The 144,179-nt window shown below is 38.5% G+C and overlaps 1 protein-coding gene across 1 annotated transcript; it reads right to left on the bottom strand.

Moving 5' to 3' along the window:
• Positions 1–67,945: 67,945 nt before the first annotated feature.
• On the bottom strand, positions 67,946–127,691 carry LOC137260632 (uncharacterized). The gene is made up of 24 exons (XM_067798230.1): positions 127,598–127,691; positions 94,551–94,891; positions 93,892–94,020; positions 93,060–93,254; positions 89,283–89,443; positions 88,753–88,868; positions 87,334–87,473; positions 86,795–87,049; positions 86,455–86,500; positions 86,079–86,181; positions 84,773–84,990; positions 84,137–84,218; positions 83,274–83,398; positions 82,332–82,496; positions 81,988–82,142; positions 77,761–81,498; positions 76,878–76,988; positions 76,298–76,435; positions 75,806–75,957; positions 75,326–75,505; positions 73,336–73,530; positions 71,873–71,920; positions 69,493–69,612; positions 67,946–68,621 (listed from the first exon to the last, which is right to left on the bottom strand). The coding sequence occupies exons 2-24, from the start codon at positions 94,827–94,829 to the stop codon at positions 68,546–68,548; spliced, it is 6,927 nt and encodes a 2,308-aa protein (XP_067654331.1). The 5' UTR covers positions 94,830–94,891; positions 127,598–127,691; the 3' UTR covers positions 67,946–68,545.
• Between the last annotated feature and the right edge of the window lie 16,488 nt (positions 127,692–144,179).

Here is a 144,179-nt window from a genome sequence, read left to right as displayed (position 1 = left end):
ATGCCTTTACTGGTATTCAGAGTCCTGTGGGCAGTGATAGAGATGGGAATTCCAACAAATACTTCTGTTGACATGAGGTTCGTTGCTTGCTGTTTTCTGCTGCATTCAACCAACAGAGAGCCTGAACACAAGCGTCAAATGTTTTTAACCTCATCTGCAATGCCATGTATACCCTTGGAAATGGCAAAAGGGTTCAGTTTTAGTGGTGTCTTGTCTACAGTTTCTATAACTAAAAATCGTGGCCAATAGTCGATTGAGTTGAAAGGTCGTTGGTCGTCATCATCGTTGTCAAGTTGACGTTTATTGCGTTTTTGTGGGGTTTGGTATTCCATAGGTAATATATATGTTTCCGAGCTCCCCACCCACCACGGAGTATCACAAAGGACAATGCTAAACACAAGCGGGTCTCCAACTTGCAGCACAAAGGATACTCAGATGATATACTCCAACAGAAAAACCAAAAGATTAATTCTTCCACCAGATTGGCCCATGAGCCACCGCCTTCTAGGCATAAGACTCTAGGCAGAATTCATGTAAACAAAATTTGAACAAAGGGTGCCAAGACTAAAGTTCAAATAATTCCAAATCAAATTTTGTGCAATTACATATAATCTATGCACAGAGCTTGACATGACCAGCCGATTGGTTGAACCGGACCCATTCAACCACCCGTCGAGGTGAAGTCAGGGCCAAAGATGTGTATTGGGCATTAGGAACACTGGTCCTGTTCCCATGCCTTCAACCACCAGGATCCCCTCCTCCACCGACACAGGGCCGCAACCCACGGCAAACGGGTTGGTGGACCAAATATCAACCCGGGTCCACAACGGGGGTGTTGGCGAGCTCTTGGCGTTACCAAGCACCCACCACGAGGGGGTGGCTCGCCACGGGTGCCTATTGGAGACTAAAGATAACACACGACTGAAGTTGAATCCTTTCGCAGTGCAAAAAGGCATACAAGGCATAGCTGGTGATGTGAAAAACATTAGACTTTTGTGTCATTCCTCATTGAGTGTAGGAAAAGGCAGCAAGCAATTTCCATGTGCTTTTTCCAAACTGGACAATCTTTCGAAAAAGACGAATGACTTCCATGACAATTGGCACATTTTCTATAGTTGCTATCACAATCTTCTGTTACATGTGTATTCTCAGCAGTGACCACATGTAACAGACAACGTGCAATTAGAAATGCCATGTCCGTATTTCTGGCACTTGAAGCAGCGCAGGGGATTTGGAATGTATATATCAACATTCAGATTGCAGTAACCTGCCTTGATTGACTTAGGAGGATTTGGAGCTGAAAATGAAAAGAGGTAAGTACTTGCTTGAACAGTCTCATTATTTCTCCGCGTTGTAAACCTTTTAACATATGTTACTCCTTGGTGTTTCAGCTCAGAAACTACATAAGGCTCAGTCATGTCTAATGCTCTTGCTAGTTTCAATCATCTGTAAGCTGAAACCTGAACAGGAACTCCATTAAACACATCAATTGATAATAAGTTTGTCGCTTGTTGTTTCCTGTTACATTCAATTAACAGTGTACCATTTTTCAAGTGCCTGATGTTGTTGACTTCTCCTGCTATCCCAGAGATACCTTTAGAAATGGCAAAGGAATTGAGTTTGATAGGGGGTTTATCAAGAGCCTCAATAACTAAAAACCGTGGCCAATGATCAGCAGATACAAAGGGTCGTTCCTGAGCAATAGGAACACTGGTCCTGCCCCCATGTCCTCAACTACCAGGATCCCCTCCTCCACCGACACAGGGTCGCAACACACGGCAAACGGGTTGGTGGACCAAATATGCCCCCGTGTCCACAACGGGGGTAATTGATTTAAAATATTCAAGTTTTTAAGATAACAAATGTCATCGGTGACCAGAGTGTTTGCTTAAAAAAAATGTTTTATTTACAAAACGGGCTGATGAAGCAAAATTATACATTTTTATCTCTTTCAATTTTTTTTCCTACAATTCATGGGTTCCTTCTTTGTAATATGAGAATTTTCAAGTCCCGCGAAACCCTAGTCAATAGGCGTTGCATGACTGGTTAAATTCGTTCGGACTTCTCGCGTTTGTTGGGACGGCCTCCTAGGTTTTGTTAGACTCAGTAATGGAGTGTAACAAAAGTAATGAGACTAAGTTTACCAAGACTAACACGGAAATATACGAGAAGGCAATTAGCTAATACCAGTACCCTTAACAGAACCTGAATACTTACAGCGTATATTTCCACGACATTTCTGCATTGTGTCCTGAGCTGAATGTTCCATTTCTTTGGAAATACCCTGGCTTGGAGAATTTGGACCTTAAATGGAATCAAAACGATATATAATTCAACGCCCGTATCTACATACCCCACTGAAACTCTAGCTGTTTAAGTCAAAATACCGGAGACAGTAATGAAAGAAAAATAGTTAAAACACAAATCAGGCCCAAACAAATGATAAAGAACGAATAAAATGACATTTGTTTTTACTCTTGTAAGCATTACACACGTGGTTAGTGAGTGAGTGAGTTAATATTTAACGTCACATCGGCAATATTTCAGCCATATCGTTGCGAGAACATTTAACAATAAAAAGGACGATGGCGCAGTGACTTGTGCCACTGTCATTGGATCCAGTACAATATCTTCTAGATTACCTGATTGCAGCTCTATTTCCATTGCTGAAGCAAACGCCATATTAATGGCTTTTAAATATATTCAAAGATACCCTAAACAAAAACAGTATAATATCTATTCAGACTCTCTTTCTTGCCTTCAGGCTATTAAAAATATTTCTTGCAAACATCCACTTGTTATTGAAATTATTGAATTGCATAATGATCTTGCTACTGGCCAGTACGACATCGACTTCTGCTGGTTAACCAGCCACGCAGGCATTTTTTGGAACAGAATGGCCGATCTTGTTGCCAAGGCAGCACTCAACAAATCTGTGACACCAGTTCTTATTCCATAATTTGATTATAAAGCTACCATTAGATCTTATATCCGTGATCTGATGCAGAAGAACCCGTGAAGGTCCCGGGGTAGAATAGGCCTTCAGCAACCCATGCTTGCCATAAAAGGTGACTATGCTTGTCGTAAGAGGCGACTAACGGGATCGGGTGGTCAGACTAGCTGACTTGGTTGACACATGTCATCAGTTCCCCATTGCGCAGATCGATGCTCATGTTGTTGATCACTGGATTGTCTGGTCCAGACTCGATTATTTACAGACCGTCGCCATATGGCTGGAATATTGCTAAGTGCGACGTAAAACTAAACTCACTCACTCACTCACTGATGCAGAAGAAGTGCGACACCAAGTGGGCATAAATAAATTACATGCAATAAAACTTTATATTGGTTATACCTACTTGGGTTGTCAGTCCAGACTTGAAGAGGTCATCATGCGGCGATGTCGTATTGGCCATACGAGATATACTCATGAATACTTATTGAAAGGAGAGGATCCTCCGTTCTGCATCCCTTATGAAGGATCGTTTTAGTAACATAAGTTCTCGTTTAATTCTTCCATTTTTTAAAGAATTAGATTTGATAACAGACTTGTAATTAGATAGAAAACTTATGATTGGAGGTTTAAATTGATAACTAAGATTGATAGTGGCTGTATCCTCGAGGGTGGGGGGAGTTAAAGTACTGTAAAATTATTGTCCTCCTGAAAGGGTACGTAAGTCCACCAACATTCAAAGTAAATTCAAACTCTCCGCTTTTTTAATCGTAGTATATGTGTCCTTTTAAATGTATGGCTAGATGTGCCTAAATTGCTAACGACTGAGGGGATGGTGTAAGTCCCCATGGTCCCAGGTATGGTGATCTACCCTGAGTTGTTGGCAATCTATAGCCAATTTTTATGTTGCATTGTGATCTGTTTTAGATTTAATTGCTAGTCTCAAATGGATATCTGTGATATTTACTAGTGATTTTACTGTTCTTCGTCAACAGGGTTTTCGTTTCTTATATTCATTCATTTTACAATGTCATTATTACTTGTTCTCGTCACGATATGCCTGCAATATTGCCGATGTGACGATAAATATTAACTCACTCACTCACTACATGTAAGACATCAAATTAAAAGGTATATATTATGACAGTGGAGAATTTACGTCAGTTAGACCATTAATGGCAAATATTTTGCCAGGGGAACTGCGTATGAATGTCTTGAAAGTTCATTAGTTTGTTCTGCAAGGACAACTTTGTACCTTTGTACCTTCACTACATTTGGCATCAAAGAACTGTCTGCCAGCATTATACAAATAAGTTATGCATGTTGCAATGGGAACACGTGATATGCATTTACAGAAGATTAACCATGACCGTTTTCTATTGTGCATATCTGAAATGCTAGTCGGGCAGAGACAGGAGGTGGTACTTTCGGTGTCTCTCCTGGTTGAGACTCCTGGTTTGGTCCTCACGCTGAATGCAAAGATTTAATCAAAGAAGACTGATATACCTGTTTTTGACTCCGCTGTTGTATCTTCTTCCACACATTTGTTGGCTCCTGATCTGGTGCTGAGACAAACATGAGGTTGTATGCATTGTTCACATACATGTTGCTGAAATGAAATAGTCAAGTATCACATATGTAGAGATTCCTTTACGTTGATAACACGATTAGTTGATATTTAACGCAAGCCTTTATGATTTGACCCAGAAATTGTAAGGGGGAGCCTTGGATGGACGTTCCTTTGGTACAATGCTAAAAGTCTAACCATGCTTGACATAAAAGGCGACTATGCTTGTCGTAAGAGGCGACTAACGGGATCGGGTGGTCAACCTCGCTGACTTGGTTGACAAATGTCATCGGTTCACAATTGCGCAGATCCATGTTCATGTTGTTGGTCAGCGGATTGTCTGGTCAAGACTCGATTACCTGGGATTTTGCTGAGTGCAGCGTAAACCTAAAGTCACTCACTCATTAATGTATATCCCTTAGAAAACCCAGTTACCTCCCATTATACTTTCCAAAATCATCTGTATCTAATTCGTCTCTCAAACGAAAGAAATTCTGCATATATTTAGAAAGTGAAATTGAGATCAACCCTTAAGTAACCGTTTAACATGTTGACAGTTTAAGATATCACTAAGATATCAGTGAGGGTCTTACGGAAGCCATAATGGAATCCATTAAGGTCGCATCATTCAGGACCTAGGTTAAACTGTCAGGAAGTTGTATGTGGACAAGTAGAAGTATCGTGACTAAAATTGTAAGTTGTAAATTCACCATAAATACCTGTAAATTATTAAAACCTCTCAACGAAGGACAGTAAAACCAACTAGAATATCACAGTAATTTAGAGTGAGTGAATTAATATTTAACGTCACATCGGCAATATCTCAGCCATATCGTGACAATTTGTAATTTAGAAGTAAAACTAGCATGTATCTCTAAAATTTGATTTCAAACGCAGACAAGACAGTATAAATATAAAAAAGGCTACAGATCGCCAACAGCTGACTTTGGCGCATCGGTGACAAAAATGATGTCCGATGCTACTTTTATGTACACATGATACAACCCCACGATTACAGTCTGCTTTTAGGTATGTTTTTCTTAAATATGGAAAGGGTTTTGTCTCTACTTTCATCTTTTCATTGTCGACCGCTTGCATCTCAAACAAACGATCCTAACTCATGAAATAACTATCGACTTCCCGATGTTACATTTGTCAAATCATATTTAAGCTCTTAACTTGAGTGAACATTTTAAAGTTGTTTTATCTCAGCTTTTTGTTGGTTTCTATGAGTGTCTTAAATGTGTATCTGTGATAATCTAGTTGTTTTACTGTCCTTAGATGACAGTTGTTTATAATTAAGAAAATAAATATAACTTGATTTAGTCACGATATGGCGGACATGCTGTCTATATGACTTAAAATCGTAACTCACTCACTACCCTGTACACCAAATGTGAATATCACTTTAAGCTGACACGCCCTGATTTAGCGTAGGTACAAACAGTTGAGGGGTTCTTTAGCCGTACAAATTTGTATCTATTATAATAGGCTAGAAAGATCATTTATAAAGAAATTGACTTTAGTGTTTCATGTTCGAAAATCAGAAATTATTCATTTGGAATTCTATTTATTTTACTATTTTTCGTTAAAGGGGCCTATTGGGTGGTCAGACTCGCTGACACATGGCAATGGTTCCCTTACTTTTGATCTCTGGATTGTCTGATCCAGACACGATTATTTACAGATATAGCTGAAATAATGCGGAGTGCGGTGTTAAACTAAACTCATTCACTCACTCACTCACTCGTAAAGGGGCACCGTTTTGCCATGGGCTCTAAAGCGTCAGGGCTGCAGGATGGCATCTCTTAGACGTGACAGAATCCTCAGAATCATCAAAGCCTCTAATCAGACACGAACTCATGGGTTTCAACAGCGTAAAAATGACCTGCACCTGTTCTCGCACGCTTTCATCAAACAATATTGCGAAAAAGGGCATCATAAAAAGCTTTGTCACCATACTCATGTAGACGATTCGCTAATGTTAAAACCCCGTGTTTGGTATTAAACTTTAAAATGGATAACATTGCCAGACGTTTGTTTTCACATACCTGAATAGGAATCACAGTCACGCCAGGTGATAGAGGCGTTTTCTTCTTGCTCGAACACTGGAGTAAGTTCGGGTCATACGTGACTTCTGAACACCAGCTTCTTCTCTTGCACCAACGCTGGCACATCATCACACCTGTCTGGACGTTACTACCGTCAACATTTCTACTTATGAGGTGATACAAGCACTGTGAGAGCAACAGAGGTGTGAACCGAAACATGGTTCCCAAACACCCAAACAGTCAAACAGTAAACTATTAACCTGATTAAAGCCCTTTGTAAAACCTGAATAACGTCAACTTAAAACCCTTTAGCCTTATCCTACGGATCACGCCGACATACAAACTTGTGGTGAAAACGTGATGTTTTGTGTATACACCTTTAATATTATCCTCTCAGTAACAGAGAATCACCAGAAAGGGATGTGAAAGTAAATCCCCTCTTCACGTTTCAAATAAGGTATCACGTATTTAAAATCAATCTTATCTGAGAGTTATCTTCTGAACATATCATTTTATTTTGTCTCCAAGCTCTTATCATTTATATAGTGTTTATCTTTATACGTGCCCAAGTTTAGAACGTCTATACTTGACATTTACAAATCAATTTCAAGGGACAGAGTCTTATGGCGCTCATTTCAGTTATTCCTAGTTCAAATGCCAATCCGCCCAAATAGTCTTGAAATCTTACACATTTTACGGTATTTTGTGGTACGGCTGGGACGTGTATCCCAGATACTCCGGAAATGTAAGCCTCCAAGTTAAAGGATATATTGCTATTTCTTGTAAATCAACATAACGCGTGTCCGAGAAGGGGAATATGGGCAGGGGTACCAGAAAGTAAATTTGGACCCGTGCCAGCCCTAATATGTGGCACTGTTGGTAAATAAGATGAGGGTTAAGTTCTTTCGAAAATCATACCTGTCCCTGATACTCCCTGGCTTGTCTCTGAAAAGCAGATATTAGCTTGTCCCTTTTCACTATCAGTCTTCATTTTGTTTTGTGCCAGGAACTGAAAAGCATTGAGCATTATATTTGGTTTATGAGTCATCCAATTTAGATATGACCGATTTAGAAATGATCCTTTTTAGAAACTTTGGAAAGCTTCAACAGTTGCTTGTTACCTTCGTGAAATACCATTTCGACAACAGCTGTACCACTTTCGAAACAGCATTCTCGAGTGTGCTCGATGTCAAAAGCTGTGAAGGTGAGGAGTAATGTGGTTTTCTCTCATCTGACAATGCGCATGCATGAGTATGTGTGGCTTTTCGTTCTGACCCAGCTGTTTTTAATAGTACAAGCTTACTGAGGTACCATGCCGTGGTTGATCATGAGACTCCGAGCAGACAAGCCCTTGTTGTACACATTAATGCTAGGTAGGTACCAACAAGTACCATATTTTTTTCCGTTGAACCCGCTACCTGCCGCCCTACTGGCGGACGTTCTAACCACTTCACTAAGGAGGCAGGTCAAAACCCGTGAAATGTAAACAGCAAAGGCTGGAATAAAGGAATAGTTGAACGTTCATCTATCTCGTCATCTTGTCTCCGTTACAGTCTTTCACCAGACTGATCGATATCGTCTCCAATACAAGTAGTAAAATCAAATATTTTTATAGAATTAAATATGGTTGGATTCTTTTGTTATTGACGGTTTGGTTTGCTTTGGTCTTTTTGTTGTTCTTGTTTTTGTTTGGTTTTGGTTTTGGTTCCTGTGTCTTTCTGTTCTCTCTTTTTTTCTGTTCTCTTTTTCTTGGTGGGGGTGGGGGTTGGATGGGGTTGTTTCCGGCGTGTGTGCGTGCGTCTGTGTGTCACCTAGAAACATACTCACCCATTTCAAATACCACCTGTAGGACAAAATAAAGCAAGTAGAGTATGTTTACACTCAGGTATTTGCTGTTACCGTTCAAGGACTCAAAATAGTATGACTCTCCCGGTGGAATTTATCAGCTTTCCAGTTCTTGCGTTGACAGGGTATCATTTATTTAAATTCATTTATATTTTATACGATAGGCACGGCCACTTGGGAAACTGAACTCGGGTCTTAGGCGAGACGGGGAAACCTGTTAAACCACTATGTTCTCCCAATACCCTCTATATAAAGTTCACTTTAAAGTTGGCTAAAACTTTTTTTTGCATTGGATAGTGCAGTAAACTCATTTGGTGGGGATCTTATATCGTTGTAATGTCGGCACTGAGGTAGAAGTCATGTTTTATTTACAACATGTTCTTTAAGATAAACATCTCCAAAAGCAGGAACATTTTTGTCCCGTTAGCTACACACATTTGACCGTTCAGTTCAATATCTTCATTGAAGTAAACATCAATTCACTAATTCAAACATAAAAAAGAAAGATTTACCCTAAAAGTGTCACTTTGACATTTTTAATATACTACTGCCTCTTTCGTAGTAAGTGCATATTTTAAATCCAAATTAATTTGATTCATACTTCTGAAATTCGACTCATTTATCAGATTTGCTAACTATGATGTTATTCTCAAAATTACGAGTTTTATCTTGTTATTCGATAATACAACTAGGTAAGATATACTTTTAAATGTCGAGAAAAACAAGACAAATACTTCAAATAACGGGACATTTTGATTCAAATTTTTAAATATTTATACTAGACGTTCCTATAAACAAAAATAGTATTATCTGACTTTGATGGAACAACGCACCGTTCACTGTAGCTGATAACAAATTCTGTGGTGGTTTCTTGAAAATGATAAGACAGTTGTTTATCTGGCTGTCCCTGATATTGACCGGTTACGTTGATAAGAATTAATGGAAAGTAGCTTTAAGCATCAATATTGTTATATATATCTTGTTTGACAGGATAGTGAGTGAGTTGGGTTATTAAATATGTCTACTATAAATCCTGTCAACGAAGGACAGTAAAACAACTAGAATATCACAGATGGAATTAAAACTAGCGTGGAAAGTTAAAAACAACATCAGCATTTGGACAATACACTATAAAATCAGGCTATAGATTGCCAACAACTGAAGGTAGATCACCATACTAGGGACCATGGGGACTTACAGTACCATTGCTTCCTGCATGGACCCTACACCATCCCTTCAGATGGTAGCAATTTAGTCACATCTAGCCACAAATTAAAAACACACATATACTACGATTAAAAACAGCGGACAATTTAAACGTACATGAATTGTTTTGGGACTTTTCAGTACTTTTCAGACTTTTCAGTACCCTCTCAGGAGGACAATAATTTTACGGTAGTTCAACCCCCTTTGAGGGTACAGCCACTTACAATTCAAGTTACTAATCTAAACTACCATGAATTAAAATGCAACTATCTACAGACTATAATAATCAAAATTCAGTTATGAAATCAATTTCTTTTAAGACTCCAATAATTAAATGAGACCTTAAGGTGTTAAAAAAAGTCCCTAATCGTTTTTATATTGGAATATTTATCCCTTATGATGGAGAATTCAACACAGTCAAGCAGGATGTGCTTCACCGTGGTTCTCTCATCACAAGGGATGCAAAACGGAGGATCCTCGCCTCTTAAAAGGTATTCATGAGTATATCTAGTATGGCCAATACGACATCGTCGTAAAATTACCTCTTCAAATCCGAACTGACAGCTCAAGTACGTGTAACCAATATAGGGTTTTATTTCATGTAATTTATCTATACCTGCTTAGGTGTCCCACTTCTTCTGCATCAGATCACGGATGTAAGTTCTAATGCTCGCTTTGTAATCAGAGTATGGAATAAGAAGTGGTGTCACAGATTTGTTGAGTGCTGCATTGGCAGCTAGATCAGCCATCATGTTACGAGAAGTGCCTACGTGGCTTGGTAAGCAACAAAACACGATGTCGTACTGGCCAGTAGCAAGATCATTATGCAATTCAATGATTTCAATTAAAAGTGGATGTTTACAAGAAATATCTTTAATAGCCTGAAGGCAAGAAAGAGAGTCTGAATAAATTATGTACTGTTTACGTTTAGGGTGTCTTTGTATGTATTTAAGAGCCGTTAGTATTGCGTTAGCTTCTGCTGTACAAATAGAACTGTTGTCTGGTAATCTAGAAGATATTGTTCTGGATCCAATGACAGTGGCACAGACCACTGCGCCACCGTCCACGGATCCATCTGTAAATAAGGATTTGTAATTGCTATATTTATGTTTTAGTTGATTAGGCACCCGTGGCGGGTGCTGGGTAACGCCAAGAGCTCGCCAACACCCCTGTTGTGGACCCGGCTGCATATTTGGTCCACCAACCCGTTTGCCGTGGGTTGCGGCCCTGTGTCGGTGGAGGACGGGAGTCTGGGGGTTGAGGGCACTAAGAGCCTGTAATCGTGTTCCCTTTGCTGAACACACCCCTTTGACCCTTACTTCACCTAGACGGGTGCTTCAATGGGCCCGATTCAACCAATCGGTTGGTCATGTCGAACCCTGTGCATTATCTGTAATTGCACAACTTATATTTTTAAAACGTATTGTTAAATTTAGGTTTTGGCTCTTTGGTTTCTCAAACACCACACTCGATTTGACATATATCTTGTTTAATTTGCCTTGAGTCTAGATGCCCAGAAGGCGATGGTTCATGGGCCAATCTGGTAGGATTCATCTTTTCAATATTTTTCCTTCTTGAGTATACCCTCCTGGTATCGTCTATTGGAGATCCACAGACATTTGACATCATGTTGACACTTCGTGGTGGGTGGGGAGCTAGGAGGGTGAAATATATCCATTATGATCATGGCACCCCAGGAGAAAGATGGCAAGATGAAGGATCGATAGGTCGGCAGAGTGACTGCTGACAGGTGCTTGTTAAATTATACGTATTAAACTCATTCAAAGTATCTTTAAACTAAACACGGTACAATGGGTGTATCTCTGGAACAATTTCATTATTATTATGCTCCAGTCATTATGAGAATACTGACGAGAAAAGGTGTGAGAGCTACCCGTGGCCGTATAGCCCGTTTTAACTTACGTGTCAGGTGGGATCCACACACGGTTTGTTGTTCTCAACCTAATCCTGACGTTGTTGTTTATTGGTGGTGTGGAGACAAACCCTGTACCGGAGACAAATGACGGTGTTTTGACAAGGTCGTCAACATCAGGACCAAAAGGTGCTTAAAAACAGATGAAATTGATTTCACAAAACAGCGAAAAACTTTTACAAAACTTGGTAGATGAAGTCCGCAACTTGTCCGGTAAGATTGACTGTGTGCAGTTATCACATGCCAACGTTATTGACAAACTGAACGCAATTGAAGACAATCTGAAAAGCATGTCAGAACAAGTATGTGAAACTAATACACGGTGTCTGGCTTTAGAGGAGGAAAGCCTGGAGTTGAAGGGACTCATCAAGTCCATGAATGAGAGGCTCAACTATTTGGAAAATCAATCCCGCAGATGTAACGTCATATTTCATGGAGTTCCGAGATCAACACCCAGTGAGACCTGGGCAGATTGTGAAGGTATTGTGCAGAAGATTCTAACGGAGGATATGAAGCTGCAGAATATCAATATTCAGAGAGCATACCGCATCATGAAGGGTAAGGCGATTATAACGAAAATCGGCGACGGCAAAGACAAACATTCTATTTTCAAAGCGTCAAAGATTCTGAAAGATTGTAAAAGCGGTATGTACATTACGGAGGATTTTTCTCTGTTTGTGAGAAGCGTAAAAAGCTGATCCCATTCTAATAAAAGCACGTGAGAATGAACTTAAAGCACAACTTCGTTTTGACAAGTTCTATGTTGAAGACAATGTTTACTCTTATGATATGACGTCAGATGTTATTGTCACGTTAAAACGAGGACGCAAGCCGGGTATCGACCGAGAAGCGAGTGCACGTGAAATCACGAGTCACGTGACCGACTAGCGGGGTGGCCGGGCCCAGTGTTCACCTGTTGATGACTCTTGCTCCGAGTCCAAATTTATTGCTTGGAATGTTTGTGGACTAAAAACTAAACTAATTGATGACGATATGTGTTCATCCATCGACAAGTAAGCATGTAACTCATGTTTGGAATAGTTTTGTTGATTGTAGTTTCATACTTTTTGATAAACAGCTTTGTGGAACATCACACAACATTTATTTGGTTGTGTTTACATTCATCCAGTAAATTCATCATTAGAGAGTGATCCAAGAGTGCTGAAAGGATTAGACTATCTGGAACACTGCTTATTCTCGTGTTTATCCGACACAGATGTTTCGGACACACGGTGTATCATCATGGGTGATCTGAATGCGAGGACTGGGAACCTGAGAGACTACATTCTGCGAGATGATGATAAATACATCCCGATTCTCGAAGGTATGGAGTACATCTCTGGCAGTTTTCAGACACCTAGGAAAAGCAAAGATAGTGTTGTTAATTCTTATGGTACAGATTTAATAGACCTCTGTTGTTCATTTAATGTTCATATGATGAATGGCCGATGTGAATCTGATCCTAACGGTGATATGATATGTTATACTGCCACTGGCACCAGCCTTGTTGATTATTCATAATTTTTAAATCGCTCTAAATTATCAGAATTAAGTCACAATAAGCTGATTTTCGTGTCAGGACACTAATAAATATACTTACATTTATTTACAAACTGCAAAACATGGAAAAAACATGTATTTTCAGTGAAAGTAAATATTCTCGTCCATGGGCCAATATGTTTTTCACCCATGGGCGAGATTTTTTTAAATCGCTGTCCGTTAGCGGAGTCAAGTCAAATCGAGCTGAAATTTGAGTCATGATACTTATTAACATTTTTTCATTCATTTACAACCTCTAAAACATTTATTCTGGACGAAATTTAACACTCTCGCCCATGGGCCTGCCCATGGACCTGTCTATGGGCCGCTGTTCGCCCATGGGCGTGCCCATGGGCGAGCGAGTTTAAATTTTCAGTTTTCGAAAAAAATGTTTTTCAATTTTTCATTCATTCATAATAGCTGCATGCTTATTTTTTGCCAAATCTCTTGTGAGAGAGGGGCCACAGTGCGGAGAGTTTCTGGACTATTGTGAGTGCAGAATTAAATTGTGACGTGTTATTGCCTATTTTCCTCGGATTTGTTTCATATAGCTCATGACTTTCAGGTTGATACCCGATGTGAATCGGACCATCTGCCGATAGTACTGACCTTTCGAACGAAAACTCACTGTGATAAAGTTGACGTGAAAGACAATGAGGAAATTCCTATTCTTAAACATAAATGGAAGGATGAAAAGATAAACGATTATGCAGATAGACTCATATGTAAACTGTCATCCTGTGGTATTGATGACTTTACAAGTGATGTTGTAAAGAGCGTAGACAACGCTGTCTCTAAATTGACTTCCCGTATAACGCGTAGTGCAGAACAGTGTGGTATGCGAGTCCGTGGAGGGTTTACTTATCAGCCTTGTAGTGCCAGCTGGTATGACAGGAGTGTAGATATTTGAAACAGCTTAAATACTCTAACTTGGATATGTTTAGGAAAACTGGCATTTCTTTATATTGGACTGAATTTCGTATATTAAGAAACTCGTATCGTCACCTATGTCGTGTGAAGAAAGAGCGACACGAGGAGGAACAGGTAAACATATTGTCTAGCAGCTGCTGTAATTCCAGAACATTTTGGAGTCATATTAAACAACTCACAAATCCAAAAGGCAGCATATCAAATTCTATATCAGCTGCTGAGTGGGTGTCATATTTTGGAACTGTTTTCAATACTATAAATACTGATATTGATCTAGATCATCTTCATGAAGCTGATCAGTTTGTGAAAGAACATGATGGTACAACTTGCAGTGCTTGTAACAATGATAACATTAATCACATATTAAACAGTGAAATATCGAACGACGAAATTCTTCGGGCTATTGACAATCTAAGTGTAGGGAAAGCGCCTGGACCTGATGCCGTTACACCTGAGATGATGAAATGTTGTAAATCTGAACTGTTGCCATATTTTCATGTGTTATTTAATATTATTCTTACTAGTGGTATATGGATATGTTATTGTTATTTTACGCTGATGACTTGTGTCTTTTTGATGACAGTGTTGATGGCTTGCAGTGAAAACTAGATGTACTTAAACAGTATAGTATTAAATGGGTATTGAATGTTAATTTAGATAAGGCAGAGATATTAGTGTATAGAAAAGGGGTTAAGCTGAGGGGAACAGAAAAATGGATGTTTGGAAGTGATCAGGTTAAAATATCAACGTACTATAATTATCTAGGAACTGTATTTTCTAACAGACTATGCTGGTCGAAGGCAATCAATGTGCTTGTTCAGAAAGCCAATAAGGCGTTATTTTCAGTCAAACACTTGCAAACATCTCTACTACTGTTTTGACTAAGATCTTTGACACACAATTTTACTTCTTCCAGTGAAATATGGAGTTTCTCCAAAATTGAGTTTGTTGAACGTTTCCACATCAAATTTTATAAACGTGTTTTAGGTGTTGGGTATTACGTCCGAAAAGATTCTGCTTTGGGTGAATGTGAATGTCTGTTTATTGACTACCATAAACGATGTATTACGTATTGGTTAAAATTGTTAGCAATGCCAACTGTTAGATATCCAAAACAATGTTATTTATTATGTACATCATTAGATGAATGTAATCGTATCACTTAGGCATCAAAAATAAAAGACCTACTATTTAGTTATGGCTTCGGTTTAGTGTGGATCACACATGAAGTGGGCGATAAAAACATGTTTCTCAATGCTTTCGTCCAGAGACTTAAAGACTGTCATCAACAAAATTGGTACTCTAGAATTTGTGATTCAAGTAAAGTATTTAATTATAAAGAATATAAATCTCTATTGTCAGTTGAATATTATTTGTATGCTATCTCAGGAAGAGAATACAGAAGGCTTTTATGTCTATTACGTATATGTGAGCTCCCTTTAATGGTCAATGTTGGTAGACGGTGCGGCATCGTCCGCGGTAATAGATTATGTACATCTTGTGCGCTAGGTTGTATAGAAGATAAATACCACCTCCTTCTAAAATGCCCATTGTATGACCATCTCAGATCAAAATACCAGGATATTATTGTAATCCACCCACGATGTTCAAGTTTAAAACTCTTTTAACATGTGATAAGATAAACATTATGTTGAACATTGCAAGATATATTAAGGAAGCTCTATTACTCAGAAATTCCCATCTGTCATTATGATTTTCTTGTATTATGTTGTACATGGGCCGCTGGCCTTTATACCGAATAAACTGAAATCTGGCACCCCCACTAACGATCGCATGAGTTCGATGATTCGCTCTCTTCGGACGATGGGGCTCCAACAGTTTTAATCAACCCTGACAATTGGTCTCGTTTCCTTATCATGTCTTCAGTGGATAATGGCCCTCTGAAACTTAATCCCTTTGCCATTGCAAAGGGCATTGAAGGTTTAGCAGGCGACGTACAAGGAGTTACAAAAACTACGTTCCGGTTCTTTACTTATCGAATGCAAAAAACAGATACAATCCAAAATTCTGCTCTCGACCAAGTCAGTTGCAAATGTCCCTGTGACGGTCTCTCCACACAGGACATTAAATACCAGTAAAGGCATTGTCCGTGATACTGGACATTGGCTTTCGGACATGACAGAAACTGACATGGTGACAGAATTACATGCCCAAGGGGTGACAGATGTTAAACGTTTCACTGTCAAAAAGAATAATGAAATCATAAAAACAAACACTTATCTGTTGACATTTTGCGTTCCAAACCATCCCAAATCACTGAAGGCTGGTTACCTTCACCTGAGGGTTGAGACGTTCGTTCCTAACCCCTTGAGGTGTTACAAATGCCAAAAGTATGATCACGGCTCAAAGTCATGCCATAATCCACCAGCGTGTCATCGTTATGCCGGAAATTGTGAAGATGGTAATCTGTCTAACAAAAGCCCTGTTTGTGTCAATTATTCTGGTAACAAGCTCTGTTTGTGTCAATTGTTCTGGTAACCATCCATCATCTCCTAAGGACTGTCCAACTTGGAAGCTGCAGTCTAAAATTTCCGGAGTAAAACATTAACAGAAGAATACATTTTCTGAAGCAAAGAAGATTGTGCTTGCACAAGAACAGCCTGGTCAGACATATTCCACCACAGTTTCCGCTTCTCGTCAGGGATACAAATCTGAACATTTTTCATGTAACTCTGTCGGTTGTCAAACTGACTACACTTGGACAAGGACATCAGCACCTACTTTATTACCAGCCGAAGTCCAGGTGAGGCCTCAAAAACAGAATTCAAGTTCACAAACGGTTTCTTTACAAACGGACAGTGTATCTTGTAATATGGACCCAACTACATCACAGAAACAATCATCAAAGTCAGATCAAAGAGCCAAATCAGACCAACATGTCAAACAAACTGCACAAAACAAACACAACCCGTCCACTGAAACTATCAAAAAGTGTCACAGTGGCAGAGCTCCGAAGGGAGCGGATAATCCTGTCAAACTCTTTAACAAGTTTGGATCCCTTGAGGACATGGACGTGTCCGACCATAGCCATGGTAGGACACATGGCTTGTCTCTCTCAAAGAAGTTGAGGGGTAGATCACCCGTCCATCCTCCGAAGAAATGATATCTTCGCCTATCATACAATCATACAAACCAGTTTAACGGATTTACAATTACTAGTCCAAGATTTTAAACCGTCAGCGTTGTGCTTACAAGAAGCCCATCTGAAACAAACATATAATTTTGATCTCCGTCAATTTAATACATGCCGCTGTTTTTCTCCTCGAGGGGATAGGGTTTCTGGTGGAGCATCTATCCTGGTGAGAAACAATGTTATTCATAGCACAGTAGCCCTTAAAACAAATCTCCAAGTCATTGCAGTACGACTTTTACTTTGTGCTCTTTGTACATACCGCCAACACCACCTTGTCAACTGTCTATCATCAAGTCTTTGAAGGGCATTTAGAAGTGAAATGCATAAGAATGAAGATTATATGGATATCAACTTCTTTATATGAGAACACAACGTTTCGGAGTTAATGCTTACTCCTTCATCAGGTCATCAGGTCTATCATCAAGCTCTTTATGACCAATTACCTAAACCTTGCTTAATCATGGGGGATTTAAATGGCCACAACCCACTCTGGGGTGGAACTAATACTAACACCAAAGGTAAATTGCTGGAGGATTTCATCTCCAATAACGATTTATGCATTTACAATGATGGTTCACATTCATACTTACATCCTGGCACAGGAACATATCCAGCTCTTGACTTCTCTGTTACTAACTCTTCTAACTAACAATCTTAAATCCTGTAAATCCATCTGATGTTCTTCCTTCGTCAAGATGGAATTTTAAAAAGGCTAACTGGTCTTTAGCAGTACAAATAGCTTTATATAAACTCAAGCCTGAACGTTTTCAAGATATTCCTGATGTCATAAAATGCTTTTCAGAACTAAAGCATATAGCTGACGAATGTATTCCTAAGTCCTCTGCAGTTCCTCACATCCGAAAACCATGGTTCAACTATGATTGCAAACAGGCTAGGAATGCACGAAAGAAAGCTGAACATTATTTCCGTCGCCATGCTATGGTCCACAATTTAGACAAATTTTAAATTTTAAATGCTAAATCAAGACACATTCAAGCACAGCAAACGCTAATCTTCGCGAAATTATGTCTCCAAACTTAATTCGCGTACTCCAGGGTGTGGAATATGATCCAGAAAATTAAGGGTAAGGGATCCAAATGTAGCATCCACCATCTTAAGGACGGAAACCAGTTATTGACTAATAAATCTGATTTTGCAAATAAACTTGGTGAGACGCTGGCCAAACATTCTTCCTCATCTAATTATGAACCTGAATTCCAACAATACCAAAAACAGCAAGAAAAGAAGGCTATTAATTTCAGTTCAGATAATGGGGAAGATTGCAACGAAACTTTTTCGATACTTGAGCTTCATGCTGCACTTGACCAGGCTCATGATACTGCTACAGGATCTGATAACATACATTATCAACTTCTGAAGCACTTACCAGAATCCTGTTAAGAGACCCTTTCAAATATTTTTGATAATAGGGAAATAGAGAAAATTTAGGAAAATTTCCGTCTTCATGGCGTGATGCTATAATTGTTCCAATTCCTAAACCAGGACGTGATCATACCGATCCTTCCAATTATAGGCCCATTTCACTAACTAGCTGTGTTTGCAAAACCATGGAACGCATGATAAATAATCGACTTGTCTGGTACTTGGAAACAAATAACCTTATAACAGATATACAATGTGGTTTCCGTAAAAACAGAAGTACAGTCGATCACCTCGTGCGTTTGGAATCCTTTGTTAAAAACGCACTAATTAATAAACAACACGCTGTGTCTATCTTTTTTTATCTTGAGAAGGCATATGACACTACGTGGAAATATGGCATTTTAAGAGATTTACATGACTTCGGTTTCCGAGGTCGTTTGCCTCAATTTATTTCCAACTTTTTAAATGACAGACAATTTCAAGTCCGAGTGGGTTCTACCCTGTCTCATCATTATAATCAGGATCGAGGCAGTATTTTATCTGTCACTTTATTTAGCATTAAAATAAACAGTTTATCTAAGGTTTTAAATGATTCAATTGATGGATCACTTTTTGTGGATGATTTTAATATTTCTTGTGGTAAAAATATGCATACTATTGAAAGACAACTGCAGTTGTGTTTGAACAAAATTAACAAGTGGTGTCTTGCAAACGGTTTTAAATGTTCCAAATCGAAAACTAATTGTATACATTTTGTAGAAGTTATAAACCGCATAAGGACCCTGAACTATTTCTAAATGGCACCCCCATTAAAGTGGTAAAGGAAGCTAAGTTCTTAGGTATAAGTTTTGACTCCCACTTAACCTTTTTACCGCATATTAAATCCCTTAAAACTAAATGCCAGAAGGCACTTGACTTGTTGAAAGTGGTTTCAAATTCTAAGTGGGGAGGGAATCAAACTACCCTCCTGCAACTTTATCGATCATTGATACGTTCAAAACTTGATTACGGCTCCATTGTATATGGTGGAGCCTGCAAAAGCAACCTAAAACGTTTAGATTCTGTTCACAATCAAGGTCTAAGACTTTGTCTTGGCTCATTTTGAACTTCACCCGTCGAAAACCTCTACGTTGAGGCTGATGAGCCATCTCTTAAACAATGCCGTATACAGTAATGTAACAAAATTATATTCCAAAGAGTCCAACCCCGCATATAGCTGTGTCTTTAAACCTCTGTATGAGAATTTGTACAACAAGAAGTCTTCCTTTGTTCCGCCTCTTGGAGTAAGAGTGAAACCTTTCCTTGCTGCTGCTGGCATAACACTAGACAACATAGATATCTCCCGTTTGATTTCTTCTCCTCCATGGCAGTTGGTTAGACCCCAAGTGGACCTAACATTTTATAAAATCGGAAACTAATGAATTACAACATAAACAAGAATATAATGAATTAAAAACTAAATATTGCAATTACAAATCCTTATTTACAGATGGGTCCAATGATGGTGGCGCAGTAGCTTATGTCACTGTCATTGGATCCAAAACGATATCTTCTAGATTACCCGATAGCAGTTCAATTTTCACGGCTGAAGCTAACGCCATATTAACGGCTCTTAAATATATTCAAAGACACCCTAGCCATCAACAATATATAATCTATTCAGACTCTCTCTCATGCCTTCAGGCAATTAAAAACGTATCATGTAAACATCCACTTTTAATAGAAATTATTGAACTACATAATGATTTTGCTACTGGTCAGTACGACATCGTCTTTTGTTGCTTACCCAACCACGTTGGTATTGGGAACACAATGGCGGATCTTGCTGCGAAGGAACCACTCAACAAAATCTGTGACACCACTTCTTATTCCCTACTCTGATTATAAAGCTGATCTTATATTCGTGATATAATGCCGAAAAAGTGGGACACTCAAGTAGGTATCAATAAATTGCATGAAATAAAACCCTATATTGGTTACACCTACTTGGGTTGTCAGTCCAGATTTGAGGAGGTCATCATGCGACGATGCCGTATTGGCCACACCAGGTATACACATCAGTATCTATTGAAAGGTGAAGATTCTCCGTTTTGTATCCCTTGTGATGAACGAATCAGTCAATATTCCATCACAAGGGATAAATATTTTACATCACGAACTTTGAAGGACCTTTTTATTAATAATAGTTATCATTTAATTATTGCTTTTTTTTAAAAGTTAGATTTGTTATCTGAGCTGTAAATAGATAAATATTTTACGAATGGAAGTTTGAACTGAGATCGTTAGTGGCAGTATCCTCAAGGGGGGTTAAAGTACTGTAAAATTATTGTCCTCCCGAGAGGGTACCTAAGTCCCATAACATTCGAAGTAAATTATAGCTTTCCACTGTTTTACTTGTAGCATACGTGAAATTGTAATGTATGGCTAGATATGACGAAATTGCTAACGGCTGAAGGGACGGTGTAAACCCAGCTGGGGATCATGCCGGAAGCAAATGTACTGTAAGTCCCCATGGTACCCAGTATGGTGATCTACCTTCAGTTGTTGGCAATCTATAGCCCGTTTCTATTTTGTATTGTGCTCAGTAATTTAACTGTTTTAGATATAATTCCTAGATTTTAAATGAATTTCTGTGATATACTAGTGGTTTTGCTGTTCTTCGTTAACAGTTTTTAGATTGTTTCAAATATTTTTCATATATATCATATATTTTCACTGATTTCGGCTGCGATATTGCCGATGTGACGATAAATATTAACTCACTCACTCACTTTAGTTGATTATATGCTTGTTTATATTGTAATTCATTAGTTTCTGATTTTTTAAATGTGGTCAATGTTTGGTCCACTTGGGGCCTGACCAACTGCCAAAGAGAAGAAAGAACACCCGATATGGCTGAGATAGTGCCGATGTGACGTTAAATAACTCACTCACTCGCTCAGATATTCTGGAACGGCAGTAAAAATGTATGGATATTCTAGAACAGCAGTACCAGTGTATGGATATTCTAGAACAGCAGTTCCAACGTATGGATATTCCAGAACTACAATACCAGTGTACAGATATCCTTGAACAGCAGTACCAATGTATGGATATGCTAGAATAGCAGTGCCAGTGTATTGTTTCTTTAGAACATTGGTGTCATTATATGGATACTATAGAACAGTAACTTCGGTGTATTGTCTGTTGTGACAAGAATACTTCTGGGAATGCAACATCTACAATCTTCATTTATTTCAACAAATAGATGTACACCGAACTTCGACGATTCACAAGGCTTTTAAGCTTCAAATTACTTATGAAAGTAAGTTTTACATTGCTGCATCAAGTTCTCTACAATCTTGCCTTCAACTACATGTTTTTTCGACCCGATGCCGTAAAGCCAAATCTTATGTTTAGAATCTCGTATGTACCACGATGGATGCACCATGAGCGGATACAATTTAACTCCAACGTCAATGCCATCCTGAACAGCATAGCAATCCTTTCGGCTTCCAAGAAACATTCGTCCATTTATTTTATCAAGCACCACAAAAAATCGATAAGCTCCACGTCTTCTTGGCTTTGAGGTGTATGTCCTGTTTTTAAGCGATTTGAACGTAATGCGTTTGCCAACAGTTATAGTGAAACCCTTCAACACTCGGGCTTGTCCGAGCTGTTTGAAAGACACTCCGTACAGGCTTGTAACAGCATGTTGGAATGAAATATTCACTCTCTTTTGTGATGACCACGACGTCCAAATCTCTAACGTCATCACCCAGTAGTATATTGTTCTTTCTTCTACACTCTGTAAGCGATGCGGTTTGACTTTGGGAGACATTACATTTGTTTTGAATACATTGTTCATACATGGCAAAATATCCAACATTTCCTTTAAACATGGGCATGACCAATTCGATATCTGAAACAGATGGGCCAACAAGTTATTGAAAATGAACGCACATGTAATGACCACAGTCGAATGTTGTTTTTTTTCATCAATAAATTGAAATTTCATTATCCCCTACTTTTCTTGAAAAGTATATCAATAATGGAGTGAACAAAGTAACTATTTCTGACTGCGAACAGATCAACTCATTTCTGTTAGGTCCTTCAACGAAATCTCCTGGAAACCCTTCACACATACAACACACTGTCTCCAATGTTGTCAAGTAGCTCATCATATTGATGAATTCCACACACTAGTTTGCCCACAGTTTGCATGTCAGTGTCACAAAATCCACAGATGGCACCCGTCACGTAAATTTTACAATAATATACAATGTGAACTAATTGTGGTGTCTTTCGTTTGTTATGACGACATGCGAATTTATGTGTTTAACCACACATTGGTCAAGTAGATGATTACACTACAAAGAAATGCTTAGAGATTGCTGGGGTCCAAACAAGTCAAAATGTAGCATACTGGCAAACTTAAGGACAACAACTTCTTTATGTTCCTTTCTATACAGATTCTTGAAAATGGTTGCAAGAATTCTATCGCACTCACGAAATAAATGAAGCTGTAATTCATAAAATTGGTCGATATTGTACTTTCCAACTTTTATAATGCAACTCAAAGATTTCTTTTCTATCGCAAAATATGTGTTGATTCTCACTTCAAACGTAACACAAGAACACAAAACGTAAACACAAATGGCTGAATAATAGTTTTATATATTCCTACCGTTACGGTAACAGGGCCTGCTTTGATGCTTCTTATGAAATACTTACAGCGTTTGTACCCGAAACATTTCTTGCTTTTGTTGCTGTGCTCACGACCGGCTCTCTTCGCAGACGATTTGGATGTACCAAGCTTTTGTTGTCTGGCAGGTGTTATTTGACCTTAAACATATCCACAAACTAAAAACTCTTCCGTTTTGAAAGTTCAAAAGTTTTCTGTTACAAATCGCGTTGTCAGGTCATGTTTGTGAGGATGTCATCGTGCAACGATATCGCATAGCCCATACCAGGTACAGTTATGAATATTTATTGAAAGGTGAAAATCCCCCGTTTTGCATCCCTTGTGATGAAATGATCACCGTCAAACATATCCAGCTTGACCGTGTTTCCTTTTCCTTCACAAAGGATAAGAACTCCAATGTCAAAACAACAAGGGGTGTTTTAACGTCAATTATCATTTAATAATTGCATTTTTCAAAGTACTAGAATTGCTGACCCGTGAAGGTCCCGGGGTAGAATAGGCCTTCAGCAATCCATGCTTGCCACAAAAGGCGACTATATGCTTGTCGTAAGAGGCGACTAACGGGATCGAGTGATCAGGCTCGCTGACACATTTCATCGGTTCCCAATTGCCCAGATCGATGCTCATGTTGTTGATCACTGGACTGACTGGTCCCGACTCGATTATTTACAGACCGCCGCCATACAGCTGGAATATTGCTGAGTGCGGCGTAAAATTAAACTCACTCACTAGAATTGCTACATCAATTTTTTTTATAAATGATTTGTAAATAGGTAAATATTTTAGAATTGATTGTTTAGTTGACCAGCTGTGTCTGTATCTTCACAGCGGGTTGAATCACTGTAGTTTTATATGCCATCCTGTGGGGGAAGGTAAGTCCCCCCAAAATCACAATAAATGTACACTTACAATTATTTTATACCCGTAGAATACATGTTATTAAAAGTATGTTTTACATTTACATACCAGTTAAATATTCATATCTGTGGTATTCATGTGGCTTTTTCTGTCCCTCGTGGGGCGGTTGGGGAACCTAATGATTGTGGCTCTCTGCTCGTCACGCTGAAGGCCCGGGTTCGATTTCCCACAACTGTACTATGTATGAAGCCTATTTCTGGTGTCCCCCTCTGTGATATTACAGGAATATAGCTACAACTGCGTAAAACCATACTCACTCACTCACTCACTCATTCGCCGTCCCTCGCCTTTAAATAATCCATATGCATTTATGGTGAATATCACATTTGATCTCGTCACTGTTTGGCTGAAACAATGCAGATGTGACTGTAACTCTGAACTTATTCTAGCGTTAACAATGTGCATAGTAACTGATTGCCACTCACTCGCTTTCTTACTGCCAAGAAGTAAACATGAAGTACACTGCTTTTACCATTTTTCGTCTCTCTGGTGGTATCCAGTTTGACACACCTGGTGGCTCCAGATCTGGTGCGAAGACAAACATGATGGTGTGGGCACTATTCACAGAGATGTTGCTGAAATGGAATACTATTTATGTGAAAGGACCGAATCTGTTGAAAGGTTGCGAATCACAGTTTACACGCTTCTAAAGGGGAATTGTAAGATTAGTAGGCAACGTGTCTCTGTATTCATGGCGGCTGATCATGGCTAACACCTGTTAGCACTGTTTGATAATGATCCACTGATCAAGACTGGGTATTCTTTGCGTCCTGCATCCTCGACCCCCTACATTTAAATATTTCTGTTTATGTCATCGGTTCCCAATTTGCGCAGATAGATGCTCATGCTGTTGATCACTGCATTGTCTGGTCAAGACGCGATTATTTACAGACTGCCCCCATATATATTGTTGGAATATTGCGGCATTAAACTTAACTCACTCACTGACTTTCCTGTTTATCTTTCGGGTTTTCGACATCCACCAAATATGAATCTACTAAGTTGATAATTGAAATGAGAGCTAATACTCGATGTAACTAAAAATACTAATACTCGATGTAACTAAAAATACTAATACTCGATGTAACTAAAAATACTAATACTCGATGTAACTAAAAATACTAATACTCGATGTAACTAAAAATACTAATACTCGATGTAACTAAAAATACTAATACTCGATGTAACTAAAAATACTAATACTCGATGTAACTGAGAAACGAGGATGGACGTCGATTATTGCCGCATTAACAAACTAGTTTTGCTGTGTTGAGTTTTCGGGAAAAATGAAGTAACTCAATAAACTGTCAAGAGAGCTTACATATTTACAAGTACATTGGTAAATGTTGCGTAGAAGGTGCAGATCCAAATCTATGATCACTAGTAAAGATGCTTTGGCGTGCCACTGCATTCACGCAGCCGACTAGCTGATGTCACACGTCACATAAGGTTTGTTTTGTCCGCATTACATTGATCTTATGATCCTTTTGAAGACTGTAACTATCATTGTTACATGAAAGTGTATTTCGTGGTAAGAGATGTTTTAGTGCATCATTTCTGTTACAATAAAGGTCACAGGTTACTTTATGAATAGTCGTTTGAATCAAAACATCAAAACTGGCATGAATTAATATGACATATCAAAATACCAAATTCCTAATTTCATATATGGAGCATAGCACATAACTACGTCAAAGGCCTTTAACTTTGAAAGTTGCAAATGAGTTGTATGTAAGTAGTTGTACTGAATATTTGGATGTCTGTGGGCTTACAAGTTAATATAGAAAAGTATTTTCTGATCGTATAAGACACTTAATAAGTGAGAACTTGATATGTTTTCTAAAAGTCTATATTAATATGACATATCTGTAGGTTGTAGCGAAATTATTTCAGAAAAGTTTAAATTTGCATTAAACCGTGCTTATAAGATTTTAAAAAATGTTTTGCCCGTTACTTAAAGCCCAGTAGTATGGGAATAGTCAGTCTTGGTCAACTTCGGAAGAATAGGTTATTGGTTTTTCTTACAAAATTTAATCAAAAGAAAAACCAAAACATCATTGACTGTTCACCGCTGACCATGATGCAAATAGTGTACACTGCAGTACGTCTCGATTTACCTGAATAAGCTTCACAGTCAGTCCCGGAGATACATGCGTTTTCGTCTTTCTCGAACACTGGAGTAAGTTTGGGTCATACGTGGCTTCTGAACACCAGCTTCTTCTTTCGCACCAACGCTGGCACATTATTACACCTGTCTGCACGCTGCTGCCGTCAACATTTCCGTTAATGAGAAGATACAAGCACTGTGAGAGCAACAGAGATGTGAAATGAAACATCTTTCTAGTTGACTCTCAAAGTACAAACTGCAAACGTTTAATGGTTCCCAGTGGACGTCATTTACCTTATCAAATAGAGATCGGCATAATGTCTGCAACAAACGGCAATATTTATGTGGAAAGAAATATCTAATCTTCTGTCTTCAAACCTTTAAGATATAGGTATAAAACACTTACCTTTTAAAAGTCTTCGTATCTGTGAGTGAACTTTAGAATAAATTGTTTTTTTCCTTGGACCATAATATCCTTTACGTGGTATCAGACTGTCGATAGGGCGACGAATAATACTTTTTCCTTCGGGTTTACAAATCATTGTTGTAATCTAGCTGAAAAAGATTGCAACTGACCAAGGCGTTTTATTTTAACCAGCAACCCTTTAAAAAGTCTTATAACCCTTACAGAATACAGACGATACGTTAGAAGATTTGGGTTAAGAATCGACCCAAATTACCCTGTCTTGCGATTAAGTTAAACTTATTCCTCTGTACGTTTATATTCAGCATCAAGTGTGTTATGAGTCAATTAGGATTCTAAGGTAGGATAGGTACCAAGTACAAATTACGTTCATAAAAGCCAGGTTCTAGGTTAGAGCCTCCGCTCTCCCAGTACCAAGCGTTTGTTTTAAGGCTTGGAAAGGCTTAGGGTAAGACCTTCCCTACAGTACCATCTGCTTGTATTAAGGCAAACGAGTTGTATGAAGGCGACACGTTGGTTCGGGTGACTACTGTATATACTGAATACGTAGTTGCTTCAGAAACTAAACAATTACCAATTATCAACAAAAAAAACGCCAGGTTTTATAGACTAGCGTCTAGGAGGTATCTACTTTCCCTAATCTAACAAGTCTTTTGGATAGAAGTGCATGTATACTCCACCACTTTAGACAAGTATGATTTACTTCAAACATGTCAGCAGGGGAGGGATGAATAAAAGTTGAAGGATATGCATGATCCGAAGTATTGACCGGTAACATGATATGACCGGTTTGTACAATGCAAAACTACAGATTAAAGAGAGACCACAGAATCGACTTTCATTTCTATGTGCCACAGAGCAAGTTGGAGATGCACCGTACATCCTGAAGGAGAAAGAGACTTGCTGGCGGTGTCTCGGATCAGGAACCATCCACATGTAACGCCATGGTATCTAGTATAGCAATCTATAGCCCATTTTTATATTGTATTGTCCTTTATATTTAGATTGTTTTAGATATAATTTGGCACCCGTGGCGAGCCACCTCCTCGTGGTGGGTGCAATCTATAGCCCATTTTTATATTGTATTGTACTTTATATTTAGATTGTTTTAGATATAATTTGGCACCCGTGGCGAGCCACCTCCTCGTGGTGGGTGCAATCTATAGCCCATTTTTATATTGTATTGTACTTTATATTTAGATTGTTTTAGATATAATTACTGGTTTAAACAGATATCCGTGATATATATTGTATAAAAATAGTTATATATGTAAATTTGATATATGTAAATTTTGAAATCATGAATGATGATGTATTTATTCATTGACACACTGATGAAATATCAATCATAAAAATACCAATATCCCTAACTTATTTTCGCCAACATGCTAGTGGTTTTACTGTTCTTCGCCAACAGGGATTTAGTTTCTCGTTCTCGTCACGGTATGTCTGCAATATTGCCAATGTGACGACAAATATTAACTCACTCACTCACTCATTCACTCACTCACTCACTAACTCCACATGCAACGTGAACGGACTGCCTCAGGAACGACTATCCAGAAATCTTCCTACAAGAGACCGAAGGGTCAGAACATTCCCACCTCGTCTGTCTGAGGAATCATCACGGCACCGGGGATTGAGTCTCTATCGGAAGTTGCTGTGAGAGGTACATGTATCGGCGATCCGTGTAGCAGACAAGGCTGAGGCTGTCATTAATGCCATTGCCACAGAAACCACGTAACAGCAATAGTGACCTTCAGCAATTTGAATCTGGTTTTATCCCTCTGGGTAAAGGCAAGGCTAAAATATGGGGTAACGACTCCGTTGAAATGTCCAGTTTGTTAGCGGACAAAGGAAAAGCTCAAGAGTTGATGATTAGCGTACAAGGCGAGTCCATTTGTTTGCCGGGCCTTCAAAGGGTATGGTCTTGTCAAGGGAGAGAACTCAGGGTTTCACTTTTCGTTCCCAGAGATTCAAATCGCTAGCAAGACCTTTTTATACCCAAAGATTTCTGCTACAAAGTCCGCAAAGAATTCCATTGCGGTGAAACAAAGAACACAATCTTACATACATGTTTAAAGAAGATTCTCCTCAGCGTCCCATATATATTCAGCAGGTGTATAAGTGATATATGTATATATAAATGATGAGTCCAGAAATTCTTCATGCAAAACTCCTTCATATTTCCACAAAATCTATCGCCGTTCAACGGCTCTTCAGGTCGTTAATGAAAACTTAAAGGATGCTAAAGGATGTGTGTTAGGTTACATACACAGGGGGCTTGGTATAAAAGACAGTTCAACTTCTGTCTTCGTTCAGAAATTGCGTCCATTGTTACGAGGGAGGAGTACAGAGAAAGGAACAGCGAGGTGTGCGAGCAAGCATGAAGATAGTACATCACAGGTCAATGAGTATATAGCCTTCTAGGCCCTTGTGCACGTGCTTCTCCAACACCTGGCTGTGCCTTTCTCTGCACTCCTCCCTAGTAATAAACACTGAAGTGTGTCAGTATTAAGTGATAGTTTGTTAAACAACTGTTTTTATTATTAGGACAAAAATTCGGCAAAAACCTCACAGACTTTGTATGGTGTTCTGATTATGATCAACTTTTCACTGAGTATGTTATGCTTATAGTTTTCCAGTTACATTGCAATTCATCAGTCCGTGTTTTGAGCCAGACAGTAAATCCAGTTACAATTGTAAATCTGTTAGACACATGTTGATGTCAGTGACAAAATATGCCAAAGTGAGACGACAAGGATAGCAAAGCTCTATAACTTAGAACCGGTCGCATTTAGCATGGGCAAATATGGCGGGGCATCTATATCTCATTAAAGAACTGGATAAGACCCTGGAGCCTGTACTGCTAGAACAAACACACAACACACTACATGGAGGAAAGCGCAAACACAGTGACAAGTGTAAATTGCGTGTTCACGGAAGAAGTGTCATAAGAATATTTGACTCACTTAGTGTTAGAGAGACACTGAGTCAGTTACTATTTAACGTCACATACGCAATATCTCAGCCACATCGTCACGCAAACAGTTTATACAATAGAAGTGAAAACGTTTGGAGGATGATGGGCAGTAAAAAACTAGAAAATCACAGCTGCGAATATAAAGCTAGCGAGCAAAGTAAAACATTCCAATAAGTGAGAATAAGTGCCTGTTGCGGAAGAAATATTGGGAGAAATGATAAGGGTGTTAGTTAGACAAGGTTATCAGTGAATCCTTCGAGTGAATTCGTGCAATGTTCCTTGTCGGGTGTTAGGAGTTTTCGTCCGAATTTGAGAGCTTATAGTGAAGAATCCGGGAGGGGTAGCGACTCTACAGGAGCAAGACGTCTCTTTGTCCGATAATGCAGCGCACATAAGCATATCAAACTTTAAACAAAAGTCAAATTCACCCAAAATGGTAATGTTGGATCGTTTAGCTGTGTCCTCTGGCGGCTCTATGTGTGTAACTTAAGTGGAGGACGCTGAGTCCGTGACCAATGTTTTGTGACAATATCTTCGTCCGATAGCGAGATTCAAATTTATTCTCAATATTCTACCAAGACTTACCAGTGGGAACAGAAGGAATGTGAAAAATATGATAGAAACCTAACGTACTTTTAGAAATAGCTAAACTTACAGTACCCAGTGAGGAGGTGGCATACGTATTGATAAGATCTCTTCCATATGGGTGTCTGTTGAGGGATGATAGTGTTCTTATATTTTGGCGCTTTAGGCCCACCTACATTTGGGGAAGAGAAAACGTTATGTCATAAACGGATTCCCCCTTGTGTGCGATGTTTGACAAATTTCTTTTTTGAATTTCTTGCATTATTTGTGCCAGTAAAGTATGTCTTGGTTATTTCTTCCCAAACATGAACTGGTCAACCGTATGTGAACAACGGGTTTGAGGATTAAAGACTTTATTCAACACAAAGCTCAATATTCCTTGTAATACCATTACAATACGTGCCAGCAGTCATCAAAGCCAGACCAAATTATTGGGATTTAGAGTACTATGGTTTTCTGCATGAAACCCAACAGCTTTTCATCTGTGGTCACTGGGTGTTACAGTATAAGCAAGCCATAAATTAAAACATGTCAAAATATGTGAGCGAAAAATTCTAATTATCTGCAAAGAACTACAATACCATTTGCTACAATACCATCCAGAGAACAGTCTTTTTACAATACATCAACCCTATAAAATCGCACTGCTAAAATAATATTAGTTACATCAACCCTAGTTAGACTACATCCATTCAACACCTAGCGTGCAATCCTATTTCGTTTTTAAAAAAACTACGTGAGAAGTTTAAAAATAGTGCAATGCTATTTATCCAAAACTATTCTTTTGAAAGCTTCACTGAATATTACAAACGTTTTACAACAACCTTTCAGGGCTGTTGTGTCAAGCTCGTTTAAATCTTCAAACGTGTTCGCACCACCAATTTCTGGAGCTATTGAAGCATTCCCCCATAGGTTAAAAAATAAGGGATCACATGAAAGGACAATTGCTTCTTTATTTTTTCTTCCAGAAGAAAATAAAGGAGCAGTTGTGCTTTCCATATAAACCAATACAATAATATCTTTATATAATACAAACTTGAATACCATTTGGGCTGAGTCTCCCAGCGACACCCCTAACAGCTAGCACACAAAGTCAGTGATCTAACCAAATCAGTCATTGCGAAAGGATAACGAGACACATTTCGGAAAATGCGTCTTTGTTATAAATATATACTATGGCCATGACACGTTAAAATATAAACTGGTCGCGTAAAATATTTTGTCAGAATTTGAAGCCTGTGATGCGCGAAAAAGAAAAAAATACCAAAACAAAAATTGATTATGCTTCGAAAGGTTAGATTAAGTTGTCTGCATGACATACTGGTTTTTGCAAATTGTATGCAGAAAATTATCTCGGTTCCCATGTATCCCAAGCCCTTAGCTTCCTGTCAATATGACAGCCTTTCACTTAAAATGTTTTGCTCAAGCATTCAGAAAAGGGAGGAGGTACATTCTGTGTAAGACATATTGGAAAACAATGTATCAAGAGTTTGTGTACAGTTTACAACAGACAGACAGACAGACATTTATTTTCAGTAATTCTCGGCCAGAGACCCATAGTACAAAATGCTAGCACACTAGTACATCATCTTGTACATGCAGTATATATAGGGGTTGAAAACATTTTCACATCACAAAGCAGACCTCCAAGACAGATGCAGTGTTTATGTTGTTTCAAGAAACTGTGGCCAATTAGCACAGTAACAGATCTAGAGGTCTGCGGTTACGAGTAAACAGGAGGGAAGGCCTTCTTATCTAATATCTGTCACATATAGATACACGGTGCAGAAATGTGGGTACAATGTCAGATTTGTGGGTCTTTTTTACTTTCTTTACGCCGAGGAAATGTACATAGCAAACCAATGTATGTATATAATTTAAACAAAACCCCGAAATCCAGCCAAATAAACTTATCCAGACTGCAGTTAACAAGTACATGATAGAACGCATTCTTGTCTAATACATGCACATTTTTCACAGACTACGATTTTAATACAAAAGCAGTCTCAATGTTAACATCATATTGTGAATGCAGGCTATTTGCTACTTTAAAATGGTAGTGAATGAAACATTTCAATATCAGACTAGTGTGTAATGTATTTATACGGGGATGCATGCAAAATGGAAACACCATAATTGCAAATGCATGGATATTAGAAAAGCAATATAACCAAATGTCTCTGTGATTGCTCCGATGTCTCCAAGAATAAACACTCACCCACCCCATCATTCACTACCGCACTTTATTTTTCTTGGGTTCTTGAAGGGAATATTCTGTGTTATTTCAGGATCTCAAAATGGACCGAAGTTTAACTAGGGGCAGGGGAATTTGTAACAAGAATTTCACCTATTTGAACAATGTCATGGGCTTCACACATTTTAGGTACGTAAGTCCTAAAACGGTCAAAGTCAAAGTAAACTTTCCAGGATTTTGAAACGTAGTATTTCTGTAATTCTAATTTTGGCTAAAAATGTTAAATGTTCTCGTCACGATATGGCTGAGATATTGCCGGTGTCACGTTAAATGTTAACTCACTCACTCACTCAAACATTCTACCCATATCTAACAGTGAACATAGAAACCACAACAACCCCGTTTCCTCCTTAACTACAGGAGGTCTACCTGCATACTCTCTTCTACGCATCATCTGATCAATGTTTATGTTTGAATGTTGGATATTGTGCAACGAGTGAGTTCTAGTTTTACGCCTCTCTTAGCATCATTCCAGGAATATGCATTGTACTTGTATGGGTAATCGAACCCGCATTTTGGCGTGACGAGCAAACGCTTTCACCACCACGCCACCATAAAGCCCGACATTCTGGAACAGCAATACCATAGTAGAGATATTCTAGAAGAGCAGTACCAATGTATGGATATTCTCGAACAACAGTACCAGTGTATGGGTATTCTAGAACAACAGTACCAGTGTATGGATACTCTAGAGCAACAGTACCAGTGTATGCATATTCTAAAGCAGCAGTGCCAATGCATGGATATTCTAGAACAACGGTACCATTGTATACATATTCTAGAACAGCAGTACCAATGTATGGACATTCTAGACCAGCAGTACCAATGTATGGATATTCTAAAACAGCAGTACCAATATATGGATATTCTAGAACGGCAGTACTAGTGTATGTTTATTCTAGAACAACAGTACCAATGTATGTATGGTTTAGAACAACAGTACTAATGTATGGATATTCTAGAACAACACTACCAATGTATGGATATTCTAGGACAACAATGACAATGTATGGATATTCTAGAACAACAGTACCAATGTATGGGTATTCTAGAACAACAGTACCAATGTATGGATATTCTAGGACAACAGTACCAGTGTATGGATATTCTAGAACAGCAGTACCAGTGTTCAGACATTCTAGAACAGCACAACCAATGCGTATGTATTCTAGAACAGCACTACCATTCTACAGATATTCTAGAACAGCACAACCAATGCGTGTGTATTCTAGAACAGCACTACCATTCTACAGATATTCTAGAACAGCAATACCACGGTACAAATATTTTAGTAGCAGTACCAGTGTATTGATACTCTAGAACAGTGGCTCCGGTGCATTGCCTGTTGTAACAAGAATACTTCTGGGAATGCAACATCTACAATCTTCATATATTTCAACAAATAGATGTACACCGAACTTCGACGATTCACGAGGCTTTATGTTTCCAGTTACACATGAAAGTAAGTTTCACATTCCCGTAACAAGTTCTCTACAGTCTCGCCATCAACTACATCTTTTTTCCTGTTGAGGCCGTAAAACCGAACGTTACGTTTAGGATGTCGTATATACCACGATGGATGCACCATGAGCGGATACAATTTAACTCCAACGTCAATGCCATCCTGAACAACATAGCACTCCTTTCGGCTTCCAAGAAACATTCGTCCATTTATTTTATCAAGCACCACAACAAACTGATAAACTCCACGTCTTCTTGGCTTGGAGGTGTATGTCCTGTTTTTAAGCGATTTGAACGTAATGCGTTTGCCAACAGTTATAGTGAAACCCTTCAACACCCGGGCCTGTCCCAACTGTCTGAAAGACACTCCACGCAGGCTTGTAACAGCATGTTGGAATGAAATATTCACTCTCTTTTGTGATGACCACGGCGTCTTAATATCTAACGTCATCACCCAATAGTATATTGTTCTTTCATTTATACTCATTAAGCCATGCGGTTTGACTTTGGGAGACATTGCTTTTATGAATTTATTTTGAATACATTGTTCATACATGACAAAATATCCAACATTGCCTATAAACTTGGGGATGACCAATTCGATATCTGAAAGAGATGGATCAACAAGTTATTGAAAATGAACGCACATTTAATGACCACAGCCGAATGTTTTTTCATCTATAAATTGAAAGTTTATTATCCCCTACTTTTCTTGAAGAGTATATCAATAATGGAGTGAACAAAGTAACCATTTCTGACTGCGAACAGATCAACTCATTTCAGTGAGATCCTTCAACGAAATTTCTTGGAAACCCTTCACACATACAACACACTGTCTCTATTGTTGTCAAGTAGCTCATCATATTGATGAAGTCCACACACTCGTTTTGAATATCCTGTTATGAAATGGCATTGATATAGTGCGTTTGCCAACAGTTTGCATGTCTTGCTGAATCAGTGTCACAAAAAACCCACACATGGCACCTGTCACGTAAAGGTCACAAATATTGTTAAGAGTGTGTATTTTCTGTATGTTTTGTTATTAATGAAGTAATAATTGTTTTTGTTTCACAACGTTTAGTGTTTTGACTAATACTTATGATGGATCACATTTCGTGTAATAAATGGTCAGCATTTTTGAGATTTTGGTAGCAGGCTGTCAGGAAATTATCTGCTCTTGTTTTTCTAATTGTTACTTCCGGGAGACTGCAAGAAATTTCTACAGTGTTGGCAATCGTCGTATGTGCCCGAACTTTCGGGAAATGACGGAGTATGTATGAAAAGGCTGGTCGTCGTGTTGACACACGGACACACACTGACTGGAGTTCATATTTCTACATTTCCGTCAACGCCTGATCTACTGCTGCCTGACCGTTTGCTGTGTAACTGTTTCTCTCTCGCACTAAGACTTTGGTGAGTTTGCTATATTATATTTTGTGACCCGTTCCCTTAGATTGTGTCTCATTTGCATTACATTTGAAATCAGTATTGTGAAATTGACTTGTGACTTTGTATAACTTGTTCTCTTTGCTAATAATAATATTTGAATGTTTTAGACTTGTCTTGTTCTGTTTTGCCGGTTTACGGGGGATTTCTTACATCGTAGGTCACGGCAAATTCTTAACCGTAAGAAGCTTTACAATGTGAACTAATTCTGGTGTCGTTTATTTGTTATGACGACATGCACATTTGTTTAAACTAAGTGTTCATTGGTCAAGTAGATGATAACACTACAAAGAAATGCTTAGAGATTGCTGGGGTCCAAACAAGTCAAAATGTAACATACTGGCAAACTTAAGGACAACAACTTCTTTATGTTTCTTTCTATACAGATTCTTGACAATGGTTGCAAGAATTTTGTCGCACTCACGAAATAAATAAAGTTGTAATTCATAAAATGTGTCGACATTGTACTTTCCAAGTTTTAAAATGCAACTAAAAAAAACATTTTCTAGCGCAAAATATGTGTTGATTCTCACTTCAAACTTAACAGAACACAAACTTAAACACAAATGACTGAAGAATGGTTTTATATGTCCCTGTCTGTACAGTATCAGGGCCTACTTTGATGCTTCTTATGAAATACTTACAGCGTTTGAGACATTTCTTGCTATTCCCACGACCGAGACTCTTCGTGGGGGATTTGGATGTACCAAGCTTTTGTCTGGCAGGTGTGATTTGACCTTTAACAGATCCACAAACTAAACATTATTCAGTTTTCAAAGTTCAACAATCTTCTATCACAAGTCGGGTTGTCAGTCCATATTTGAGGATGTCATCGTGCAACGATATCGCATAGCCCATACAAGGTATACTCATGAATATTTATTGAAAGGTGAAGATCACCCGCTTTGCATCCCTTGTGACGAAATGATCGTGGTCAAACATATCCACCTTGACTGTGTTGCCTTTTCCATCACAAGGGATAAGTACTTAAATGTCATGTATGTATACATATATATATATATATATATACACACACACACACACACATACATATATATATATATATATATATATATATATATATATATATATATATATATATATATATATATATATATATGTATATATATATATATATGTATATATATATGAGTGTCTGCATCTTCATAAGGGATTGAATCACTGTAGTTTTATTACCATCCTGTGAGGGTAGGTACGTCCCCCCCAAATTCAAAGTAAATTTAAACATACAATTATTTTTAACCGTAAAATATATGTTTCTGTATATATCTGGTGTCCCCGCTATGATAGTATTGCTAAAAGTGCGTAAAACTATACTCACTCACTCATCCACTGTCCCTCGCTGACAGGCATTAAATAATTCATATCTATTTATGGCGAATTTCTCACTTGTTCTTGTCTCTGTATGGCTATAATACTGTGACAGTAAATATGGTTTACTCTATTCCATAAACATACCATCTCACCTTAGTTACTGGTGTAAAACCATATTAAGTTTTATTTCTGAATAGTCCCTAGTATGGTAATCTACCTTCAGTTGTTGGTGATCTATAGCCTATTTTGATATTATGTATTGTCCAAATTGTGCTGTTAGTTTTAACTTCATATGCTAGTTTTAAATTCAAATTGTGATACTCTAGGTATTTTACCGTACTTTGACGACGGATTTTATAATATATACATATTGTTATAATCATGTTTGTTCCCATCACAGTATGACTGAAATATTGTCAATGTAACGTTAAATGATAACTCATTCACTCACTTTATTTCTGAATACTTCCTGGAAACTAGACTGAGCTTCTAGTGTTAACAATGTGCATAGTAACTGACTGCCACTCACTCGCTTTCTTACTGCCAAGAAGTAAACATAAAATACACTGCTTTTACCATTTTTCGTCTCTCTGGTGGTATCCAGTTTGACACACCTGGTGGCCCCAGATCTGGTGCGAAGACAAACATGATGCAGTGGGCACTTTTCACAGAGATGTTGCTGAAATGGAGTACTATTTATGTGAAAGGACCGAATCTGTTGAAAGTTTGCGAATCACAGTTCACGTGCTTCTAAAGGGGAATTGTAAGATTAGGAGGCAACGTGTCTCTGTATCAGTGATCGAAATAACGGCCTGCCCGACAACCCGTGGACCGGTAAACTTTGAGTTGGGCTGCCTGGAAATTCTCTGCACCATCCCGATTGTCTGGCTGAAATTTTTAAGGTTGACCTACTGTCAGTTTCCTCTCAGGATGACCATTCCATTTTAGTTGTCATGTCATATTTTGGTTTGAGAAAGATGAATGAAAGCTACAAGCATATTCCATAATTATACATGGACATCTCTTCAGCCAGTGAAGATAGCAAAACTGGCTGGCTTAGTAAGCTACAAGGCCGGGCGAGACATCTTAGGAATGGCCAGCGAGTCCTAACTTGACACATAGAAGGGAGCAAGCTACAAAGACATATTTTATATCATTGGAAAGATCTCGAGGAGATGAACACGAAAGGTTTATGTGGCAGTGTGCCCACGTGTTAATAAGCTCACAAATTGGCTCTCAAAATGCATTTCTGCAGAAATTTCTGGCAGAATTTTTTTATTTCACTACCAGAATTATCTTAATTTTACAAAATTAGAGAGCATAAGTAATGATATTGCTGCGTGGGTGGTAGTTTCATGCTTAATCCAAGTGATAAGCACTTAGCGTGATCAACTGAGATTTTTGTTTCGCTACCAGAATTATTTTAGTTGAATAAGATTAAACACCATTGTTATATAATTTAATATAGACTTTCTTTAAATGATGTCGTTTTCCCTGTTCAAAGCCTATTAGTACCAGAAAGGACAAGATATGATAAGGGTGGTTTTTGGCCCACTAACAAAATTGGCTGAAAACATGTTGTTTGTTTAGAGACAAGTTAGCTTTGCATGAAAATGCTATATTTTGTATGTTCCGAGGTGTAATTTTTCAGCAGAGGGGCCCAAAATGGGTTTTATCAGTTCCCATGAAAAATAACAAGTCTGAAATAGCATTGTGCCATAATGGCTTATTTACAACTGTTATTTTATTTACATACAAATTACAGCAGTTTTACGACAGGTACTCATGCTGGAAAACATGTCAATGTCAATCATAATGTTTTGACCTCAAGGGGCCCAATTAGGGTTGCAAAACATTGTTAAGTCAATTACTTGCCAATTGTGTCCCCAAAAGTCAGTCATTATTCACAGCAATCTTTGCAAATGTAATCCATGGGTCAATTTTACAACATGTAAGCATAATAACCAATCATGTAGTACTAAGAATCACAGGGGCCTGTTTTGGGTAAAGCTACATTTTGGGCACAGCTTCATTTTAACTAGTAAGTGTTACAAGTCAGCATTTACAACCAGTTTTAGGAAATACACAGTTAACATCTCAATCATAATATGTTATTACAATAACCAATCATGTTGCACTAAAAATCACAGATCTTGACCTCAAAGGGGCCCATTTCGGGTGCAATTTCATTGTCAGCACAGGTTCATATTAACACCATGCAAGTGTTAAAGTCAGTATTCAAAAAACTTCACAGAGTAATTATTCACAACTTATCCACTTTAAAGATACAAAACATCCACTATTACTCTTCATTCACACAGTCATCAATCTCAGTTTCTGATTCACTGTCAAGAACTGCAGTATTCAAGAGTGTATAAACCTAAAGTAGATCAAAATATATAAAATATGAATTTTAAAATATTGGAAACAAAGGCAACTAGACTGACTTGAAAAGGTGAATGGTCAGTGTCTTAATAAAAAATTTACATGATGTTAATTAAAGTTTGTTTCAACAATGTACATAGACTACCAAACTGCAGAAAAAAATTACAATATTTGGATTTGATGTGAAACAGTTTAGTTAAACATTGTAGACTGGATAAACCAACTTTGAAAAAAAAGAAAGAAAAGTTACATGGATTTGAACCTGCATGTCTGACAGCAAAAAAGTCAACAGTCCACTATTGCAACCATTAGTCCACATATTCCTTTACCTCACAATGTGAATTTAAGCTTATATAATTACACTTTACAACGATGTATGACTTGACGTCTGTTTGTGTTCATCATCTGCCAGACCTTGATACAATGTTCTTATTCTAGCTAAAAAATCCTTTTCATACAGTTAACTGTTGTCATTTTGGTTAAATGAAATCTAATAGGTCATTGGAAACATCAACGTGCATAAGGTCTTGGAAAATGCATAGGTTTATACATGGCAATCCTGTTGAATGACAGTGTTATTTTGACAGTGACAGGTGACTCAAAGGTGTTTGATAAATAGATGACAGAAAGACTATGATTAAATTCTGACATAATAACAAAGATTCTCACCTTTACAATGCTGCTTGATCATATTTTGAAAATCTTCAGATATCTTCTTACTTTTCTAGCAGAGACCAACAACCAAAAATCAATGTTTACCTGTCATAAATCAGCCTTGCGAGTTCCTTATGATATTAAAAATTTTAATAAAGATGTTTGATATGTGTATTTTAGAGCACAAAATCATTTAAAATATAATGTACCATGGCACAGATGCGTAAATGTGAGGGATTGTTTTTAAAGATGCTATTTTATGTCAATGTTTATTTTTTGAGATGTTGTATGGGACAATTTCATAAATCGAAAAAATTGACGTTTTTAAAGATTTTGATGTGAGCAAAAGCGTGACCCACCACAATTTTTTAGGTGTGCATTCTAATTTACTCGCTTCATATGTGGTGAAAAAATTGGGATGGGTCACGCTTTTGCTCATACTTTTCTATCACTCTGAAAATCAGAAAAATGTAGGTTTCTAGAAGATGTTGTAAAATATGTTAACTTTGAGGTCTTCAAAGAGGAAAATTAACAACACTAAAAACATAAAAATGCAATTGGCAGTAACTTCAACAATTAATTTAGCCCTTTTTATGCTAAAATTATCGTGTTGTAAAATTTTGATAATCATGACATGTTGTGGGCCAATAAGGGCCTCAATCATACCTTGTCCTTTTACAGTGTGAATTTGACCGTATTTCATTATAGCTTTTACAATTTAAAAGGCTTATGCATTATTCCCATCCGTTTCATTATAACACAGTTGTAACTTCTTAGTGGATTCACGTCATGAAAGATTAATTTAAAAGTATTGGGGTGCATTTTCTAATCCCAATAAGCCTACATTGTTTTTGTATGCGATATGGGTTGAAGGCGAATAGAGGCGAAATCCGACATATACTACATACATACAATAATAACAATGTAAGACATGTGAGCCATAATTTGAATTCATCAACATGCCCGAAAAGACCAGCGTACCAGATGAGATGATAAACAATGCCTATGCGACAATGCGTGAGTGTTCAAAGTGACAATACCCGAGAAAATGTAATTGCCTCGTTGAAACAAATTATGATTGGATGTCTGTAGAAACATGGTTCAATAGGAACCAATCAAAGAGAGGGTTACTTAACGGTGGGCAGGCAACTTTCAAGATGGACAGCAGCATTTATGGGCCACCAGCCCGGCTGTCAGGTTGAGTTGAAAAATTTTTTCAATCACTGCTCTGTAATCATGGCGGCTGATCATGGCTAATTTTCAGCGAACACCTGGCAGCACTGTTTGATAGTGATCCATTGATCAAGACTGGGTATTCTTTGTACCCTACGTCCTCCACACCCTATATTTAAATCTTTCCTGTTTATGTCATCAGTTCCCAATTGCGCAGGAATCTGCTCATGCTGTTGATCACTGCATTGTCTGGTCCAGACTCGATTATTTACAGACCGCCGCCCTACATACTGTTGGAATATTGCTGAGTGTGGCGTTAAATTAAACACACTCACTGACTTTCCTATTTAGGTTTTAGGTTTTCAGTATCCACCAAATATGAATCTATCAAAGTTGAAACTTGAAATGAGAGCTAAAATTCGATATAACTAAAAATCGAGGGGGGAGGCAATTAACGAGCTAGTTTTGCTGTGTTGAGTCTTTTGAAAACAGAAGTCATTCAATAAAATGTCAAAAGAACTTACATATTTACAAGTACTGCATTGGTACATGTTGACTAGAAGGTGCAGATCCAAATCTAAGATAGCTATCAAAGATGCTTTGGCGCACCACTGTATTCACGCAGCCGCCTGGCTGATGTCACACGTCACATAAGGTATGTTTTGTCCGCGGTAGCGTCATATTGATCATATGATCCTTTTGAAAAGTTTAATTGTCATTGTTACATGACACTGTATTTCGTGGTAACAAAGATAATCTACAACAGGGATAGGTCGCACGCTTGCTTTCTTTACCATTTGTACTAACGTGTGCCTCGTCATGTTCCAACGCACACATTGACTTGGCTCGTTCCCAGCGCTACTTCAGCTGTGTTTAACAGAACTTCAGCCACTTTATTGTATCAGTCGGAATTTTACAATGAATGAATGAATTATAGTAACAGTTCAGGGCAAGAACTATGTGAACGAAAGAAAGAAACAAACAATAAAAGAAAGAAGTATGTGAATGAATGAAAGAATAAATACACCACGGCCTAAAACATGTTAAAGAACGTAAACGTATGTCGGGAACGCATGTGTTAACTCCAACTGTCCTTTTCAAAACATCTACTTTGAGACATTTTTGTTTACATTAATAATTAATTCAGATATCTTATTCCATATGGGGAATGGAATGGACATTAACAGAATGTTAACTGGCACTGTCACACACCCCTCAAAAACAGAAAGGCCCTTTCCAGTTTTGTCAAATAATACGATAAACAGGAAAGAAAGATATTATGGAACTACAACCCTCAAGCATCACAAGCATAAATGGCAGATCAGATCAGATCGGCGATATGTCATATTTTTCACACACCTCAAATACACCCTAACATTTTGTTTTAGGTTATGAAACTATCGCTATTACTTGCAAACACATTTCACCTGAAAGTATATTCCCCTCATAAGAATTAAAAGTGTATGTGAAAGATGCTTTGGAAGTAATAACTAGAAACACTCAAACAGCGGCGAGTAGTATTTCAATGGCGGATCGGATCTGGTAAGTGCTATGTCACATTTTTCACATACCCCAAACACGCCCTAACATTATTTTTTTGATTATGAAACTATCACTATTGCTTGCAAACACATTTCACCTGATAGTATATTCCCCTCGTGAGAGTTAAATGTGTATGTGAAAGATGTTTTTGAAGAAATAACTTGAAACACTCAAACAACGGCGTGTAGCATTTCAATGGCGGTTCAGAACAAATCGGCGATAAGTCATATTTTTCACACACCTCAATTACACCCTAACTATTTTGTAAACCATAAAACTATTACTATTACTTGCAAATACCTCTCAACTAAAGGTATGCTTCCCTTCTAAAAATTAAATAAATATGTGAAAGAAGTTTTTATCGGCACAATCTTCGCGGTGAATCGAGAATGGAAGCCAATGAGCCATAACATACCGACTTGAAACTTTAATACAAATCTACTGTCCTAATACGGACACTAATACAAAATATTTGACTTAAACAGAAGTGACAAAACAGTTAACTTATCTTCTACATGTAGGATTTCAGTTGTTACAACACTCAGCTAATATAATCAGCTGCTGAAAACATACCGGGCTCAATCTTAAATACTACGTTTCCGCCATATTGACTTCACTGGTTACGTAACGGCCCGAGAAATTCGTCCAGGGGCTTTTCTGGGAGTTTCTTCTCCCTGTATATATATGTATCTCCCTGGTGGTAAGAGATGTTTTAGTGAATAATTCCTGTTTCAGTAAAGGGTAGAGTTCCTTTATGCATATTCGTTTGGAATCAAGAATCAAAACATCAAAACTAGCATGAATTAATATGACATATCAAAATACCAGATTCCTAATATCACATATGGAGCCTAGGACATCACTACGTCAAAGGCCTTTAACTTGAAGCCCTCGGCTCAAAAAAGGTTACAAATCAGCTGTATGTAAGGAGTTGTGCGAATTCGGATATATACTAATGGTGTTCTCGCATAAGCCTGTTTCTTAGAGCACAATAACCAGTACATAAACAATAAATATTAATAAACATAACTTTCTATATCTGAATGAGAAAATGGGTTTAATACTACTGGATCTTTCATCGGACAGTTTTCATCTTCAATTTATCATGATATCTAACAATCCGAACCTACATTACCACCACCACTGCCAGCCAACCAGCCTAGCCTATACTGAATAAATGTCTGTGGGCTTTCATGTTAACATAGACAACTATTTTCTGATCGTATAAGACATTTAAGAAGTGAGAACTTGATCTGTTTTCTAAAAGTCCATTTTAATGTGACAAATTTGTAGATTGTAATGAAATTATATCAGAAAAAGTTTAAATTTGCTTTAAACCGTGCTTTTAAGAATAAAAAAACAAATGTTTCGCCCGTTACATAAAGCCCAGCAGTATGGGGATTGTCAGCCTTGGTCAACTTCGGAAGCATAGGTTTTCGGGTTTTCTTACAAAAGTTTACAAAAGAAAAACCAAAAAACATTACAGGTTTTGTTTTTGCATATCTGGACTAAACTTTCTGTCAGTTCAAGTGAACTGTCAGTCTCCAAACTGTTCACCGCTGACCATGATGCAAATAGTGTACACTGCAGTTCGTCTCGATTTACCTGAATAAGCATCACAGTCAGTCCCGGAGATACATGCGTTTTCGTCTTTCTCGAACACTGGAGTAAGTTTGGGTCATACGTGGCTTCTGAACACCAGCTTCTTCTCTCGCACCAACGCTGGCACATTATCACACCTGTCTGCACGCTGCTGCCGTCAACATTTCTACCAGTGAGGAGATACAAGCACTGTGAGAGCAATAGAGGTGTGAACTGAAACATCTTTCTAGTTGACTCTCAAAGTACAAACTGCAAACATCTAAATGTTTCATGAGGACGTCACCCTTTTACCTTAACAATTACAGATAGGCATAATGTCTGCAACAAACGGCAAAATGTAAGTGGAAAGAAATATCTAATCTTCTGTCTTCAAACCTTTAAGATATAGGTATAAAACACTTACTTACCTTTTAAAAGTCTTCGTATCTGTGAGTGAACTTGTTTGAATGATTTGTCTTCCTTGGACCATAATATCCTATACGAGGTATCAGACTGTCGATAGGGCGACGAATAATACTTTTCTCCTTCGGGTTTACAAATCATTATTGTAATCTAGCTGGAAAAGATTGCAAGTGACAAAGGCGTTTCATTTTGAACACCTACCCTTTAAAAAGTCTTATAACCCTTACAAATCACAGACGATACTAAGGACACAATTTTTGCTTTGAACATTAGAAGATTTGGGGTAAGAATCGATCCAAAGTGCCCTGTCTTTGATTAAGTTAAACTTATTCCTGCACAGATGTTTGTATCCAGCATCAAGTGTGTTATGAGTCAGTTAGGATTCTAAGGTAGGATAGGTACTAAATACAAATTACATGCATAAAAACCAGATTCTAGGTTAGAGCTTCCCCAAGCGTTTGTATTAAGGCTTGGAACGGTTTCAAGTAATACCTTCTCTAAAGTACCAAGCACTTGTATTAAGGCCTGGCAGAGTTTCAGGTGAGAGCTTTCCCTCAGATTTAAACGTTTGTATTAAGGAATGACAGGGTTTCAGGTTAGAACTTTCCCCGGTACTAAGTGCTTGTATTATGGCGTGGCAGGGTTTCAGCTTAGAGCTTTCCCTCGGGACCAAGTATTACGGCTTGGTAAGCTGAAGATTTTATTGCTTCTTTGTAGACTTTGCCAAGGCTTTTGATACTCTAAACATGATGTTCTACGAAGCTGGTATCTAGTCAGGACATCTAAAGGTATTTCATACAGTTTTCCTTGTAAAATCGGTACTGTATTCTGAGCCCTCAGATTTATATTATTTTCATGAATAAGTCATGCATTCTTATGGAACTGGAAGGAGATCAAGGTACAGTTTCCTCTTCTGTTAGCAATCTCTGCTCTCTTATGTTTGCAGATGATGGGTCAGCAATAGCTGACACATGTATATAGCTGCAACAAAGTTAGTGTACTTGGTAAATTCTGTGAGCAAAATGCTATGTGCTTGAACTTACGAAAACCAAGATTATTGGTTTTAGAAATGGTGGTCCCTTGCTCGCATATGAAAATTGGTTCTATAATAGTAATGTTATTGACACGATATCATTTTACAAATAGCTTGGAATTATGTTCACGCCTAAATTGCCCTGGAGAAATGCTACATCTTGCCTTGCATCACAAGCTAGTAAGACAAAATTAATGTTAGAAATTGTCTTACTAGTTGTGTTTGTAAAGACTATGGCAAGGATGTCAATAACCGACCCATATGGTACTTAGAAACAAATAATCTTATCACAAATATCCAATGTAGTTTTAGGAAAAATAGAAGTACTATTGACAATTTGGTTAAATTGGAGACATTTGTGAAAAAAGCTACAGTCAATAAACACCATGCCATGTCGATTTTTTTCGACAGAAAAACCGTATGATACCACCTGGAAATATGGAATTTTAAAGGGCTTCCATGAAATGGGAATGAGAGACCATATACCTAATTTCATATCACAGCTTTTAACAAACAGACATTTCCAGGTACATGTGGGATCCATTTTGCAAATTAGGGTGTTCCACAAGGTAGCATATTATCGGTAATATCGTTTAGCATAAAAATCAATTGTTTAACAGAAGCTTTAAATGACTCTGTTGACGGGTCTATTGTTTCTGGATCATTTTAATGTCGTCATATCGAGAACAAAATATGCCGACTAATGAAAGACAGTTACAACTCTGTCTCATTAAGGTAGATGATTGGTCAATGAGTAATGGTTTTAAGTTCTCAAAGTCAAAATCGAATTGCACCCATTTCTGTCGAAAATATCACAATAGTGATATTAGTTTTAACTTTCCACATTAGTTTTAAATTGTAAATGTGACATTCTAGTTGTTTTACTGCCCTTTCACGACAGGTTTTTATAAAATACATATATTCCATTTCAGTGTAAATGTTCTCGTCACGATATGGATGAAATATTGCCGATGTGGCGTTAAATATTAACTCACTCACTCACTCAGTTATATCTACTTGGCACTCCAATTCAAGGGTAGAAGAAGGGTGTCATCTTTATCTTACCATTATCTTACCTTAAAGCCACACAATAAATATCTTGAAGGCACTGGATATATTAAAAGTCAGGTCACATTCCAAGTGGGGAGGGGATCCATATTCTCTCCTTCACTTACACAGGTCACTCACTCACTCGAAGTTGGATTATGACTCTATCATATAATGTGGAGCAAGTAAAAGTTTAGATCCAATACACCAAGGCCTGAGACTCTGCATGTGAGTTTTCAAGACCTCTCCAAGTGACAGTTTACACGTGGAAGCTGATGAGACTTCCCTCCAGAGTATCGACATTTGAGCATGAAATATGATTCTCATCGTTCTATATTTATCAAGCTCCGCTGTCACTGGATCCAAAACAATATCTTTAAGAATACCCGATAATAGCTCAGTTTTCACTGTAGAAACTAAGGTTCTTCTGACAACCTTAAAGTATATTGAACATGTATCAAGTAGTAAATTAAATTACTTTTACTTGCACCACATTATATGATAGAGTCATAACCCAACTTCGAGTGAGTGAGTGACCTGTGTAAGTGAAGGAGAGAATATGGATCCCCTCCCCACTTGGAATGTGACCTGACTTTTAATATATCCAGTGCCTTCAAGATATTTATTGTGTGGCTTTAAGGTAAGATAATGGTAAGATAAAGATGACACCCTTCTTCTACCCTTGAATGGGAGTGCCAAGTAGATATAGCTGAGTGAGTGAGTGAGTGAGTGAGTTAATATTTAACGCCACATCGGCAATATTTCAACCATATCGTGACGAGAACATTTACACTGAAATGGAATATATGTATTTTATAAAAACCTGTTGTCAAGGGGCAGTAAAACAACTAGAATGTCACATTTACAATTTAAAACAACTAATGTGGAAAGTTAAAACTAATATCACTATTGTGATATTTTCGACAGAAATGGGTGCAATTCGATTTTGACTTTGAGAACTTAAAACCATTACTCATTGACCAATCATCTACCTAAATGAGACAGAGTTGTAACTGTCTTTCATTAGTCGGTATATTTTGTTCACGATATGACGACATTAAAATGATCCAGAAACAATAGACCCGTCAACAGAGTCATTTAAAGCTTTTGTTAAAAAATTGATTTTTATGCTAAACGATATTACCGATAATATGCTACCTTGTGGAACACCCTAATTTGCAAAATGGATCCCACATGTACCTGGAAATGTCTATTTGTTAAAAGCTGTGATATGAAATTAGGCATATGGTCTCTCATTCCCATTTCATGGAAGCCCTTTAAAATTCCATATTTCCAGGTGGTATCATACGGTTTTTCTGTCGAAAAAAATCGACATGGCATGGTGTTTATTGACTGTAGCTTTTTTCACAAATGTCTCCAATTTAACCAAATTGTCATTAGTACATCTATTTTTCCTAAAACTACATTGGATATTTGTGATAAGATTATTCGGTTCTAAGTACCATATGGGTCGGTTATTGACATCCTTGCCATAGTCTTACAAACACAACTAGTAAGACAATTTCTAACATTAATATTGTCTTACTAGCTTGTGATGCAAGGCAAGATGTAGCATTTCTCCAGGGCAATTTAGGCGTGAACATAATTCCAAGCTATTTGTAAAATGATATCGTGTCAATAACATTACTATTATAGAACCAATTTTCACATGCGAGCAAGGGACCACCATTTCTAAAACCAATAATCTTGGTTTTCGTAAGTTCAAGCACATAGCATTTTGCTCACAGAATGTACCAAGCACACTAACTTTGTTGCAGCTATACACAGGTGTCAGCTATTGCTGACCCATCATCAGCAAACATAAGAGAGCAGAGATTGCTAACAGAAGAGGAAACTGTACCTTGATCTCCTTCCAGTTCCATAAGAATGCATGACTTATTCGTGAAAATAATATAAATCTGAGGGCACAATACCGATTTTACAAGGAAAACTGTATGAAATAGCTTTAGATGTCCTGACTGAAGCTGACAAAGAACTATACATGGGCGTTATAAGCACAAGAAATTTACCTCGTATACCAGCTTGGTAGAACATCATGCTTTAGAATATCAAAAGCCTTGGCAAAGTCTACAAAGAAGCAATAAAATCTTCCCCTTACCAAGCCGTAATACTTGGTCCTGAGCGAAAGCTCTAAGCTAAAAACCCTGCCACGCTATAATACAAGCACTTAGTACCGGGGAAAGTTCTCACCTGAAACCCAGCCACGCCTTAATACAAGCGTTTGAATCTGAGGGAAAGTTCCAACCTGAAACCCTACCAGGCCTTAATGCAAGTGCTTGGTACTTTAGAGAAGGTATTACTTGAAACCCTTCCAAGCCTTAATACAAACGCTTGGGGAAGCTCTAACCTAGAATCTGGTTTTTATGCATGTAATTTGTACTTGGTACCTATCCTACCTTAGAATTCTAATTGACTCATAACACACTTGATGCTGGATACAAACATCTGTGCAGGAATAAGTTTAACTTAATCTAAGACAGGGTACTTTGGATCGATTCTTACCCCAAATCTTCTAATGTCCAAAGCAAAAATTGTGTCCTTAGTATCGTCTGTATTTTGTAAGGGTTATAAGACTTTTTAAAGGGTTGCTGGTCAAAATGAAACGCCTTTGTCACTTGCAATCTTTTTCAGCTAGTTTACAATAATGATTTGTAAACCCGAAAGAGAAAAGTATTATTCGTCGCCCTATCGACAGTCTGATACCTCGTAAAGGATATTATGGTCCATGGAAGAAAACAAATTATTCTAAAGTTCACTCACAGATACGAAGACTTTTAAAAGGTAAGTAAGTGTTTTATACTTAAAGGTTTGAAGACAGAAGATTAGATATTTCTTTCCACTTACATTTTGCCGTTTGTTGCAGACATTATGCCTATCTGTAATTGTTAAGGTAAAAGGGTGACGTCCTCATGAAACATTTAGATGTTTGCAGTTTGTACTTTGAGAGTCAACTAGAAAGATGTTTCAGTTCACACCTCTATTGCTCTCACAGTGCTTGTATCTCCTCACTGGTAGAAATGTTGACGGCAGCAGCGTGCAGACAGGTGTGATAATGTGCCAGCGTTGGTGCGAGAGAAGAAGCTGGTGTTCAGAAGCCACGTATGACCCAAACTTACTCCAGTGTTCGAGAAAGACGAAAACGCATGTATCTCCGGGACTGACTGTGATGCTTATTCAGGTAAATCGAGACGTACTGCAGTGTACACTATTTGCATCATGGTCAGCGGTGAACAGTCTGGACACTGAAAGTTCACTTGAACTGACAGAAAGTTTAGTCCAGATATGCAAAAACAAAACCTGTAATGTTTTTTGGTTTTTCTTTTGTAAACTTTTGTAAGAAAACCCGAAAACCTATGCTTCCGAAGTTGACCAAGGCTGACAATCCCCATAGTGCTGGGCTTTATGTGACGGGCGAAACATTTTTTAAAATCTTATAAGCACGGTTTAATGCAAATTTAAACTTTTCTGATATAATTTCGCTACAACCTACAAATGTGTCATATTATAATAGACTTTTAGAAAACAGATCAAGTTCTCACTTATTAAGTGTCTTATTCGATCATAAAATACTTTTCTATATTAACATGTAAGCCCACAGACATCCAAATATTCAGTACAACTACTTACATACAACTCATTTGCAACTTTTTTGAACAGAGGGCTTCAAGTTAAAGGCCTTTGACGTAGTTATGTTTATGTTAAGTTTAGTCCAGATATACAAACACAAAACCTGTAATGTTTTTTGTTTTTTCTTTTTTTAAATTTTGTAAGAAAACCCGAAAACCTATGCTTCCGAAGTTGACCAAGGCTGACAATCCCCATAGTGCTGGGCTTTATGTAACGGGCGAAACATTTGTTTTATTCTTAAAAGCACGGTTTAAAGCAAATTTAAACTTTTTCTGATATAATTTCATTACAATCTACAAATTTGTCACATTAAAATGGACTTTTAGAAAACAGATCAAGTTCTCACTTATTAAGTGTCTTATACGATCAGAAAATAGTTGTCTATGTTAACATGAAAGCCCACAGACATTTATTCAGTATAGGCTAGGCTGGTTGGCTGGCAGTGGTGGTGGTAATGTAGGTTCGGATTGTTAGATATCATGATAAATTGAAGATGAAAAATGTCCGATGAAAGATCCAGTAGTATTAAACCCATTTTCTCATTCAAATATAGAAAGTTATATTTATTAATATTTATTGTTTATGTACTGGTTATTGTGCTCTAAGAAACAGGCTTATGCGAGAACACCATTAGTATATATCCGAATTCGCACAACTGCTTACATACAGCTCATTTGTAACCTTTTTTGAGCCGAGGGCTTCAAGTCAAAGGCCTTTGACGTAGTGATGTGCTAGGCTCCATATGTGATATTAGGGATCTGGTGTTTTGATATGTCATATTTTTAAATTCGTGCTAGTTTTGATGTTTTGATTCTTGATTCCAAACGAATATGCATAAAGAACCTCTACCCTTTACTGAAACAGGAATTATTCACTAAAACATCTCTTACCACCAGGGAGATACATATATATACAGGGAGAAGAAACTCCCAGAAAAGCCCCTGGACGAATTTCTCGGGATGTAACGTAACCAGTGAAGCCAATATGGCGGAAACGTAGTATTTAAGATTGAGCCCGGTATATTTTCAGCAGCTGATTATATTAGCTGAGTGTTGTAACAACTGAAATCCTACATGTAGAAGATACGTTAACTATTTTGTCACTTCCGTTTAAGTCAAATAATTGGTATTAGTGTCCGTATTAGGACAGTAGATTTGTATTGAAGTTTCAAGTCCGTATGTTGTTCACCGCGAAGATTGTGCCGATAAAAACTTCTTTCACACATTCATTTAATTTTTAGAAGGGAAGCATACCTTTAGTTGAGAGGTATTTGCAAGTAATAGTAATAGTTTTATGGTTTACAAAATAGTTAGGGTGTAACTGAGGTGTGTGAAACATATGACATATCGCCGATCTGTTCTGAACCGCCATTGAAATGCTACACGTCGTTGTTTGAGTGTTTCAAGTTATTTCTTCAAAAACATCTTTCACATACACATTTAACTCTCACGAGGGGAATATACTATCAGGTGAAATGTGTTTGCAAGTAATAGTTATAGTTTCATAATCGAAAAATAATGTTAGGGCGTGTTTGGGGTATGTGAAAAATGTGACATAGCACTTACCTGATCCGATCTGCCATTGAAATACTACTCGCCGCTGTTTGAGTGTTTCTAGTAATTACTTCCAAAGCATCTTTCACATACACTTTTAATTCTTATGAGGGGAATATACTTTCAGGTGAAATGTGTTTGCAAGTAATAGCGATAGTTTCATAACCTAAAACAAAATGTTAGGGTGTATTTGAGGTGTGTGAAAAATATGACATATCGCCGATCTGATCTGATCTGCCATTTATGCTTGTGATGCTTGAGGGTTGTAGTTCCATAATATCTTTCTTTCCTGTTTATCGTATTATTTGACAAAACTGGAAAGGTGTTTAGGGCCCTTTGTGACAGTTTAACACTTTCTATTTTTGAGGGGTGTGTGACAGTGTCAGGTAACATTCTGTTAATGTCCATTCCATTCCCCATATGGAATAAGATATCTGAATTAATTATTAATGTAAACAAAAATGTCTCAAAGTAGATGTTTTGAAAAGGACAGCTGGAGTTCAGGCCCCCCTAAGTAATTGAAGGAATTACAGCAAATTTGAAGGAATTGCATCTCAAATGTAAACAAACGCAGCCCACTCGCGAAACAATTGCAGCGATATCGGTAGTTTAGCGGTAATAACAGAAACACATCGGCCCTATCGGAAGCAATGTCGGTAATACTGGAAACACGCTCGGCCATCTTCGGAGATTTTTCGGTCGCGAGCGGAAACTCACGCAGCAAAACATGGTGTCGTTGGAAGAAACACCCGTCTCGGTGAGTTGTGTTTTTAGTTCCTATTATTACATTTTTATACTTATCCATCTTTGACCACCCGTGTTGAATGCGTTTAGGTATGAGGTGTTGTCGGGACAATAGCTTATGTTTTTAGGAAAAGATTGTCACTGCAGAACAGTGTCACAAGTCATGCCCCTGGAGATTGTTTACAGCTGAACATCGAAGTCGTGCCGATGATTACGAACATCATGAACGTGCGCCATGAAGAAGTTTATGAGCCATAATTTTTCTTTCTATGAAGTGCAATTGACAAATTTAAACACATTTTACAAAAAAAATGATGTTATATCTAGCGCACGTTCGTAATCATCGGCACGACTTCGATGTTCAGATGTAAACAACCTCCAGGGGCATGACTTGTGACACTCTTCTAGAGTGACTATCTTTTCCTTAAAGCATAAGCTATTGCCCCGACAACACCTCATACCTAAACGCATTCAACACGGGTGGTCAAAGATGGATAAGTATGAAAATGTAATAATAGGAACTAAAAACACAACTCACCGAGACGGGTGTTTCTTCCAACGACACCATGTTTTGCTGCGTGAGTTTCCGCTCGCGACCGAAAAATCTCCGAAGATGGCCGAGCGTGTTTCCAGTATTACCGACATTGCTTCCGATAGGGCCGATGTGTTTCTGTTATTACCGCTAAACTACCGATATCGCTGCAATTGTTTCGCGAGTGGGCTGCGTTTGTTTACATTTGAGATGCAATTCCTTCAAATTTGCTGTAATTCCTTCAATTACTTAGGGGGGCCTGGAGTTAACACATGCGTTCCCGACATACGTTTACGTTCTTTAACATGTTTTAGGCCGTGGTGTATCATTTATGCTTTCATTCATTCACATACTTCTTTCTTGTATTGTTTCTTTCTTTCTTTCGTTCACATAGTTCTTCCTCTGAATTGTTACCATAATTCATTCATTCATTGTAAAATTCCGACTGATACAATAAAGTGGCTGAAGTTCTGTTAAACATAGCTGAAGTAGTGCTGGGAACGAGCCAAGTCAATGTGTGCGTTGGAACATGACGAGGCACACGTTAGTACAAATGGTAAAGAAAGCAAGCGAGTGGCCTATCCCTGTTGTAGATTATCCTTGTTACCACGAAATACAGTGTCATGCAACAATGACAATTAAACTCTTCAAAAGGATCATATGATCAATATGACGCTACCGCGGACAAAACAAACCTTATGTGACGTGTGACATCAGCAAGTCGGCTGCGTGAATACAGTGGCGCGCCAAAGCATCTTTGATAGCTATCTTAGATTTGGATCTGCACCTTCTAGTCAACATGTACCAATGCAGTACTTGTAAATATGTAAGTTCTTTTGACATTTTATTGAATGACTTCTGTTTTCAAAAGACTCAACACAGCAAAACTAGCTCGTTAATTGCCTCCCTCCTCGATTTTCAGTTATATCGAGTTTTAGCTCTCATTTCAAGTTTCAACTTTGATAGATTCATATTTGGTGGATACTGAAAACCTAAAACATAAATAGGAAAGTCAATGAGTGTGTTTAATTTAACGCCACACTCAGCAATATTCCAACAGTATATAGGGCGGCGGTCTGTAAATTATCGAGTCTGGATCAGACAATGCAGTGATCAACAGCATGAGCAGATACCTGCGCAATTGGGAACTGATGACATAAACAGGAAAGATTTAAATATAGGGCGTGGAGGGCGTAGGGCACAAAGAATACCCAGTCTTGATCAATGGATCACTATCAAACAGTGCTGACAGATGTCAGGCAGAATTTCCAGGCAGCCCAACTCAAAATTTACCGGTCCACGGGTTGTCGGTCAGGCCGGTATTTCGATCACTGATACAGAGACACGTTGCCTCCTAATCCTACAATTCCCCTTTAGAAGCGTGTAAACTGTGATTCGCAAACTTTCAACAGATTCGGTCCTTTCACATAAATAGTACTCCATTTCAGCAACATCTCTGTGAAAGGTGCCCACTACATCATGTTTGTCTTCGCATCAGATCTGGAGCCACCAGGTGTGTCAAACTGGATACCACCAGACAGACGAAAAATGGTAAAAGCAGTGTACTTCATGTTTACTTCTTGGCAGTAAGAAAGCGAGTGAGTGGCAATCAGTTACTATGCACATTGTTAACACTAGAAGCTCAGTCTAGTTTCCAGGAAGTATTCAGAAATAAAGTGAGTGAGTGAGTTATCATTTAACGTAACATTGGCAATATTTCAGCCATACTGTGATGGGAACAAACATGATTATAACAATATGTATATATTATAAAATCCGTCGTCAAAGGACGGTAAACTAACTAGAGTATCACAATTCGAATTTAAAACTAGCATATGAAGTTAAAACTAACAGCACAATTTGGACAATACATAATATAAAACTAGGCTATAGATCACCAACAACTGAAGGTAGATTACCATACTAGGGACTATTCAGAAATAAAACTTAATATGGTTTTACACCTGTAACCAAGGTGAGATAGTATGTTTATGGAATAGAGTGAATGAGTTCATATTTACTGTCACATTATTATAGCTATACAGAGACAAGAATAAGTGAGAAATCCGCCATAAATAGATATGAATTATTTAATGCCTGTCAGCGAGGGACGGTGAATGAGTGAGTGAGTATGGTTTTACGCAGTTTTAGCAATATTATCATAGCGGGGACACCAGAAATGGGCTTCATACATAGTACCAATGTGTGGAAGCGACGAACGGACGAGCCGCAGTCATCAGGCTAGCCCACCGCCCTATGAGGGACAGAAAAACCAACAAGAATATCACAGATATGAAAACATTAACTTGTATGTAAATATAAAACAGTTTAACTATAGAGGAGGATAGAAAAACATTCCATAGTTTGCCAACAACTGAAGATAGATCACCTCACTTGGATCCAATTTAGTTTAGTTTAGATCTAGACAATTTGAACATACATTTTAATAACATATATTTTACGGTTAAAAATAATTGTATGTTTAAATTTACTTTGATTTTGGGGGACTTACCTACCCTCACAGGATGGTAATAAACGTACAGTGATTCAACCCCTTGTGAAGATACAGACACTCACGCTATATAAATATATATGGTCTAGGGCACTGTGTGTATATGGTCTAGGCACTACACACACACACACACACACACACACACACACACACACACACACACACACACACCATTTATCAAAATTGATGTAAGAAGTCTAGTTATTTGAATAAATACTATTATCAAATAATAATTGACGTTAAAACGACCCCTTGTTGTTTTGACATTTACGTACTTATCCCTTGTGATTGAAAAGGCAACACAGTCAAGGTGGATATGTTTGACCACGATCATTTCGTCACAAGGGATGCAAAGCGGGTGATCTTCACCTTTCAATAAATATTCATGAGTATACCTTGTATGGGCTATGCGATATCGTTGCACGATGACATCCTCAAATATGGACTGACAGCCCGACTTGTGATAGAAGATTGTTGAACTTTGAAAACTGAAGAATGTATAGTTTGTGGATCTGTTAAAGGTCAAATCACACCTGCCAGACAAAAGCTTGGTACATCCAAATCCTCCACGAAGAGTCTCGGTCGTGGGAATAGCAACAAATGTCTCAAACGCTGTAAGTGTTTCATAAGAAGCATCAAAGTAGGCCCTGTTACCGTACAGACAGGGATATATAAAACTGTTCTTCAGTCATTTGTGTTTACGTTTGAAGTGTTCTGTTAAGTTTGAAATGAGAATCAACGTTGTTGTTTTTTTTAGTTGCATTTTAAAAGTTGGAAAGTACAATGTCGACCAATTTTATGAATTACAACTTTATTTATTTCGTGAGTGCGATAAAATTCTTGCAACCATTGTCAAAAATCTGTATAGAAAGAAACATAAAGAAGTTGTTGTCCTTAAGTTTGCCAGTATGTTACATTTTGACTTGTTTGGACCCCAACAATCTCTAAGCATTTCTTTGTAGTGTAATCATCTACTTGACCAATGAACACTTAGTTTAAACAAATGTGCATGTCGTCATAACAAATAAACGACCCCAGAATTAGTTCACATTGTAAATATTCTTACGGTTAAGAATTTGCCGTGACCAAGGATGTAAGAAATCCCCCGTAAACAGGTAAAACAGAACAAGACAAGTCTAAAACATTCAAATATTATTATTAGCAAAGAGAATAAGTTATACAAAGTCTCAAGTCAATTTCACAATACTGATTTCAAACGTAATACAAATGAGACACAATCTAAGGTAACGGGTCACAAAATATAATATAGCAAACTCACCAAAGTCTTATTGCGAAACAGTTACGCAGAATGTAATACAGCAACGGTCAGGCAGCAGTAGCTCAGGCGTTGACGGAAATGTAGAAATATGTACTCCAGTCAGTGTGTGTCCGTGTGTCAACACGACGACCAGCCTTTTCATATATACTCCGTCATTTCCCGAAAGTTCGGGCACATACGACGATCGCCAACACTGTAGAAATCTCTTGCAGTCTCCCGGAAGTAACAATTAGAAAAACAAGAGCAGATACTTTCCTGACAGCCTGCTATCAAAATCTTAAAAATGCTGACCATCTATTATACGAAATGTGATCCATCATAATTATTAGTCAAAACACTAAACGTTGTGACCCAAAAACAATTATTACTTAATTAATAACAAAATATACAGAAAATACACACTCTTAACAATATTTGTGACCTCTACGTGACAGGTGCCATCTGTGGGTTTTGTGACACTGATTCAGCAAGACATGCAAACTGTTGGCAAACGCACTATATCAATGCCATTTTATGACAGGATATTCAAAACGAGTGTGTGGACTTCATCAATATGATGAGCTACTTGACAACATTAGAGACAGTATGTTGTATGTGTGAAGGGTTTCCAGGAGATTTCGTTGAAGGATCTCACTGAAATGAGTTGATCTGTTCGCAGTCAGAAATAGTTACTTTGTTCACTCCATTATTGATATACTCTTCAAGAAAAGAAGGGGATAATGAACTTTCAATTTATTGATGAAAAAAACATTCGGCTGTGGTCATTAAATGTGCGTTCATTTTCAATAACTTGTTGATCCATCTGTTTCAGATATCGAATTGGTCATCCCCAAGTTTATAGGCAATGTTGGGTATTTTGTGATGTATGAACAATGTATTCAAAACAAATTCATAAAAGCAATGTCTCCCAAAGTCAAACCGCGTGGCTTAATGAGTATAAATGAAAGAACAATATACTATTGGGTGATGACGTTAGATATTAAGACGCCGTGGTCATCACAAAAGAGAGTGAATATTTCATTCCAACATGCTGTTGCAAGCCTGCGTGGAGTGTCTTTCAGACAGTTGGGACAAGCCCGGGTGTTGAAGGGTTTCACTATATCTGTTGACAAATGCATTACGTTCAAATCGCTTAAAAACAGGACATACACCTCAAAGCCAAGAAGACGCGGAGTTTATCAATTTGTTGTGGTGCTTGATAAAATAAATGGACGAATGTTTCTTGGAAGCCGAAAGGAGTGCTATGCTGTTCAGGATGGCATTGACGTTGGAGTTAAATTGTATCCGCTCGTGGTGCATCCATCGTGGTATATACGACACTCTAAACGTAAGGTTTAACGGCCTCAACGGGGAAAAGGAAGTAGTTGATGGCGAGACTGTAGAGAACTTGTTGAGGCAATGTAACACTTACTCTCATGTCTAACTGGAAACTTAAAGCCTAGTGAATCGTCGAAGTTCGGTGTACATCTATTTGTTGAAATATATGAAGATGTTAGATGTTGCAAGCCCAGCATTATTCTTGTCACAATGCACCGGAGCTACTGTTCTATAGTATCAATACACCGGTACTGCTGTTCCTGAGTATAACTACATTGGTACTGCTGTTCTAGAATATTTGTACCATGGTATTGCTGTTCTAGAATATCCGTAGAATGGTAGTGCTGTTCTAGAATACACACGCATTGGTAGTGCTGTTGTAGAATATCTGAACAATGGTACTGCTGTTCTAGAATATCCATACATTGGTACTGTTGTTCGAGAATATCCATACATTGGTACTGTTGTTCTAGAATACCCATACATTGGTACTGTTGTTCTAGAATATCCATACATTGGTACTGTTGATCTAGAATGTACTTGCATTGGTACTGCTGTTCTAAACCATACATACATTGGTACTGTTGTTCTAGAATATACATACACTAGTACTGCTGTTCTAGAATATCCATACATTGGTACTGTTGTTCTAGAATATCCATACACTTGTGCTGCTGTTCTAGAATATCCATACATTGGTACTGCTGTTTTAGAATATGCATACACTGGTACTGCTGTTCTAGAATATCCATACATTGGTACTGCTGTTCTAGAATATGTATACACTGGAACTGTTGTTCTAGACGCATACACTGGAACTGTTGTTCTAGAATGTCCATACATTGGTACTGCTCTTCGAGAGTATCCATACACTAGTACTACTCTTCTAGAATATCTCTACTATGGTATTGCTGTTCCAGAATGTCGGGCTTTATGGTGGCGTGTTGGTGAAAGCGTTTGCTCGTCACGCCAAAATGCGGGTTCGATTACCCATACAGGTACAATGCATATTCCTGGAATGATGCTAAGAGAGGCGTAAAACAAGAACTCACTCGGTGCACAATACCCAACATTCAAACATAAACATTGATCAGATGATGCGTAGAAGAGAGTATGCAGGTAGACCTCCTGTAGTTCAGGAGGAAACGGGGTTGTTGTGGTTCCTCTGTTCACTGTTAGGTATGGGTAGAATGTTTGAGTGAGTGTGTTAACATTTAACATGACATCGGCAATATCTCAGCCATATCGTGAGAAGAACATTTAACATTTAAATGGAATAGATGCATCTTTAAAAAAATCTGTCGACAATGGATAGTAAATTAAATAACTAGAATATCACAGATATACATGTAAAACTAGTAATTAAATCTAAAACATTTTAGCTATAAGGGACAGCACAATACAGGAATAGGCTATAGATCGCCAAGAACTGAAGGTAGATCACCACACTAGGGACCATGAGGACTCACAATACCTTTGCTATCTGCATTGACCCTAACTGGATTTACACCATCCCTTCATCCGCTGGCGATTGTAAGAAATTGTAGTCAAAATTAGAATTACAGAAATACTACGTTTCAAAATCCTGGAAAGTTTACTTTGACTATGACCGTTTGGGGACTTACGTACCTAGAACGTGTGAAGCCCGTGACATTCCTCAAATAGGTGAAATTCTTGTTACAAATTCCCCTGCCCCTAGTTAAACTTCGGTCCATTTTGAGATCCTGAAATAACACAGAATATTCCCTTCAAGAACCCAAGAAAAATAAAGTGCGGTAGTGAATGATGGGGTGGGTGAGTGTTTATTCTTGGAGACATCGGAGCAATCACAGAGACATTTGGTTATATTGCTTTTCTGATATTCATGAATTTTCAATTATGATGTTCCCATTTCGCATGCATCTCTGTATAAATACATTACACACTTGTCTGATATAGAAATGTTTCCTTCACTACCATTATAATGAACCAAAATGTCTGCATTCACAATATGATGTTAACATTGAGACTGCTTTTGTATTAAAATCTTAATATGTGAAAAATATTCATGAATTAGACAAGAATGCCTTCTATCATGTACTTGTTAACTGCAGTCTGGATAAGTTTATTTGGCTGGATTTCGGGGTTTTGTTTAAATTATATACATACATCGGTTTGAAAGAAAGTAAAAAAACTCACAAGTCTGACATTGGAATGTGCAATTTAGAATATAATGTTAACATTGTACCAGGGTTGGCTGAAAAGTTCTCAGCCTGAGTGGTTTTTCCCCACCAGGTAGAGACAGGTTTTTGCCACCAATGAGGACAATCATGTAGTGAATCATAGACACAAGAACTGCAAACGTACTAATAGTTTTATCTCAACTACAGCTCTTTTGGTAAACCTACCCTCTGAAATCATCAGATATGGACAAAACTGAATACAGGGCAGTCATCAAGTACTTGCAAAAGAAAGGGATGTCCCCAACACAGATACATGCTGACATGGTCTCCACTCTAGGGGATGATGCTCCTTCATTTTCCACAGTAAAGAAGTGGGCTGCAGAATTTAAGCGTGGCAGACAAAGCCTTGATGATGACCCACTCTCAGGAAGGCCTTCAACAGCAACCACTCCAGAAAACATCACGCGAGTGCTCGATATGTTGATGGATGATCGACGATTGACTACTCGACATATTGCTAGTGTAGTGGGCATCTCTCATGAGAGGGTTGAGCATATTATCACCAACGAATTAGGAATGACTAAAGTTTCTGCAAGATGGGTGCCAAAGCTCTTGACAGCAGAACAGAAACGTGTCAGGTTCCAGACGTCCCTTGACAATTTGCGTCGTTTTGAAGCAGATCCCGATGATTTTGTGGCACGATTTGTAACCATGGATGAGACCTGGATACATCATTTTCAACCAGAAACAAAACTACGGTCAAAACAGTGGAAGCATCCTGCTGGCCTTGCAGCATCGCTGGCAAAAGTGTGTGAACTTGGAAGGGGACTATGTAGAAAAATAAATTACATACGTAAGTCCACAAACATTCAATGTAAATTCTAAATTTCCAGATTTTTAATCGTAGAATAAGTGTTTTTTGATTGTATGGCTAGATTTCACAAATCGCTGACGGCTGAGGGGATGATGTAAATCCTGCTAGGGTCCATGCAGGTAGCAAAAGTTCTGTAAGTCCCCATGGTCCCTGGTGTGGTGATCTACCTTCAGTTGTTAGCAATCTATAGCGCAGCTATATATTGTATTGTCCTCTATAGATAAATTGTTTTAGGCATAGTTACTAGTTTTACATTCTTTTCTGTGGTGTTCCAGTTGTTTTACTGTCCTTCGTCGACAGGTTTTTATAATACTCATATATTCCATTTTAATGTTATGTTCCCGTCACGATATGGCTGAAATATTGCCGATGTGACGTTAAATATGAACTCACTCACTCGTGTGAAGTTTAAGACAGTCACGCGTGTCTCCCCCGTGAACATCCTAGTTAGAATTCTCCGGCAACCCATGCGTCTCTCCCAATGAATATCCGAGTTACAGTTGGTATTCAGCAACCAATGCTTAACTCCCTTGTGAAGATCCGGGTTAGGATTTTAGGATAATCTTCAGCAACCCATGCGTGTCTCCCTCGTGAAGATCTTAGCTAGAATTGGTCTTTAGCAATCCATGCGTGTCTCCCTCGTGAAGATCCGGGTTAGAATGGGTCTTCAGCAAGCCATATGCTTGTGTCCCTCGTGAAGTTCCGGGTTAGAACTGGTCTTCAGCAACCCATACGTGTCTCCCTCGTGAAGATCTTAGCTAGAATTGGTCTTTAGCAACCCATGCGTGTCTCCCCCGTAAAGAACCGGGTTAGAATGGGTCTTCAGCAAGCCATCTTTGTATCCCTCGTGAACCATGCGTGTCTTCCCCGTGAAGTTACGGCTTAGAATATGTGTCAAACAACAAAACACCAAGACACTTGGTATTTATTTGATTTCGGTCAAGACACAAATGATACATGTGAAGTTTAAGACAGCTTAAGCAGAGTTATGTTGGTTAATATAAAACCTTTTAACATGTTGATGAAATCTCGATAGGAACATATTTGTGTTTGACGACTTAGCAAAGATCACAGGATGATAAGACACGCGATTGCAGGAATCAGTCTTAAAGCAGCTTCAAAATATTATTATTTTAGGGCAATGTTCATATCTCTGATGGTGTCTGATGTTGAAAATCGAGATAAACCTTTCAGTGCCATTTATCCGATGTTTAATACACAACCATTATTCTATCAGTCAATGTGATAAAGTCAGTAATGACTCGTTTAACAACGGTACTCCGCTTTGATATTTTTTCTCATTTCGACAAACCATTATGTTTCCCAAATGGACATCAGTTGTCATTTATTCATGACCGCGTTATCTTGAACCAGCATTTCAACCAGTGTATAGTCAGCGGGTTTGTACTCCACCAAAACCTCGACGGTGAATCCCAGGAATGAGTTTCATACATTGTACCCACGTGGGTAAAACAGCTAGAGACTGCGTTACCCGTAGAAAATGGGATGGCCTAAAAGTCGAAATACAGACATTTACTGTAAGTATAAGCAGACCGTGTGTTCTTTTATTAATTTTCAGAAATCATACAAATATGACAATAAACTAATTAGGGTTATGAGACACAATATACAGGCGTACTCCGGCTTCGTTATTTTTCCGTCCTAATAGTTTTTTTACCATTTCTATCACTGGCAGATGATTAACCTTCAAAGTGTTTCATTTGTTTTCATAATACATTTGTAATGAAGTGAAAATGACTTCACCTTACTTGATCTGTCTATAATTAAACTATCAATTGCGTATACGGACTGCGCAGCAGAGGTCACGAACCAGTCACGAATTCTGGGATATCATCCGGGTACTCACGGGAGAAAAACTATAACAAAAGTTTACACTAGTCAACGGGAATTGCTCCTCTTCAGTGCCCCTATAAGGTCGCACAACGTAGACAAGGGATGGAGTAGAGATAAGATTTGTATTTGCATGTTTGTTTGTTTATAACGCCGCTCGCAGCAATATTCTAGCGACATTGCCCTGATCTGTAAATAATCGAATCTTTACGTCACGGCCCAATGCTTAATATCATGAGCATCGATACACGCAATTGTGATACGATGGCATGTGTCGACCAAGGCAGCCACTTTGTGACACAGATGACACTATTTGTGGAGACATCCTCACCTGTCCTATTTTGTCCAGATGTCGACAAGTAAGAGTGGTTAAAAATTCTTTGATGAGGTCATGAAATATCTGGAAACACATTTGCACTTGCAGTTGACAACCCATTTTACTTTTACACTTGAGTGTCAAAGAAGTCGGTTAATTCGTTTCAGTAGGAGTCACAGGGGATTCCTAGCTACCGCTAAAAGACAGTCACCTCAATTCTTAACAAAACATACAACAATCGATTACAAACATGATGTATACGTTTTATTCTTTAAAAAATTAATGCTATGGTGATGTTCAGTAAGACAGCTCATGCAATAAATAGTTTTGGATGCACAAGTATATACATGTGTATCTACACACAATGCTTAGAGCTGACAATGCTGAATATAAGGTGGAGCAATGTAAACGTTACATTCACAATTAATACAGTTATCACAATAAAGCATACTCTACTAAAAAAAATATTGCTTCAGAATACACAACCAAATTCATGTAAAAAAAATACAGATTATTAATAATTAATCAGCTATTGACCACCAGACACTTCTGGTCACTCACCCTCACAAGAAAGCAAACTTGATATGAGGACATGGTTACCATGGCTACTGAAGATATATTTTCATGGCATGAAAGATCACTGTAGTAAAAATAATCCACAAACACATAATTTATGACTGGAGGGTTGATGATGATTTTAATGGTTAATATTTATGTTAATGATCTGTGTGCATTGACATTGACCCCACCACCTTACCCTTCATTTCATCCTCTCTTTTCCCTTCCCCCTAAGTGGGTTCACATAGCATCCAACAATGACTCTTTTCTGATACCATTCCAAGCATTTAACAGGGATGGCAAAAGGAAAAAGTATTTTCCACTGAAAACTTTAATATCCTGTTCTCGAATCTGGGATTCAGGGTGTGTGTGACTTTTTTGTTTTGGTGTTGTCTTCTGTTTGTTGGGACAAGAGTATCATATTAATTCCAAGCCCAGGTTTGGTGCTTAAACTGCTGTGAAGTGGTTGTAATACAAGTGAAATACGGAAAACATGTTAACAGGTACAGAAATTGTTCTTCATAAAATAAAACATTTTCTACAATCACAGATAACAGATAACAAAGTAGGAGAATAGACAACAATTCAGTCTTATTACACATAATATAATATCAGGAGATTATTGCATAAATATTCAGAAGACATTGCAACTGGTAAGTACAATGTCAACAGTAAAGTTTCAGCTTTTAAGCTTTTCCCACTTTATGTACTTCAGTCCGAATCCCCAAAACTTCACAAGAGTACATGCAAACTGCTGCCAGATGGCTGAACAACATACACAAAACTCAATCTCTCATGTCATCTTATACGAGGTCAGCCTTTCACATGACTCAGATGAATACAACTGGACTTTTCAACTCAGATATCGTACGTGCCATACTGCATTTGTAATACCAAAATATAAAAGATTAACCTCAAAAATGCATTTCACACTTTCAAATGCAATTATTTATCTTCAAATGGAATAATAACATAAGGCCAGACCAATTTTATTTCTTGTTTTATGGATGTTTGTCTTCAGAAAACCTAAAGGCAGACTGGAAAAAACATAAAATTTCCAGTCAAAGTCATATTCCTTCTAAACGCTCGGAATATTTTACTTTTGGCAATTTATAAAGTGAATATGGGGCAAAAAAACAACCTAAAAGTATTTTCTTGTGAGTTTACATTTTCAGCAAATAAAAACATTAGGATTTTATTTTTTGAGTGGGGAAATTTTTTTTTTCTTATTCTTGAAAAACTACAGCAGGCGGATCTGTAAGACAAGAAATAAAATTGTCCTGGTCTAACTGTCTGTTATTAATCATGTGCAAAGAATAGAGAAATGATAGTCATCATATATTTATGAACAGACTTTGTAGTACTTGTTATCTGACAGAACAGTTAAAAAGGGATCACATGAAAGCACAAGAGTTCCGTTATTTTCTTCCAGGTTTCTTTAAAAGCTGTGAGATACACAGCATGTGAATAAACCTTGGATGAACAATCAGGAACTCATGTGCTTTCATACGATCCCTTATTGTTTTCAATCAGTATACCTAAAAAACACAGAAACATTCTGAAGTCTTTACTTTGCTTTACTCACTTAATAATCAACATTAAACCTGAGAGGAAACGCTTCAAACTCCGAGACAGTTTTCACCACACTATTGTCACACACGCTATGTCCAGTCTTGTATCAATAAGAAAATATCAGTCTATTTGTGGGATCAGCAAGACCTCTTTCAATTCATATACTTATAATCCAAAAGGAAAATTTCCTGCTATTGTGTACAACCATCATACCAAAGAGTGCCTATAGCTCCAAACTGAAAACATATTGCATTCTAAGGATATGACTACAAGAGACATGCTTCAAACTGGCAGTTTTAGCTGACACATCTGTGTAAATTTACAGACTGGAAGACTACCACTATCTAAACAAGTTGGGTAGTGCCCTGCATCAGCAGATGACCACGCGGAGACACCATCAGCAGCTACATCACTATAACAACTACAATATACTGGCAAACAAGGATAAGTTGGATTGGCGCAAAGGACATGTTTACAAGAAGTAGGAGGTGCAAGGCAATGAGCAAACCCATTTGGTTTGTGAAAGGGAGAGCAGATATAGACTAATGCATGTGCAGCGCATGATGATGACTGTTTACTGCAGCACCAGGGGCCCCTTCCTTCACAATGGCAAGCGCCAGTGGCCACAACTCATATACTAATACGAGTTCATTGTCAGGTCAGTGCTCAACTTCTCCTTGTTTGCCAGTAGTTGGACCAGGGTGTCTGCTAAACTCAGATTTTGCAGGAGAGATGAAAAGAGGAACATTAGCAGACCTGTGTTAAAAGAATAAGACCCTTATTCCAAATCACTATTGTGGGTAGTGATAAGTTTCTTTTACTTAAAATATTAATTATGAACAAGCATATAAGTATACACAAGGTAGGGCTTGATCTTGCAAAATCTACACTATCTTCAAATCACATATTTTCTGAACTAAAAAAGAGCAAATCATTAATGTTTTAGGACTGTTTTTGTTGTGATTACACAACACACACACGCACACAATTTCATAAAAATGCAGCCAACCTCTCAGCCCCCAACCCAAATATTCATGATTCCTATCTTTTTGGTTAGTATAAAACCAGACATTACATATATGTGTATTCCATTTGTAGCATTAAATTTAATTATTAAATCAACAAACATAGCATGCCATTCTTGCAGTCATTACAGTTATCAATACTTTTTTTTTTTGGTCCCTAGTATAGAGATCTACCTTCAGTTGTTGGTGATATATAGCCCATATTTTATATTGTCTTGCCCAAATAGTGATATTAGTTTCATCTTTCCACACTAGTTTTAAATTGTAACTGTGATATGCAAGTTGTTTTACTGTCCTTTGACGACAGGTTTTTATGCTATACATATATTCCATTTCATTGTTAAATGTTCTCGTCACGATATGGCTGAAATATTGCGAATGTGATGTTAAATATTAACTCACTCACTATTCATTTTGTTTTTAAATTAAATATTACCTTGTCCTAATCTCTGTTAAAAACAACCTACTCTCTTCAAAAGGTGTACAAACGTTGGGTGTCAGACCCTCATCAAAGAAGATGGGTAGAACAAGAGCTAAGTTTATTTTAAGCAGTTGTAAAGTGTGTTTTTACAAAATTCTGATATATTTTAAAAACCAATACTGCTTTGGTTACCGAACAAGTGTGATATTTCCTACATGAAAATAATGCTGTAAAACATATACTGTCTGTTAGCATATTGCCCATCTGATAATTCCTTGTCATTAATCAAATAATATACAATGACAAAATTCATATGGACATTTATAAATTGATACAAATTCAATAACAAACATCTAGAAACTGATCAAATTAATGACCCATACAACAATATCTTGTACATTATGTACAATGAAAATCTTCAGGTACACTCCCACATAAACATTATAAACAAAATATATATTGCCATGATGTTCAGTATAATACAGACTGTACAATCTATTTACATATTTATATATCAAACCTTTAACATAGATATGTGAGGTTTTCTTCCATCACACTTTGATAACATATGGACAACAAACTCTGATCAAGTGCTTCTTGATACTGGGATAAACAATGACTGAAATAATTTAAACATGAATCCACTTTACATATGGTATACACACTAATGCCATTCCAATATCAAGGATAAACATTTCCGATACATTTAAAATCAATGCATAGATCAGTCTGTTATGAATCAACAGTATACTGACACTTCTTGCAAAAGTATCTCATTCACATTCAAACATAAACTCTAAAAACCCACATTCTTAAAGGTTGATAAATTACTTAAGGAAATATAGCATAACAGTCGCTCTTGGATTCCTCAACAAATTTTTAAGAATTCTGCTGCAAATTGAAGTAAATTCTGCATTCCATTTTTCAAAATTCTGCAAAAAAGTCTGCCACAAAATAATGCAATTTCAATCTTCAAAATGATCAATTTTTGTGAACACAATTACAGAGTCAGTTTCAAATAATATTACTGTAAGATATTATAAGAAAATAGGTAAATTCTGAGGCAGAAAGATTGCAAATTCTGCAAGCATTCTGCATGAAAAAGCATTTTCCACTGACCAGACATTTTTCTGCATCAAAAGGTGATCTACGCAATTTATTCTGCAACTGTGGAATCACGGATTCCAGGAGTGACATGAGTATGTATATTAAATATACAAAGTGGTAATCCTCAGAAAATATGGAGTATAAATGTTTTTCACAGTAAAACTATTGTCTGTCTGATTGAAGCTGGCACTGAAGGGAAAGACATTAGCAATCTCCTGGTCTCAACAGCATGCTAGAGATAACAGCCAAGCAAACATTTTATTTCTAATATTCTATTAGCATATCATGTCAAAAGGCTTAAACATAATGTCATTGGAATATAATGTCACTATGCATTCATGCAATGTCATTTGGCTATCACAGTCATCTGCTATAATTTACTGATGTTGATATTCATATACCATCCCTTATCCCGACTGACAATGTCAATCAAAAAGTCATGAGAAGCCACAACTCCTTCAAACATTCAGATCTGTGATCACTTCTTGGAGGATTTCTTCAGAATGAAAACATCCTGAAGCAACTCTGTCGCTGATGACCTGATGTTCTGATCCCTGGAACAGAACAATGCTTAACTGGTTAAACATTCATGGATTTTCGAGACAGAGAAACCTGCTCATTTACATAAAGATATTGTGAAAACCTTCATAGGGATGGAACCACATCCCTCCATCCTCTCTCAATATCTGGAGTGAGTTTATGTTTTACACCGCTTTTAACAATATTCCGGCAATATCACGGTGGGGACACCAGAAATGGGCTTCACACATTGTACCCATGTGGGGCATCAAACCCAGCTCTTCAGCATGACAAGTGGACACTTAAGCAGTTGGCTAACCTTCCACCTCCTCAATAAGAGGAGCACACTTATTAATGTCAGTCATGTTTAATATTCCTAGAATCTTTTTTATCTTGTTTCCATGTTTTCTGAAACAAATTAACATGACCTTTCTTCATCTTGCACAAAAAAACTCAATCTCACAGAAAGGTAAAGTAATTCAAATTCCCACTTTCATTCAGAGATGAATAAAATTAATTGCCTATAGGGAACTCACATAAGGAAGGCAGTATTGAGATTTGTACCTCATGAAAAAAATACAGGTACAATGAAGGGCAGGCCAATTTTATTTCTTCTTTTCTGTTTTTTTTACTCGGGCAGGAGACAAAAAACTATAAATACAATCACCAGTCAAAGTAACATTCCTTCTAAATGTTATAAGTACTTTACTTTTAAACATGTTTTTTACCAAAAAACAATTTAAAAATATCTTTCACATATTTGGCCAATGAAAATTTTTACAATTTAATATTTTGAGGGGAAAATGAATTTTCATTTCTTTTATATTCTCGGAAAAATACCACCGGTGGATCTGCAAAACAAGAAGTAAAACTGGTCTGGCGTAATACCCGAAAACAAAGACATACCTTGTGAGGCACTTCATGACAAACTCTCTGGCCTCTGGTGAGAACCTGTCCTCTGGTAAAGTAGGAACTGGTCTGTCCGATCCAATAGCAAATATGGCAGCCATGGGGTTCATGTCTGACCTAAACACGAGATATCTGACATCACAACATGGAATAATCATATCCAGAATTTGAATTACTTCTGGTCTATTCTTTCATGATGCATGGATGAATGAGTGAAAATCCTTATATGACCCATTCAGCAGTGGTCCACCACATGTGAGTACTGAAACCTTGAGTAGGAAACCAATGATTGACTACATGAGCATCAATGAACATTGTTGAGGTAACATGACACACTGTCAGCTTAATTTCATGCTGTACATACATCGGTACCATTCTCCTTCTCTAGGCATCCATAGTATTGTATATTTTGTTTTAGCATCAGTGAGTTATCAGTCTTGTTTACGCTGCTTTTAGCAATATTCCAGCAACATCTCTGATGACAGGGGACACCAGAAATGGGCTTCACACATTGTACCCATGTGGGGAATCAAACCCAGTCCTTCAGCATGATGAAGACCTCTAGACTATCCCACTGTCCCACTTAAGGCTCCACTTATTTCAAAAAGACAAGAATCAAGGAGAATCAGTCAGACAAAAATATTTCCAAAATTCGAACAGCATTCATGAGAGAATGGTGAAATTAAACAATTTTTTTCAAGATCTGTAAGAATGTGACTCCCTAATGCTGTCCGACATTTAAGTGACAGGTGGCCATATTTTTTATGCAATTTAGCAGTGTTCCAATGACATAAGGGCTCCTTTGAAGAGCATTCGGGATATTCTGAATGCACTTTAGGTCTTCTGAGGTACATTCAAGCTGCATTCCAACTTCAATCGTAATTTTCCGACACATTTGAAGAATATTTCCCCAGAAGTTCAGCAGCAATCAAGGAGCCTTACCACTCTGACTCATATGAGGGGCATTCAAGACAGTCTGACAGCATCTGAAGTGGCTTGTCTTTTCTGTTCTCCCTCGAATATGGTCAGAATACTGAGAATGCAGTTCAAATGCACCTGATTTTACTGATTTGTTTCACTTTGCTATTAAATTAAAGGTCACATGCAACCAAAAAAGTAGGCATAATTAAAACACAGTTATCACTGCCTCATGATTGGTGATTGTGAAAAAACAAATAAACAAAATTATAAGCTTATGATCACATATCAAAAGTGCAATGTTTTGTACTTGGGTTTACCGCCCTCGAAACAAAGCAGCCATAATACCTGAATCCAGTCAGAGCTGGTGAGTGTGCAGTGTGTAACGATGCTTTTTCATTGACCACTGGTTCAATACCAATACGCTTAGCCGGCTTTTCGCTTATGGCTTATAAGCTGAAAGGTGTTAATTTCAAATTGCATGTGGTCAGTGACTGAAGTTGTGCATTGCATACTGTCATTAGCAGACAGGCAAACAGACATACACTGGTGTCAATAAACCAGACATTGAGTTTTCTCAGTGACAGAGTCTGCTTATCACAATGAACATGTTTTTGGGTTTTTTTATGTAATGAGAAGATTATTTACTTGTTTGTATACACAACCAAGATCAGAATACTGCTCACAACCTCATACTCCGGGCAGGCATACTGTTTCGAACCTACTCACTATGCATGCATTATCAGCGTAGCGTAGCATAGCTATTGAAACTACTTTTTCCCCTTGCACTGGGGGGAAAATTAGTGAATCATTTGAACTCCGATTTCACGGGCTTTTCGTCATCAAGTTTTTTTTCATCACGGTTGAATTGGCATTTTTTATGAGTGTCGGTAAGTGCATACCGAAAGGTATCAGAACCTACAAAGTTGTTTTTTACGTTGCATGGGACATTTAAGTTGAAAACATTTTGTCAACACTGAAATATTGTCATCCTTGATGGAACCAGATAATTGTTTCATGTCAAGCATACTGCAATGTGGCATCTCAAATTCTCAGTAACAAACCTCGGCATCTGACATACAAACAGGAAGTTTTGGCACCCTCAGTGATCTCGTTATTGCAGAAACTTGTGTTTTTCACACACAAAAAAATTAAAAACATGCAAAAAATATTGTGCATGTGCATTTCGGGCACATCTGATCTACTTAATTTTAAAATGAATCTTAAAACAGCAACATATAGAAACACAATAAATTTTGAAATGATTCAGGATTGCAATGAAATTTCACGTACAAAAAATTTGGACTACATATTTAAGAATATATTTCCCTACATACTCAAAGTAAACCTCTCCAGTGCTTCAACAAAAGACACGGTGGACTGTCAAGAATCTATCATAGACATATTGTGAATGTTTTAAAGAATACTTGAAATACCAGAATACCAAGGATTCACTGACCATGGTGGCTTCCTTGTGGCCATCTCGAACACAGTGCATCCGACACTCCTGAATAACAGAAATTGAAAACACATTATAATATCGACAAAAAACATATAAAAGCTATACACACTAATGGTCAGTAGCCTAAACTTTTCTAGCTAAGGGTATAGTAACTTATAGTACTGTAACACAGACTTACAAATGATGTTGATATAAGGACACTTTGTAGATATATCTTGGATGTCAGTACCACTGCCAGGCAAACTCAGGAAAAATCATTATTTTTTTTTTCAAAATTAGAATTTTCCCAAATTTCTTACTCTCTAAATTCTTAAGTACTATAACATTACCATCAATGCAGTAATAGTAACCTATGCATTACACTTTTTCTGTATTAGTCCTGAATTGCATGTTATCTCTGCTGAAACTATGGCAGACTATCTTAGCTGAGACATCTCAGTGGGCCTTGATATAAATCTTTTCACTGTGGCTATATGAACACTAGTGATGATCTTATGATGGAATATAAAAAAACCCATCTTTTTACAGTCATAAGCACACAGAAGCTACATGTACCAGTGGTCAGTACCACAAAGTGTCTTAGTACTAACACTATCATAACTCCCATGCTTCATGCTAACTCAAGGCTGTCAGTTCTCTGAGATCACTTTGTTGAGTTTAATACTGCATTCAGTGACTGTCAGTTCTCTGAGATCACTGTGTGGAGTTCAATACTGCATTCAGTGCAAATAATGTAAGTCAAAGCATTACACTTATCTGTGTTTGTCTTGAAAACTGTTGTCAGTGTCACTGTTACATCTTACCTGTACTGAAAGTGTTATCTCTTCTGAAAGTGTTATCCCTACTACAGTGTTATCTCTACTGAAAGTGTTATCCCTACTACAGTGTTATCTCTACTGAAAGTGTTATCTCAACTACAGTGTCATCTCTACTGACAATGTTATCTCTACTGAAAGTGTTACCTCTGCTGAAAGTGTTATATCTGCTGAAAGTGTTATCTCTACTACAGTTTTATCCCTACTGACAGTGTTATCTCTACTGAAAGTTAGATGTTATCTCTACAGCAGGTTGGGTCTAGTCCTACTGACAGGTCTTGATAATCTTTATAAGAAATATCATGTATCAATAAGAAACTTAAGCTGAAAATTTACAATTCAACCATGAATTTATAAGATAAGCATTTTTTTGTCAGTCAAAAGTGTCAAATCATAATTACAACCTCTGATTAAGACAACTGATTTGATAACCATATGAAGGCATGTTTCGCTCAAAATTAAGCACAGTTTATCCAACAGTCTAGAGGTTTAAGCCTTCACACAATGAAGACCCACATGGGTACCTTGTGTGAAGCCCATTTCTGGCATCCCACACAAGCAATATTGCTAAATGGGGCATAAAACTACACACATTCACTCACTACTAGCCCATCCAATCCAGGAAGAAATCAACAAATCACTCACCATATGTCCGACTTCTTGCCGTGGCCGGTTTCATTGACCACTTCTGGGGCCATCCAGTACGGAGTGCCCTTCATGGATTTGAGGATCTGACTCTGACTCATGCTTAGGTTAATGCAGAGTCTCTTGGCACAACCAAAGTCAATCAATTTGATGTCCCCATTGGGCATCAACATCACATTGCCTCCTTTGATGTCTCTGAAGAGACAACATGTCAACTTGTTATGGAACAAATTTTCTATTTTAAAGATAATTTTTCTGGCAAATTCTAATTGTTACACTTCTCTATGTAATCATGAACCATCACAATATACTGCTCAACATTTGCTTAAGATCATTTGATGAATAATTAATATTTTGCCCTTTAGGAAATGTTAAGGTATTGCTTGTGTAACTATTTTTCAGTGTTATCAGCATTGGCTATTCAAGGCAAATGGTATATGTTGTTGTCAGCTTTCTTGTTCTGAATAACCTAGTTCTCAATCTGTATCTGTTTCTTGATAAACTATACTATCTATATTTAATGACTGGCACAGAAGCAGAAATTTCAGCAGAATTTCTACAGAAGTAGAAGCTGTGATTGTTATTTACTTTTATCTTACCTCACACACAAATGCTGTTTTCTGATTGGTTGAGTGCTCTTCTGTCATTTGCAATGTACCCTGTTTACAAGTGTGGTGCACTGCAATATACCCCACTGCCAATAGCAACTCTTGTACTTTGTGGCAGTTACTTTTACATCTCCAGTATCATTAAATGACGTATGATGCATGGAAATTATTAATGTTTTACAAATGGAAAACAAGGAAAGGGAGATAACTCTAAATCTGTTTTTCTTGGGTTGTCCACATTTGACTCTATTTCTATTAAGTAAATGCGACCCTCGCGGCCAGTGAACAACTTACAATATTTTGTCCTCAAGGTAAATTTATGCTTAACAGATTTTTTAAACATATTTTTGAAATTTCAAATTAAGATTAGATTTGACAACAATCACCAGTGGCTGTAATGTGTAAATACAGCTAGAGTGCATGCAGGTAGCAAAGGTACTGCAAGTCCCTATGTCCCTAGTATGGTGATCTACCTTCACATGTTGGTGATCTATATCCCATGTTTATGTTGTAATGTCCTGAACAGTACAAAATTTTGAAGTTGCTTACTAGTTTTTAAATCTCTAACTGTGATGTACTAGTTGTTTTACTGTCCTTTGGTAACAGATTTTAAAATAAAAAATATTACAATGTATAAAGTATTAACCATTTTAGTTATGATATGGCAGTGACATTAAATCTTAACTCACTCACTTATGTTCCATTCAAAGAATATTTATTATACAATTTATCAGGCAAATCGTCTACACTGAAACATTGCATATAATAAAAATGTGTATCCAGAAAACTATCCCCCTTGTTTTAGGTTACTTAGTGGACTAAACCTGCTGACAACAGATCACTCATGGTGTGTTTATATTATTACAAGTCATTTCCACTCTAATTATCTCCAGAATGCTTCATCATATGGTGCTAAAAGTAGGATGAATTTAACATCTCTCTGAACATGACTGGACACTTATGAACATAACTATGGAAGAGGAAGGTTAAATACATTTACAACTTTGATGAATCTTGATCTTAAGTCTAAATCAGATCTTTTGAAGGGAAGTAACTCTGTAGTAAATTACAATGCACTAGACAAGTTCAGCCTTCCCGTTGCAGGGTGAGTGAGTGAGTGTGTTTAGTTTTATGCCGCACTCAGCAATATTCCAGCTATATGTCGGCGGTCTGTAAATAATTGAGTCCGAACCAGACAATCCAGTGATCAACAACATAAGCATCGATCTGCACAATTGGGAACTGATGACATGTGTCAACCAAGTCAGGTAGCCTGACCATCCGATCCCGTTAGTTGCCTCTTACGACAAGCATAGTCGCCTTTTATGGCAAGCATGGGTTGCAGGGTGAGATTGCTTACCTGTGTATGACAGATTGCTCACCTGTGTATGACATCATTGTCATGAAGGTATTCCACGCCCTCTAGGATCTGTCGGGTGTAGCGTCGGAACACCGACTCGTCCAAGGCTCCAAACCGAGCCAGGATGCTGGCAATGGATCCTCCAGGAACAAACTGCATGAAGATGCTGACTGTATAATCCTCGAAGCTTGTACCCATGTACCTGAAAACCACAGTGTTGTTTAATGTAAGAGTCAGGGTGGTGGGGTAGTCTTGTGGTTAATTGAGTCTTGGACAGACAAACCACTGGTTGATATCATGAACAAAATCCAACATAATCCAGCATGTTATCAAGTGTACTATAAACAAATGTAGGGTCTTTACACATTGGTTTGGATGAAGGGTTCTGCGTTGAAGGACTGAAAAAGGGGAGCATCGTCTGATTTCCAAGCTGGATTCATATTCAACTGTTCAATAGCTGTTAACTGCTAGTAAGAGTAAATGGTATTAGGATTTCACTCACCCTACAATGTTCTTGTGTCTGAGGTTCTTGAGGAGTTCTACCTCCTCCTGCACCTTTTCATACTCTCTGTGAGCCTTGTCCATATCTGTGGTGTTGAGGTCGATCTGCTTCACTGCAATCAGTTCTCCTTCGTTGGTCAGACCACACCACACCTACACACAGGGAATATTTTTAGTATCACACATTCTGACATAACAGAACAAAGCTGATGTGATAGTTTGAACGTATTTCTTTCAAATAAGCTATTCATTGGCTAAAAATTAACATAATAAAAGTTCAGTAATTCAAGATCAAATTTTCCAAGCCTGACATTATCCGAGTGATAATGGATAAAAATGGCAAGAAATATCCTGATGCTCACTGAAAACTCATCAACTAAATCATAACCAATTTGAATATACATTTTCAAAAGGTGTAAAGATCAGTAAATATCAGTAAAGATTATTTAGAAACACAGGAAACCCCTGGGAGCATAATATAGCTGAAACTTACCGTTCCAAAAGCTCCTTTTCCAAGAACATTTCCTTTCTTCCACTGAATTGTCTCTTCAATACTGGACCCAATACTGTCATCAGTGCAAGTACTGCCAGCTCTGCTTCCTCTGCGCCCACTCAGTCGACTGCACAGGGTCTGCAGGAGATAACATTCCTCATTTCATGACAAATGATACACATATCAATCTACTCTTCCGGCATCAGTGTCTGAAGAATGGTTTCCATGGTAACTGATACTATAGGATGTAAAACCCACCAATACCGATGTGGAGAATGGTCCCATGGTAACCAAGACACACTACCTTCCTCCACAGCGTCTCAGGTGGAAGATGGTTTTAAAGGTAGCTAGTGGACAGGAGCCCCATGGCATTAGTGTTGCAGAAGGACGTAGGTTCCTCAGGTTTCCAATACAAAGGACTTTCTTTCAACAATAACACACAGACAGAACTGCCAAGTTAGAAGACTCCATGAAATCACTTTACGCTGTAGGTAATGACATACTGTGATAGTGTGCTTGACACGAAGTGGTTTTGCTACGAAGTGCTGTTGAGAGATGCTCTCCTACTACAAAGACTCACCTCTCCATCTGATGTGGCAAGATTAGGATGAGGAACTTCTGCAGCTACTGCTTCAGACAACTTCTCCAGGACATCCCTCTCCTGATGAACTATGGATGGCTTATCACACTGCTGAAAGGTAACAAGCAAGTTTGGTTTTACACTGTGTTCTGGAATATACCAACATCACAGAGGGAGGGGTGCACCAAAATCAGGATTCCTGTAAGACATTGACACCAGATTTCACTGTGCATACATTCTGCTACTTACAAAAAGGTCAGATGTAACACATGTTATATTTGAAATTGCACTTTCTAGGTAAAGTTTAGATTCTAGTACTTTTGTCTGCTTGCATACAGTCTGGTATTTAAATCCATGCTCTCAAGTCATCCAACTAATCACAGGCACTCAAAGACAGCTGTCTAACCCACTCACAAAATGAAAGTCAGACAAAGAGATTTACCCACTTGGCTGACCCAAAGAAATATAGACGTCAGTCAACACAACAGTAACAGTCCTTGGATTCAGACCACTAATCAATTTCCCCTTATCTTTGAATACACATTTCAAACATAACATCATGTGTGAGAGACAATGAATTTACACTGCTTTGTAGCAACAAACCAAAAAGTAATTGACATTAGGACTGGCTTTAAATATGATACCAATGATGGGATCATACTTTGGTGTGATAAGTGAACACTTATACCACTAAACTAATTCCCATACAAAACGAAAGAATTTTTTTTGCTTTCACTTGACCGCGAAAATTACCTACTACATAATCACCATTTAACAAATGGTTCATGAATGGGCTACATGGAAATTCTTCATGAATTTAATGTTTCTTGGACAAGAATAGTCAGTTTAAAATTTAAGAAGCTCTGAAAAATAATGTACTTACCTCAGCAGATGGCTGGTTTCCTTGTAGTCTTGAAGTGCTAGCTTTCATCTCTTGAAACCTCCCTTTACGAAGACCTCCTGCTGATGAAGGTCGCCCCGAAGGAGGCTTATGAATCATGCTTGGACCATCAGAGCTGCCTTCAGGCCTAGGCACAGAGCTGTGTTTCCTGGGTGTGTCCTTTGACACACGTACAGACCCTCCAGTCCCCCCTGCATGGAGCTCCATATGTCTGAAAGAGTTCATGACCTTGGCAAGCTGCTTTGCCTCTTCATCAGCATCTATCATGGCCTTGACTTTTGAAGGTTCAGCACCAGCATCTATCATGGCCTTGACCTTTGAGCCAAGGTTGAAGTTTTCTGCATGGAATACTTTGAGAAGGTTTGGGTTAGTGTCCTGTGCATAGCTATCAGAATGTCTCACATCATCTTTATCAGCAGTTTTGGCATGGAACATTGACTCATTATTCTGAAGTCTCCTGAGAACATTTGTGTCTGCTTCAGTCAGTGTACTATTCAAAGATCTGTTATTGTTGTTCGACTTTAGTGTCGATGACAGTGAGTTTCCTGTGGCATTCAGAATTTCTTCAATAGCCTCATCTATCTCTTCATCTTCATCTTCCTTCTTAGACTCGGAAAACTTTCTTTCTCGTCTGACATCTTTGTCATGATCATCTTTACCCTTCACCACAAGTTTCATGGTTTCATCTTTCTTTGGAGGTGCGGACTGATGAAGTTCCTCCTTGTCAAGGTTCAGGTTTAGGTTTTCTTTGCTGCCTTTCACATTTGAGGTGCTTCCTTTGATACCAGAACTACTTACTTTGCTCTTCACCATTGTCTTTCCTGGAACAGTTTTCTTAGAAGCTGGCCCTGGGCTTTCTGTTTTAACTGCAGCCTTAACTCTGGCCTTAGCTGACTCATGTGTTAATACCTCTTTTCTCAAAGATCCTGATCTCCGGATTCTTGAATCTGCTGAAGTGCAGGAATCATTCTTTGCTTGTCTCAAAGCTTCAGCTTGTTGACTGGACAGTGACTCACCAGCAGTGATGCCCAGCATCTTATTCAACTGGTCCTCCTTCACAGTTTGATCAAACCTATTGATAGCTGCCTGAACACTATGGGAGACAGAAGCAGGGATACTACGTGACAATGAAGGAGATTCAGGTATTGGGGTCAATTTACCCAACATTATCTCTTTGTGGAGTGCATTTGTTATGTCATCAAATTCATTTGTGTAATTCACAGGATCTTCTTCAGCACCGTTGGCTGCAAAAGATGTCTTATTGGTCATTGGTGCAGGAAACACTTCTTGGGTCATGTCAAGATTCATAGGAGGAAAACCATCATGACTCATCACTGGAAGAGGAATTCGGACTTCCGCAGCTGGTTTTATTTCCTGAAACCTTGGTGTGCCGGGGCTCACAGCACCCTCAGTCCTGGCTGTTAGAAGCCTAAAGCAGTTTTCTTCAGGGTTGATAACTTCAATATCAGAATCCTCTGAGTCAGAACAAAACAGATTAGCTGCAACCTTCACATCAGATGTGTCATTGCAACCTGCTGCAACATGCCATCCAATGCCAGATATAAGAGCCACATCTGTCTTTGCTGCATTTGATTTCAATGCTTCAATTTCCAAATCCTTTTTACGTTTTCGACCAGATTTTACCCTTTTGCTAGATTTGCTACTTTTGACACGTCCATTTTCCGACTGCTCACTAGTTTTAGAATCTTGACTCTTTGCACCTCTTCGACGACCTGAACTTTGTCTTTGACCACCAGAAACTGGTCTTTTAGTGTCCTTAGTTTTCTTAGCACTTTTCACATTTCGACTTTTCTTCAGCTTACATGTAGCATCTTTAGAAGATTTTCCAATGACAAAACCATCAGAAATTACTCCTTTTGCACACTCAGAATTGTTACGATCATCACCTAATGTCCGTGATGTAATAACAATCTCAGGTTGTATCCAGTTCTCAAATGGATTCACTATGACTGGAGTCTGCATTACAACAGTTGACCCTGTACAACCAGGTTCATATACATGAGGCTTAGGACCTTGTCCTGGTAAAGAGATTCTCACAAGGGGTTCTTCATTCTCTGGACATGGTTTAACATATCTCCAACTGTCCGATTTTCTCATGTTATTATCCTTTTGCTTATTGCTCTTAACATTGAGCTGGCTATCAGAAGGAGACCTAAGAGATTTTATTGGACTTTCCAACTTTGGCACAGGTTTTGGTGTAAGCACCTTGGCAGGACCCTGAGAACTAGATTCAGACTTGGGTTGGTTTGGTGATGAGACAGAAGAGGAAGGATTTGATGTAGTTTGTGGACGGTTACTTGACACAGCATTTGAAGGCTTAGTTGGACAAGACACAGTGTTACACACAGAGTTGGACTCTTTCACAGATGTTTTACACACAGACACAGATGTTGAGACAACTGACTTTGATGGAACAGATATTGAAGCTGGTGTTGCTGCAGGTGTAGCTCCTGCCTTGCATGAGGCTGTGTTTGGTTTTTGCGGAGGAACTTTGCCTTTAATTGCTGGTGAATGACCTGAAGATTGCTTTTTCTGGTTAACTGGAGTAGAATTTCCTTTGGATACACATCTTACAGCAGGTTTGGTAGATGTTGATGATGAATTTATTTCTTTAGCAGAAGAGGTTTTTGAAACTGATAATACATCTTTGGGAAGATTTTCTGATACAGAATTTACAGTTACTGTCACTGCATTTGTGTCATGTAAATTGGTAGAAGGCGTATTTGAACAGTTTTTACAGTCCACGGCTGTACGTATTACAACAGTACTTTCTGCTTTTAATGATGAGGACCCAGTGCTACAGCACAGTGGAGATGCTTTTTGGTTGACGCTACTGCCTTGAGGAGTCTCAGCATTTTTAACAGTCTTCGGTACATTCTGATCTCCTGCAGATGCCTTAGCTGAAGAAGTACTTTGAGGTTTCTTTGAAATACCACAAGAACTACTCACTCCTTGATTGCTACCCTGTTTTGTGTTTGGCTGTTTTGTACTGGCACTGTTCATTGTATTTGGCAGATTTGACTTCAGATTTGAATCTGTCACTGCACAAGATTTATCACATCCATCACTTACAGAAGAAACTTTAACAGAATTATCACATTCTTTTGGAACATCAGTATCTTCATCATCTGCCACAACACATTTATTCATATTATGATCAACACCTGTCTTAGAATTGTTATTATCTGAACCACAGGTTTTAGTTTTGGACTGCACTGCAGAATCCAAACTGTGCTGCTTATAAACTGGCTTTTTCAAAACATTTCCTGATACACCCACTTTCTGCATTTCAGACAATCTCTCATCTGATTTTGATCTACTGGGCGTGCTGGATAAGCTCCTACTCCGAGTGACTTTATTCCGGAATCGTTCTCCGACATTATTGTTCGGGCCACTGATACTGTAGCGGCCAACTTTAGACAATGGGGAATGATACTCCCTGACACTTTTCCCTGTTTTGTTGAGGATGAGGATGTTCACACCATTATCCCTTGGGGAAGAGGACAGACTGCTGGCACTGGATGTGGGGTCACTTCCTGATGAGTGGAGGAGAGGGTCCTTGGGACGACTCTCATCGATGACAAACTCCTCCTTCAGCAGTGAGCGACTTCGCAACAGCTCATACGGGTTGCTGAGAGCCAGACGCACCTGTTCATTTGGGATCCTGGGCAGATCTTCATCTGACCTTGGAGAACATTCCTGGAAGAGAATGTGATGATTAACTCATTTCATAGCAGTAACATCAGTGTTTGAAATAATAATAGTGGAAAGATCTGAGTTAAATGAAAGCAAACATCTTCAGTTCTAGACTTGAGAATACATTTGACAGCAACACTTAGTTTGGCAGTGTCTAATAAACATGATACAATTTTCCAGTTAATTTGAGGCACCTGCAAATATTTTATTCCTATCATTCATTTACTTTGCTAAAAAGTTCATAGATTTGGTGGGCTACAAATATGTACATGATCATCATCCTCACGGAACTTTGGGTAGCCTAGTGGTTAAAGCATTCACTTGTCACATCAAAGACCCAGGTGAGATTTTTCACCCAGGGACAATGGTTGATGCTATATCTGGAGTCCCTCAGCATGATATTGCTGGAATATTGCTAAAGGTGGCATAAAATTGTACTCACTTTCTCATCACTGAACCATTGGGGTAGAATCTACAAATCCTGATGATTACCTTTGATGAGTCCCCTTCCTTTGTATTGTGGACAAGTTTGGCATCCAGGATGCTGTAGGACTTCTGAGTGATGAAGGTCGGTGTGGGCGGTAGCACGTTGGAGGAGTTGGGATGGAGGCTAATTAACTGTGCAGGTGGTGAACCACGATTTGTATCTACATAACAAAACAAAAAGATGAATTAACTTCACCACCCAAGACATTCACACTGATCGAGTTGGAATAGAGGCTGATCAGCTGCCCCAGAGGTAAACCATGATTTGTGTCTTTTCAATTTAAGAAAAAAGAACAAATATTACTTCATCTTGATAATTGGTGATTACGATCTGATCATTATGAGCTTACCTATATCAACAAAAACAGCACTGGTGGTGGTGCGAGGTGTGAGGACTTCAGGAATGGTTGTAGGGATATTTAGATTGGTCATCTCCCTCTCAAGCGGCGTCCGCAAAGGGGTCATCCTCATTTCTTCGTCAAGGTCATACTCTTCACTGTTTGACAATGACCTTCCTGGAGACAGAAATAGATCCAGAACTTCAGCAAAGGGGAATTGCTGGTTGTATACAGGAAGCACATACCGAGTGAGTGAGTGAGTGAGTTGGGTTTCAGACTACTTCTAGGCAACTTTCAAAAAACATTACAGCTGGGGACACAGAGGAAGGGTTTCACATACTGACCCATGTTGGAATCAAACCCAGTCCTTAAGTTAGACAAGCAGATACTTTAACCGCTGAACCCCTCATGACAGGGTCTGTAAGGTGTGTTTGAGCACCTCCTCTACATCAAGACACATGAAGGTCTGGGGTAGAATTGGCCTTCAGCAACCTATGCTTGCCACAAAAGCGATTATGTTTGTCATAAGAGGCAACTAATGGGATTGAGTGGTCAGGCTTGTTGACTTGGTTAACTCATGTCACTGGTTCCAAATTGTGCAGATCGATGCTCATGCTGTTGATCACTGAACTGTCTGGTCCAGACTCAATTATTTACAGACCGTCGCTGCACAGCAAGAAAATTGCTGAGTGTAGCATGAAACTAAACTCACTCACTCCTCTACATCCACAATGACAACAGCATGACAATAGGTGAAAAAACCGCTTTTAACTTATATAAAATATTTAATGAATTCAATTGAATTTTATTCATACAATTTCAAAATGATGAAGAGGGCAGTTAACTGGTAATCACAGCAGGAACACCAGCAATACCATGTACAAAACTGAACTCAGACTCCATCAACTAGCAGGATGACAAATTCAGTTCATAATAAATGTCACAGTCATTTACCTCTTCGTGGAAGATAGTTATCACATGATTTGGCTAAGTCAGCAAGAATTGGTGGGATGAAAGGATCTGACCCCGTTCTGCAATGTCTCCCCCTTGACGGCATGTCATGGGGCACTGGAGATACCCTGTCAAGAAAAGAAAGTGATAACTTGTGAGCCTACCATATAGACAAACAGCAGGTGATACTGTGTCAATAAGTATGTGAATATATGAGTGAGTGAGTGAGTGAGTGAGTGAGTGAGTGAGTGAGTGAGTGAGTGAGTGAGTGAGTGAGTGAGTGAGTGAGTGAGTGAGTGAGTGAGTGAGTGAGTGAGTGAGTGAGTGAGTGAGCAATGCCACAGTATTGTTTCAGCTATCACACCCGTACATGATTCAAGTCTTTCACAATGCACAAGTCATTTCTAAATAAATTTCAGAATACATGTACAACATTGTGTTCACCCTAGGAAATTTCTCATGGTTTTTATCATATTTATGTTCCATCTCTTGTATGTTAACACAGTCCTCAGCAATATTCCAGCTAAATCTAGACTACACAAACCAAAAGGCATAGGCAGCCAGTGACTCATGTCCATATCTCAAAGAGTGAGTGAATTTATTTTTAAGCCATACTCAGCAATATTTTTTCTGGACCAGATAATCCAGATAATCCAGTGATCAACAATCGATCTTATGGGAACTGATGACATGTGTAAACAAAGTCAGTGATCCTGACAACCCGATCTTGCTAGACGCCTCTTGCGACATGAGTGTGTTACTGAAGATAAATATTCTATTCTGGACCTTCAAGCATCCATATCTCCAATAAGCAAGGCAGTTGAGACCAGAAATCCCCATGAGGGTTGTAAATTACTGTCTGTTACCTGTTGTTCAGTACACAAAACTCCTCCTGTGTCACATCACTTGTTGATGTTGGAGTGATTCGTTTCCTCTCACTTATATTTCCTGAAACAAAAATATGTACTGATTACCTTAACTGACTCTCCACTTAAAGAAATGTTCAAGGATCTAACACTGCGTGAGATAAGAATTTTGGATCCAAGTAAAAGAAAAAGAAACAAAAGTCTGGTCCATAGTTACCTTGGAAAAAAAAGTAATAAAAGAAGAGTTTAAGATTTGTCCAGCACAGCTTCAGTAGTCAGTGTGCCCAAGCACCATTTAACACACCTATTCAAAACTGGCAAAGAGGAGACTTCTTTTGACTTGAGATCCCACCAGAAATCAAAACAGGCTCAAGATGCCATCATGTTGCCTAGGTGTTCACTCACTCACTCCTGAGAGCTGGGCATCTCTTACTCAACTTGTGAAACTGGACCTCCTAATAGATCTCCTGAATCCAACAGGCCAGAGATCCTCCAGAGATCTCCTGACAACTACACTCACTCACTCACTCACTCACTCACTCACTCACTCACTCACTCACTCACTCACTCACTCACTCACTCACTCACTCACTCACTCACTCACTCACTCACTCCTGAGAGTCATGCATCTCTTACCCAGCTTAAGAGATTTGGACCTCCTGACTCCCCCATGCCGGAGATCCTCCAAAGATCTCCTGACATCGACATCCTCTAGAGAGCCCTTCCTCCCTGTCGGGGACTGGGAGGACACATGATCTGGGCTGGAGGGGGGACCAGATGACCCAGTCCCTACCTTGGGCAAAGTTGATGTTTTGGCACTTCCTCTTAGAGTTCCTAGTCTCCTTATATTTTCTCTGGAATCAAGACTTACATGTTAGAAACTTTTCTCATGATTCAACAACTTTGTAGGATGATTTCATTAAGAAGAATAGATATTAATTTCCTTCATCCAATATCAATCTTATGACCGGTCTTATGACAATTACAGACCAATTTTCATCTTAAAACAAAAATCATAACCATCTGCAATGAGGTTGTTGTTTACCACCAAACACTCAGTCATATTGCAACTGCCACACTCAGCCCTATGGCAGCAGTCTGTAAATAATGGAGCCAGACAATCCAGTGATCAATTTAAGAGATTGGGATTATGATGATATGTGTCAACCAGGACAAAAGTCATGGACAAACAACGTCTTTATTCAGGTGGAGCAACGTTTGATGACAAGGGATTACATGTAGAGGCCAATGACAATAAATTGCATACAGGTGCCAGTGGGATGTACAGAGCAGGGTTAGTTGGACATGTTCATACAAGTCATACAAGCACTAGGGTCGGTTGATGACTTTGTCATATGCTGATGGGATGAAATATTCAATGATCTGGGGTCACGGTGTAGTTTGATGTGGATGGCTTCTGTTAATTTCTGTTTGGTGAAGTCAGGTTGGTTGGTTGAGAGCATTGTGTATCCTTTCCACTTGACCCGCCTCCCTACCAACACACTCCAGACCACAGTTTACCGCAAGCCAACACACACAAACCATATGTGCACTGCCACTCCAACCATCCACCACAGGTAAAGACTGGGATAATATCCACCCTCATCAAGAGAGCCAAGAACATCTGCTCCACTAATCTTCAAGAGGAAATAAACCATCTCAAAGAACATATTCTTCTTTTTATTGTTAATTATTTACTCCAGATTGTATATCACCCTGTCTTATCTGTCTCATGTTTGCTGCACAACAATACAAGAATCTGTATCGAAATGTCACTCCAGCTGAGTAAAGTAGTTGTTCACCCATAAGTTTGTCCTTATCTGATTCACCAACTTCTAAACATTACACCCAAAGATGTGTCAACCAAATAAGCCACTCTGACCACCCGGTCACTCAAGCGTGGGTTGCCTAAGGCCAGTTATAACCCTGCATGACAACTTACTTTGGTGTTGGTGTGAACCTGCCAGGATCAATCTCCTTCATCATCTGTTGTTCTGCTAGCCTTGCCTTGTCAGCATTGCTCAGAGATCGACTAAGTGTTGGCCCTGCGTAAAGCAGACATTCCACAGTTATACAACACACAAGACCATTCTGGAACAACAGGATCAGTATTTATACTGTCATTATTTGATAACATGTTGAAATGTTTGGCCCCAAATAGTCTCTGAGAAGATTATCGTACATGAAATAACAGTGATATGATTAGTGCTGTCTAAGAAGATAGAAGACATCAAGTGTGGAAGAAGCTCTAAGATAAATATAAGTTTCTTGATGTCATGGCAGAATCTTTTATGAAAAACTGATAACACTGTACTTACTGGGCATGGGGCCAGTCTTGGATGGTAGAGGCGATGTTACTAGACCCTGAATATCAAAATTATGTTTGTGTAAGATACTGGTTTACAAACAACTTTAACTGAAAAGTACAACATTTTGCATTTTAATAGTTCTTTGCATGTATTTTCTCTACCAACTTTATGTTTACTTTAAAAAAGGAAGTAAACCATGTAACATGGACGTCAATTTCTAACAAAATACTCTTTGAAATAGTTATTGCTGCATTGTTGTAAAATAAGACTTATCTCCCTTACATAATTCTTCAGCCCACACTTGAATGTTTTGGTCACAAGACGAATTCAACATCTACCAACCCCTTACATCAAAAATAACTTCTCCCTTTCTTTTCTTCCCACTATCCTCCATACGAGACTCATCACGGCTCGGAGCACGGACAGGTGCCAGAGTGGTTGTCTGTTTCTTGTGCGTCTGCTCTGCCCAGGCCTCCTTCAGAGTCGTCTTCATCTTCCTGGTCTTGGCCAGATCTACAGCGGTCAGTCCACGGTCATCAGTGACAGTCACATCTGCACCTCGCTCCAACAACGCCACTGCTGTCTTGTTGTGGTCATTGTGGGCCTGTAAAACACGACCATGCCTATGCGATGCGATGTTAGATCTGACATATGCAGTGTAACACTGCCAGAGTTGTATGTCTGGTACACTTCATGTACATCCAATTACATCTTAAAAAAAGGAGATAAAGGAACAATTGATCTGCTGATTTAGGGATGATAGTGCCTGATAACAACACTATTTATATAAGCCTGAATCGTATTTCTTATCACTAAAATTCAAAGAAGTTTGTAAACACCATTGGAACCTAAAGGTCTAAAGATGGTGCCAACAACAGCGACACATACCGTGATGTGCAGAGGCGTGAGACCAGCAAAGCCTCTGGAGTTGACCTCTGACCCCCCATCCAGCAGCGCCACTACAACATTTGTGTTCCCAGAGTGTGAAGCCCAGTGGATCGGCATAAAGTGACGCTTGTCTCGCAACTCTGCAGAAAAATTGAACTGTCATAAAAACGATATAAGTATTCATGCAAACTTCCTGTTATAATACGATTGCTATTTCTTTGCTCACATAGACTTAAGTCATGATATGATACATTCAGCAGGGAGACTAGCCCAGTCTTTCCGTCAGATCTTCTATTTGTGCAGAGAATGTCAAAACAGAGGTGATCGATGTAGTTCTTGTCTTTCCCAGAATCCACATGCAGTCTGTGGTGCTGACAAATCATGGACATATTCAATAACCAACAAAAAAACAACAAATGGACCAGATTTTGTCATACATCTGAGATTGTTGCCGGTACAAGAGATGTCTGATTATGGTGCTTTGTAGTGACTGTCTGTAGTATTGCTACAACCTTTATTTGAAATGTTCATGTTTTATCTGTGACTGGATGTCAACTTCTTCTTTATTGTTTTCACAACGTTTCTAGGCTGTTCCTTGCCCCTTCGTAACGTGGATGCTAACTAACAGTTAAACAGGATATATATACTAGTAACGTACATGAAGCCAGAGAGGTGATTTAAGCATGTATATACAAATATATATATATATATAAATCACCTCTCTGGATTCATGTACATTACTAGTATATATATCCTGTTTAACTGTTAGTTAGCATCCACCTGATGAAAGGGCAAGGAACAGCCTAGAAACGTTGTGAAAACAATAAAGAAGAAGTTGACATCCATGACATTTTGTCGTATATTAGAATACCGACTTCTAAATGCCTCTCAAGAACCTAAACAATCTCAGAGGGCTAGTCACAAATAAAACACACTATGTGCCTTACTACCCTACTCCCTCAAATACCCCTAAGATGTGGGTTAGAATTGATCTTCATTATTATCATTATAGGATATTTATACATCCAGGCAACTAGTATATGCTCATGGGCTATCTTCAGTAAGCCATGTTTGTCCAAAGAGGTGACTAATGGGATTGGGTGGTCAGGCTCCCTGGCTTGGTTGGCACATATCATTGGTTCCCATCTACACAGATCGATGCTCATGTGGTTGATCACTGGTCCAGACTTATCATTTACACCATATAGCTATAATATTGGTGAACACAGTGTAAAATCAAACTCACTCACTCACTCACTCACTCACTCACTCACTCACTCACTCACTCACTCACTCACTCACTCACTCACTCACAATTCTCTCAAATTTTCACCCTTTGTCCATTGTCCTGGGTTCCATGAGCCTCCTTAACAAAATCAGCCAACAAAGATACAAAGATTTGGATGTAATTCTCTGTACCTAGTTCTGACCCCTCCCTGATGAGCACATCCACAAGGGACTGTGCTAGGGTGGCGCGGGAATGAGAGGCGTAGTGAAGGCATGTTTTCTCATCACTGTCACTGGCATGGATGTCACTGAAAATATACAAAAATAAAAATGTCACATGTTTTACCTCTTGTCATGAAACTAGTTACCATAATATTCTCATCAAGATATTTAAACTTTCAGGTCATATTTCTCACAAAGTAGTCTCGCACTAAGACAATCAAAACTGCCAATATTAACTTATGATGTTGTATTATGGTTGTTGGGCCGAAAAGTTTTCCAACAATTACACTATGTTAGCCAAATAATGACACTTATTCTCTGTAAGCCCGACGATGAAAGTAAGGCCATGTTAGCAGACAGAAACACTCAGTCTTAATTAGCCACATGATGACACATTTGAGATAGAGACACTGTTACCAGTGTTAGCCAGACAGTGACAATAATGTTCTGCTATACAGGCTGTGACACATATAACCACTCGGCTCAATGATGACACTTACGCTCTGTATGCCAGTAGCTCCTGTATGACCTCTACTGGACTGTATGACCGATTAAGCTGCAATGACAACCTCTCAAACAACTGGCTGTCTCTCGTAGCCAGCAACAAGGGAGTTAACCCTTCAGCATTCTGGCAGTTAACATCCTTCACCTTGTTCTCCTGCTACAAACACAGGAAATAAATATATTCCTACTACGACAATTTAATCCTTTGGAGTTAGGACCAGCTGCAACAGCATTTGTTTGTCGTATGATGTAAATAAAAGAATCAGCTGATGACACCGGTTTACTGAATCAACAGGTAATGAGTTTACATATTAAACAAGATTGGTTACAGCTAGCTATTGTTCGGATATCGCGGGAATCGGATTGTTGGGGTCCGGACTAACGCGGCCTGACTGTATTCCTACTACAACAATTTTATCCTTTGGAGTTAGGACCAGCTGCAACAGCATTTGTTTGTCGTATGATGTAAATAAAAGAATCAGCTGATGACACTTTTTGATTGCATGTCAAGATATTCTTAATGATTAGATATGGCGCTCATAACATTAATCACTGGTTTGTCTGGTCCCTCTCTGTATTTTACAAGCAGCTGACATAAATCCTCAAAAAACACTGAGTCTGGCAATAAACAAAAACAAAATATACAAAAAAATATTTGTTTACCAAAGACATTATTTTTTTCATAATCATGATCATCATCACACTATGCCAAGTAACAAACTGTAAACAGAGAGTGGCCAACTGCTTTGGTGCCCATTGTATACTTCTAGCATGGCCTCTCCTGAACAAATCTAACCCATTCAGCATGTTTCAGTTTTATCTTCAGGGAGATTCCAAATATACATAAAATATATATATAAATCAGTACAGTGAAATCTTCAAACTGCTCAAATGCTCTTGCACCATTCCTCCAATCTTTGGATCAGTGTGCACAGTTTCATTCTCAGCTCCCTGAGAAGTATCCACAGTTCCCTATGAGATGAGAAGATTTACATAACCATCCTATCCTAAAAGGTACTCATTCACTGCCGAGTGATCAGAGGCATATTTCAAGTGATTTTCCTGAAGAGGCTGCATGCACTTCATTAATAACCACCATCCTAATGAGGAAGAATGTTTGTTTGTTTGTTTGATTGACTGATTGATAACACCACACTTATTCAAGCAATCTATGACAGCAGTTTGCATATAACCATGTCTGAACTAAGCATTTCAAATATTGATATCATAAGCTCTGGTGTTCAGAGATATATCAACCTCGCCTGACTACCCGATTATGTCAGTAACCTCTTGTAACAAGTATTGGTTTCTAAAAACACATTCTAGCCAAAAGTTCTATTTGGATAAACAAGGTTTGATGAAGACTGCTTCTAGTCCTGATTTTCCAGGGGCACCACTATCACAATTATTATATCAGATTAAACCACTGATGAAGTATCTTGTTTTTCCTGGTTCAGTCTCCTCTGCTGGAAAGTCAGTAAATGTCCTTTGTGTTCTAGTGTAACCAAGAACATTTGAGTCCGTCACAATCAAGAACACCAGCAACAAATGATCATATGTCTAGATTTCCCGATAGCATAATGCTTCTCTTACCATGCTGTTGCTTAAGTCAAATCACGAAGGATCTAAAAATAGCACCCAAATCTATCATCTGTAAAGGATCTATATCCGATGACCTTATGCAGGAGGAGTTGCCCCATTGGCTATTTTCTTCCTGACAATGGATTTATTGATAATCTGCCACAGTCAATGAGTGATTGGAATGAACGACCGCGACCAGATCGATTGATAAGTCTCGGACACACCTGGGAAGGTTTGTATGGAGGCAAGGGGAATCTCACACAACACCAACAACTGCTAAATGTCGGTGTTATAATATGATTATTAAAGTAAGTGTATATGAGTGAGTGAGTGAGCGAATGAGCAAGAGGGCGAGTGAGTTAGCATTTATGCTCCATTTGGCAATATTTCAGTTATAACGCAGTGGTCTGTAAATAATCACTTTTGACAAGACAATCCAGTGATTAACAACAAATGATGACATGTGTCAAACAAGACAGTGTGTCTGTCCACCCGATCCCATTAGTCACCTCTTACGATAATCATGGGTTACTGAAGACCAATTCTAACCCAGATCTTTGCGAGTTTATAAATTGAAAGGGACTACTAAATTTGGTTCATTACAACCACAGTTTGTCACACACATTTAGAATAAAACACATAGCAAGTCGTCAGAACATGCGAGTATATCCATCAGTTCATTATGAGCATGTTTATTTTAAATGCAGTTTACTGTACTGTAAAATTAACTGTTCCTTAACTTCTTTTGAGCGGTATACATTACCTTTAACAATCTTCTAAAATCAACACTACACACTGACGTAAATATTGTACTTAGATTACAACATCATTACATTCAAATGCGAGAACAAAAGTCATAAACTCAGAAAGACAGAGTAGCAAGGCCTCCAGTGACGTTATCAGCTCTCTTCAACAGCCGTCCATTGACATAATTTATTGGTCTACCGATATTGACACATGTCAAGAGAGTAACAAGGGATATTGACAGGTGTTTATAGCAAGGTAATCCTTCTCATGAACAATATGACCCAAACTATCGACAATACCACCGACACCAGACCCACATGAAGAACTAACACAAAGTCATGATTGTAAATCAAATAGCGTGGAAGTGTGTTCCAATGAAGACTTTACTTGGTTATGTTTATTGAGACTGACTAGAAAATGGACAAGGTTAGGAAGTTTTTGCTGGAAGAAGTGAGATAAATGTCTACTCATGTCACTGATTATGGTATAAAATCAAATGTTTCTGACATCAATTAAATCAGGTATTCAATATACCACTTGTGCTGTTAATCACTGGATTGTCTGGTCCAGATAATTAACAGACCACCCCACAGGAGTAATATTGCCGAGTCCAGCATAAAAATTAACACACTCACTCAATTAATATACCACAATGTGTGTTTCATATAAGTCCCCACCAATATTTTCAAATCTGGGTGACATTGTACAGATCAATCTTAGTGCTAAGGTGACCTTAACTCCCATACCTTAACATAGACTTAAGGAAGTCCTAGCACTAAGTTTGGCTTGTACAGTGGCACCGTGGACCAAGAAAACACATAAAAATCCAACAACTGTTTGGTTTGGTTTGGTTTGGTTTGTTGTTTAACACTGCACTCAGCAATATTCCAGCTATGTGGTGGAGGTCTGTGAATATTTGAGTCTGGCCCAGAAAATTCAGTGATCAACAGCATGAGCATCGATCTATGCAATTCACCTGTGTTTTTTGTTTGCTTGTTGTTTAACATAGAGCTACACAATATTCCAGATGTATGGCGGTAGTCAAGAGCATGAGCATCGATCTACGCAATTGTTTTTTGTTGTTTTTTAAAGCATTCCTCAGCAATATTGAATCCATATGGAGGCAGTAAATAATAGACTCTAAACCAGACAATTCAATGATCAACAGCATGAGCATTTACCTACACAGCTGTTTGCTGTTTATTTGTTGCTCAACTATATTCCAGATATTTGACAATCAGCAGAGACCAGTAAATACCAGCATAATCATCGATCTACACAAATGGGATATAATGACGTGTCAACCCAGTCAGCGAGTCTGACCACCCGATCTCACTAGTCGCCTCTTATGACAAGCATGGGTTACTGAAGATCAATTCTAACTCCGATCTTCACAAGTGTCCCATATCTGTGATCTCAGGAGTGGAAATGGACAGTAGACTTACCAACAACTTTCGGACAATTTTGATGTTTCCCTGCCATGCTGCCTGAAGTAGCAGTCGATGTGATGACTCTGTGGTCTTCTCCACAGAATCCAGGATGATCGTCTTGATGGAAGCTGACGCCACCTCAACTGCCACCTGGCCTTCATAGTTCCGCAGGGTGGGATCGGCGCCATGCTTCAGCAGTAGTTGTACGATCTAGAAGGGAGGAATACATGTGCAAACATATCTTTCCCCACAGGGGTAAATAATAACTCCCCTCAGCAGAAGTTAATAGGTGACACTAATGGGTAACTGATATCAGTACAGTACATATTTTTTTTGGCTGGGGTTGGGGTACTGTCGAAGAATGGTGATCAAGCAAGTTTGAGATGATGGGACTGAGCCCGTCTGTGACCTGGTGTTAAAACCTGTGAGTAATCTTTGTGTGGAGACTCATTCAGTGTTGTCACAACCCCAAGTGTACAGTACACAACCCTATACACTGAAAAGATCCCCCAAACTGATAAATGTCCAGATGGTGATGACATGTACACATGCACTGAGAGTACAGCAACGTGTAGTAAACTTGGACAAAGTACTGTGACTGTACTAAGACCTTGCAATGATAAGAAAACCACAAAAACTTGGTGCACCTTGAGGCTGCAAGAGTTGCATGTCCCAAGAGATTTACGACTGATTATATGATTTGTAACTGAGATTGGCATCCAGTGATTAGGTAAACCGGCGCCTTGAGCATGTATAAGTTGAATGAATATGTTTGCTATATAAATATCCTATCATAATAATATTAAATATTTCTCTGCATGTTACAATGACAATAATTGTTACAGACCTTGGTGTGCCCCTTCTTGGCTGCCCAAATGAGAGGTGTATTTCCAGTCCGCTTGTCCTTGGCATCGATGCTGATGATGACATCACTCCTTCCCTGGAGGAAGTGTTCGATCTTGTCATACTCCCCATCCTGGAATACAGATGACATATACCAGATGACATATACCTGTCTGACATACACCTGTGCCAGAGACCTACCTACATGGAATCAGTGACAGATCCACACATCCTTATGAGAAGCATACAGGACATTAAAACTAGATACAGCTGCCATGGCAACCAGAGTGAAAAGCAAAATCCAACCATTTGAAAAACATTGGTCAAGTGTTTCCCTGTACAGTAACCAAAAAAGTATTTCGATTGAATTTGGGAGCATGGTCCAACAAGCTAACTTCATGGTTCCGACATTTCTCATTTGAAGATGATGACAACAATGCCAATTCATGTTTGTATCAAGACCACAAAATTAATTCACTTGGCTACTAGACCTACCCTGGCAGCAGCCAGAAACAGTTCATCAAAGTCAGGATTGAATTTGGGAGCATGGTCCAACGAGCTAGCTTCATGGGTCCAGACCTTTCTGATTTGAAGATGATGACAACAATTCCAATACGTTTGTATCAAGACCACAAAATTAATTCACTTGGCTACTAGACCTACCCTGGCAGCAGCAAGAAACAGTTCATCAAAGTCAGGTCCTCCTGCAAGAATGGTGGATGCGATGTCATAATACTTTGCTGAGTTGAGGCGGTTCCTCCTCTGAGCTGCTGCCAAATTGGAGTAAGACGATGATGACAACTGACCAACAATGCTTCCCGACCCATTGTCTCTCCCAGAGCTACCGCCCTGTATGATGGTTCGTGTTGGTGATGGCAGACGAACCGATGGCGCCATGGGACAGTTTTGGTTGTTCTGCAACTCTGAAGACTCTGGCATCATGTAGATTACCCCTCTGGCTCTTCATCCTCATGTAGTGGTGGCGGAACTCTCGTCACAATGCGCTGCAAAAGTTGACTGGACTGTAAGCGGCTGATGACATACCACAAGTATCTCTGTTTATAATGTGACAACCCTGACCTACAACCTTCAAATTCTGTTCTTGTTAAAATGTCTTGATTAATATGGATTTAATGACATCAAGAGAGCATACAACCTAGGTTTGACTACCCCTATGGGTACAGTGTGTGGAGGCAATTTCCAGTGTCCTCTGCTGTGAAAAACATGGAACGGTGCAAAAAATAAATTATAGCTTTGCCTTGAACTAGTATAGTTTAAGAAGTACATATTGCATAGTGCTATCCATAAAGTCATCTCACTGTGAGAAACATTAAAAATCAATATTGTATAATATACATAGTCTCTTAAACCATCCAGACAGAAGCATATGAGTCCAGTCATCTGGCACTTTTGTATATCACGCTTTGTCACATGAATAATTCATGCTGTTTTTTTCTTTTTCAGCTTTTTTGTATTTTCTTTTTGTGATGAAAGGATGAAATGCTTCATTAGGGCCCATAAAATAATGTTTGTTTATGCAGTAATAAAATTAATCAAATACAAACATGTGGTAAGTCTTAAGTAATTCATTCATGCACAAACACAAAATTTTCATAAACATGTATCACAGGCTTAGATTTGATTAAATATTACATTTTTTATGAATTGATTATCTCCCTTCAATGTTGCTGGATATAATGCTCAGTGTGGTGCTAAAATACAAACAAACAGATTACCTACAGGTGAGCTTATTCAGGGGTGGAAATAAAACCTACGGTACTCAGGTACAGTGGCACAAATAAAATCACTTGCCCTTATAATATTTCCACTATACCATCTGATTTTCTTGTTTATGTATTAAATAAACAAGATAATCAACATTGGAAAGTCAACTAGACACAGGCACTGCATGATATACAAATTTACTTGCTTGACAGAAAAAAACACTGCACTGGGACATAGGGAAATGAGATATTTCCACTCCTACTTATACAGCTATGCCAACAAAAACACTACACAGACTTTACTGATTCTCTTCATATGACAACTATCACAGTAAATCTAAAAGGGAAACCTACCAGTCAGTCCGTTACTGTCACTGGATGCCAGTCCACAAACACTACCCAACTTGATTCACAACTATCCAGGCACAGGAATGTGTGAACCTTATTCACCCCTCCTCAATAAATGATCTACCTCTAGAACTACACCTGCCCCACTACCAGCCAGACAGTATTGATCAGGACAAGACACTAGAACCTGCTCCAGGTACACGAAGTGCAAACAAGGACAGCATGTCTACATGCTACTTAGAGTAATGTCCCTTTGTCCTCAACACGAAAGGTGTTGACTTAACCTGGAACAAGACCTAATTTGTCAGTCAGTTGGTTAGTGGATTTGAAAACTTTATCAGAGATTGTGAATTGGCTGGTCAGCTAGCCAGGGAACATGACAATCCACTTCTTGTCAACTGGGCTACAAATGCTGAAGGGGTCGCTGTCATTACAGGTACTACAGATGTGTACTCCACGTAGGTTTCTGCACTCAGACACATACCATAAACAAAGTCCAAAGTAAATATACCCAGTACCCTAAATGGGGAATAAGTCCTTATTCCGCAACCCAAAATAGTAACCGTATGCAGTTGTTCCTGTTCATCTGATAGCAAGTGGTATTGTGCATCGTGAAATATTTGTTACTGTGAATGCTCATTTCTTACTCAATGCAGTCAAACGTATTTAATTCAGCAGTACGAGAGTCTGATCAGATCAAGAAAGACCCACATGGGTAAGTTTCTCTTTTCTGATTTTGGCCAGTATACACTTCTGTAAAACCAAACAACCCCTTCACTCCTATATGGAAACTGTTCTTTCTGAACTATACACTTTCAGCCATGACAATGACTCGTGAATCCTGACACAGAACAAAAACATTAAAACTGCATCACCTCGTACCTCTCAACCACTCATATTATGGAAGGAAATTATGACAGTTTGAATGTTTAAGTGAGATCCTCAGCGGAAATACACAGATTTCCATATGAAAAACACAACATAAGCTCCATGGTACTAATGTGAGCTGAAATTGGGGCTGAGAAGTCAGCTTGGTTCATAAACGGAACATTAAAATACACTTATGAGAAATCACCACATTTGCACTGGAGACCTTTCCCGTGCATTTTGTCTGACAGTAATTTAAACCTACATAATGCGTACTAAATACTACTTGACACAAACAATTAAACATCCAGATTGTAATCAACACAACCAAACCTCCACAACTCGTTGAGGAAAAAAAAAGCCTCAAGAGATTTTACTGCTTTCCTTACCAATATTTATCCAAGCTGATGGCAGCCTTAAAGGACATTAAATCAGCTTGTGTTCAGATAAAAAACTACATCTCAGTAAAGTAGGTCAGGTGATTTCTGTTCTTCCATCTTGATCTGGCCTGTCAACATATCTTTGCAGACGAGGTCAATTACTAACAGAAATGTGATTTATGATGACAAAGGATTCCTGCAATGGGACAATGAATGTCCTCACACTGATAATGTCACACAGATGTCATCACTAGTTAATATGTCAAAAACGATGTGTTGATATACTTGACATAAAAAGATTTGCAAAATCACCTCATTTTTAATTGCAAAAGCTAATATTCAGTTTCATGAACATAAAAAGTACAGGTAACTAGTTTCATCTGTAGAGAGATTTGTGATGTCTTTTATGTATCTCTTATGTATTGGTAAATGACAATGCCAGAACTGCATAGAATTGTGACACAATTCCATCGCAGATGACTCCACAGCTATAGCACGGCAAGCTGGATATGCATGTGGTACTGTTGTTTTGGGGGCTGGTGCAGGCAAACCGTTCATGGTTATCTTAATACTGACTGATTCTCGATAAGACACTTGTCTAATGTGGATTAATTCTACCCTAGGTCTTCATTGCTACAAGAATGGATTGCGGAAGACAAATGTTAATCCAGATCTTCATGGGAGACAAACATATCATTTCATATGACCAAATCTAACCCCAGTTTTTCAACACGGACAAGCATGGATTGCTATTTTCCAATTTGTACCCTGCTCTTCACAAGTAGTTGTGATCATGAACAATGATCTGAATACACCTGTCTTTACTGATCTGTCTTTGTGATCAGCAGAGTGACCTTTATGTTTTCTCTGCAGGGTTCAATAAGTAGATCCAACTTAACTAAACCGTGAGAATAATTTTAGTGCCAAGCAGGAAGGAAAGTATAAGTTAGAAGCCTTTGGGCAAGTGTGAAACTCATCAGTACTAACTTTGAAACTTGATGCACAATGTTTCGTAAACAACAGATGAAGAACATGTCATTCCATCTCTTTCCGAGATGATCTCCACTTAGCTGTTGCTTCAGTGAATGTAGCTTTTGTTATAAAAATCAAAATCAAATTTAAAATTAAAGTTTCAGTTTTCTGATAAAATAGGGCAAGTTCAAAATCAGGCTGGGAAAGCAGAATTTGTAATTTTACTTCAATCATGCCATACTTAGGAAACTTCAGTAACCCATGCTATAATATTTGAGGAGATGGTCGACATAAAATTTTGAACAATATGATTATAACGATGACTGTAATGATTGATTTAGAACACTGTTCAAGCCATAAATTATCGTTTTAATGCTGACTCCATCATTTACAAAACAAACACTTACTTTCCTAGCCAATACATTCACATGCTGTCCCTTATCTGTGTTCGTTCATGTGCCTCACTTGCTGATTGGCTAAGGCCACTTGGCAACATTTCAGCCACTTAATGAGACCAGACAATCGAGTGATGGATGTTGTGAGCAACAATTCATTGTCTCAGGACACACTGACATGCAAGAACATTCCACATTCCATCCTTGACAACCATTATTTTCAATCATCCAATTAAATCCAATAATCAAGTCATGAAATACCAACACAGTTTAAAACTTCATACTCATGAACCAATATTTTCATGGCGATATTCCATATCTGATTCTTTTAAGATAAATTATCTTCAAACCTCCAACTTATTTTTTAAATTCAGTGAAAGGTAGGAGACATGCCTGGTGGTAGTTGACTGAGTATACTGTGATATAGATATTGTAATGAGACCCCTTGGAGTGTGTTATCAGCAGTCACACAGGTACATGTCTAGCCTTGCTCCAAGGCTGTACCGACATTTAATGCCATGCCCATGGTCTTTATGTATAGTAGTTCTCTCCTATAAAAAGACACTTGCAGATAAGTGGACTGCACATGGACAAATTAGAGGAATATTTATGTTTTTTAGAAATTATCATTTGAACTACTAATTATTACCTTATCAACTAACGTGAGTCTAACGTCCTGCACCCAAACATCACTAGGATCACTCGTTTCAATAACTGCTGAGAAAATATGGTAAGATAAGAAGCTGGAGACCACTGATCGACCTAAGAAAGGTCATGACATATTTGCTAGTGGTAAAACACAAGTATTTAGCCAAAAATCAAGATCCCCTTGCAGAGAAAATGCAAAAATATTTTGAAATATTAATTTTGTTCAGAATTGGATTTTTCTTTAAGACAGATACAAATTTGCCTAGTTTTATTTAAACAATGCAATAACATATTATTTAATGCATTAAATTACCTCACGCGCTTCAGTGGGACAATCATCAGGTCTTAGCAATAAAGCCATAACATTAATTATTTTTGTTATTTTATTTATAAGAACTTATCAGAATGTTTTTGCTGCAACTTGGAGCTAAAATCATGGTGTCTAATCAGGTCTAGATAAACTTTCGATAGTGCCATGTAACTGAGAAATAATGTCATGAAATGTTCATAAAACACCTCTTAGTGACTACAGTTTATATACAGGGATTTACATTGGATAATCCACACAAAGAGTTTCTAAGAAGACAAATTGGGAAAAAATACTATTTTTTCACTCTGTTTCTAAAATTCAGAGGCATGAGCATTTGAAATGTTCCCCTTAAATTTCTCAATCACCTTTAATCTCCAGTTGTAATACCTCAAGACAATAAAAGTGAAGTTTGAAGCTTTGTTAAACCCAGACCCAGACAGTCAAGGAAGATAAGACTATGCATGGGTAAGATAGATCTAGGTCGTACATACTTGCATGTCTCTGTCAGGCGAAGTTAATAAGCTGGTAGAAACATTATAAACAACAAAATAATGTTGTTATTTATCAAGTCAGTGTTATAGTGAATGTTGATGTTTATTGCTTACCCAGACCGCCTCACTGTACCAGGATGTATTGTGTGATCAGTGATATTACTAGGTCAGACATCTGCCTCATGGCTAAGTCTTGTTGACACTCTGGTCAAACCTACAGTCAAACCAAACTGACATGGACATGATAAAACAATAGTACAGCATGATCAAAATACATCTAAATTCACACATCTAAACTTTTAATTTACACTTAAAAAGTCACATGGTCTGGGTACAAGTGTGTAATTAGTGCATTTTTTGGTTTTAAAACTGGATGCTCTTAAAACAGCTGTGTAATGTTCATAAAAATTAATTCCATCTGCAAAGATCGTTGCTCATGTTTTCACTGTTCTGTCTGTTCTGAGACTGGGTTATTTACAGATTGCTGTCACATTGCTGGAATATTGCTGAGTGAAGCATTTAATCAGCAGCATCAACCTAACCTTTCAAGATCAATGGCACGAAACTGAAAAATTAGCATTATATGGTGACAGTATAAAAATAACAAAAAAAACTGTGTCACCATTCACAATCTCTCCCTCAGGAGTAGTATAAGCAATAGCAGTATGAGATCACCTGTGACAAAAACCTCTGTAAAGCTTTATTTATCAAAATATTTATCAAATAAAGCTTTACAGAGGTTTTGTCAAAAGTGATCTCGTACTTCTGTTGTATATACACTACTCTCAGGGCAGTAGGGTAGCCTAATGGTTAAAGTGTCCACTCATCATGCCATGGACACAAGTTTGATTCCCACAAGTGCAATGTGTGAAGCCTCACTCTGATATTGCTGGAATATTGCAAATTGTGAACCAAAAGTCACTGTGTTCTGTCATCTGATTGGTTGAAAAACATGATCATATGGTATTTGATTCCCGGCAACTGCAAGACAGTTCGCTGTGTAATGACATGTTGAACATCGCAAACAGTTGTTTTGTTGTGTCATAAACAGTGGTGACGTCATTCAAATTCTATTCTGACGAAAAGTTAAAATAACATCACAGCTACTCAAGATGCTGCCATGGGAACCAGGTCAAACGGCCAGCCGATGACACTTCACTGCTGTACTCACACTCAATTTAAACGAGTGCAGACAGTAAAACCCTCTGGTTTACCTTTTCGTTTACAATGTCGATAAACATCATGTGTTGGGAATACATTTGGAACCAACGGCATCACCCGGAGGTTTCAAATGAAATATTCCCAGGCTTCAATTATACTCAATAACACCCAGAAAATGGCCAATACATAATGTTTATCTCCTAAAAGCCACATAAAATCATGCTCGTTCACTCACTCACTCACTCACTCACCCACTCTCTCATCCACTTTCTCACTCACTCACTCATACACCCACCCACCCACTCAAACCCAAAAGCCTAAATAATTCCAGTCACATCATACTTCAGCTTCATCACAATAAATGTGATTCTGTGTCAGTCAATTTATTAACTATCTAATATAGTTTCTTAATATACATATTACATGTCATCAAAAGCTACAGGGGAGTTGCTGGCTAATTTAACCCACCGTATATTGATTTATACTGAAACTATTTCAGTGTCAGAAAACAGGTATTTCGAGAGAGGTGGCCTTGGAGGTGTGAAACACTGAACCTCTCACACAGAGGTGTTAAACTGCAGCTTATGGGATACACAATGCCTTATGCTTCTCCTTAATACTTCCCAATTTGTAAATATAGGTCACATGCCAGCAGTACTTAATCCCTGGGGGGTGATAACTGGGTGCCCTGGAAGATGTTGAATAAGACAGCATTTCAACAGCCACCAGAGCACCATAGGTATAAACTTGCCTTTCAATAACTACCAAGCCGATACTCTGAGCCAGAATTCATTTCCTTTCTACATGTACATTCTAGGAGTAGATACAGCTTTTTAAGAAAGGGGTGTACTCTTCATTTAGAGAAGAGTTTCAATTGTCATTCAATAAACTTTCAGGACAAAAGGGTAACGCCTACCCCTGCGTGCACGAACGCACACATACACACACACACTCTGGATCTGCCTATACATTAAACATGAGAAGGTAATACAAATAAACATCATTATGCACAAGGGATTATGTATCAACCATAGAATTATTTTCAGTCCAAGTAATAACTCAAACCTGTTGATACTGGAAGTAAATTCCTGATTCAGATTTTCCTGATTTCTTGACTTCATTCCGGGCTCAGGGAACATTCACAATACATTGTCAGGTCATCTCACAGTGACTGAAACACTCATCAACTGTCAGGCTAAACCAACTCACTCACTCTCCCACCTGTGATATACTCAGTGTCATTACTAAAGGATCACCTGTGTATGCTGGACGTGATACATCAACATACATCCAAAAGTGTTGATAGGCCCGCGTATGTTGACAATGTGATTAACAGTTGTAAAACGTTTTGTTTACATCCATGTTTTACTGGCTCAATGTTTTGATGAAACTGAGAAAATGGCTGACTATGAAAACAACTACAGAACAAGAGGAAGTCCCCAAAACACACACTTGAATCCAACGCGCAGTTTAGACTCCATGCAGGAGCAATGCATGACAATGAACGTATGTGGGTAAAAAAGATGTATTCCTCCAAACATAACTGAACTGCACTCTTGGAAGTTCTTCAGGCAAAATTTTCAAAATAGCTGATCACTTATGTTTGCAATAATGATGATGAGTATGCATATACTACAGCATTGAAAACCATCCAGCTAAGTTTTGAGAAAGTCCCTCACACATTTAACCTGAGTATCAGTTTTCAACTTACCCATTATCAAACCTGAGCGTGCCATGTGAACATCGGGAATAAAATACCCCCTCCCATCAACCCAGCAGTATCTCTAACCAGTCAAGACTTGTTAACAAAAAATCTCCATTACCAGAAAATAAGACAGTCAAAAGGTCAGCCACTAGCATTAACTATTTATCTGGCCAACATCACTGGATGTGCCGTCTGAACAAAAGACAAGATTACATGGCTACTAGTTGAGTGGGGGAAGTATAACAATAGGCCAGAGAGAAATGACCAGACTGGGACATTCTCCTTGTGGTCATTAGCAGTCACTTGGAGAAGGGATTAAACTGGGTCTCGTTTTGACTTGCTTGAGTGTGCAAGGACTGGTTTAGGTGATCGCTTTGCATCTTGGAATTTACGGGGATTCCCCTTGTCCTCCACCTTTCAACACAAGGGCTTGGAAGTATTTCATATGTATGTCTTTGTGTCACACCTTGTTCCCGAAATATGCATTAGAAAAGCCAGATTTATGGATGTTAACTTCTTTCATTTCCGAGTGTTTGCTCACTCCTTCATCAGGTGAATCATTCACACAATGTTTTGGAGTATATGTTCACTCCTTCATCAGGTGAATCATTCACACAATGTTTTGGAGTATATGTTCACTCCTTCATCAGTGAATCATTCACACAATGTTTCGGAGTGTATGCTCGCTCCTTCATCTGGTGAATCATTCACACAATGTTTCGGAGTGTATGCTCGCTCCTTCATCAGGTGAATCATTCACACAATGTTCCGGAGTGTATGCTCGCTCCTTCATCTGGTGAATCATTCACACAATGTTTCAGAGTGTATGCTTGCTCCTTCATCAGGTGAATAATTCACACAATGTTTTGGAGTGTATGCTCGTTCCTTCATCAGGTGAATCATTCACACCATGTTTTGGAATGTATGCTTGCTCCTTCATCAAGTGAATCATTCCTGATGAAGGAGCAAACAAACACTCCGAAACGATGTGCTATCCACAATAAAGAAGTTGACAAGCATAATCTGGCTTTTCTTATGCTTTCCACTTCTAAATGCCCTTCAAAGATTTAACCCAAAATATGCACCTCAAAAGAAGTTAAGATAATATTTTGACAGAGTGAGTTTATAGATCATGAAAAGGTGTGGGGTCGGAGTAGTGGGGTAGGGGGTGGACACTAGAAATGGAGTTCACATATTGTACCCATCTTTGGACTTGGATGTGAAACCTTGAGCAAATGCTTTTACCATTAGGCTACCCCACCGCCCAATATGAAAGAAGTGGCAGATTCTTTCATCCTTTTGAGTTTGGAGAAGTGTGCACCACCTCACTTGAATCATCTGCCGCTGGGAGGCATTCAACCCAAGAAACACCTCACCAACATCAGCAGTTTTAAGAAAGTGAAAATTGTATTTCAAAAGTGAAAGACCTAATCTGTGAATGTGAGACTTCATTCCTTAAAATACATCCATTACTGACATAAGGACATACTTTCCAGTTTTACATGATGCCATAATGGTTCTCCTCAAGGATTGTGCACTGAGGTCAAGGTCAGACAAGGATGCTGCTGAAAGAGTTGTGTCTGTCAATCAATATGAGAAAATACCACAGGTGTGTTGTTGACTCCTGGCTGTATGACAGAACAAACACTTCAGTATCTATGTCTGTCACTATGAAAGGTCAGGTGTACATATATAGCGACACATACAAAACAAGTGCTGGTGTCATCCAGCAGTGCCACAAGGGACAGATGATATTTTTTTCACAGCTTATATCATCAGTGAATACTCCAAATATCACAGCTGGTAATAAAGCTTCTTATTCCATGACACAGTTTCTGCAACATATTACAGAACAGTACAGAACAAGTTGATGGTTCTGTACACAAATGAACCTGGCCAGATAAAGAAGTGATTGACAACACGAGCGACGAATCGCTGCTTCTGAGAAACTTGTCAGACAGGTTTCAGAATGCAGAGCAACCACTGTCAGTACGTCTATACCGATGTGCATGAAAGTGTGTGATTGCTTATACAGTCTGGACTGACAGCCTGCACTGGTTTGGACTGATGGCTTGTATGGATTGGACTGACAGCTTGCACTGGTTTGGACTGATGGCTTGTATGGATTGGACTGACAGCTTGCACTGGTTTGGACTGATGGCTTGTATGGATTGGACTGATGGCTTGTACTGGTTTGGACTGATGGTTTGTACTGGTTATTACTGATGCCAGTTTTATGGTACTGATCCCCTGATACTAACCCCAATTCCAGACCCCAAGCCAAAAAGCCCTTGTTTTATCCCCATAATGCCAGGCATTGATTCTTTTAATGTCTTCCGGTGTGAGGGTCAGGTGAGTGATCTCAGTGATAGTGGTGTGCACAAAATCACTGTAGGATTAAATGGTCAAAAAATAGAGAAAGAAGAATCATTTTGTAGGAAAACCAAGTTGTGCATAAGGTGGTGTACTTCCCTGGAAGCACCATGACTATATTTCTTGAAACATGCAGAGCAGGGATTGGAACATTCTCTCCACGAATGAGACAGGGCACCCCGAGAAACCTCACTATAAGGACAACTTGAGGTATTCATTGCTGCCTGAGACATTCTATACTATCATTTACGTTGCTGGTGATAGCTGGAGGTGGAGGCTAATCCAAGTCTGTCTAAAATGTATACAGATTCCACACAGATCCAAACACAGTTCTCAAAGATGATGTGGTAACTGATGATCCATTAACACATTGCGACCTTGCTAAAACAATGTCAGCTATCTGGGCACAAGTTGCCTCCCTTGACTAGAAGCTGGAGTTGCTTACAATTGACTACAATAGCCACCGTCTATCCTCAGAGCAGACACTTTATCCACTGGACTACTGATAATGGTTAAAGGACCAAGGCATTGAGTCACAGACTTGGCATTCGTTATGCAGACACTTTCTCAGCCATTAAAGTTGAGGACCAATGACTACAGGTATGGTGTAGTAGTCACTTCAAATTTCTATCCAGCCAAATCTACAAAAACAACATTCCTGGCAGTGATACAGCACTACCAAGAAACACACACCGGCCCTAAATAGTTTACATATTTTGCTTTGGAATTTTATAAAACTGAACAAAAATTTTAAAACATGACGATATCGGGTTTTAATGGATACAACTTTTGTATTACTTATAACACAATTTCAGAGTTCAGTCCTGCTTCAGAGGCAATATCAAAATTTTCTCCAGCTGTTAAAAAGAAAAGAAAAACATCTCTGTTTCACATCCAGCAAAAATTAAGAAGAATCACACTCATAAATATTTTAATCAGAACCACACACTAAATATATCTTTAAACCAAAATACATTACATAGACCACATGAAGGAACTGACCTGTTAGCTGAGACTTGTGTATACAGCAAATCCTACACGGCCCTAATGGTATTGTGTGACCCCCACCTGCAGGAGAGTGCACATACCCCTCATCACACAGACAACCAGAGAAAAATCAATCATTGTTTCGTCCCAATTACTCACATTAAGATTTAATCAAAGCATGCAAGCCAATCAGGTTTTTTCACAAATGCCATCTGGATGATCGCAATGGCTGGTGTGTGTGCTATATGCTGTGGTGCATAGATCGATGAAAAGACTCAGGGGATAACATTTGTAAACATTTGGCTAATATGGATCATTCCTAAAACAAACAAATACCATAACACACCTGACCTATGCTTAGATTTTCAAAGCCTCTTAAAGCTGAGATAGTCGTCAGTTAATGTTAATGTATGACACTTACAACTATCTTAGCGCTAAGAGAGCTTTGAAAATCTAGGCCCTAATCATTACTAATCTTAGTTTGTTGTGACACCACTTGACATCATGTCTTTTCAGCATTCTAAAATATTCATATATATATTTCTTAATTTTTTTTTCAAAATCCTGCAGGTAAACTAAAATTCAATTTCATCATGGTAATTGTCTCATTGATAAATGGTAGTGAAACAGTCTTGGGATCAAAAGCTACTACCAGTCTTGTCTCATCAACAAAAGTTTAGGATCAAACACCTAGCTGTTATCATCAGTTTTTTGCTTTTCCCATTCAAACAGAATTATTTGAAAAACAAGAACATAACTTCTGGTCCTCCGGCTTTGGCCAAGTAGCAATTTAATAGGAAATTCATAAAAAAAACGACAGGGGCCTATGATCACCAAAGCAATCCAGTGTGCAAATGGCATTGCAGAGTTGCATCCTCTTGCAAGGCAGAAGTCTAGGATCAAGGGAGTGAACTCTGTTCTTGATTAGATAACACATTTTATGGACAAGCTTGAAACCTGTTTGGCCCCCAAAATGTTTCACTCATTCATAACTAAATTATAACCCTAAACAGACAAATCCCATATCAAACAGACTATATTCTGAGGTTTCCACTTATCTATAACATGATATGCTTCTGTTTGGTGTCTTTCTTGAAAAAAAACACTTGTCAATATTTCATAGATTCACCAATACCATCTGTCAACAAGAACCAGTCACACGTCATGTCTTTTGTAGGGAGAATCTTATACCTGTAATCAAGCCTTTCCTGCATATTTCATAACAACACTTGTTCAACAATAGCTTTCTAATTTACCACAGTACACCAACACCATGAATCGTGTGCCTGACAGAAAACCTGCATGTGAACCATATTCAGCATCAGGGGCAGATACTGCTTTTTGAGAACGCTTTTTGGGGTGCACGCAATTGAGAAAAGAAGGGGGATGCACACTTCATTTCCACCTAAGCTTCATTGGTCATTTAAACAAATTCATGACAAATGCAGGGGTGTGCATCCCTGCATCCCCCTTTGAATCCACCTATGAGCATTATGACTTGAATGTGAAACATGTTGAACATTATGACTTGCATTTCTGAATTATGTTTGCTAAGAATTGCTTAAAATTCTTACTACTTCAGAATCCTCAGAGAACATAAACTGATTATTAACCACTGAAGTCAAGTAGTGGTGTGATTTTATCTACACACTGTACCTGAATCGTAAATCTGTACTTTGAATGCTGAATACACACACTGCTGAGTCACTTGAGCCACCTGTTTACAAAATGACACTGAAAAATGTGTACTTGACTTTCAAGAGAATCCACACAGTGAAGACTTTTCCTCTGCTATGTAATTACAAACAGCACTGTGAAGATGCCATGCAGAGGAGTTTGGAAGTTCAAAAACCAGCTGTGAGATCATTTTGTATCCTGGGTCATCATTGAAGAATGTTTTTACTTAATTGTTGGATCTTTGGTTGGTCAGTCAGCCGGAACAAGAAAAAAAAACTGTGATGAGTCAAGTCAGTTGCCAACTGTCCTGTCAATAGGTTTTCTTCTTACCTATTGTGTGTAGATGAATTTTGAATTTTGGGAGGGATTGTTAACCTCAAAATGGCTATCAAGCTCTTTTCTTCATATATCTACTTATGAGACATTTTCTATATTTAGGAAAACTTTGATGTTCTATTTTAATCAATACTTGTTGTTTTCTCTTTTGTCTATCCACCAAGAAAAATGTGATGTAACATTACAAGTTGTTCACTGGTCGTGAGGGGTACATCAACCCATCGGCCTCGAGGGACCATAAACAACATATTTTTCCTTACCACCTCAATTTTAATTTTGAATTGGTTGAACCATGGTTACAAAACTTTTCCGTAGCCATCACTAGATTTTGCAGATGACAGATTTAGAGTTATCACCCTTCCATCTATCTGCATTCGCAAAACATTGGTAATTTCTGTACATCATACATGATTCAATGTTATGCAAGATTAAGAATTATTACCTTGAAGTACCAAATTAATTTGGCATTCTTCGCAGGGTACTTAGAAAATGTACCTTTAAGTGGGTACACTGAAAATAACAGAAGAGTACTCAGAAAGCGACATTTGTGTGTGAGATAAGATAAGAAACCACGGAGTATTTATGTCCCCAAATCCCTTGAGATGAAATAATCATCAATAGACAATTCGGCTGTTCTCTCGTTAATAACATGACCTTATCATTTAGCAAGCAGTTCTGTTTCCTTGAACCAATGAGAGCATAACAGCACTGGGAAATACAGACTCTCCTCTTCATATTTGGACAAGGGAACTTAGTTCCCACAAACAAAAAATACACTCTAGAGATCTCAACTCATGTGAAAGCCTAAACAGCAACACAGTCTTCTCACAAACGTTGAACTTACAGCAGCTCTTTGCGTCCAGGCAGATTCATACCATGTCTATTCACGCAGTTCCTCATACAATGCAGCAGTGAGGCAAGCACCTGTTTACAGCCTGATATTATGGATTGTAACAGTAGTCGGTGATCTCTCAACCAAAACACTCACAAAGGCAGCAGTTATTGCAAGACGTACAGAAGCTGTGACAATCCATGCTGACATGAATGACAACCATACAAACTGCTGAAAAATCTTGTGAACATAGAAGGCAAGGTTTGATCTGAGACCTATAGGGACCACAGGACATACTTCATCTTGAAAGACTTCATTTAAACAAAGACAAAACATTTCAAATATAGGAATTCCAGTGTTTTCTGTGTTTCTCTGATATTTTCTGTAAAGAAATAACACAAGTTATGCTATTATATATATTGTGAGCTAAATTCGTAAAACAAATCACAAAGATATTTCGTTGTAAAATCGATTAACAAAACAATGCATATGCTGACCTGATTTTTTCCCTTTCATATTTCCCCTTTGTTGATGGCTACAATCTTGCAAACTGAGCAACACTTAATTGCCATAAGAAAAATGATTTTCATGTGTCAATCAGTGTCAGTTACAGTCAACTACCCAGGTATCAATACATCACAATACCTGTGTATCACAGGACACTGAAGTGTCATATTTTGGCCATCTAATCTAAACATTTTGGGGCTACCTCTAATGAGTAGAAAAAAACTAGAATGCAGCAACAATCCTACTTGATTAAATGTGTCTTTGAACAGAACTATTTATGAAAGTGTAGATGATATTGGTACAAAAAAAAACATCCTACGTCATGGACATGCTCACATTTCCAACCAACAGCAGATTCAGTAAACAGCAGATCCAACCATAGACCCTCAACTCTCTGGGCAGACACTCAATCCAAAGTCTAGACCAATATCCAGTAATAAATTATGACATATAACAAGGGCTTTTTCGAAATGTTACTGATGATATATACTTGAAAATTACCCCTGAGTCGAGTAACACAGGTAAGAAAACATTATAGTGACGCTTGTGGCTTGTCATAAAACATCCATCTGTTTTCCAAAATAAGTAAACACAGTACAATGTTGACACATCAAGAATCATAATCAGGTCACAGCTTGACCCCTGAACGGCCACAAGTCACAGTTTGAACAACTGGGCCAAATTCATCCACCGATTTATCTAAACAACTGACACATACTGGACTGTTGCCAGTCAGTACGTATGTATGTCAACAAATAGTTTGTTAATGTCCCGTCTCCCAGCATGCCTGCAATAGTCCCCACTGGCAGTGATAGAGACAAGCGACTCAACCGGAACTATCACAACATCAAAATGAATAGTCACCTGAGGTCGACGAAATAGACGACTGATTATACCGAAATCTGCATACCACTGACAACAGCTCTTTAACTGACTGTACATAGCTTTATGACAATCAGTGACACAATTGGAGATATATACTAGGTAGATCACTGATATTCTGTGTAGTTATTGGATACATAGGTAGATAATAGATACTGACAATACTCAATTACCTTGGCTACAGCATATCACATCTCTTATATGTATCTTACGAGAGTTATATTTATAGTTCATTGGAATACCGGTGAGTGTGGAGTTACACAAAAAACAAATCCTGACCAAACTAAAAACACTGGTGATTGTTTCCAAACCTACACTTTACAACCAGCCATGAGAGTGAGAGTGGTCTGTTTTGAATAAAAATCTGAATAGAAACAGTTTTGTAACTCTTTTAATGTCAAAAGATAACAAATAAGGATATAAAATTATTTGCAAGTAGTTAAACAGGAATGGTTGACCCCCTGACATACAATTTGACTGAACGACATGGAAACTGTACTCAGCGTAACCTTCAACTGTGACAAGAAATCTCTATCACCATCAGCCGAAACCATCACCCATCAAGGCCACTGGCATGTATTATTCATGGCCAGCCCTGATAGTAATTAGGGGTTTTCCCTATTTGCTTGACTTTTTGGCATGATTTGTTAGCACTGGGAACTATATGCTGATGAAAAGAAGTTGAGAACACCAACAGCTGGAAAATTCTTTGTTGCTGTACTTCCCAGTCATGACATGTACTATGGATTAATAATAGCAATAATAAAAAGTGATGTCTTTTCAATATTTTGTTTAGTGGTTGCAGGGTTTCAAAAATCCCATCGCCTGAAGCCTGGAAGTCAGTAGTATCTTGTCTGTGGGCTACTAGATAATTTGCACATATGGTTTCAAACTGCAAATAAACTTGGATTTCATGTCATAATATGCTAAAAATGTTGCCATTATATTTCACAATGATAATAAAGTAGAGTTATCTTTCTTTGCTATATATCATTCTTTGATAAATAGTCCAGTAAACATTAACATCAAACATCATGTTGATTTATTCTTTCATAATTTATCACCATGATTATATAAAAATATCAGGGCTAGTGGAAAAGTCAAGCCAAATTACTTTCTTAAAGTCACTTGCCCCAGGTTTGTTTATCCCACATAAAGTGATCTACATTCTTAATAAAGTATGATGCTGAAATAAAGAAAATGTTCTTGGTATGTTTGTTTGTTTCCAGCCAAAACACTGCTTCCAATGAATAATCAATTCATTTAACATGACTGCATGTTATCTGTGAAATACAGATTCTTGCACTTTTTCCCAGAGTTTCATCTAGGATTTGAACCCACACCTTCAGTCAGACATCTGATCACCCTAAAACAAAGTCAGCAATCTAACCCACACCGACAACACAGTTTCCACCAAAAAGTAAGTCAGACAACTGGTTGTCTAGATCTCACACCTTGTGTACCCTTCTGAAAGTGTAACCTGGCATGGTCTGAAAGCTGTGAATACCCAACACCATTAAGAAAATGGTCAAATGTAACATATGTGAAGTCTGGAGTACACTTCGTTAGAAAAATACAGATTTTAGGCCAGACTAACCAGTAGATGATACTAATTACCCCCTCAAGGTATCACTACACACCCATCACAAAGTCCCCAAGCTCAATTGTTCAATCCATAATCACCTTGTGTGACACACACACACACAAGTTTCTGGGAACTATTTCAACCAGAAATCCCTTGGGCCAAGAATGTCCATTATACTTTTCAGGATTTTATCTAATTAAAACGTGAAACCTACAAACTACAATATTTATGAAGTTGTAGCTTCTCAAAATGAATAGCAGTATGATATTTTACTTATTTTAGCTTTGAATGTCAGAGCTATCCTTTTTAAAATCACACTCAGCAATATTCAAACTATGCGACGGTAGCCTATAAATTATCGAACCTGGTTTTGATAATGTTGTCACAGATATAGTGAGAATGGATACAAGCATTTGGAAATGACACGAAATCAACCAAGTCCGTGATCAGGCCTGACCATCCAATTCACTTGGATGCCTTACTGCTAGTTTGTTGTCACTGAGGACAAACTACAAACCGCCATCATACAACCGAGAAATAAGGGACATTGTCTTTCTTAACAGGTTTCAGTTTCAAAACCTAAAAAATTATGAAATTTTCCCACTGATTCTCAGACTAAGCTGCTAAACACTTCAGGTGTTACTGGCAATGAAGAGACTATTGATTGAGGTCCATTTGGACTAGCGCCATGAGGTGAGTGGATAAAACTGCTGAATCACCCAGCTTGACATTCAGCCAGTTATCTGGTTCATGAGTCAAGGGACCAAATAAACAATGGAACCAACTTTGAAATCATTTCGTATGACAAGCCAGAAATTGAACCACTGACCTTCTACTGTGTGTCTCTATCCACAGAGATGGTTCAATGAGAGAGCGAGTGAGTTTAGTTTTACGCTGCACTCAGCAATATTCGCGGCAGTCTGTAAATAATTGCGTTTGGACCAGACGTTCCTGTGATCAACAGCACAAGCATCAATCTGCACAACTAGGAACCAATGATGTTTCAGCCACGTCAGCGAGCCTGACCACCCGTTCCCATTAGTTGCCTCTTACGACATGCATAGTCGCCTTTTATGGCAAGCATGGGTTGCAGAAGACCTAATCTACCCCGGGACCTTCCCGGGACAAGGCCAGTGGTGAACACATTGAACACATTTAAATAATATTATCTCATATGCATCATTATATGTCAGGGTTTGCCCAAGACATGAAATTTAGGAGTTATCATAACTCCCTGCTGTCATGACAGGGAGTCATGGACATGTTTTGGGAGTCAACTTCAGTATGGAACTTTCATCAAGCCATCAACTGTGTTTAATAACAATAAAAAAAGCAAGGTAAAACAGGTCAGGTATTTAATCAGCACTGAGCAGTTAAATGGCAAACAAGAAACTGAGCAGTTTTAAACAACACCAAATCTAACGTTTAGATTATTTGAACTTCAGTCTCAGTAGCATTGTGTCAACAAGGATGCAAGCTGTCAAATTCACTTCATTATTTGAGATAATTTGCATGTCAAATACACAGGTTTTCTGCTTCAGGTCAAACACTCATATGTGCATACCATGATAGGGTACAGGAGAGGACACAGCTTTTTGAGACTGGCCGAATCAATAAACTTTCAGGAGTAAAGGTCAGGTGTACACCCCTGCACCTCCCCCCTGGATCCACCTACGAAAGTATCTCCACAATTCCAATTCCAAAACACGGGGCCAGTGTGGTAGTGCTGTGGTGAAAGCAGTGACCGGTTACACCAAAGTTCTGGGTTTCATATCCAGATGGGTAGATCATAGACCACATCAAGCCCAATCTAGCTGCAAACCTGCATGGTATAACTAGCACACAGCTAAATGCTGCAAAAGCCCAACCACTTGTTTCAGTACCAAATACTAGTCCTTTCATACACTTGTCAACATCATAGAAGAGTGGTGTTCAGAGAAACAGTATCTGTCATACCACAATGAGTATATAGTCTCTTCACAAACTTGTCACACATCTCCAATGTCATATATAACAGTTGTGTCCTGGGCAAATCTGTTGCACCACAATGAACATATAGTCCCTTCACAAACTTGTCACAAATCTCCAGTATCATATACAGCAGTGGTGTTCAGGGAAACTGCATCTGTCAAGCCACAATCTGTATAAATCTGATTCATGGTGACCATTTATCACAGCTTCACCAGGTCATGCCACAAAGCAATCACTGGACACTGACATCTTCAAAGACAAGTGTACAACAATATCAAAGGTAAGTGGCCAGTTCTGACATCAGCACACAATTGCTTACATTTTGATGACCAACTGTCTCGACTGGTCTGGTTCAAGGGCAGAAATAGACGACCAGGTCAAAGACCTTTACTTGTCATTGATATATGGGTTAGGCCACATAAATACAGTACCAGTTTCCTACATCCTCGATATCTTCAGGGTTTATGTTCCAACAAATCTCCACTCTACCCTGGATGCATCCACAGCTCGGCCAGATAATTTTACTACCACTCTTGGCTGGATGATCTTTCTATAACTTTTTAAAGATATATGTTATTCTATTTCTCATTGCTATCATTGTTTTGGTTAATGCAAGTCACTATATCCAAGTTTCATAGATCAAGCCTTGAGGCGCCAGTCACTGGACTGCCCTGTCATTTACAGACCATTATCATACACCTGGAGAATTGCTGATTGCGGTATTAAATAACAAACAAAATCCCACTGCAACTTAAACTCAAAATTGTACTGAATGAAAACAATGACATTAAGATTACTTTGTTTGTTTGTTGAATAAGCCACATTAAGCAATATTCCAGCTATCGGAAGACAGGCTGAACATAATTAAGTCTGGACCAGAACATCCATAATTGACTCTAAGCATGATGCTAAGGAACTGAGACACGGGGCATCAACTAAGTCTGTGAGTCTGAGTCCCATGAGTGCAGTAGTGGCCTCTTACAACAGGAATGGGCTGCTGAAGATCAGTTTTAACCTCTGCCCACTTTCATAAAATGGTTTTAGCGATATCACTATTTCAGTCTAATACTTCCACTGGAATACAGGAGTTCTGATCCTTATGGTGGTAACATCGCTTTATGCAAGAGGGCATTGGATCTCCATGAGGGTGATTTTAAGAAATAGATTGATGATGGTCTACATAGCTTTTATTGAAAAATATATGACTAATAACTGACAAAAAAAATTATTGTCATAAAACTCTGGCCCATGTGCCATAAAATAGTAGTTGCACTAGGAAGATTGTGTGACTATTGAGCTGCTACGATACCTTTGTGGAATGGGACCCTGGACTCTTAATTTAAAATTCTACAACGATGATACTGGAAAAACAGGAGGTAAACGATCTGATCTGATTGGTGGAGAATGAGAAATATTCTGAAGTGTCATTGGGTCACATGCAAAACTGGTTTTGAATGATCATGGCTACATTATCTGTATTGCTAAAATAGTTTATCAATAAAAACAGACATTTGTGGCTTTTATTTTAAAAGATGTGGCTGAAATAATTGAGCAATTTAGACAGCAGTGAAGTGTCCATCATTAGTTCTAGACTAATGCTAGTAATGTACAGAAAAATCAATGGCTGATAAGAAAATCAATATGTATCAATATTTGAAACCTCAAAGACCCACATGGAAGTCTAATGCAGCATGAAAACTGAGAACACCTGTTTGTAAAAAAAAAATCCAAAGTTTTTAATATGTTCATAAACAAACCAAAAGAAAATTCTTTAAGGAAGACATTATTCTGGTAACTAAACTAGTAACATACAACTTCGCTGAGACATGAATTATAGTAGGGCTGCAGTTCAGGTTCATTGGCAGATAATGACACCATAGAAGTAGCATCATCTTCAAGAATTGTCAAATTCACTAGTTGGCAATATCCAACAGAGGGGGGCTAAGAGATTAAAGTATTCCTGAATTTCTGAAAACAAACTATCCATCTCCAATGTGAATGAAAACATGAGGAAACTGACGACCAATTTCTACCTCAGATACTGCATATACTACTAACCTGACTACTTCAATCAGAATTTCATATTTATTACTTAAAATCACATACTGGCCATATGACGTCAACAACTTTCAAGGCCAAGCATCCATCAACACAAAGAATATTTCATCACAATTTTTCTCTGGAAACATGCCAAATCAAGATACAAGCACACCCAGAACAGCTGACATGCTTGTATGTGTAGCAGACTTGAATGTGAGCATCTGTTTGCAACTCTCTTCCTGTTATAAATGTGGCAGTGTTATTTATTGCGGAACAGTGTCGTACTTGTTCAATTCATTGATTCAGTAGAAGGTAGAGGTGTGGTGGGGGGTATATACATTTACAAAGGAAACAAGACTATAAATTTCTTGGCCTCTTTTTTGAATATTCCAGTCTGACATAGAGTTAAAGAAAGCTTTTTCACACTTTTATAAAGGGGGCTCATACTTCCTTCCACCATTTCACATTTCATCTCACATTAATGTAAAAACAGAAGTTGAGTGGCAGGGGTTGAAAATTACCATTGAGGAATTCTCTGGTCAGACAAGTAAATGTCCACATGAAACTTTACCATGGTACAGTAGTGCTAAACTACTGAAATGTTCTGATATATGTATTTTGATGATGAAAAAGAAATGCAATTGCTACCAAATGATAAAGATTATTTGCAAAAGAAACCAAATTGTTAATTGTGATCAAGTGAAGTTCATATTTGGTTGGATTTTGAAAGTTTACTGAACCTGTGGTCAATGGAGTTTTGAAAAAAGTGTGAAGATCACTTTCTCACCCTGAGGTTGTTACTCCGTCTAAGACTATTTTAGAAGCCTAGCGACCAACATTGCAGAGAGATGAATATTATTTTTTTTTTCCTTATTATCAGTGTCTTTATTGCTATGATCACTGTTTCACATATCATAATTGCTATTGTACTTGCACTGCCATTGTAATTTCTTTGCAGCGATGTATATTGATGTAAAACCTTATTAATGTTAGAATACAATCGTCAGTTATATGACATTTGTTTGTTGTCTATTGGTTTCAGACCTAATTCTAATTTTCAGATTATCAATTATTTCAACTACCGTACAATTTGGAACATTTCCACCACTTCCTGCTCATGGCTACTCTTCATAGTCTCTCAACTGTTTGTCCAATGAAGTCTAGTACAACCTGTTCACCATGGGGAAAATATGCTAACCTGTTTAATGCCACACTCAGCAATATTCCAGTTTTTATGGCAGCAGACTGTAAATAATCAAGTCTGGACCAGACAACCAAGTGATCAACAAGATGAGCATCAATCTACACACCTGGGATACAATAACATCAATGAGTCAACAAAGCCAGACCACTGCATGATTCCTTCATTGCCTCTTCCAACAAGTACAGGTTATGCAAGACCAATTCTAACACAGATGTCTACAGGTCCTGTGACGATGTGAGTAACTGATCTTCCAGCCAAATATTTATTATAACATCTGTGATATCAGAATGAAGATTTTTATGGATATCAACTTCTTTATTATGAGAACACAACGTTTCAGAGTTAATGCCTACTCCTTCAACAGGTGTATCCCACGTGTGTAGATTGATGCTCATCCTTCACCCTACCAGGATATTCATATTTCTCAGCTCAAATGCTAAAATTTTGAGTTTTTCAATATCTTAACCATGTATCATGTATACGAGGGTTGGCTGAAAAGTTCTAAGCCTCACTGTGAAAAAAAGTTACAAAGTCCACGTTTGTAATTTATTTTTCTACATAGTCCCCTTCCAAGTTCACACACTTTTGCCAGCAATGCTGCAAGGCCCGAATCCCGGTCAGGAAGAAATCTTCTTCAGCTACCCTAAAAAAATCAGTCACAGCGGAAATGACGTCATCATTATTTGCAAAATGGCGACCGGCGAGTTCCTTTTTCATTTTGGGAACAGGTGGAAGTCAGAAGGAGCCAAATCAGGTGAATAAGGAGGATGGTCAATGAGTGCAAAGCCACAATCGCGGATTGTTGACATGGCCACCACCGATTTGTGAACAGGCGCATTGTCTTGGTGGAAGAGGACACCTTCAGCGATCATCCCTCGTCATTTGGCTTTGATTGCTTCTCGCAACTGGTTCAGTAGATCAGCATAGTATCTGCCATTGATAGTTTGACCTTTTTCAAGATAATCAATGAGCAGAATACCCCTGGAATCCCAAAAGACTGATGCCATCACCTTTCCAGCTGAAGGAACAGACCTGGCTTTCTTTGGAGCTGGTGAATCAGGATGCTTCCACTGTTTTGACTGTAGTTTTGTTTTTGGTTGAAAGTGATGTATCCAGGTCTCATCCATGGTTACAAATCGTGCCACAAAATCATCGGGATCTGCTTCAAAACGACGCAAATTGTCAAGGGACGTCTGGAACCTGACACGTTTCTGTTCTGCTGTTAAGAGCTTTGGCACCCATCTTGCAGAAACTTTAGTCATTCCTAATTCGTTGGTGATAATATGCTCAACCCTCTCATGAGAGATGCCCACTACACTAGCAATATGTCGAGTAGTCAATCGTCGATCATCCATCCACATATCGAGCACTCGCGTGATGTTTTCTGGAGTGGTTGCTGTTGAAGGCCTTCCTGAGCGTGGGTCATCATCAAGGCTTTGTCTGCCATGCTTAAATTCTGCAGCCCACTTCTTTACTGTGGAAAATGAAGGAGCATCATCCCCTAGAGTGGAGGCCATGTTAGGATGTATCTGTGTTGGGGGCATCCCTTTCTTTTGCAAGTACTTGATGACTGCCCTGTATTCAGTTTTGTCCATTTCTGATGATTTCAGAGGGTAGGTTTACCAAAAGAGCTGTAGTTGAGATAAAACTATTAGTACGTTTATAGTTCTTGTGTCTATGATTCACTAAATGATTGTCCTCATTGGTGGCAAACACCTGTCTCTACCTGGTGGGGAAAAACCACTCAGGCTGAGAACTTTTCAGCCAACCCTCGTAAGTGATTGTAATTAAGTTATGTGTCATCATCTTCCACGACAATACAACCTTCTAATCATGAAAGAATAACATAGAACATTGTTTAATCTATGAGTCACATGATCATAACAGGTCTGGGTATTGAAACAGGTACCCATGTCCAACTCACTACCCACCTGTCCTAAGTATCTGGGATACCAGTCCCAGCCCTAGAAACCAACATTGGGCATGAAACACAATCACATGTTCATAGACAAAACCACCTCTACACTCCTTAACAACATGGAACTTGGCAGGAACAGTGTGATTTATTATTACGAGACAACCATCTCACCAGCCCCTCCCCCTGTACAACCAGCAGACAGTACCACTACACCTACTGACAAAGGTGGCACTCAGCCAGACCATTGAGCATGGCCCCTAGCTGATGTTATTACAACACATAGCACAGCACAACAATAGCATGATTTATAATTACAAAACACCTTCACACTCCGCCAGTGACAACAATACAGAACAAAAATACTTCTTTAACATGTTTACATCACCCTGTGAATTGTTGTCTTTTTGTTACATAACCACAGAAGGAATTTTGCTTGTTATTATTGCACAGTCATCAGTTTTGACAAACAGTACATTGTGGCCAGTACACAAACTGTTGTATTTCAGTGAAAGAAAAAATGGACTGATCACATCAAAAAAAATATTAAATATTCCTAATCTCAAAGCTGTTATAACAATGCCTTTATGCAACAATGTATATACAATACATTAAAAGCCATTTATGCTCTATTGATTCTGTGATTGATTGTGTGAAATATTGAAGGCTTTCCACAGAAAAAAAGTCATGTTTTTCTTTGCCTACAATGTACATCTAAATACAATGCGAACAACGCTTTTGGGAATGCATCATTTTAGAAAAATAATTCTGTTAATATTACGCACAATTGTGGGTCGTTTTGATTATTATAAGGGGATGGTGGGATAGCCCAGTGATTAAAGCATTCTGTCATCACTCTGTGATGTGTGAAACCAATTTCTGATGTTCCTTGCCATGACATTGCTGGAAAATTGATAAAAAGAGTTGTGAAAACAAACTCACTCACTCACTCACTCATTTGATGACAAATTGACTGGTTTTTCTAATATTTAGACAGTATATTTGTGGCAAACTAGGGTCCAAATTCTCAGCCCCTGAGAACATGTAGATCAAAACATGACAATATTTGACGGTGAAAAACTAGAATTACAAGTATTCCTAGTATGTTTTACCATGTGTGTTATAAATAATCTGTGCATGGGCCCATCTTCATCAACTTGAACATGTCTGTACCAGTGTATGAAGCAGAGAGACTGTCCGGCAGCCCTCTGCTTGCTAGTTATAACTTTATTTTATAGCCAGTCCTGTGGGCCAGTACAGTTTCTATGGATATATATATTACCATGTCACTGACTATGGGTTATATTTTGAAAATACTTTACAATTGTGGTACCTAGACATCTGTATGTATAGTTCAAGATCAATCAAACTGTAACTTCCACAGATCAACCTACCCTTTAATCTATCATTAAATGTGATTGGTCTAAAGAATGCTTCCAATGACCAAGTCATCTTTGTTAAATTTGCTGTTGCCCATGTTTACTTTCCACACGGAGAGTTACAAATCCCCTGTGCTAATTGCATGAACAACATGTAGGGACCATTCTTTCCAAAGATACTGACCATTCTGACTTTGCCTGTTTGTCTCTTTCACCTGGCAGTGACACTAAATGAATCAACAGGGACCACCATGTTATGCTTTGTAAATTTTGCTATTGCTTAAGATTACCTCAGTACAAGTAATTCATTAATTACATTATTTTAACACCTTATCTCAGCTTCCTATTTTTGATACAGGGCGGGTTACATGTTAACAGGACCAGGAACATTTTTCATTAATAAAACCTGTGGGCTTTCAGGTTTTGTAAGGAGTTTCATACACTGGTCTGCACATTTTCACAAAACTTTATGACTTGAGCCAGGTGTCATAGTCAGCAGATTGACACATGTGAAACTACGCAGGTGAGTTTCACTATCAACACCTTCCAGGTATCTGGTTCCTTGGGTCCGACATGGCACACCAGTCTGGCACAGCGCCAATCTGATAGAAACATGCTTAGTACACATGACACAGGTGTACATGCGTAGATTCCCATGTTGTACCCTATACAGCAGTATTACATCATTTGTAAGAATAACAAAGACAAATGGTTTTCCAAAATGAAAATCCTATTTATGCACTATATATGTGTCATAAGGAGTTGATACAATCGTGACTTATCTCTGATCTATTACTCAGACTTGCTTCATTATTTACACCCGTCTTGCTATCCATAATGCAGTGATACCCACTTAGTACACCTTGTCTACAGAAACCTGTCACAAACATAATAACATTCTTTTAGTAAATTTTGATTACAGTAAGTACTCATTAGAATTTTCTTCAAATTTAATCTTGTAATTGTGTTCCAAATGTGCAGCACTTACTGTTCAGAAAATAAGCCATTCCGCATGCTGCTGCACCCAATCAGGCCATATTGTAGTCACGATGATGTTGTATACAGACCAATGTTGTATACAGGTCAGTGTTGTATACAGGTCAGTGTTGTGTACAGACCAGTGTTGTATACAGACCAATGCTTCATACAGGTCAGTGTTATGTACAGACCAGTGTTGTATACGGGCCAATGTTGTATAGGGTCCAATGTTGTACACAGACCAATGCTGTATATGGACCAATGCTGTATACAGGGCAATGTTGTATACATACCAATGTTGTATACAGGCCAGTGTTGTATACAGGTCAGTGTTGTATACAGTCCAATGTTGTATACACACCATTGTTGAATACAGGTCAATGTTGTATACAGGTCAATGTTGTACACAGGTCAATGTTTGAACTTCATCAACTTGTTGCTTGTTGAAAAACATTCTACACCAGAATGCACTTTACTGTTTTGAACAGTAAAAGACACAGGACAAGTGGTGTTCCTTGCTATAGACCTAAGTGTTATATGAAAACAGCCAGGTCACCAGTAGTTATTAATGACCTTCAAATATCAGTGATATAAGAGCTCAATGTCTGAGAAACAAAGGTAGATCAAAGCTGTGCTAAAGCAGTAACCCCCCGAACAGTGGCATGTGACAGTTTGATCAATTCCGCTTCCATTATACATTCTAAGTAATACCCAAACTGTGGAATGTATCAGTAGCAATATTGATCAGAGTGGCAATAAACAAGGTGAACTCTAGCTGACATCATCAAATTACTTCAACAAAGAAACCTCAAGACCAAGGCTGAATAACTGGTGATTAAAGAATATGAGGAACATTAGGGGTGCCTTTAGTTTGGTTTGATTGGCTAGGGCAGATTGACTTTTGACTATGATGAAGTTTGACAAAAACATAACTAACACACTTGCATCCTGCAGGTCTTATCCCCCAGGGAAGGACTGTCAAGTCAAGCCATCTATAACTGACAGTAAGCTCAATGACTGTATTGACAAGTGAGAATTACAATGTATTTATGAAATCCCCTAAAACTGTTTTCTATAAGACACCTTTGAGAATGGGGCCTTTGTAAAGCCAAGAAATAAGTGCAAACAAATACAGATATATCAACTCAGTCATTGGGTATATACCACAGCATATCACACCCTATACGAAATGAACAACATAAATGGCAAGTCATACTAGATTATTGACAGCTATTTATCTTACCTTCCATTGTGACTATGCCAACATCAGCATGTGACTTCTAACAGTTATATTTTAAACTTGCTTTCAAATGAAGGTAGAATCTATGTGTAAAGACCATCTGAACTACAGTAACATATATTTACACTTGACAATCAGCTGGGAGTCTCAGAAATGATCACAACAAAGTAAAATATTGGCACAATGCCAGGGTCTTTGTCTGGCGTTCAAGCTACCCTTGTGAGCTAGATCTGACCATGTGGTCTGGGATACAACAAAGATAGAACGTAGAAGTGTCGAAATAATCATTTCTGATTGAAATATAAACACATAGGCAACTTCAGAATGACCGGTTCAGCCAACCCTTAGTCAGACATGTCAGAAAGATAAAGGAACAAATGAATTGGACTATGACTTTCTTGACTAGTTATACTACCTACACATGGAAAAATATATTGACAGTATCAACAAAAAAAACTACACAAACCACTCACAAAATCATGACACACATCAGGGAGGCATTCTCAACACAAGTAAGAACAACAGCTTAATTTACTATAATTGCTGTTAACGCCCCACTCATCAATTTTCCTAAAATCTGAGTGTGGCCTGTAAATAATCTAGTCTAGATGAGACAATCAGGTGATTGACATCATGGGCATCAAACTGGGATAACATACAATAACCAAGACCACCCTGTTAAGTGAGAGAATGTGTGTTCATAACTAGACGTGTGGCAATACAGACAATTCACAATACGATATGTATCGCAATATCTTGAAACGATATGATAAGATTCGATTCCCATCACGATATGCCATCTTCAGTTATTTGCTTTAAAAACATGTTTTGATATCAAGTAACAGTGAAAATATTGACATAATCGTCCATTTCTAATGAAACTTAACAATTTTAGAGTGAACGAAACGTATCACAAAGCAAAATAAGTATCGATATATCTATCGTCCGATAAAGTATCACGATTATCGATACCACCATATATCATCACAGCACTATTCATAACTGACTTCAGCAATATTTCAGCAACATGACCGCAATCTGTAAATATCTGAATGTGGGCCAAACCATCCTGTGATTGACAACACGAGCAACAATCACCACATCTATTAAGTAACCTCAAACCGAACAGGTTGTTAGGGACCAGACCTCACCAAAAATCTGTACTTGTCCCAAAATGAGTTCCCTTTTATAACAAGCAGTTGAATGTTGGGAACACATTCTACTCAAATCCTTACAAGTTATTTTATAACATTAACACATTATAAAATATTTCCATGCCCAAACTATGTACATTGTTTTAACCATCTGGCTTTGCATCAACAACAACAACAACATAAAAAATACCTTCAGCCTTGGACAGTAGTATCATTTCCAAACCTACTCATATCTATATATACAACACTGTAGATTATTACCTACTGGGATCCCGTAGGTGGCAAATGTAGGCAAATCATGACTGACTCTGTATTGTCCTTGACATACAACCACAATTTTATATCAAGGTTCTCCAGGTAACAATGGACTTTGAAGTCTACCTACGTAGGTAATGTGCACAATAGAATTGATGTTTTATGCTCTCCCAGAAGAAATGCTGCTTTGTAATTTTCTATAAGTATGTAACCATTTAAATACACATACATAGCAACACATGTGAAACTTGACACCTGTGAGTCTGAATACTGACCGGGCCAGACAAAAAAAATGATCTTTTCACTCATGACCTTTTTCCAAATTTCCTGATTTATACAAGGGGAAGAATGGGGGGTAGGGGGTGGAGTGAGGTTGTTATATTTCATATAAAAAATTTTTCAAATCTAAATCAGATAAATATGATTCTAATTTGCCAAATGACCTCTTTGAGCAAGGTGCAAAAGTCAGAATACTGGGGAAAAAATGGACTTTAAGTGGAAAAGGTCTTTCCTTAAAAGTGAAAACAATATTATCGGTAAGTTAGTTAGGAAGCAATAAATTAATTTTAACGAGCTATGTCAGCTTGTCTGATATGAATCACAATACCAATTACACCTGATTCTGTAACATCTTTACAACATCTGATACACCTAAAACATCTTTTAAAAAATCTGAAATTCACAGCAGTTTTATTTATTGACACTGTTAACAATATCATAAGAATAAAAAAACACTGGTCGATGTTATGAACAATAACCACATCTTCAGCTTCAGTGAACACATGGCCTGTTCTCCAGGTCATTCTACCAAACATGAGGGTGCCAACCCTCCAATTTTAGAATAATTCTGAATGAATGTTGTTTAATGCCACAATATTCCAGCTAGAGTCAAATCCTGATGAGTCAAATCACTAGGGACCAAGTAATAAATTTGACTTATCAATGTATTTGAAATAAGGTATGTCTATGAGGGTAGATAAAATGATGACCTTATATGTAACGGTCAAGAGATGCATTCCTGTAGTGGACCGTAAAATCACTAATCTACTTTTGAACTCACCAGTCAGTGGTGGAAAGGTGAGCCTTGATGGATTGTTCACTGGATGAGTACCTCCACCAGTTAATTCACTGACCAACTGTGGCTTGTGTATAAAAGATTGCTGTTGTTTGAATCTCATAGACCAAATTTCCTTCTTGAGTCATTGTGTCTTTTTATTTCACATAACTGGAAATATCAAATGATGACTGCCACAACAGTACCGACAGGTACTTCAAGTTATACATGATATTCGAGACGCCGGAATTCAACTCATCAGGATTTGACTGTATATGATTCTGAAGGCTGTTGGATTTGAATTTAGTCTAGTTTACTTTTGCAAAAATCTCCTTCGATTCCTTCTCCAAGGGTGATAAGTCTGTCTTGTGTACTCACATGCTTTGATTGATTCAATATGCTTCTGACCCTGATTTTGATGCTACGGCATATAAACGGTATGCTTCTATTCACAAAGCTGCTAAATTATCATGTAACACACGTCCAGTAATATAACCTATGAAAGAATCGGTAATGATCCAAAAACATTCTGTAGGAAGTAACAAAGAAGCTTAATCCATAAAATATCTTGGTAACCTTGTGATTGATGGCATGAGCAACAATTGCCACATTATTGTTCTAATTGTTAATGTGTATTTTTCATGTTACAAGTGTAAAACCTATGTGCAACATGAATGTAACACTGACTACCACTACTAAAATTACTTTTTTTTCAATTGTTTTGCAGGCCGTTTAATAGAATCAATTCATACTAAGACAATGAACTTATAAATAGAATAAATAGAAAATACATGAAGATTCTGAATTGTTGTTCTTGAAGCAGTACTTTGAAACCAAGAAACCAGTAAAGGCTACCTTGAAAAGTTTGAGTCTGGACGAGATCAAACCTGTGATTGAAAGCATGAGCAATGGTTCGTGACATTAGGGCAAAACTAGACTTTATTGATTTTTTAGCAAAGACGATCCTGTCTGGACACCCAATAATTTCTACACAGATTATGTCTCTTATTCTTCCAAGCAAAGTCGACCTGTCCAGCAGCAGAGTTTGTACATCAATATTCCAAGTTTAAGGTTGATGTCATTAAAAGAAACTCATCAAAATCTCACTTTGGAAGAACAAAACATGTGATCTGTGAGAAAAATGTTGTATATGATTGTAGATTGACAAGATTTAGACTCAAAAAGATGTCAGCAATATACAGTTTATTTGCAATGGTATTCTTTTTGTCAAAAAAGGTGTTTGCAGAGTCAGAAATGATAAATTTGTGCCAAATACTGGACTGGGAGTGGTAAAACCTAGATCAATCGTACACAAAATACATCACAGGTACCCTCCTTGCAGAAACATTCAATTAATTTGCTTAATAGTATAATATTATAACTGTTAATCTACTGATCATCTTGGGTGACAGAGAAGAAGGAGACTCTTGGACAAACGGTGGACATTTCTGGCTATGAAACTTTTCCCCTTACCAGATGCAGTCACTGGATGATTCTGTTGGTATATGCATGCCTTCGATCAACATTTCATCATTTCTTTTCTTTCACTTGATTTCGTATATTATTTCAGTTACCACTGGAAATATATTATGGGCAAACAAATACACATTTTTTTAGCTATCTTTAATGTTTCAACTATGATAAACAACAAAATCAGGTGGGCCAATTGATTACAGCCTATGAATGATACAGCAAAGAAAGTGGTTGTCTCTCTTTCAAATACAGCATTTCATGAAAAGACCATTAAAAATGGTTCAGAAACAATGAGACAACTAATCATTAAAAGAAATCAGTTGCAATAACTTCAATGGATCTCCACTCCTGTAATTTATGTTGTTCTCATAAACAAAAAAAGGAATGAAGTACACTACAAAATATGGGTTTGAGCTTTAATAGCTGTGCAAATGAACATAAGGTGTTCATGCTATAATTTATGACTACAACCAATACCTAATTATGCATACAAGAAATCCACAACAGATATCCTAAAGTGCCCAACATCTCGAAACAGGACCAGATCCAGTGTGAATGTGAACAAACCTTCACGAAACCCTACATTCCCAGTAGCATAGGCGTGAGATATCTAGTCCATGTAACAAATATGCATTAATAACAAAACAATATCTTAAAATACAACGCTAACAGCTTGTGGCAAAAACTCATAGAAACATCGATCGTTTTTCCAGTTGAGGAAAGTTCCAGGTTTTATCTTGCATTGAAAGTGCTTCCCTACGAGCACTCAGAGATCAGACTCGGAATGGTTCGTAACATCTCGTTATCATCACTCTATCTTCAGTCATAACCACCCAGAGTCATCAATAATTAACGTCACTTACTTACATGTCGCTAGGTTAAGTGCATCTCATCAGCAGTTATTGTTTACACGCAACCTGGTAACAAGGATCCCGTACGACGCCATGTTGAATTTCATGTCATGTGACAACGCGCACCGGTTTCGAGGACGTATATTTTACGAGCGCTTCTCCTAGTAAGACTGGAATAACTCATGTCTGTTTTCTAATAATTTGAATGTCCGATAGTAACAGTAGTTATCAATGTCGGTTTTGATTTCGTAATGTTTCAGTTTTATGCAGAGAATGTTTAACATTTATGTTTTACAATATCTGCTACATTCAAGACTGTGTTCCACAGGAGATATCACCTTTGTGCGGACAGTAGATTTTGTAAAATGCCCTAACAATGCCATGACGTCACGAAGTTGATGACGTCCTAATGCTATGACAATTCTAATGGCAATACTGTGTTCAGAAATGTACATTTTTCAATGAAATCTAATGAAGAATGATTTGGGATGATAGATAGAATCTCACCCCGTGTCTACTGATATCAATTAAATCAATACTCGTTGATAAAGGTAAACATATCAACTCATATGTGATATCAGAACTTGGGTGAGATTCTCTTTTGTCGGCGCCATTGATGTTTCACCGAAGCGTCTTAGAATTCATATTTCGAATTGCAATGATTTTATTCCCTTTCTGTTGGGGTCGGTTTAGAGGCGGCCAAAGGAATGGTACTATGGAGGCCTCGACTATGCAGGTCATGACGTATGATGAATGTCTGTAAGAGGAATAGTTGTGTATTGTTAAGAACTGCATTTACAACCATGTCATGGCCTGTAATGTATCTGTGAAACTCATGACCAGAACGTTTATACTTCTATATAGATTCTGACGATGATATTTGATTCATAAATGCCTTCCGGTGAAAACTGAACGCTTAATTCCACATGTGGAAAAAACCCAAACTATATAACTTGAATTTTCAAGACTTGGGTTTTTATAACCCTACATTGCTTACAGTTATAACTTGAGAAATATATTCAAACATCTTAAACAACAATGTGCAGTATTTAACGGCATTGTCAGAGAACAGGAAGGTGCACTACGGTAATCGTATTTGTCCCTCATTCTAATTACTCCTAATTAGCGGTGCCCTATTTACCAGGTTACACCCTTGTAAATGATACACCAATTCTATAAGCCCAAACACCAGTTTGCCTCTTTCTATTCGTTCAACGGTTTCACCTCATCTGCTGAAATACGCTAATGGAGATTGGCCTTCTCTTGTTATCAAACACAACTGTACACACAGCGGCATCCTCGATATCTATATCTATATCTATATCCACTATAGTGGAGACTTATCGGAACGTATACCCTGGAGATATCGAGGATGACACAACGGGGGCCCACATACATGTGAATTCCAGACCAAGGGAGGTAACTTCTGTCGCCTTCGTGCCAAAATCATACATCGGCAGTTTTCATTAAAGGCTTGACATGTTTGGAGTATATAGTTTCACTGGGTGCTTCTAGCAAGGAGTAAGGATGCTTGACCACAACAGAAAACACACTTGCACAGGCATGTACAGCCTGTCATCAGGGCATCGAGAAGCATTTTACATGTGTTAAAGGAACGTTTACAGTTGTATTAGGTCCTAGCTTCCAAACAAGAACGGTGAATGTATATCTGCATCCTTTCCGAAGGGATTTTTTAGTTTAATTAAACAAACGACACGGCTAATTTCAAGTCATGATTATGTATTCAAACATAATATTTTAAAATGCGATTGTTAGTCATCTGAATGTGTGACCCGTGAAAGTCCGGGTTAGAATAGGCCGTCATCAACCCATGGTTGCCATAAAAGGCGACTATGCTTGTCGTAAGAGGCGACTAACGGGATTGGGTGGTCAGGTGGGGTAGCTTAGTGGTTCAGGCGTTCGCTCGTCATGCGGAAGACCCGGTTCGTTTCCCTACATATGTGAAGACCATTTCTGGTGTCCCCTGTAATATTGTTGCACTATTGCAGAAAGGGACATAAAACTGAACTTACTCACCCAAAAGGACCTGTCCACAACACGAGAAAGGTTATTTTATCGTCATTCTCTTTCAGCGACCCATTATTTTTAAACCTTGGCCATATTTTTTTAGGATTAGCGTGTTATGGGTTTGATCGTCTTGGGATTATCTTTAAAGCTCTCCGTACACAGGGATAAGGTTGTCCGTACCCATACAAAAGCTGTCCGAAAAAACTACCTTTGTCTGTTGTATAAGGAAAGAGAACGTCACAATCAAGAAAGATTATAAAACGAGTTTACATTCTAATTATATTTTACCGTCAAACTCATTGTTCTTAAGCATTAATAGTAGTAATAGTGAGTGAGTTTAGTTTTACGCCTCACTCAGCAATATTGCGGCTATATCGCGGCGGACTGTAAATAATCGAGTCTGACTTAGATGTTCTGGTTACATACGTCACCGTGTTCTGTAATTGAAGTGAGTTTAGTTTTATGCCGCTTTTAGCAATACCACGACGGGGGACATTTCACGCACTGCATCTATGTAGGAAATCGAACCCGGGTCTTCATCATGACGAGTGAACGCTTTAACCACAATACCTTCCGACGGCCCCTCTATAGCTGGGAAAAACTTGCTATCATACAGAACCGTTGACTAATGCCTGCATTTGCCAAGTGTTGGATTTTATGGTGGTCGAAAAAATACTGTAAATGAATTTCACACTTAGACGTTGCCTAACTATTTCAGGGGCTGTGGGGTGGCCTAATGGTTGTATCATTCGCTAGTCACACCGAAGACAAGGTTCGTTCCCCACATGGGTACAATGTAGTTTAACTAAACTCATTCAATTCCAGAACACAGCGACGTACAACTCAGCAATATTCCAGATATATGGTGGCGGTCTGTAAATAAATCTGGTCTAGACCCGACAATCCAGTGATCAGCAACATGAGCATCGATCTAAGCAATTGGGGTGTTAAGCAATTACATGTGTTAACCAAGTCGACCCTATCACCCGATCCAGTTAGTCGCCTTTTACGACAAGCATGGGTTACTGAAGGACCCGTGAAAGTCAGGGGTGGAATGTATCTCCAGCAACCCATGCCTACCATAAAAGGCGACTATGCTTGTCGTAAGAGGCGACTAACGGGATAGGGTGGTCAGGCTCTCTGACTTGGTTGACACGTGTCAACGGTTCCCAATTGCGCAGATCCATGCTCATGCTGTTGGTCACTGAATTGTCTGGTCCAGACTCGATTATTACAGACTGCCGCCATATAGGTGGAATATTGCTGAGTGCGGTGTAAAACTAATCTCACTCACTTATTCACTCACTCGTTCACTGAAGATCAGTTCTAACCCGAGTCTTCACGAGTCAGCTTTCTGTGGCATCTCAGACGACTGAGCCAATCGCGTCTCCCAGATCCTGGAGGACCACGAAGTAACACAGGGGTCAACGCAAGTCTAAAGTGATTGGACGAGCCTTGTACTGGACTCTTCACACGCGAAGATCCGGATTAGAATTGGTCAGACTGGCTTACATGGTTGATGCATGTCAGTGTGACCCAACTCCGTAGATCAGCGCTCATGATATCAATTATTGTACTGTCTGCACAACACACGATCATTTACAGACCTCTGTCTTATAGCTGACACACTGCTGAATGCGACAATAACCAGCAAACAAATGCATTTGTTCTGGACTCCTCATTCATTCATTCATTCATTCATTCATTCATTCATTCACTCACTCATTTGGTTTGTAGATATATAGTCATAAAAAGACAAATTTACTTCCGTGACTAAATGTCAGTCATCCTCAAGCACGTAAAAAACCTCTAAATGCACCGCACTGTTTGGTGTGGTAACCGAGTGGTTAAAGCCTACTCTCATTTTAATGTGTCCATATATATAGTGCCTAATCAACGCCAGGTATACTCATAGGGCTAACAATCAAAACACGGCACATTATTACCCCAAGCTGCCTGTTAGGCGCTAAAAGGTTACAGTTACATATCCCACGGGGTACCCATTTTCTGCTGGGTGAACAGGGGCAGTTTTGACCAACCTCACTTGCTTAAAGTGAGACGACATGTGTCGTGCTTCGTTGTGGGGCAGGACTAAAATCCTAGAAACTCTCAGGAGTCAAGTTGCCAAACACGGTCACCCATCAGAGGGCTCTCCGCTCCCAACGTTAACTTCAAGCGATTTGTGAGCTGAGATATATGCAGGACAATACATCACCTTCACACCGGAGACAATAGTTCGATTCCCCACATGGGAACAATGTGTGAAACAAGTGTCAGACTTTACTCGTCCTGATATTGCAGGAATGTTGCTAAAACAGCCGAAACCTTACTCACTCACTCCATCGGAACTTAACTGCACACGTAGGTAAATATAGGCATAAAACGATAGCACATAAGGTGGTGCAAATATTTACTGATCACGCCTCGATATACTTCGATTACCCCAAGAAACAATTGTGTCGTCAATATTTCTTCAAAATATTCCAAGAGTTCACCCACTTAATAAAAGAATCATGTAAATTCAAGATTTATACACGGGAATCTGATCGCCCAGAGTCAAGATAACTGACTGTTCAATTCACTGACCAAGAATGCAAATAACGCATTTCACAGGCTATTGATATGAAGTTCTGGTGCTCACCTATATCCAACGTGTGTAAACGATCCACTGTCGTGAAATAGTTTTATTGCGTGCCACCCACCAATTTAAACAGCCGAGAACGCTTTTCTTCTTATCGTTCAAAAGTATCTGTTCTACCCGGCAATTTATACATTTAAGACACTCGAGACGGAATGGTTACTACTCCAGGCAAGCCACTGGTTGGTTTATTTCCATATATCTTTCCTCTGACATCTCATGCGCAAGCCATTTTGAAGCCATCATTTCAAGTGAACTGATTTACTTTCAAAACTTAGAGGTACTTTCCTATAGTGAAGAGGCGCATATTTCAAAGCAATTGAAATCAACATTCCTTCCTGCCAACTGTATCAGGAACAAAAAAACCATTATGGTTTCAAGTTGGGTTACCAGTCATTGAAAAAGCATTTCAAACATTTCCATTTCTTTTTCATTTTATGAAAAATATCATTGATTAAACATTCAAAGTGGAATGGAAATTGGCATAGTCCTTTCCCGGGAACTTTTAAAATACTTATATATGCTCCTGTTGATGGACAAAATGACAAAATAATACATTCGTTGCCAAAGGTATTTAAAATGTCACACTGTCAGCATAAGTAAGGTTTGCACGGAAAGCATGTGTGTCAAAATGTGTAAAAAGTGCAGTGTCCTGATGAGTCAGGTAAAAACTTCTTAGAGCACATTAGTGGACATATTCAGGTGATGAAATTTGTGCAGCACGCGTTGGTCGTACTGGTATACACAGTGCAGGTGTACATAGTGCAGGTGTGCCACATGTTGGGTGCACTGGTATACACAGTGCAGGTGTACATAGTGCAGGTGTGCCACATGTTGGGTGCACTGGTATACACAGTGCAGGTGTACATAGTGCAGGTGTGCCACACGTTGGGTGCACTGGTATACACAGTGCAGGTGTACATGGTGCAGGTGTGCCACACGTTGGGTGCTCTGGTATACTCAGTGCAAGTGTATCACATGTCGGTTGTGCACGTGTCCCTAAAACACATGTAGCACAACAGCACAAGTGTGTGTGCGTGCGTGTGTATATTTTGCTGGCTTAAATGGAAAATGTTTGCTCATAAATGACGGACTCTTATTAATTCCTATCGTCCAAAAATGGGGTTAAAGACCTAATTGGAAAGAGCATTTCATCTTTAAATGCTAAAGATATGCGACGCCGATAAATTAAAACGTGGGAATAATCAAGTATGTCTTTACTTTGAGGTATAATTTACTTACCATATGACGCGGTGCATAGTACATTCTTCCTCGTGCATCTGTTTGTGAACAAAGATTAATATGAACAAATTCATACTTGCAGTCAAGAATAATTAGGAATAGTGATTGCGCGAGTTACGGTTTATCCGCAGTCTAAGTAAACGTATCCTCAGTGGTGGAGTGTAACGAAATACACTGAGACGAAGTTTACTTAGACTGGGTTTATCCAGCAATTTCACTACGGAGGACATCAGAAATGGACTTCACATCCTGTACACATACGGGGAATCGAACTGGGTTATGCTAGTCAGCTGAATGCATGTAGAGGTTTTACGGTACAATTAAGTCTACTGAAGATGACAGTGACTGTCTAATGTTGAACAAACCGACCTGATACCACGCTGAATGTGTCAGGTCGTGGCGTAAACAAACCACGACGTGGCAATTCACTGACGTATGTTCCAACCTCTAAATATCACGTTCACTGCGAACTGAGCTTAAGGTCAGATAAAGTTCACGTGGAACTTGCCCTCAGACTCGACGGTATTGCATGAAAATTATGTCAGTGATAGCCGGGTTACATCACAGAGAGCGCTGCGTAACCGCTTTACTGCGTGACCTAAACGAATAAACCACGAAGGGCATTTGAAACAGGAATGACCTCAAGTAGCCAGCAAGGTGATCAGATCGAAACGTGCTCGAATGTGGTGAGTGAGTGCATGAGTGAGTTTTACGCTGCATAGTAATACTTGATTGGCGCTATTGGATTTCCCCAGTTGTGGGGATCTAACATTGAACACAGGGTTTTGTCTTGACTACTGAACGTTTTAACAAATTCGCTACCCCGCCGATCTGCTACTTGGGTCAAACCATAATGGTTGTGTCTATTGCTGGTTATTCCTTATTAAGTGATGGTGAGGAAGCCTAACGGTTAAAATGTCCGCTTGTAACGGTGAATACCCAGGTTCGATTCTGAGGTTGAATTTCGTTATGTTCTTACATATTCTAAATATATTGAAACAATGCATAAATATTTTAATTGATATAACTGGAAATGACCTTCTGTTTTAGTTTTTATAAACAGTGTACAATTTACAATTATTTACCATCTAAATGTATGTAACTATGTTGCACAATTATGTAACTTATGTAAATGTCTGGTTAACGCTCTTATGATGAGAAGGAAATATAATATTTTTAATGAATATATATTTGATTATTTTATGTTTAATCATAAATTGTGTACGTCCTGTCCAGTATGCCAAATGTTGAGAAATATGGACCAAACTCCTATTAACTGTTTGTTTCAATATATTTTAGTCAACGTTGAAAGGGATTTGGCACCTGTTATGAAACTTATTACCCCCTTCTCCCATAAAAAATATGAACAGTAATCAATAGACGTAATAAACAGACATAGTAATATTAAGACACGTCATTCATTAATCGAAGCGTTTACTACGTACAATGGATTTATAAACACAAAAGATATTTTCATTAATAGTATTTGGCAGTTTATATCTTCCACTGGAGCACCACAATCTCCTCATTCTCTGATATATCAACACAAATATTAGTATATTTGGTTTTTTTCTTTCACCAAATACAAAATATTATGAAACTTTTTTATAGATTTTTTTTCTATTTATAACTTTGATTAAAACGATGATAATTCATTTGTGCATTTGTTGTAGAAGAGAGAGAGCATTCCATAAACTTGAAGAATCATAAATAAATACCTCTTGGAGAATTCAGGTGCGAAATTTAGGAACAGCCAAATGTGATTAGTTACGCAAGTTGTATCAGGAAATGGTTTCAGTAACCTATCAAGTAATCGTCAGCTTGCATATTAACAATTTTGTAGAACGCACACAGTTTTCTTTGCGTTCGGTTAACTGTCAATGGTAACCAACCAGTTTCATTGTATAAACTATATCTAGAAATGAACTTTGGCAATTTGGTTACATTTCCTGCTGCTTCAAGTTGTAACATTTCACGTTTATCACAAATATAGCTAGGGCAATCATCCCAGACCTCAGATGCGTAGTCGAACATAGGCCGAACATACATTTCATACATGCTAGAAAGCAAACATATACGTAACCCGTACTTTAGCGTCCCTAATGAAGAAACGGTTTTAGGCCTTTTCTGGGACAGCAGATACATGATGAGACCGTTTTGTATTATCTGAACAGATAACACCGAGGTGTTTATGTTGATGTACACGTTCCAAATATTCATTATATTGAAAATCAAGTCAGGAACTTGTAGACAATTTCCATTTTTAAAAACCATTTTGTCTTATTCGGGTTAAACGTAACTAATTTTTGTCAGCCCATTTATTCAGTTTTGCTAATTCACAGTAAAGAGTAGCTTCTATGGTGTTTACATCTTTTCCTGCAACACCAACTGAAGTGTCGTCGGCAAAAAGTCTGGCGACATTTGTTCGAGTTTCAGCTAAATCATTGATGCACACAAGGAACAAAAACGGTCCAAGGACGAATCCTTGAGGAACCCCTGCAGACACATCTCAATCTTTTGAAAATATACCATAGATGAAAACACTTTGTCGTCTATCAGACAAATATTTATGTACTATTTCAAGAAAATAAAAAATGAATTGCATTCAAAGTGCTTGTGTCTTCAGTACAGATCAATGCTCAATATGTCCCTTTACCTGATTCTCAATCTATGCTTGAGATAAAAACAAGTGACCAAAACTCATCGGTGACGTTAATAGTCGGCAAACTGATACTGTTTTCAACAGCTATTTCAATATAAAATCGTATGGTGACTTTTTTAGCATAACAAGAATTAGCACACATTCAGGAATCAGGATTTTTATTATCGTAAATCAAACAAAATGATATAGAGAACATACATATACTCGTATGTTGAATATTTTGATAGGTACAATGTGTAATTATGGCTTATATGTATATGAATGTGGCGTAGATGTGCAGCTAAAACACGGGTAATTTTCGTTAAACAAGGCAATTATTTTACCAGAGGATAATAGTCAGATTTCATAAGGAAAATAAATTTATCAATATGGGAATTAATCCAAAACCAATAGTCAATCACACTTGAATTTTTACAGGTGAATGTCCCCTTTTCTCGGTCATGTCCTATTCGCCCGCTGACAATGTATTATCCAGTGGTCTTACAAACATCTAACAGTTTATATCCATGAGATTTGGCAGTCGTATCCACGGAAGCTCTTTTCAACGACACATCAAGTTCCCTTAAAGTTTGTAATTTAAAATGAATAACAACATCTACAGTATTATCTGCAATAAACGCGTCTATGATGATATAGTCAGTTAGAGTTTTTGTGCATGAGTTAGGTCACTAGTACGACAAACATAATTGGTTTACTACACATATTAATAATATCATTTTCTAACATTGTGAACATGTCATTGATAAAGTATTTACTGCCTTCCAGGTGAATATATGCACACCCTAGTATTAGGTCAGCGTCCAGGTTCAAGAGTATCTTGTCTATATTCCACCACACGACAATATCATCAGGTGTAGTGGCAATAGATACATGATGTTGTACACAGCCTTTCGCTGCCATTAGCATATCCCTAGAGGTCCTCTTTCTTCCTTTATTGTTCCTGCTATTAGTAAATAGTTTAAAATTTGGCATCTCAATGTCAAAATCACACAACCTGGTTTCAGAAAAACAAAGGATATCATAGTTGCTGACATGATGGACAAAGCCAGGATTTAAAAGTCTGTTAAACCACATACGTTCAGAGATAGATGTTCTTGGTCTGGACATTTCCTCCAGTCTATGATCTCGTCCGATCACATCATTCTTGGAGCAACGAATTGCTGTACCTGGCCCGTAGCGTTTATGTTCTTGGTTTGGACAGTTTCTCCAGTCTGTGATCTCGCCTGGTCACATCATTCTTGGAGCAACGAATTGCTTTACCTGGCTCGTAGGGCTTACCGTTAATGTAGAATCTATCTGCCGTTAGAACAGCACGATTCCCGGAAGCATGAGCTGCACGCCTGACTGGATACAACTGTTTACGTCGATTCTCGATTTCCTTAGGAAATTGTTCATTAAGCAAGTACCTTGTTCCCTTCAGTTTATCAAACGATATTTGTCTGATTTATTCTCTGTCCTTGTAATTGTTGAATTCAACTACCATTTTTCTAGACCTATCTTTTATTGATTGGCCGTTACGCGGAGTTACGAGCGTATGAACTCTATTGAATTCGATTGGTTAGTCAACGTTCAGTGTTTCAGTGACAAACCTCTCAATTCAGTTTCACAGTTTTCTTCTTTTGTCTCGGGCAGTCCAACAAAGACTAAATTGTCTTTCATTGATCTTGATTGTATGTCAATAACGCTCTCGTGCAAATCTTTAATATTGAGGATATTTTGACTCATTTTGTAACCCTTGAATTCGTTTGTCTACGGATTCAAATTTCTTTGGTTGTTGAGCCTGACGTCGATATCCTCAAGCCTCTTACCCTGGAATATGGTTGTCTGTTCCATGTTGTCCATGGCGTCCCTCAGTACCCGTTGCTCGCTCTCCATACAATGCTTGCCATAAAAGGCGACTATGCTTGTCGTAAGAGGCGGCTAACGGGATCGGGTGGTCAGGCTCGCTGACTTGGTTGACACGTCATCGGTTCCCAATTGCGCAGATCGATGCTCATGTTGTTGATCACAGGATTGTCTGGTCCATACTCGATTATTTACAGACCGCCGCCGTTTTGCTTGAATATTGCTGAGTGTGGCGTAAAACTCAACTCACTCTCTCACTCATCTCATCTCCATGTGCATGCATTCGCTGACTGCAGCAAGGGTCTAGCTGCACCACGGCACACACTCACTCCACACTGTCGACTCAGACCAAAAGGCTGGATATACTCGATTCGATCGAATCCAGTTTCGCAAGTGTATATTGTCCATCACGTTAAGAGGCTGGCACGGGTCTGATACCCACCGTGGTCTAGACGAGTCCGGGGAGCTAACGGGGTCAGCGATTGATGGTGCGGGCGTGTAGGGCGTTCAAGGTACACACCCGTATCCGTTGTACACATGGTTCGAACCTCCATAACCTTGATTCCTCCCCATTTCTTGTAATTTGTCGATGGAGGGTGTCGAAGTATTTTCATCTGACCTTTCAGGGATTTTACTGTGTTGTTTAGACTTCCTTCTGTCTTTTTTCTCTTTCGTCTTGCACTTTTTATGTGTCCTTTGTGTGTTATCCCATAGCCGGCTTGTCAATCAAGGTTTGCCAATCAGCTGTCGTCGATAATTGATATCCACGATTTTCGTGACTCTAGTCCATGTATCGAGAATTATGTAAACTCTTGCAGTGCCGTAGTTATGGCTGCGCAGAATAACAGGTGTACCTAAATACTCTTTTCAAAGGAATATGAAACAATTTCATCCCTTTCATTCACAACCCACGTTCATAATTAACTGATGAAACGTCATCTTTACATAGTATTAATTATATGAAAACGGGAGAAGAAATTCCTCAGTTTTCGACTTAATTTTGAAATTACTGTTGTCGAAAAGCCATAGCATGAACTTTTTAAGGACATTTGTATGTATCAATAGGCTTTGCCTTTATAATCATTGTCACTCTCTGTCAGTCAGACACAATGTCACTGTACGGGCAACTGAATGTACTTTATTCAGCAATTCAAAGCCCTAACCGTAGCAATTCACTGACTTCCTCAATAAGTCTGACACGCCAGTTTTACACCATGCACTTTATATCACTTCTATTTTTTATTTCATCCGTTAACACCCAACATGACCTCTGTAGGAGCGTGGAACCTTTTGACAATTTAAGCGCCGAACCTTTTAAGCGATCAAGGTATTCTGAACACTATTTCTGAAAACGAACGTGAACGGACAGTTCCGCGTGGGCTATAATAGAGGCCACGCTAAGTGTGGATACTATGTATACTGAGCGTCATGAAGTATACAAATGTTTAACATTGTAAAACCTAACCCTTTAATAATGCTAATAGCTGAGAGGATCAGGGTCCCACCTATCACTGATGGTGAGATGGTCAGAGTTCTCTCACGGTTCAGTTCTTGAGTGAGTTAGTCAATGTTTCATGTCAAATCAGCAATATTACCGCCATATCGTGATTAAAACAAGTTATACGCTGATAATGCATTTCAAACTAAAAAACTATCAGTAAAGGGCAGTAATATAAACAGATCATCACAGATACAGGTCTAAAACGCATTAAAATGTGACTGTTCATAACAATACACTCTAAATAATACTGGGCTCTAGATCATCAACATGCACAGTTAGGCAACCATATCAGGGCTTGTTAGGCAGTTAGGCAATCATACTTAAAGGAATAGGATTTGATTTTATGGGGGCCCGATCTATGTTTTGTCGTCCATGATCTGCCTCTTTCTTATCCCTCGTTGGGGTAGCCTGGTGATTAAAGCGTTCACTCTCCCTGCCCAAGATCCGGATTCGATCCTCCCTATGCACGTTGTGTGAGGCCCATTTCTGGTGTCCCCGCCGTAATATGGCTGGAATATTTCTGAAAGCGGCGTTAAACCTAAGTCCCTCACACACTCTTCTTAAGACTAGTGGTTAAATCGTTCTTTCGTCACTCCAAACAGTCGTGTTCGATTCTACACGAGTACAGTTTATGACGACTTTTTTTTGTTGACAACCGCCGTAATTTTGCTGAAATGTGTAAAACTCCAAAGCCAGAGTTACTCAATTGCTCACATTTAGATTTTCCTCTGTGAACGGTGGTGTGGCCTTGTGGTTAAACCTTTCGCTGAAGTCCCAGGTTCGATTACCTACATGGGAACAATGTGTGAAGCCCATTCTTGTGTCCCGCGCCGTGTTATTGTTGGAATACTGTTAAAAGCGGCATATAACTAAACTCACTCACTCACTCAATCCAGTCTGAACGCACTGTGATAGAACTGACAAACTGTCCTGACAGACGTCAAACTCAAATTTAACTTACTCACTCAAAGAGTAATATTGACTGGAGTTGGCAGAAAGGATGCACGTGGTTAAGTAGTAGGAAGCACTTGCTCCCCTCTGAAGAGTAGCCTCCCTTAGGCTCGCCAGAAAATAGGGATTGTGATTTTTGATTTGCTGAAACAATAGTGAGTGAGTTTAGTTTAACGCAGCACTCAACAATATTCCAGCTATATGGCGGCGGTCTGTAAATAATCGAGTCTGGACCAGACAATCCAGTGATCAACAACATGTGCACCGCTTTACGTACTTGGGATACTATGACTTGAGTCAACCATGTCAGGGGATCTGACCACCCGATCCCGTTAGTCGCCTTCCAACATTCAATTTCATTAAAGTAGTACTCGTTTAAGAGCTAGATTACTTCGGGATTTCTTCCAACATTCAATTTCATTAAAGTAGTACTCGTCTAAGAGCTAGATTACAATTTTCCCCTCATGGATTTTAAGTTCGAGTTTTCCACCCACATTCAGTTTCACTAAAGTAGAACTCGAATATTGCTAAAAGAGGCGGAAATCCCAACTGATTCACTCAGTTACCCCACAGGAGAAAAGCGAAACGGCTGTAACTTTCAAGTAGTTTTCTAACAGGCTGATTATGCTAATTTATACGCCAGTGTTCAGTTAAATTGATCTTTACCTGATATCAGACCTTAAGTTACAAGTGGGAATAGAGCATTTCATAACATCTTGACAGCCTTGACATTTTCGTTCAGGTTTGAAATCAACACCATTGATCCTGTATGGGGAGACTGCCATGGTGAACTGTATATATAGCTATATGTACTGTTTCCACATAAAAGGGTTATCGAGACTATCCTATTTTGAGCATAAAAACGACTTGTGTCCTAAGGAACATACTCAGTCTGCATGAACTGGCGCTTCTCTGTTCTGCGCACTTGACTGCGAGTTGTGGTTTTACTGCCTCTAGACTGGGTAGCAGTCGTTGCTAATATACATGGACGAATTATCTAGTTCCGGGGCAATTATGAATAAATCCCAAATATACTGACATTTTCCAGTTGAAAAACAGATTGATGTGCATTTATATCTACAAATGGTGTGATTGTTCACACTTAAATTAGGAACATGTGTTTATGAAACTGTCACAAGTCTGTATACAAGCTCTCTCGGACTATGGACTTCTCGTTTCCGTGGAGGAACATAAATTAATATAAAAGTCGAATATCATTGCGAAAACAGACCATGCTAAAATATTTTGATATTACCTTCTGATTTAACACTGGGTAGAAAAAGCTAAATAAACTCAGAGTTATGAAACAATTTAGATATGATTTTGCACGCTGTACAGACATATTTCGGGTTTGGATTGAGCACACATTGGATTTATATATAACAGACCAGCAATCACGTATAGTACGTGTTTCCAGATACAGTGCAGACTTATTGACATATACGGAGGGACACTGAGTTACTTCCCTTGAGCGTATCAGTAACCTGTGATATTTTATTTCGTATCCTTGAGTTTGTTCACACCATATCATCGTTCATGGATTTCACAGTCTTTAAATCCTGAATGACTGTTGGCAGTCTTCTCACATTATAACGCCACGCTATTATATAACTGACATGCTGTTAAAAGCAGCTTTGAACACAACTCACTCACTCATACACGAGGAATAGGTTATCAGGTTACTGTGGCGTCGCTTCAAGCTGAATTTCACTTCTCAGGGAAAGCAGATAGCGTAATGATTAAATCAAGCGCTGGTCATGCTGAAGGCAGGATTCGATTCCAATCACAGCAGGGACAGTGGGATAGTTCATAGTGGTGAAGGATTCGCTTGTGCTGAAGACATGGTTCGATTCCGACCACTGCAGAGACGGAGGTTGGGGGCGGGGGGTGGGGGGGGGTGGGGGGTCGGGGGGGATGTTGTCGGTTAAAGCGTCCGCTTGTCGTGATAAAGACTAAAGACACGGTTCAGTTCCAACCACGGCACGGACAGTGGGATAGATTATAGTAAGGTAAAACGTCCGCTCGCCGCACTGAAGACAGTGGTTCCTCACTCACTCACTCAATCACTCACTCACTCACCTCACGCTACCACAGCATGGTGACATAATGTGGAAAGAGGGGAGGGGGAAAAAAGTTTGAGTCACGTTCAAAACAATCAGTATTATAATGCCTCTGACAGCGTGTGCTGGTCTTCGCTGAAGGCAGTTTGATAGTACGACCCCACTGACACACTCTGTCACACACTAGCTGAATATCATGTCATTCTCTTTCACCACCACCCTCCTGTACTGTCACAACGTTAATAAAGCCAGTGTCGCTTTTACAATGGAAAACACCCATCTCGTCTTAATTTAAATGCAGTTTCTTGTATATACAACTGAGTGCTAGAGATAATGAGTTAATGTGTCACAATGTGTTTATACATGGATGTATAGCCCTACCCTGACACTGCTTTTGATTTATCAGCTTAAAGTCGGGGTGGCGGGGTAACCCTCTGGTTAAGCGTTCGCTCGTTACGCCATAGGCTCTAGTTCGATTCCCCTCATGGGTACAATGTGTGAAGCCCATTCCTGGTGTCCTAGCCGCAGTATTGCTGGAATATTGCTAAAAGCGGTGTAAAACCATACTCACTCACCGCTTAATGCCGAGCACCAGGCAGGGAGACAACAAGAGTCATCTTAGGGCGTGTTTTTGTAGGACGCAGTCTTGGTTCCGGACAACCAGTCTATTGTTCTCCAGACATTCTAAACAATGAACAAGCTGTTCAAAGACAAACCACGTATATAACAAACGCCATTGTCATGTAGAATGAAGAAAACGCTCCATATCATAGATTTTATTACCTTATTTCGGGTGAAACCCATTTCTGGTGTCCCAAGCAGTGATGTTGCTGGGATATTGCTAAAAGCAGCGTAAATCTAAAAGCACTCACTCACTGTTGCTCTTATTTATCGGGTTATGAACACGGACATGGCACACAGCCGTGTACTATAACTGGCGTTGTCACGGAGTGGGTTTGTGTCTGCAAGTGCGTCTGAAAACAGATGATAATATCTCCGATATATTAATCGTGTATAATTGTATACATTGTTGTATGAATTACTATTTTCTACCAATTACCTCCAGTGAAATCGGTTATGTTAATTTCAGATGGCTAGTTTTGACTTTCTAATCGTGGCGAATATGGCCAGTGCCCACGGCTGAATAAGTTTCCACTGGCGACATGATGTAAGCCTTTAAATATAAATTGCCATGTCGCAATAATGAACCTAAAATAAGACACATAGAAGGTTCCACGTAAACACAATGGTAGAATTGTTGTGTATCTAACTGGCCTCGTTATGAAATCAGCACGTTTATCTCACTCGCACCAGCATATGTCTGTTTCCATTGTGTGAAGTAAGAGCTGTTTTATCTGTTGACGCATGCGCTGAATGCCGATGACATACCATTTTATTACGCAAATAGCTCTGGCTTATGCATACATTTACTAAATGTCATTGGGTTTTGCATATTCCCTGAGCAAGGTTTTATCACCACAGGGATAGAAGCTAAAAAAGATGATAGCAATATGTGATGGGGATGGGCGTGTCACATGGAGATACATTGATTCCAAGAATATCTAACAATCTACCGGCAAAAAATATTGATCTGGCTTAATAAAACAACGCAGATAATATATATGCGGTGTTGTCCAGTGCTGGTGGTGTAGGTGGTGGTGGTGATGGTGG

Source organism: Haliotis asinina, chromosome 14 (assembly GCF_037392515.1).
Source record: "Haliotis asinina isolate JCU_RB_2024 chromosome 14, JCU_Hal_asi_v2, whole genome shotgun sequence".
NCBI classification, from domain to species: domain Eukaryota; kingdom Metazoa; phylum Mollusca; class Gastropoda; order Lepetellida; family Haliotidae; genus Haliotis; species Haliotis asinina.
This window is presented reverse-complemented; position numbering and strand designations above follow the sequence as displayed.

What these genes read in the sequence shown, in the direction of transcription:
- LOC137260632 (XM_067798230.1), bottom strand. Translation starts at nt 94,829, where the DNA reads ATGATGCCAGAGTCTTCAGAGTTGCAGAACAACCAAAACTGTCCCATG. An exon ending in GACAATGATGTCATACACAG is followed by an intron (nt 73,531 to 75,325) that starts GTGAGCAATCTG and finishes TTGTCTCTTCAG; the next exon opens with AGACATCAAAGGAGGCAATG. An exon ending in GTCATGAAGTGCCTCACAAG is followed by an intron (nt 68,622 to 69,492) that starts GTATGTCTTTGT and finishes GTTCTGTTCCAG; the next exon opens with GGATCAGAACATCAGGTCAT.